The sequence below is a fragment of the Emydura macquarii genome, unplaced genomic scaffold (assembly GCF_026122565.2).
Source record: "Emydura macquarii macquarii isolate MOO-44397 ecotype Brisbane River unplaced genomic scaffold, CSIRO-AGI_Emac_v2 contig_561, whole genome shotgun sequence".
Taxonomy (NCBI): Eukaryota; Metazoa; Chordata; order Testudines; family Chelidae; genus Emydura; species Emydura macquarii.
Genome location: NW_027130698.1, coordinates 4,907,233 through 5,035,561, shown reverse-complemented (window position 1 = coordinate 5,035,561; position 128,329 = coordinate 4,907,233). Strand labels below are relative to the sequence as shown.

At 39.2% G+C, this 128,329-nt stretch overlaps 4 protein-coding genes across 5 annotated transcripts; 2 read left to right on the top strand and 2 right to left on the bottom strand.

The window, feature by feature from the left end:
* Positions 1 to 6,635: 6,635 nt before the first annotated feature.
* Positions 6,636 to 40,358, bottom strand: TERB1 (telomere repeat binding bouquet formation protein 1). The gene is made up of 20 exons (XM_067539947.1): positions 40,325 to 40,358; positions 35,074 to 35,184; positions 34,678 to 34,806; positions 33,448 to 33,579; positions 32,725 to 32,785; positions 32,517 to 32,632; positions 32,233 to 32,355; positions 30,826 to 30,978; positions 29,933 to 30,064; positions 28,328 to 28,453; positions 26,785 to 26,948; positions 25,105 to 25,469; positions 20,832 to 20,887; positions 19,669 to 19,764; positions 18,130 to 18,300; positions 17,440 to 17,529; positions 10,361 to 10,477; positions 9,798 to 9,910; positions 7,877 to 8,092; positions 6,636 to 7,142 (listed from the first exon to the last, which is right to left on the bottom strand). The coding sequence occupies exons 1-20, from the start codon at positions 40,356 to 40,358 to the stop codon at positions 7,116 to 7,118; spliced, it is 2,532 nt and encodes an 843-aa protein (XP_067396048.1). The 3' UTR covers positions 6,636 to 7,115.
* Positions 40,359 to 43,920: 3,562 nt separating this feature from the next.
* On the bottom strand, positions 43,921 to 66,972 carry NAE1 (NEDD8 activating enzyme E1 subunit 1). The gene is made up of 20 exons (XM_067540096.1): positions 66,817 to 66,972; positions 65,033 to 65,136; positions 64,888 to 64,948; positions 63,793 to 63,823; positions 61,969 to 62,040; positions 61,536 to 61,615; positions 60,615 to 60,724; positions 60,065 to 60,174; positions 57,895 to 57,957; positions 57,469 to 57,532; positions 55,678 to 55,769; positions 54,062 to 54,121; positions 53,834 to 53,967; positions 50,474 to 50,549; positions 50,069 to 50,108; positions 48,924 to 49,010; positions 46,726 to 46,818; positions 46,200 to 46,314; positions 46,064 to 46,113; positions 43,921 to 44,847 (listed from the first exon to the last, which is right to left on the bottom strand). The coding sequence occupies exons 1-20, from the start codon at positions 66,870 to 66,872 to the stop codon at positions 44,738 to 44,740; spliced, it is 1,608 nt and encodes a 535-aa protein (XP_067396197.1). The 5' UTR covers positions 66,873 to 66,972; the 3' UTR covers positions 43,921 to 44,737.
* A 1,616-nt stretch (positions 66,973 to 68,588) lies between these two features.
* CA7 (carbonic anhydrase 7) lies at positions 68,589 to 93,246 on the top strand. Its single transcript, XM_067540095.1, has 10 exons — positions 68,589 to 68,875; positions 73,460 to 73,572; positions 73,740 to 73,920; positions 78,404 to 78,681; positions 80,258 to 80,455; positions 83,456 to 83,574; positions 85,679 to 85,774; positions 86,049 to 86,111; positions 88,011 to 88,166; positions 90,642 to 93,246. Exons 5-10 carry the CDS (start codon positions 80,422 to 80,424, stop codon positions 90,762 to 90,764), a joined length of 591 nt encoding a protein of 196 aa, XP_067396196.1. The 5' UTR covers positions 68,589 to 68,875; positions 73,460 to 73,572; positions 73,740 to 73,920; positions 78,404 to 78,681; positions 80,258 to 80,421; the 3' UTR covers positions 90,765 to 93,246.
* Positions 93,247 to 112,606: 19,360 nt separating this feature from the next.
* Positions 112,607 to 124,549, top strand: PDP2 (pyruvate dehydrogenase phosphatase catalytic subunit 2). Of its 2 annotated transcripts, none has more exons than XM_067540094.1 (2): positions 112,607 to 113,072; positions 118,991 to 124,549. In XM_067540094.1, the coding sequence occupies exon 2, from the start codon at positions 119,044 to 119,046 to the stop codon at positions 120,649 to 120,651; it is 1,608 nt and encodes a 535-aa protein (XP_067396195.1). In that variant the 5' UTR covers positions 112,607 to 113,072; positions 118,991 to 119,043; the 3' UTR covers positions 120,652 to 124,549. The 2 variants fall into 2 exon arrangements, with proteins under 2 accessions (XP_067396195.1, XP_067396194.1); XM_067540093.1 differs by lacking the exon at positions 112,607 to 113,072 and adding an exon at positions 116,386 to 116,767.
* The last annotated feature ends 3,780 nt before the right edge of the window (positions 124,550 to 128,329 follow it).

Below are 128,329 nucleotides of genomic sequence, written 5' to 3'. Positions count from 1 at the left end.
ACCCTAATTTCCAGTTGCTGAAAAGGAGTGAGGTTGAGAGAAAGACTTTGCTCTCAGTTGCTTGGTAAGAAACATTGGTGTGGCCAGTAGTAATACTGACTATTACTATGAGAGGTGGGAGGAGAAAGAAGGTTTATATATAAATTCCTGGGCCACAGTTACCAAGGGAGAGGTGTGACCAGGAATACTGTCCACACCTTCACTTATTGGTCATGGCCACAGCCATGGTTCTTCTTCTGAGGAGGAGGAGTGGGAGAGGAGGATACCAGAGCTAAAAGACCAATATGAGACTTCAAATGGTAGCCTAGAGGAAGCCTACAAAACAGCTAAACACTTGACGGTGACATTTTATGTGTTATCCTATCGGCAGCTAGTGAAGCATTGATTTCAGGGTGTAATAGAGGCAAGGAGGCCATAGTGTGTGATGAACCATACGCTGCAGAATTTTTGTGGGAAATGTCTGAGAACCCTTTTCAATTCCCAGTCACTTGAAGTCTTGATGATCGCATCCTCACTGCTCTTAGCTATATAAATGTATCCTTTCTCCTCTCTGAGAGATTAAGCAGTAAACAAGGAAACTAAATCATGCCAAACCAACCTAATTTCCTTCTTTGATGGGGTTACGGGCCTAGTGGATGGAGGGAAGCGGTAGTAGATTTTAGTAAGGCTTTTGACACAATCCTACAAGACATTCTCATAAGTGAACTAGAGAAACGTGGTCTTGTTTAATTACTACAGTAGACCCTCAGAGTTACAAACACTTTGGGAATGGAGGTTGTTAGTAACTTTGAGAACGCTATGGTTGTTCTTTCAGAAGTTTACAACTGAACATTTGACCTAATACAACTTAGATACTTTACTATGCAGAAGAAAAATGCTGCTTTCCTTTTATTTTTTTAGTTGTTTACATTTAACACAGTACTGTACTGTATTTGTGCTTTTCTTTTTCTTTTCTTTTTTTTTGGGGGGCGGGAGGGGGAGGTTCTGCTGCTGCCTGAATACATACTTCCAGTTCCAAATGAGGTTGTGGTTGACTGGTCAGTTCATAACCCTGGTGTTCGTAACTCTGAGGTTCTACTATATAAGGTGGCTGCACAATTTGTTGAATGACTGTACTCAAAGAGCAGTTAACAACGGTTCACTATGAAACTGGGGTCAGTCCTGCTTCCAGTACTATTCAATATTTTCATTAATGGCTTGGATAATAGAGGAGGGAGTATGTTTATACAATTTGCAGATGGTGGGGGGGATGCAAGGACTTTGGAAAAAAGGATTACAATTCAAAATGACCTTGACAAATTGCAGAATTGGTCTGAATTCAACAAGAAGAAACTCAATAAAGACAAGAGCAGAGTACTTCACTTAGGAAGGAAAAATCAAATGCACAACTGCAAATGGGGAGTAACTGGTGAGGCAGTAGTACTGTCGAATAGGATCATGAGGTTATAGTGGATCATAAATTGAATGATCAATGTAATGCAGTTGTGAAAATGATAACATTCTGGTGTGTATCAACAGAAGTATTGTACATAAGACATGGGAGGTAATTGTCCTGGTCTACTCAGCACGGGTGAGGCCTCAGTTGGCATACCATGTCCAATTCTAGGTGCCAAGCACAATTATAACAAGTGAAAGTAGGGGGTTTCCTTTCCATTAATATGGAAAATATTTTCAGTTTATTTGCATGTGAGGTACAAGTTGTGTGATCACACTTGTAAATGCTTTTATACTGTAATTTTGATTACAAAATGTATATAATGTTTTGAAATACTGGGATAGGGAGAGGAACTATTGTCTTGCTGCTTAATGAAAAAAATAAAAACAATTTACTTGATTTAAACTTGATGTGCAGCTCACTTACTCATCTTCCCAAATGGCCCCACTGAAGAGGATGCCATTCTCTTTGGATCAAATTAGTGGCAAAGTTTAAAATTTAATATTATGTTGGTGAAGTAACGTTAGTCACTTCAAGTCTCACTAAAGTAATTCCAATTTCTGTGTGAGAAGAAGAAGAGAGGGATATTTAAATATTTGTCTTCAGCCATTAGTCTGCATTAGAAGCATTATGTTATTATTGTCATCCCAACAGTGTAATTCTTTCCCCTCCTTATATATACTAATTGTAGTCTAATCAATTCTCACATGACAGATTAGATTTCTCTACTTGCAATTTATTTGGGTGGGGCTCAAACTTTAATAGACCAATAAGAAAGAAGCCTGCCAAGAGTCTCTTAAAAGGACTCTGTAAAACACTTAAAAAATCTGCCCTTGTGTGTCTGACACTCCCAGTGACTAACTTTGGCCGTGATCAGCCCTGATCTAAGTGCTTAACTTTACTAGCATGACTAACATCACTGAGGGGAGTATTAATGGTAGTAAAGGTAAGCACGTTCATAAATGTATGCACAACCTGAGTCTTTGAGAGTATGTCCCTTAAATAACACCTTTTATAAGTTTTTGAAAACAGACGCTTATGATGCAAAAGTTCAGCTGATGCATAGCAGTCAGAGCTAAAAACACAACTGCTACAAAATACCCATTGAAGATTTTTGAGAGACTTTTTGCAGCAGAAAACCAAATGTAATTTTCAATTACTTTTTCTCCCCTGTAATGATGTGTTAGTGCAGCATTAAGAAAACTGCACACCAAATAAGGAGAAACCTATGTTAACTAACTATAGAATATTAAAATTATTTGCATGTTAAAATTAATGATTAGAACATCTAATTAGAATTAGAAAATAAAAATGAAATATTAAACTTACAAATGAAAAATTAGGTTACTAATAGTTTCAAAGCATTCTATAAATATGACATAATCAGAGCAAATAGTGGGTCTACTCAGATTTCTGAATGTCATATGTAACCTGTTCAACTGTAATCTGAAGTCAAATTTGACAGTAGTTGCATTCTAATAATTTCATGTAACATTGAATTAATTTTACATGGTACTCTGGACAGCTCCCCAGCCAATACCAACAGACAAGGACTATTATAACTGAACTCGCCAGGGACACACCTAATCTTCTGTACAAAAAGTTTTGATCTTCTCTTAGGCTCTCTGTGTAGAACAGTCCAAACAATATATTAATTTTACTAATTTACTTCAATTTGCTAATTACCAGGATAAGACTTGCTCAGCAGTCCCTGTAAATGCCTATACACTTAGAAATGCTCATTTATATGGTTAGTCTTTTATGGCATAAATTACAACAGCTCTGAAATAGGATTTTTGTATGCAACAAAAGATACATCACAATGCTTGTCTAACCCACAACCTTATCTCTTTCTCAAAACATCCCATCTGTTGTTTCTAGAATCTGTAATGTGTGAACCTCTGCTATGTTTGTTGCTCTGACTTCCCTGCTTTTTTTTTTTTTTTTTTTTTTTTTTTTTTTTTACATGCAATGGTTTTATTCACGTCTGTAACTTTCAAACAAGTTTTTCCTTGAGTATTTAAGCTAGTTTTCCACACTGCTAAAAGCTTCCATTGACTTCATCAATTCCTTCAATACACAAGAAAGTTTATATACATCATTTGGAATTAAAGCATAAATTAGTTGGGGACCTGGTGTCACTATTCATATTACATCAAAAACAAATGTATTAACAAATTTGTCATTGTCAAGAAATACACCATTTTATAGCTGTGAAGGGGTTGACTAACTGCTAGCACCTGTTTGTGGCCAGGCATGACATAGCAGCTCTTTTCCCATTGGGGACTTCCAGCTGATGGTTGTTCCACCTCTGTGGTGGTCTGCCTCTAAGTAAAGTCTCTCCCCTTCTGGGGTAGTTCATGAACAAAAAAGGAAGGGGAATGAATGCAAATAAATGGAGCTCATAGGAAATAAGAGGGGAATTATTCCCCTTGGAGGTGCATCAGAATCTGGGTCTTTGTTGACCAGTGTGGGGTTTGTACACCCCATCTCAATAGCCTACTGTTCTTGGCCCTGTCTGAAGCATTGTAATGTATTATATAAGATCACAACAAGCATGGCTGCTTAAGTCTAACACTAAATTATTTACTCTTATTGATTAGTGACAATCTTACATTTGACTGTCAGTACAGTATTACAGAAAAGGCCAGATTCTGCTGTTACACAAGTAAACTAATTGACATCAATGGAGTTACTGTGCCAGAACCTGTGCTGGTGTAAATTGACATAGCACAATGGATTTACAAAGTTAAAAAATTTGGACTCAACACACACAACTAGGTTAGTGATAACAGTCGTGTAAATGGGCATATAGAAAGTGGATTAAACTCAGACAAGAATACGCGTAGCAAGAGTTCCTTTAGAGTCAATTTAAAATATTGGTCTAAAAGTCCAACAGGAAAAAGGACTACTCACAGTGCACTAAGTGTATGTAATTTTTTGCAGGATTGTGGGCAGGAATTAAATGGAACAGTAGGTGACCGTCACACTGTCTGGGGTTCTCAACACTGAGGATAGAATTTGCAAATAAACTGTCATGTAATGTAGGTACTGTTTTATATCTAACGACTTGATTGTATGTATGTTATGATAAGGACTATCAAATACTACTACAGAGAAAGTAAATTCATTTTCATATGGAAACACAATGTATTGTTAGATGTATTATCTGCTGTTCAGCTGTGGTATACAATGGCTTTATTTATGTGCAGTTCTAGTTCTGTCATCAGATTTTATGAGAGTGAATGAAATACAAGATAGACTTCAACCCATGTCACATCTTGGTATTAAAATCCTCATCCTCTTTTGAACAGTTATTTAGATGAATGTGGATCCTATTAATTCTTCTTTCCTGTTCAGATGATCAAAGGATTAATATTACTGTTATTGAAAGTATGTCAACACTGCAAGTAGACATCCACAGCAAGGTGGTAGGGTCCCAGGGCTCAGGCTGTAGCCTGAGTCTGAATGTCTATACCATAATTAAATAGTTCCATAGCCCAAGCCAGCTGGCACAGGCCAGTTGCAGGTGTCTAATTGCAGTGTAGACATATCCAAAGTGACTCACTAGGTCAGTGGTTCTTAACCTTTCCAAACTACTGTACCCCTGAAGCCTGAGTCCCACCCCCACGGGGCTGAGGCATGTAACTTAGTTTCATGGCACCCCTGTGACTCCAGGCAATTGCCTTTCTTGCCACCCCCAATACCAGCTCTGCACTTGCGACCCCTCTAAAACCCCATGTTAAGAAACACTGCACTAGGTGATGCACCACTTTGTAGTTTGGTGCAGCATTGTAGGGCTTTTACTCTATATAGTCCCCCTGGCTGGCCATTCAGATCTGCTGCTACTTTCATCTTGTGACTCAGCACTTCGGTCAGGTCATGCTTAGTCTCACTTCTTTCAGAGAAAACCAGAGTTCAGCTCAACAGTATTGCCATGACTTTACATCAGGTCATCAGCCCAGACCCAGGGTCAGTAGTCCTTCCAGTTCTTGTGGCTGAGGTCTTCATGCTAGGAGGCTGTTCAGCAACCCAATCCCTCCCTCCACCCTGGATTCCAGCCCAGGGAGCCTGTAGCAAGGGGTTGTTTGTCTCATCAGATCTCTTGCTTTGCTTTCTACGTCAGCCCACCTTCTCCTCAGAGGGGTTGCATTGTTGGCAGCGATCTGTTCTGGGGCTAGACCCCTACTCACAATTTCCAAGGTGACAAAGAAAACTAAATTAACAGAAATAAGGACTAACACCAGCTCTTCTGTCCTGCAAGGGTCCTTCAGTCATTTGTATTACTGCTTCACATTTGGAGGAAACCTAAGATAGCTTGGCTCTCTGCTTTGCTTCTTTGTGGGAGCTGAGAGTAAGAGGTCAGTCCAGCCGCCCAGGCGGGGGCCCTCTGATCTGGGCTTGTCCTGGTACTTGTATGCCCCAACACAATTACTACCATGTCTAAAGGGAATCTGAATACAAGAACACCTACTTCATGTACCCACTGTTTTTTCAGAGTAAAGAAAGAATGGCTTCTCATGTAAAATATGGAAATTAAATGAACATCCAAACCATAATTAATTTGATGGTAAGCTCCTAAAGACAGGGTCCATGACTGAGCTTTATAAAGGGCTACATATAAGCAGGGCCCCCACATGTGGGGGAGGAGGAAGGGTATACTTTACCAGGGCCTGGAAGCCCTGGGAGGCCCGGCCCAGGCTTCAACCCCCAAGGATGGGTGTGTGGAAAGGGGGCCTGTTTTACAAGATTGTACTGGGCTCAAAAAATTATGCTTGGGCCCTGCATATAAGTAATGTTCTAAAAATAAAAGTGGCGACATCCTGCTTTTCTGTTCATTCTGGTATAGGTATACATGATGATTGGATTTCTTCAACTTTAGTAGCTTTTAGTATTAGTTCTATGCGCGCGCGCGCACACACACACACACACACACACACACACAAAACAGGAGAAGCTTGTGATAAAAATCACACTTAAGCATTTTAAAGAAACTAGTGCATTTCAGAGTACTAAACCCAAGTGCAAAATGAAGTTTTTAACTGTGATATAAAATAGAGAAAAAGGTAGAACTGGCTATATCTTAAAGATAATGATATGCTCTTGTTTCCTCTTAAGAGACAGTGGACTGGAAAAGAGCAAGAAAATAAAAACAGAGTCAACAAAAATATTTAAAAGTTTTATGCCACATATTGATACATAACAATTTTAGCAATGTTAAACTTCTGTACAAAAATGAAATAGGATAAAACGATCTACAATATAATTTCAGCTAGTAAGATGTTTAAAGCAAGTACAAATATTCCAGTTAAGCATTGGAAAATCAAGTTAAATATTGCATGTATATAGTTTTGATTTTGGTTTTTTGGGTATGCCTCTATAGTAAAGTTAAACCATTTTCATTTTACTGGTATACACTTTATTTAATGAATGTACCTTAGCATTCTGAAAACACCTATCAAAATAAATTTCACTTAAGTCTACAGAATAAAACTATTTCTGTAGATGAATATTGGCACTGAACAACATAAGAGTCTAACCTTACATAAATCATAATAAAAAAATCTGAAGTGAAGTCTGTAGAGTGCATATTAACAGTACCTAGCTGTCATTTACACTATAATTCTGTCCTTTAAACTGCCAAATTCTTTAGCAGACTATAAAGTACTTTAAAAAGATGTTACACATCTTCGTTATTTTCATTCCTCTGTAAAATAAAAAAAAAGCAAATGTTAAGACAAACTGGTATTTTCATATACTAAATTGTGATACAAGATCTAGTATACATTCCAGAACAGGGTTAAGTGGAAGAATACCTGATACTTGTTCAAAACATTAGCTTCAAATATTAGCTAATCAATTCTAATCCTTCATATCCCTGCGTAAGGGGTAAATAAATATCATCTTTATTTTACAGATGGAGAAAACTGACACACACATAGAGAAACTTGCTCAAGGCCAAACAAGTCATTGTCAGAGCAGAAATTAGAACTCAGAAATTCCTGGCTTCCAGTCCCTATTCAATATGTTGGACCATCCTAGGGACCTTGGGTGAGATTCTCATTCATTCTGGCCCTTGTATTGAGTATGGGGCTGGAATGGCACTAAAGAGCTCTAAAAGTCCCAGATGTGGTTCTCTCTCAGCACAGGACCTGAAGAAGATAGTCACAGCGAACAACAGGCTGCTCTAGCTTAGGCAGCCTTCTTGCGCTGTCTTAATTACAACAGGGAACAGCCAGAATTGGCTGGGCACAAAAGGTGGCTTACAGTCACCTTAGTCCTTTTTACCTCTGGGCTGCAACTTCTGTGATGTGCCTAAAAGGCACAGCACAAAATCTCACACTGTCTTTTCACAACAAAACTGAAAATGCAGAGGTTACAATTCAAATCAGTTTTTAACTTTAGCATAAAGAGACTAGTAGAAAATTAAATTTCGCTTACATGCATTTGTAATTTGTGGTATTTTTTGGCAAGATCAACATTTGTCCGTCCTTTCTGAAATGGGTAGGACCATAAAATTAAATTCCAGCGATGGCCCATTTTCCTTACGCCACTTAAAAGATAGTTTACTTCTTCTGTTGTAAAATCTTTCCGGACTCTTCGTTTACTCTTTTTTAAATCTCTTGCACGTGTGCCCAATGAAAGACTTTCAGTGCTCTGTAAGTATTTATTTTGACTTATTTAAAAATTATGTAAAAGTACATAGCATTTCAATGGAAAATGATAAGTCATTAAGAATACAATGTAACATAATTCTTAAATGTTAGTTATGATATTATAGAGGCCTATAGAATAAGAGAAGGAAAGGTTACTTACCCTGTACAATAATTGAATGTTTGTCTCCATGGGTGCTCCACTTCCGGTGCACATGTGTCTCATGCACATTTGATTAGAGACTTGGTAGCAGCAGCTGGTCTACACATACACCCTAGTTATCCTTGTGTCCTGTACCAAGGTTATATATGGCAGTGTTGGGTGAACCAACACTCCTTCTCTACAGCAAAGTCCCATCAAGACAATACTCCGAAGCAGAGGAAAAGGAGGGTGGGTACTGGAGCACACACAGGGATATTACTCAGAGAATTTCAGTTATTGTACAGGGTAAGTAACCTCTCCTTCTTAGAATTATATCCCTATGGATATCACTGCTGTCTCTCAAGCAATACTCCCTGAAGGAGGTGGGAGCTTCAGAACCTGGTCTAAGACTGTCTGCAGAACTGCAGTACAAAGATAATGCACGCCTCCAAGGTAGATGCTAAAGCATAGTGTTTTGAGAAGGTCTGAACCAAAGCCTCAGTGGCAGCTTTGTGCCCATTGCAAAAATATTCATTCTTCAACAGGGAAATGGAAGTCGATTAAAATCTGATGGAATGGGCTATAATCCTAGGAAGAGGGTGGATATTAGAAGCCTCCTAACGTGACACAATACAACCAGAAAGCTACTTAGAAAGTCTTTGGTGGAAACAGGTATCCCTTTAACTCCGGCTGTGAACAAGACAAACAGTCTGGGACAGGTCCTAAAGGATTTGGTCTTGTTCATTTAAAAGGCCAGCACCCTCCTAATGGCTAAGGTGTGGAGGGTGTCTTCCCCCCAGTCAGATTAGAAGGGCCCTGGGAAAACTGTGAGTTCACAGATGGCACAGAAATTGCTACATTAGCCCAATACCGTGATTTTTCCAAAAGCGGGTAGACAGAAACGGGCATCATCACCTGGTCTCATGCTTGGTGTGGCTATCTAGTCTCCCTGAACTGCTGCCCTGACAGCAGAATAGCCAATTGGTGTGTGGTATCCCTCAGGGAGACCTTACCTTCCTAGGCTCTGTCCCTCACTGCATATTAATGATTAACCCAGAGGCAGGGGTGTGTGTGTGGAAACTGTGTGTGGAAACTGTGGCAGGGAAATGATTTCAGAAGAGTCTGGTATAAAGTGGCCATTGCTGCCCTCTCCCATTCTCTCTGCTCTGACCCACATTGACCTGCCCAGCCTGCCTGTCTCCAGCGGGAGCAACCAGGCCATAGTCACCCCATCCTGACTCAACCACTTGCCAGATCCAGCCACGCCCTCTGTGGCCACAGAGATCAGGTACCAGGCTGAAGGGGAGGCCCAAGGATGATTAAAGGAGAGTGAGAGGCTGAAAAAAACTTAGTGCTAAACACATCTCTAGTATAAGTGGGTGTAACTACACTGACAATCAATGGAGATGCACTTGCTTACACTAGGGCTCAACTTGGTCATTCATCTTGGTGCTGGGTTCTTGTTACAAGTGATTACACTAATAACAAAGAAATTTAAAAAAATACACAGCTATTGACTTTATTTATTTGCAAACATGTGAGTGTATTATCTGGTCTCATAACTTACCTCATCTTCATCAAATGAATATTTATTTTTCTCATTCAAGCCTTGATACTCTATGTTGTCTCTCTCTTTGACTGTTTGTTTCTTCAAATGTGTATCTTGGTCTATTTGGAGAACTGTGGAGTTATGAACAGGGCCATCTCTTTGTTAACTAACTGAAATCTAAGATACAACTGAATGTGGTACTTGTAAAGCAGCAGTTCTAACAGAAGTTAAAATGTGAATGCTACTTATTTTATAAATTCTAATTCTCAAATAATATAAAAGTATATTTTCTCCAGCATTAAGGCTACATTAAAGTCATTTTTGTATTAATTATGAAAGGGTTTATATCTTAGGTACAGTAGAAGCAACTAACCGACAGATGACAGAAGACCATGCTCACAAGTAAAATCAGTAGTTATTAAAGTTGGAATATCATTTTAAATTCTCATACCTTGATCTCCAGTGGTGAGCATGGATCTATTTGTGAAGCACAGCAGATTGCAATCCCCACAACCAGAGACAGAGTAAAAGTGATTTTACAACTTCTTGAATTATGTGAATAATTTTATGGTAATACTCACTTTTTGTGCATGTAGGCATTAAATTATATTTTTCTTGCATATTAATATTTCTGTTGAGGTTGTCATCTATATTTGAAATACTACTTTGGGTTTTCTTCATAGGAGTCAAACGAACACCTTTTAAAACACAACAAAGAAAGTAATGCTTTAGGAATCAAAATTCAAATTAAGACCTTCTTCCCAGCTATATTATTAATTTATCTGGGCTGGAAAAATGTGCCAGGCAGGAAACCTTTGCCTCCCAGATGCCATGTCATATCAATCTAATGGGTTTGCTGACTCAAAAATAGACAGTAATTTGGAAAAGGTTTCACTGACAGGCCAATCCCTGTGAAAAAAAATGGATAATCAATTTTGGAATCTGGAGAAGAAATGAACCAATTAGTTAGTGATCTGCTATCGGCAATTGTTAATTTGGACACTAATATGAGGCCAAGATTTAAAAAATAAGAGCCTAGCATTAGGTTCTTAAGCAAGTGGCCTGATTTTCAAAAGCACTGAGCACTCATTGACTTCAGTGGTACGGTTGGATGCTCAGCAAGTTTGAAAATCAGGCCACTTATTTAGGACTCTAAATATGGATTTTGGAGCATAACTTCAGGCTATTTTTAAACCATGGCCATTAATAATACAAAACAGTGTCAGACACTAGCTGCTAAATTTAGCATGGTATGATAGAGTTGGCTGTGTGTAAGATATCACAATCACTTCATTTTAAACAAGAATCCCTTGTGAATTATCTTAAAAGTAGAAATATGAGAGTTCTCATATTTTATGGAGTAAAGCCATATACTGATCCACAACCATTAGACTGAAATTTGTTACAAGGAGATCATGGGACTGATTTTAGAGGCCGAGATATGGGTCGGGAGTTTCAGTCCAGTTATTAGTGCAGATGCATACATCACAAGACTCCTCTTATCACAAATGGCAACAGTAACTGGGAATAAAGACAAAGAAGCACAAGAATGAATGAGCCTTGAATACTGAACTCCCTTCTTATTCTAAAAGTTATTGCTACATGTCAGATTTATGCAAATTATTGGAAGGCAGTTTCAGGGGTGATTGCTGCTGTCCTGCACTGTGCGTGTTCTGTGAATGGGTAGAAGACTTCAGTCTCCTAAATTATCAAGCTGAAACTTTTCATTTCTTTAATGAGGTCACTAAATTCCCTTGCTTTGGGGTTTTTGTTTTTTTTTTGCATTTAATATTTACAGTATAATGCTTTTGCTCAAGGAACAGTACTCTGAAAATACTCTGAAAAAATCTGACTTTGTACATACCAGCATATTCCTTTCTTAATTCAGAATTGTGAATATGTACAGACAAGGCCTGTAAGAATACGCTGACCTTGTAACCTGTTAATGTGCATTTCAACAAAACTGGCATGATTCTCCTCTCACATCAGTGGAAATCAGGAGTGAATGTCAATGAAGTCAATGGCCTGGTCTACACTACTAAGTTAGGTCGATGTAAGCTGCCTTATGTTGACCTCTTTGTGTCTACACTGAAATATGTCTTCCACTAACGTAAGTGCCCTGTTACAGCGACGCAGTAACACTACCTCCCCGAGTGGCGTTGATCCAGGGTCAATGTACTGAGGTCAATGCAGCACGAGTGTAGATACTGCATTACTTATGTTGACCCTAATAGTCCTCCAGCAACTGTTCCACAATGCCTGATTCTGAGAACTCTGGTCACAATTATGAACTACATTGCCCTGGGGCCACAGAGACCAGAAGGCCCCCTCCACTTTAAAGCCTAGCAAATTTTTGAAATGCCTTTTTCTGATTGTCTAGCTTGGCAAGAACACCCAGCAGCTCTCTATTGTTGTGCACACCTGCCCAGCTGCCCATGATGGCTACACACTCCAGATACACTCTGGCATGGAGTAGACATGAGATATTGGATCTCCTGGACTTGTGGGGAGAAAAGGCTATGCAGACACAGCTATGCACCACCAGCTGTAGAAATGTGGACATCTATGAGGAAATTGCATGGGGGATGCAGGAGAAAGGCACAGCAAGGACCAGCAACAATGATGCGTGAAAGCAAAGGAATTACGTCAGGCCTATCAGATGGCCAGGGAGGCCCACAGTCAGTCAGGTGCTGAGCCACAGATCTACCACTTTTACAAAGAACTGCATGCCATTCTTGGTGGAGACCCCACCACCACCCTGCAGACCACTGTGGTTACCTCCAAGGAGCCTGAGTCACAGACTCCTGGCGTTAACAGTGAGGACAAGGAGAAGGTGAAGGAGGAAAAAGAGGAGGATGGGGGGACAAGACAGAAAATATCATAATGCCACTGTATAAATCCATGAAACAGCCACATCTTAAATACTGCATGCAGATCTGGCCACCCCATCTCAAAAAAGATATACTGGAATTGGAAAAGGAACAGAGAAGGGCAACAAAAATGATTAGGGGTATGGAACAGCTTCCGTATGAGGAGAGATTAAAAAGACTGGGACTTCAGTTTAGAAAAGAGACAACTAAGGGGGGCAAAACTAAGGTCTATAAATCTTGACTGGTGACTGGTGAGAAAACAAAAAAGGAAATGTTATTTAGTCCTTCACATAACACATGAATGAAGGATCACCCAATGAAATTAATAGGCAGCAGATATAAATAAACAAAAGGAAATATTTCTCACAACACAGTCAACCTGTGAAACTCGTTGCCAGAGGATGTTGTGAAGGCCAAAACTATAAAAGGGTTCAAAGAATAACTAGAGTATATGGAGGATAGGTCCATCAATGGCGGGAATGTGACACTATGCTCTGAGCGTCTCTGTTTGCCAAAAGCTGGGAGTTGATGACAAGGGATGGATCACTTGATGATTGCCTGTTCTGTTCATTCCCTCTGAAGCACCTGGCACTGGCCACTTTTGGAAGACAGGATACTGGGCTAGATGAACCATTGGTCTGACGCAATATGACTGTTCTCATGTTTTTACGACATGTGACTGGAGGGTCCAGCTATGCCATAATCAATCCAGGACTTGTTTGAAACTCCACTGCAGTCCAGTCAGTTCCAGAAGCTGAGTATTGGTGAGCCCGATGCAGGGGAAGGAACCTTGGATAAGTGTGTACTTATATTTCCCATGACGATGATATACTAATGGCGCTCCCAACTTAACAGGACACAGTTATCTACTTTTCATTATTTTACTTGTACTAGAAGAAGTAGCACTACAACAAAGAGAGGTAGCGTTGTTATCTGCTTTTCATTCCCCTGCATAGATAGGCTGGGGAAGGAAGGGTCATGCAGAAGAGTTTGTTTATGTATACAGGGATTTCCTTTAAATCCTCTTGAGACATCTCAATGAAATTTTCATGGACATACTCTGTAATCCTCTCCTGAAGGTTTCTAGGGATGGCAGTCTTATTTTTTCCTCTGCAGCAGGACTCTTTCCCACGCCAACAGGCGATAATTTCGGCACGTACCACTGCAGCACATAGGCTAGCAGCATATGGGCCTGCACAGCTTCCAGGTGCCAACAGCCCTATATTCAGTTTCATGCAACTGAGCAATTCCCTTCTTATTTCCTTTACCCCTGGAGGACCATACACATCAGTTGGAGCTATTAGCGATGTGGTGATGTGCACAAGCACTTCAAAGCAGAAGAGACACTAAATATGTTTTGTTTAAAACTATGGGAACATGGGAAGGAAGTTCTGAATCTTAACTTTCACTTTTTATTGTGACTATATTCACAATGAAACTTCTGTGTGTTTTATCTGTAACAGCTGCTGTTGCAACCTTGAGGGATTCTCCCTCCACGCCCACCTGAACGCCTGAACCAGATAAGGAGGAGAAAGAATAGGACCCGGGATGACAAATTCAATGATATCCTGCAAGCCAGTGCTGTCACAGACCATGCACAAAGGGCCTGGAGCAGGGGTAGTCAATAAGCAGACCACAGGCCAAATCCGAACCACCAGACACTTTTTGAACGGACCCTGAAATCTTTTTATTTACTTATTATCATTGGGGGTTTTAAAATTATTTTCTCTGGAGTCTGGACCTTGATAATTGACTACTTCAGGCCTGGAGGGTGAACCTGGAGAAGGTACTTCAGAGCCTGGAGAAGGAAAAAGTAGACAAGAAAATGTCCCAGGAGTCCCAGCAGGAAAAGGAGAGAGATAATAAGATTCTATTATCTGGAAAATAATTAATCTATTAGTTCATAACATATGCTGCACGCTACCCAGCAGTTCTGAAAATACCCACTTACTTGTAACTGTACAGTGTGACACAACTCAGTAGATCAGCGACATAGTGTAATAAGCATAAATATACAGCAAGCACCACAAAATCAATTGGTGCATTGACTGTTATATTCATAGATATACACCAAGCACCACACAATTCTTGACAGGTCCCAACACAGCAGGACTAGGTAGAGCACAGGACACCACAATGCATTACTGTGAAAGTGCTCTTTCAAAGCCTTCCTGAGTTATATAGCTCTGCATTGAGCTCTTTTAATAGTCCTTGTGTCTGGCTGTTCAAACTCAGCAGTCACTCCACTTCTGCCCTCCACCCTGGCTGCAGCTTTTCCCCCTTAGCTTCACAGATATGCAGGACGCAGGAGGCAGCTATACCCACTGGGATTTTTTTTTTTTTTTTACTGAGATCCAATCTTGTGAGTAAACAACTCCAGCGTCTCTTCAATTTACCTAACGCGCATTCAACTGTCATTTTGTACCTGATGAGCCAGTAGCTGAATCTTTCCTTGGTGCTGTCAAGGTGGTCAGTATACGGCTTCATGAGTCGGGAACAAAGGGTAGGCTGGGTCTCCCAGGATCATTATTGGCATTTCAACATCACCAGCGGCAATCCACCGTTCGGGAAAGAAAGTCTCTGCTTGTAGCTTTCTGAACAGTCCTGTGTTCTTAAAGATGCATCATTCACCTTCCCCATTCAGCCAACAATGATGTCAGTGAAGCATCCCCATTGATCCACCAACGCTTGCATAACCATGGAGAATTAGTCCTTGCTGTTGAGGTACTCAATGGCAAGGTGGTCTGGTGCCAAAATAGTGAGATGCGTGTCCTTTATTTCTCCACCTCCACCATAGTTTGGGAATCCCGCTGATGAAAATCCATCCACTATGTCCTGCACATAGCTGAGAGTCCCAGTTCTGTGTAGCAGTAGATGATTAATGGCCTTGCACACTTGCATGACAGTGGTCCCCACAATGGATTTTCCAATTCCAAAATGATTTCCCACTGACTGGTAGTAACCCAGTGTTGCAAGTTTCCACAGTGTGATTGACACTTGTTTCTTTACTTTCAGTGCCGCTCTCATTCTGTTGTCCCTGCATTGAAGGGCTGGGGCAAGCATGGCACACAGATCCAAAAATGCGGCCCTGCGCATCCAAAATTTCTGCAGCTACGACTCACCATCCCAAGTCTGCATTAGGATGCCATTCTGCCAGTTGGTGCTCATTTCTCAGGCCCAGAAGCAGTGCTCCACCATCTGCAGCTGCTCTGTGAAAACCAACAGCCTTCAATTGGTTCTTGCTATGTCCCACAGCAATCTGTCCTCCAAGAAATCATCATGTTCCCTGCTGATGTGGTTCTTCTTAAGACTCTGCAAATACTGGAGGATTGTGCATCCTGTACTTGCAACACTTATGACAACAATGCAGAGCTGTGTAGGCTATATGCTTCGGTCAGAGATTTCAGACAGTGAGCAGGGCTGTATTCATGGGATTGCTAAAAAGGTGCAAAAATTATGGGATACAGATGAGATTATGGGATGGAGACAGTTGCACACCAGGAAATTGACACCTTGCTCCAGTCACCCGTGTGACTTGATTCTGCTCCACCATCATCAAAACTTCCCAGAAAACACTGCATTAGATAGTGGGGTGTTGCACACTGAGATACCTACCAATGGTGCACCACACTGTGCATTGACACAAGTACTCCTGGTGAATACATGCGTGCTGATGCAAGGAGCCAAATATGAATGCACACAAGCAATATACTAACTGAAGTGGCTTTATGCCAATGTAACTTGCATTGACCAAAGTTTAGTGCAGACATGGCCAATGGCATGAGAGGAGAATCAGGCCAATTATATTTAAAGAGAAAAAGGATTATGAAGGAGAAAAAAGATTAATAAAGTTTATAGGATTTGACTTAACTAATATCCCTGGCGCGCAAGATTACATAGAGCAGGTATTCTAGACCAGAGATTCTCAAACTTTTTTTTGCTGGGCCTTCCTTTGAAAATATTTCAGGCTATGACAACCCCCCAATCCCCAAAAAGAGATAGCAAATTACTGTACATACTCATGCCAGTCTTATTTCTGGGTTGCTGCTGCTGATGGTGGCGCTGCCTTCGGAGCTGGCCGGCCAGAGAGTGGTGGCTGCTGTACCCTCCCTCCACCTCCAGCACCTCCTCTCCCTCCCGCCCAGCAATATATTTTATGATCTCACAACCTGCCTACAATAGCCTTATGACCCACTTTTGGGTTGGGACCCTCAGTCTGAGAAACACTGTCCTAGACTGTCTGTGACTAGACAAATTTGCCTTCTAATGTAAAAGCAAAAATGCCTACAATGACTATCTCTCTGTTTTCTGCTACACAGAAATGAGATATTGTCTTATTATTTATTATTGGAGTGGTATAGTTATGCTTGTAGAGTATCCAGAGGAGGACACAATTCCCATACAAAGACTCTCACAATGAAGTCTTGCATGGGTATGTTTACACAGCACTTTGGAGCAAGCCACCAAGTCAGGGTCCACAGACTTCTGTTAGCGGGGCTCAAGCTGGCATGCTAAAAATAGCTGGGTAGATGGTGCTTTTATGTGGTGGCTCAGCTGGAGCTCAGGCTCTTAAGTGGGAGGGCTTGAGAGACAGAAATCCAGCCTGAGCCAGAACATAAAAACAACATCTCAATAGCTGGTTTTAGCATGCTAACACAAGCCCTGTTACAACATGTCTGAATCTGGGGTGGAAGGTTTGTGTAGAAATACTCCATGTGTGTACACCTGCAACAGAACTCCTCATACAGTAAGGAGTTTTTGCATAAGCCTTAGTTGCAAAATGTCCTTACTTTGGAAATTTTCCTGAGAATTTTTTCTGCTCTTGAAGGTTGACAACTCTGTGTTCAGTCTTCCGTTCTTAGCTGGGGTCAATAGTATTTCTGGAAAGCACAGCACAAACATTTTCTGATCAACATAAATGCTAGCAGTTAAAAACCATTTCATTCTAAAAAGCTACAGTTTCTTTTCTTTTTTTTTTTTTGCGGTAGAAAGCTACACGTATTTGGGGATGTACTTTCCCTCACCCACCATTTTGATCACGAATTATAAGCCTCTCATATCTTTGAGGAAGTGATACTGGAATGAGAAAGGGCTTGCCGTGCTGTCATGCTCTCATTCACTCTTGGTCATTTCATCTTTTTACAATCTCCTCTTTCTTAATGGTCAAAGGCAGGTACTGTACTAATTCTGGCTAAAAGGACAGACAGCCTCATCCAAGGCCACAATGAGAACATATAACCAATTGCCATGGAACACATAAGAGATGTACACTGTAGTTTCTACTCCCAGGAATTAGGGGTCTAATTATGATTTCATTGTAAATTATGTATTAATTCACTGTAAATTATGACTAATTCCAATTAAGTTAATGGAGCTACACCAATGTAAGATTATTAGATCAGAATCAGTCAAAATAAATTACTAATTACAAATACCTTTTAAACTATACCCTTATCTAGTATAAAAATCTTCATAATTACTCTTAAAATCTGCAGAACTATTGTTATTACAGATAACCGATTTTCTTAGTTCCCTTTTATATCTCTCTTCAGCTTCCAGAATGACTTTGTGACGATCACACTGATATGGACAAGTATGCAAGATCTTGCTAAAATTTCTGCTATTGAAAGACAGTCCTACTGTTACACATCCTAGAAAAACAAACAAACAAACTTACGTTGTAGAAATAGCATATATAAAATGTAGGTGTAACAAATTTATTTATTAAAAATATTTTCAGACTGGCTTGTAGAGCTTATGCCACAGTCTTTCTAAATTATGAAAATTATTTTAATTTTCTTCTTTCATGTTCTGCAATGTTCAACCTTGACATAGCCAGCAAACACCTGTCCTAAAGTGTGCATTTCTATGAGCCACCACTAAACTCAGCAGGTTTGTTCTTTTGCCCAATAATGGTTCAATTTATCCTTGAATTTCCATGAACACATTTCAAGGAACACTGGCCCTATAATGAGTATTTTTGAAAATGCTTGTTTAACACTTTGCAGTAGCCCTCCAAAAACATACACTTATTTTTATTAAGGCCATGGAAAATAAATTATATCCCCGAAGGGCCAGATTATATATGGATCTCGTATAGGATTGCAAGGAAGGCACAGGACAGAACACAAGGAGCCTCTGTTTCCTTTACTCACTCACACAGGGGCCAACTACAAAAAGTCCTTGTGCCCAGGACCAGAGACACTGCTAATACTAAGCTGTATAAAGTGGCCAGAGATGGATGACAGCATGCTCCTAACACCTGTGCCAGCGATGAAAGGGAGTAAATACTACAACCTCTGTAATAGTGGCATAGCCACTGCACCGTCTGGGGCATTGCAGTTTTGTACTGCTCCCATTATACGGTTGTGATTTAATGCCACAATTTAGCCACAAACATGTGTGTGCAGGATCAGACAACACGTTGGATATTAACATGTTTAAAAAGAATAGTGTGAGTCTGTGACAGGGTGTTGGTCCTGTGACATCTACACACATCCCAGTTTGTTTAAGGCTGAGGGGACTGAGTTCAGAAAGTACATGACAGGTCATGCGACTGCAGGTTGCAAGCAGCAACTGCTATACAGAGAGACAGCCTATGCTTAATAGTGAGACACCCAGGATTAGCAATGGAGCTGGGTGAGGATGTAGTAGTTAGGACACCTATCTAGCAGAGAAAGAATAAATTCTCTCCTTTCAGTTTACAGAAAGCAGGAAAATATCTATGTGTTTTGTATTATTTTGAACCATTATATCTTCTGTTCAGGAAAGGGATGTGGACCTAAACTTGACTGTGGGGGCTTTATTTAGACTGGTGTGGCTGGCGAATCCGCCCAGTGATATATAGGGATAATTACACTTTATTACAGGGGAGAAAAACAGGTTGAAGGCAATAGATTTATTAATATTGTAGATGTGTCAAATCAGATGTAATATCAAGTCGTTTAATATATTTCTGATGGGGCATTAAAAGACTTTTATGGTATTGTAATAAAAAGTCTAAGATAAATATCATTTACCTGAGCACCTTAAATCTGTCATTTTAGGAGATGCAGAAGTAGTTGGAATACTTCTTATTTCCTTGTTTGTTGAGTCTGAACAAAATGTAACTGGTTCTAAATTTGAAAAAAAAGTCTATTTAACTAGGATGGAAAAAGCAAACTGTCCTTCTGGTGGTAACTTCTCCACAGCATACATAAATCCAATTTTATTTTAAATTTATAGAAGACATATAGGTGTTTAATTTACATAAACAGCAAAGAATAAAAAAAACTATAGGTCAAATGGGAATTTCAGTTAATCTAGTGTAAACTCCATTAACTCCATGGAATTCGGTAATTATCTTTGCTTCATTGTATGAAGTTGGCTTAATTTTTCCATTTGATCACACCAGTTTTGCCCTGGTGTATCTATGTAAAACTGATATTGTGAAGTTGGAAATCAGGTCCATTGTATTTTATTTCAAATCTAGAGTCTGGTCCTGCAAAACCTTACTCATGTAGTAGTCCTTACTCTTGATTTACAGTAATGTAACTGAGAGCACAATTTGGCCCTTTCTATGATACCAATCAGGCAAACACTTATTCAGATGAGAAATTCTTACTCCTGTAAATTGCCAACAGATTATTCAAGAATAAATATTAGCTGGATTAGATCTGAAGTATGAAAAATACAAGGAGTATAATGAAGCAGAGATCAATACTACTCCCTTAAGCAAACATTTACACATGGGCTTAATTTAATGTACATGAGTAGTCTCATTGAAATCAATGGAAATACATACATGCTTAAATGCCTGTTCAAAACAAATTTTTGTACTATTAATGGCTTCCATTGAGTAATTAAAAATAATTTTCAGACACAGCAGAAACACTTATCTAAACTCATCTTGTGTTATATTAGAAATTATCTTACAAACCCCGCCCGAAAGTAAAACATTTTAGAAGATAAAATCTAAACAAAAGAAATAAATTCTCATTTTAATAGTTATTTAATATAAAATTCCAAACCTATGCAAATATTTACAATTTTACAATACTGGAATTGGAGTGTACATAAATTATGATACATGTTGTATGATAAAAAATAACTTTAAAGATAAGCCAAATGGACCACATTTTATTTTCAATAAAAATCCATTAAATACATTATCTGGAAAAAAATATACTTCAGTTATTTGTACCTGCTACTTGTGCCTGTTTCAGATTTTTTACTGATGGCTGTTTAAACAACTGCTCACTGAAAAGATCAAAAACACATTAATAAAGTTAAAATCAAATCACACAATATTTAGAATAAATATGTACGGCTGGAACGGACCTTGAGATGTCATCTAGTCCAGCCCCCTGCGCTGAGGCAGGATCACGTAAAGCTAAACAATCCCTGACAGGTGTTTGTCTAACCTGTTCTTAAAACCTCCAATGATGGGGATTCCACAACCTCCCTTGGAATCTAATTCCAGTGCTTTACTATCCTTATAGTTTGAAAGTTTCTCCTAATATCTAACCTAAATCTCCTTTGCTGGAGATTAAGCCCATTTCTTCTTGTTCTATGGTCAGTGGACACAGAGAACAACTGATCACAATCCTCTTCATAACAACCTTTAACAAATCTGAAGACTGTCATCAGGTCCCTCCTTGGTCTTCTTTTCCTCAAGACTAAACATGGACAATTGGTTTTTTTTAACCTTTCCCTATAGGTCAGGTTTTCTAAACATTTGATCATCTTTGTTGCTCTCCTCTGGACTCTCTCCAATTTCTCCACATCGTTCATAAAGTGTGGCATCCAGAATTAGACATAGTACATCAGCTGAGGCCTCACCAGTGCTGAATAGAGTGAGACTATTATATCCTGTGTCCTACAAACAACACTCCTGTTCATAAACCCCAGAATATTAGCCTTTTTTGCAACTGCACCATGTTGTTGACTCATACCCCCAGAGCCTTTTCAGCAGTACTACTGCTTAGCCAGTTATTCCCCATTTTGCAACTGTATTTGAATTTTCCTTCCTAAATGAAGTACTTTGCACTTGTCTTTATTAAATTTCATCTTGTTGAATTCAGACCACTTCTCCAATTTGTCAAAGTAATTTTGAATTCTAATCCTGTTCTACAAAGTGCTTGCAACTTCTCCCATCTTGGTGTCATCCAAAAAATTTATAAAGCATACTCTCCACTCCATTATCCAAGTCACTGATGAAATATTTACTTCTACCAGGCCCATGACAGATCCCTGGGAGGATCCCACTGGATACATCAAATTAACCATTGATAACACTTCGAGTATCGTTTTTCAACCAGTTGTGCACTCACTTTATGGTAATTTAATCCAGACCCCATATCCCTAGGTATTTTATGAGGGATTTTCACGTGAGATTGTGTCAAAAGCCACACTAAAAATCAAGCTACATCACACCTACAGCTTCCCTCACATCCAAAAGATCAGTAACACCATCAAAAACCATTGGTTTAGCATGATTTGTCCTCGACAAATCCATGTTGGCTATTACTTATCACCCTAATATCCTACTGGTGCTTATAAACCTATTGTTTAAACATTTGTTCTGGTGTCTTTCAGGCACTGAAATTAGACTGATTGGTCTCTAAATCCCCAGGTCCTCTTGGTTTCTGTTTTTAAAGACAGGTGCTATGTTTCCTCTTCTCCAGTTCCCTCGGACCTTACCCATCCTCCATGAATTCTCAAAGATAATTGCTAACGGTTCTGAGATTGCTTCCACTAGTTCCTTAAGTACCTACGGCGAATTTCTTCAGGTTTTGCTGACTTGAATACATTTCACTTATCTAAATATTCTTTAATTTGTTCTTTCCCTATTTGGCTTGTTTTCCTTCGCCCTTGTTGTTAATAGTGTATTTAAGTATCTGGTCACAATTTACCTTTTTAGTGAAGACTGAAGCAAAATAGGCATTAAACACCTCCGCCATCTTGATCTGTCCATTATTAGCTCTCCTTCCCTTGCTAAGTAGCAGACCTACAATTCCCTTCATCTTTCCTTTCCTCCTAATATATTTATAAAACCTCTTCTTATTGATTTTTATGTCCTTGGCTAGGTGTAAGTCACTTTGTGCCTTATCCTTTCTGATTTTGTCCTTATATGCTTTTGCTATTCTTTTGTACTCATTCTTAGCAACTTGTTCATGTTTCCACTTTTTGTAGGATTCCTTTTTGATTTTCAGGTCATTAAAGAGCTCCAGTGGAGCAATATTGGCCTCTTGCTATTCTTCCTATCACGTTAGTTTACTGTTGCATCTTAATATTGTCTTTCTGAGAAACTGCCAGCTCTCCTGGATTCCATTTTTACCTTAGATTTTCTTCCCAAGGAAAAAATTGTTAAAGTTTGTTAAAGTCTGCTTTTTTGAAGTCTGTTTTCCTTAATCTGCTGCTCTCACTCCTTCCTTTCCACAGAATCATTCAATCTACCATTTCATGACCACTTTCACCCAAATTGCTTTTAACCTTCAGATCTGCAACCAATTCCTGCCTGTTAGTCAGAATCAAGTCTGAAACGGCTGTCCCTCTCGTTATCTCCTTCATCTTCTGAAACAAAAAATTGTCCCAAATACATTCCAAGAACTTATTGGACATTTTGTGTTTGGCCATATTACTTTTCCAACAGATGTCCAGGTAGTTAAAGTCCTCCATTACCACCAGGTTTTGTGTTTTGGATATTTCGGTTATTTGTTCTACTAGTGCCTCACCCACCTCCTCCTTCTGATTTGGTGGTCTGTAGTAGACCTCCACCAAGATGTCACTCTTGTTTTTTTCCCCCTTTTATCATTACTCAGAAACTTTTAACTAGTCTGCCTCTCACCTCCTTCTGGACCTCAGAACAAGTGTATATATATTTTGGTGTATTATGCAACACTTCCTCACTCCACCTCTCCTCCTCCATCTTTTGTTCCTGGACAAGCTATACCTTTTATACTACTCATGAGATTTAGCCCACCGAGTCTATTTGATGCCAATTTAATAATTTAGCTTATGTACTCACACTTCCAGTTCCTCCTGTTTATTCCCCATTCTCTTTGCATTTATGTTTAACTACAAATTTAAAAGTAATCTCCAAAAGTAAAATACCAAATTCTAGAAATTTTAGCATGTGCTAATTTCCCCCAAATAGCTAGTCTAGGACAGACATTCAGCATATCATTACAGTATTTTAAAAGATTGATTAGAGAGCATATGTGATTACCTTTCCTCGATAAAAATATCATTCTGAATATCAGTATGTATAGAAAGCAATACATAAATTTTTCCAGTAACCTTAGCTTCCAGAATCCATTGTGGCTCCAGAATGCCATGGTCTTCACTAGATTTGACAATTGGTTAAAAGGTACTTTAATTTTCTTTTCTGTGATCCTGCAGTGTTTAACCCTGATACAATCAGCAGGATCCTACTCTAATGTGATGCCCCAGCATCCATTTTGCTAGACCATCACAGCTACCACAGAACACTGCTGGAACAAGGAGCCCGGCCCGAGGTCACGTAATTCCTGATTTCATACACATAGACTCACAGAGAAAGCACATGTTTTTCCCAAAGTTTCTGTTTTTTAATCTGAAGGGTGGTAATAATAAGAAAGAAACTTTGCAAAACTATGCCAAACAGTAGCAAAATCCAAACAGAACTTACCTGATCATGGGCTAGGCTCCAGAAAATTTCTGTGGTAGCTGTGAAGTCACAACATAGTGCATGCTGGAGCAACACATAGGAGCAGGAGCCAGACAGCCCCATCAAAAATGCACTATGTGAGACCTGAAAGAAGAAAATTAAGTATGTTTGTAAGTAATGTACTAAAGGCTCTTAGATTATTTTGGGGGACAATTCAACACATATTACTAAAGTTACTGGAATCTGGTGTTTTACCCTTGCAGGTCACTTTTAATTGGCTTACTATTTTTCTGGGTGGGAAGGATAACTATAAAATAGCTAGATGAAAGGAAAATGAAATCATAGGCAGTGAACGTGTCTGTAGTATAGTTCAACAACTATATGATAGGATGGCATGTTATGAAATAGTGAAGGAGGTATAATGTGAGATAGAGTAAGCAGAGCAGGCTATAACAATATAACTGGGGGGGGGAAATATTATGGATTTTATAGTTTTAAATATTTAATCTTATTTCAGATTTTTAAAATAGTACCTATACATTCATTTGAGATAGATGCAACCATTTCATCTAGAGTACAAAGGCAAATGCTTTCTTTTTTCTTTATTGCATTGAGATTCTTTTTCTTTGATCTAAGATGTCAAAGACATTACATCTACACCTAAGAAAAGATGCGGCAACCAAAAAGTTGTCTGTTTTCTCTCAAAATAAAGATCTAGTTAGTAAAAAAAAAAGAATTAAATAAAATGACATTTGATTTGGAAATGTTCATTAAGTGAACAACAACTTTACATTTTTACTTTGCATTGACACATCAAATACTGTACCTTGCTTGAGGAACAGACTTTTTTTTCTCACAAGCGGTTCGTTCATTTGTAGTATGATCTTTTTGTACACTACCTGTTTGTAGTTTATCAGCTAAATGTAGAGTAACATTTTGTTCACTCTCTCTGGTAGAAGCATTTACTGGATTCACAGTCTTTAATACTCCATTTTTGGTTGACTGATTATTTGCAGATGTAGTACCAACCAAATCATCAGACTTACAATTTAGCTGTGAGTAACGCATTTTTGTATATGTTCTTTCAATGTTTGCTTTTTGGTCACTGGAATTCATTTTATGGTATTTTGGTATCATTTGCATAACTGCTTCCTGAGGTATATCAATAAGTATTTGTCTTCGTTCGGTTTCCTATATTGCAAAAATACCAATTAATGACTATACAAAGCATTAATAAATCCTATTGTAGGGTTAGAGAAGGCAGAGCAGGGCAACTTTGGGGGTAGATCCTGTTAACTACAAAGCTCCAAGAGTGCCTGGCTCTAGTTAGACACTAAAATTAACAAGAAAACCAGCAAATATGTGAAAAAGAACTTAAAAGAACAGTAACCTAGTGAGAACTTGGATCTGAAAGCAATAAACTGGGTCCTATTACAGAACAGTTCTAGATGTAATTAAGTCACTGAGCACTTTGCTACTGACTACCTAAAGGGACCAGATAGTAATGGCAGACATAGGAAATCATCAAAAAAAGACTAAACTGCATGCCAAACAAGAAAAATACTGTACTATACAACACTGAGTAAGTTGTATACATTAATATTCCACCATATTTTTCTGTTACGCTCAGACCAATATGCTTTTAAGCTTTTCTTGCATGGTTCTGGGCACATTTCACACAACTGTCTTCTAGCTTTGTCAGGCTGGCATAATTTGGGTTCTTTATCTCCATTTATATCACAGGGTTGATTTCAGGACTTTTGACATGTTTCTTATCTGATTTGTTTCCTTATGTTACATATGGTATACAACCTTTTTAGCTGGATACTGCTTTTGATGGCTATGTACTGTTTCCATAGTTTGAAAGTTGCTGCAAATGTCCTTTAAACATAAGAAACATTTCAGTTAATTCTAAATATATGTAGAATATTACTTTTCAATAAACCATGAAAGTTACCTGAGTCTATTAATTCAATCAAGATGTAAACAGAGGCCTAGCAGAAGTCTTAAATTTATATTTTAGAGCTAGATATATGAACTCTTAACTTGAGTATACATTTGTGTATGAAGTTATCATGATTGCACAGGCATGATAATTTCACATACAAATGTGGAAATGGTAGGTTCAAATATATGTGGACATTTTACAAAAGTGGTATTATTTTTCTGCTTCACTGTTCAACTGCATACCAAGTCCTACAGAACTGGATTTTCTACAATATAATATATTTTATAGAATTTCTTGCTATGTACTAAAAACAGGATCTCAACCTTTTATTCATTCCCTTCTCTGAGTGTCTCCCCTCATCTCTATATTACTACACAGTAATGCCAAAGTGAGGAGTTACAGGACGTAGTTTCTCAGATATCCAATTCTTCCAACTTTTATAGCTCACATTGAGATTATATAATGTCTTTCCCCTTACTTCTCCCTAAACTCTTGAGGAGAAAGCTTTCTTTTGAGAGATTTGCTTAGATTTACCATATTTTGAATAAATGGGCCTACCTCATCACACTCTTTTTCAAGCAGTTCTATTCTGTGTAAAATTTCTTTTGCTTTCTTCCAGTAGTCCTCTAGATTCCTCTCTTTGATCTGTAGATCCATTTTCAACTGTTCTGCATCATTCAGATTTAATGAATATTCATTTTTTTTCAGAGATAATTTCTCAGCTTTGAAAATAAAATAAAAATGCGGTCTTTCTACATTGAATAGTATATTGAAAAATGTTTCATGTTTATATATTTAACAGCTTAAAATTAATAAATAAAATTCCTAAAATTCAGTTACAACATATATTACAATCTGTTTATAGTAAATTTTGGTATAATGAAGTAGAATGAAAGTTCCATATAGCTTCATTGTATTTCAAAATGCAAACTGTAATTACCATTATTGGCCCCAGTTCAGCAAGATATTTAAGCATGTAAGCAGTTTCAATGAAGCCACTGGAACAGCTCATGTGCTTAAAAATAGGCATGTGCTTCTGTACTTTGCTGAATTGGAGCCAAACTGAGTTGCAGTTATAGTAAACCTTTGCTTCCGAAGTTGTTCCTTGAAAAATAACTTTACTATGGACCTGATCTGAATTTCAATGAGAGCTGTAGCCTCCCAGTACTTTTCAAGATCAGGACATATGTTAAGGTTTGACTGTAATATTTTATCACTGTCCACCAAAAACTGGAAATTCAGCAGGAAATACACTTGTTTGTTTTTCTGTAATCATCCCAAGTTTTACAAGCAAAAATGTGCTCGAAATTGTGCACTTATACTTGAATATGCATTATTGCGATAGTCTGGACAGATAGTTATATAATTTGTGCATACTATTACCCAAATTGCATACACAATCACAATAACTGTTGCACAAATAAAGGCATACAGTTGCACATAGATCCTGGGCTTACAAAAATTGGTTCACATGTTAGAACAAACTGAATGTTACAAATATATTTTTATAAGTAAATGAAAATGAAAGATAAAGTAGAGTTTTTTAAAGAATCTGTTGCATTCAGGTCATGACACTGAAAAAATGCTTGACCACAGTTTGTTTAAAAAAACCCAACAAACTGAAAAGAGTATAACATCTTGCCATAACTGTCAATTCTATTATTTTAACCTAACACAAGTAGTAGAAAGAACCAGCACCTAAACGGTAAGAAGGTTGGTGAGGTTATGTCTACAAATTAATCTACCTATACAGGACTTCACTTATTGCTAAAAATCACTCCAGTCTCTAAAGACAGTGTCACAGGTTGCGAGTCGAGGCTCAGGCTACCCTTGCAGAGCTAATTTAAATGGAATCAACCTTTTATGCACAGATTATGCCTGTGCATTTTTGCATTCACTTGAATCCCTGCAACTTTTCTTTCACTCTCTAAATGCTATAACCATTCTATGGTGGTAAATATACAGCCATTCCCAAGGAAAACAAGGGTCACTGAAATGCACTGCATCACCAAGCTACTACATTTACAATTATTCTGAAGATTTACAAAACTTAAATACCGGGAACAATGCATTTCATTTTTTAAAACAACAATAAGCTTACTGATTTGCTTGCAATTTTGCAGCACAAAAGCAGCAGCTTTGTTTACTTCTTCATCCTGAGACTCTGTTAATAACTGAATCATAATTGGAAGGCCATTGTTCTTAAGCAGATCATACTGATTTTCTTCTAAAGAAGAGAGCATTAAAGGAAAATAGATCAATTTCTAACTTATACCATGGTTAACAGTTTTCTTACATTATCATTAGAAGACAGCATAAACAACTTTAAATAGAATTCAGCAAAATGTTTCTGTTTATCATCGGCCAAATTCATTAAATCGTATCTGGATTATTTCCATATAATGCACGAATTCTTTTATTTATTTTTGTCTAGTTTAGGAAGCCATTAAGGAATGATTCATAACTTCTAACTTTCTGTATGAAACTGTCACTTCTAAAAATACAGTAGTAGCATAAGCAAATCCAATAAGGATTGAGTCAGCTAAAAAGTAAACATTGCTAATTCAAGATAAAAATACATAACTATCCATAATTAAAAGTCTGCATTAAAAAAAATCTAGTTTAAGTTAGTAAAAACCTGTATATTTATTAAATGAGACCCAAGTGAATTTCAGCTGTTGACTAGGGCATTATTTTTCATTAGGATTGTGTTTGTTTGTTTGTTTTTGCACTAAGGTAGCTGCACCAGTGCACATGTGCATGGTATAAACCATGATTTACAATTGTGCGGCTTACTCCAGTTCGAAATGTAGGTATACCAGTACAAAAATATGCATTGTAGACAGAGCCTATCTGATCAGTTTTTCCCTGAAAAGAACAGTCTCCACGTGCATAATTTATGTTATTGTCTAAAACTGTTTTCTAAAACCACGGTAACATTTGCACATATCCTTGTAAAATGATAACTTTACAAAAACATTTTTTATAATGCAGATAGGGTTTTGATAAAAGAACAAATATAATTAGAGAGGAGTTTTTCTTTTAATAAAAACCCCACAACTCTGAAAATAGTACATTTTAAAATAAATATTCTCTTATGGTCAATATGTTGTAACTATCCACTCAGTTTGCTTTCATTGCCACAGGGTACCGACTGACAGTCTGAGTTGGGCAAATTTACTTTGGACAAACACTAAGATGTCAGGCAAAAGCATTTCAGACTAAATCCTGTTCTCACTTCCAAAAGTAACCCTATTAAATTCAATAAGAGTATTTGTAGGTGAAATTTACCCCTGTGCAAAGGGTCAGCACAATGTCTATGCATCATGTACCACTGGAGCAGTTAAACTGGGGCTTAAATGGGACTTAAGTGATGCATAGGTCTTATTCTGACCCTCTGGACAGGATGAATTTCACCCTATGTGAATAAGGAAAAAAGGATTTGGGTCCTTCGAGTGATCCTCATGATACTCTACTTCCTTTTAACACTTGAATATACTGTATGTTGTATTGAGATAACAGCTCTTCAAAACCAAAGATAGAACACTACAGAAAACTGAACATTCTTTTTGAGTTTTAATATTGAATTAAATTATTTGGTAGAATGTTGTTTTGAAGCATCAATATTTTAATGAAACTGCAGAGGAGCACAGCATTGAAGTGTTTAAAGCCACAAACCAAAATTCATAAAAAATCAGACTCTTACCACAACCTTCTGTGCAATGCCCAATTGTAAGAATAATACTAATTTTTTCTCCTGAATCCAGGGTGTCATAAGTCAGCAACCTCAGTAGCTTAGACACAATATGATACTTTAACAGGACATCACCAACGGCAGCTATTCGTATAAAATAATTTAAAGAGACAAAATCAAATTATAACAATAAGTACACAACACAACACAACAAAAATACATTTTCTTTTTCAGGATGTCCTTCATATCCCTGAAGAAGCATGGAAACTGCCTCCATTTTTCCTGCTTTCATGCCCTCATCCCAACATTTGAAGTCAGTATCCTCTCCTTTCAGTGGACCAGTCCTGTCCGTGCTCCTTCCCAGCCCCAACATGGTCTCATCCCCCAAATCCTGCTGTGGAAGAAGCCCTGATAAAGCAGGTGCTTTGCTGCATACCGGGGAGCAGACCCCTGGAAAGGTTCCCCAAATCCTTTACCAGGTGCAGCACAGGGAAAACTCACTGCAATTGGAGAGGACATGAAAAGATCTGACTCTTTCGTTTATCAGTCAAAAATCCTCCCCACAGAACAACTGGAGACATGTCCTATAAAGAAGTCAAGCTCCTCTCAAGACTTGAGGCACCTACATTTGTTTGTATCTATGTGCTGAAAATCAAGCTGTTAGTCACATCCCCATGTCTTTGCAAATCCCAATGGGTGCAGGTGCATTCTCTTCACTCTTTCCAATTTCAATTGGTGAGTGTTTAGGGAATTCTGACATGTAAAACTATATTTTGCACATGTGCAACCTATGTACATTTATTTGCCCTTTCATGTCCATCTACAATTTTTCTTCTAAAAACTAGCCATGCTAATTTCTTTCTAGAAATACCATGTATATAAATGTTTGGGATCTATTCACTCACAGTTATCAGCAATGCAAGCATCTAGAGTTTTTGTCACCACTACTGCAAGTTTTGCGCTTGAGTAACTCCTAGATGAATCAGGTACCAGCTTGATAAGTACTTCAGCTAATATGTCTAATCCACCAACAGAAACAAAGTATTCCTGTACACATGCTTAAGGAAAAAAGAATAAATACTGAATTGCAACATTTATATCTCTATTAACTAAAATGATATTAATAAAACAAGATGGTAACGGTTTTTTGTGTGTTTATGCTAGTTTTCCTGCCATCTAATAAAATTCCAATTCCATCAATACAACACAATCAAAATTGGAAATATAATATATGAGAGATGGCAAATTTAAAATGTATTTTTGATAAGAGTTATAGAAAATACATAAGCAAATATACACATGTAAACCGTAAACAATATACTTGTGTTCTGCTTGTTTTCGTTTAGTTATAGCCATTATTTTCTGTGTTGTACTAATGATGAACTTATATTTGGAAAATGCTTTTAATCAAAATGGCTCCCAAAGAGTTTTACAGATTTTACTAACTTGAAGCTAATGGGACTATTTGTGGAGTAAGGTACTACTTAACATAAGTAAAGATATCAGAATCTGACCCTTAGAGTAAATGTCACCATGTGCAAAGGAAACACATAAGGCCCTCTATGCCACTTAAACTCTATGTTGCTTTTCAATGATAAAAGGGATGCTGGTGGACAAGTTGCACCACTGGTCTTCATGGGACTGTGGAAAGGGGTGCTCACCACTCCTAAACAGGCAAGAACAGAATGGGCTATTAGGGTAGGCACTAGAGAGGGCATTTTGGATTTGCATTTTCATAGATCCACTGACTCAGAATTTCCAGAAAAGGGGAGCAGAGGGGCAGCAACGAATTTTCTAGCTGCATTTTCAGCAAAGCAGTCTGCCTGCAGGCTGACGACACAGATTACTCAGGCCTGGCCTACATCTAAACTTAAGAAGTTTCATAAGAGAAATATATACACACATAGACATTCTCACAAGCTGAATACCTCTTAGCAAAATGATTCATGACTAGCTGGCCCCCAGTAGAATGGCTCCATTGGAGCTGATCTACCAGAGCCCGTGTTATTTTTTCCTGGGAATCTCCATAGGATCAGTATGGGGATGATGTGAATGCCTGTTCCTGCCCCCTGTTCACCCTACTTCTTTGCCCACTGCAAACCCTGGACCCACAAGCATCCTCTGTGGGGTTTGGAGGAGATGGGACAATGACACAAAGGCAGCTGATCCCTGCCTTCTTCAAAGAAAGTGGAAGATCAATGAATGAATCTGGGGAGGTAGGGAAAGAGGAGGAAATTTAACATTTAATTATCGTTTCCAATGAAACTAAGTTCCATGAAATCTAAATTGTTGACAGGATGACATGTACTTACTATTATTAGCAACTGTGAGTCCAACAAATGAACAAATTGGTCGAATTATCTCAGGCTTTATGCAATTTTGGAGCCAATCTTTTGCATGTGGAAAAACTGAACAGCAAGTGTTTTGATTGTCTTCTGCAAAGATGTAACACAAACAATAACAAAAACATCTAAATGTAATATATGGTTACGTTTATAGACACATTAGAAAATGGAAGTCAGTTGTCTCTTTTTAAAAAATATTCTTTTTATGTTTACTCTCATCTGATGTTATACAATTATTTAACAATAGTTACCATTTTGAGGATTGTTAACACATGCACATAGAGTACTGCAGACTGAAGACCACAGCTGATAATACTGATTAATATTTTCATCTGACAGATTCATCTCAGATATTGAAAGAGTTGATCTGTTAAGAAAAAGGTAAACATAATGGCAAAGATGATCTAGGATCTAAGTAGTCTGTTACTTTATATCTTAACAGAAACTCTGTTTCTTTACCTGAACAATTGTAGCAGAACACCAATGCAGCCTGTTTCTCTGATGAGAGTTTGCCCACTCTCTATAAATGACCATAAACCGATATTGGGAGAGACAATACATAATTTTAAACAAAATCTTAATACCTTAAATGCCATTTAGATAGTTCAGTTTTACTTCAACTCCCCTAATATGCCATATATAAATAAACAATGTGTTCTGTACTTTCATCCTTAACTGTATAGCAACAACAATTGCTAACAAAGTTCTTCTATGTTTATAAACTACAAGAACTTCTAAATTAATTGTTACCTTGTGTTTTTAACTATATGTTTGTGTAGACCGTAGTAGTATGGGGCCTTCTAGGTACTACTGTACTACAAATAATAATGAATAATGATCAATTGTTATTTCTCAATTTCTCTACAAAATGTAAGAAACCCTCATTCTGCATTACATTTTGTTAAAAATTACATGTTAGTTTCTTACAAAAATAAGATAAAGTACATTCAGTTATTTTTAAGGAAACTCTTCTAGTGTTTGATCTACTTAGATTACTTTTAGGTGATCTCAAGTTCAATTACATGTCACAATTAATCTTTATATACTAATCTTACAAAATATTAAAGAAACCTTGAAGTTTTGATAAATGGTATGGGCTGACAAACAACAGTGTGTTTTAAAATGAGTTACACAGTATTAATAATTTATTGGTATTTTTACAAGTGGAAGCAAAATACTTACTGTTATTTGAAACCAGTACTAATATAACATACACAGACATTCTTTTCAAATTCACACTAGAATCTTTATTAGTTAAGAAGAAAATGAGGTCTTCAAACAATTCAGATGTACACAAAGTTTGTTGACAGTAAACTGAAACCAGAAAATGAGTTATATTAATTCCTATTAAGCCATTTAAAACCTTCATTTATTTAGGTAATAAAGTCTACAAATTACAGGCTTATAAAAAGTTATGTCTAAAATATACAGCCTGAACTATACTGGAAGGCGGCAAAGAGAAAAACAATTATCAGGACTGAATCAAAGATTAAAATAAAATATTTCATACCATTACTTATTTGTAAGGCAGATTTTCTCTCCTCCCTTCCCCCAACTAACATATCTGACAGCCAGGCTGAAAAGTCTTTTGACCCTTCCATAGATGTGGCTATCAGCAACCTTTCCACCAACCAAAAAGATGATGCATACACTAACAATAATTTGGTCATTTTATGGAACAATGTATCAGATCTACTTGAAAGCTCCCATTCCAATTTTTCCTTCTTATGGAATGGCATTAATTCAGAAGTTCTGGTACATCTGTTCCAAAACATACAACATTAGAAACTCATCTTACCTAGCAACAGTTTAACAGTTACTAGGTAGAGTATAGCTTCAGCCTCACTCTGAAGGGTCAATTCTCAAATCCACTTGTCAGTAACTTCCTATGTAACTTGATAATGTAACCTGCAGGTCTTTGGCTAGATTCTCAGTTGTGTCCATATGTGCTAGGCACAGCTGAGGGAAGAATTGCTATTTGCTGCTCCCTGATCCTGAAGCCAGTTCTAAGTGATCTTGGCATGATACAGAACAACCTCAGACTATTATGCTAGTGGGGGACTGAAGAAGTGTACCGCCGTTTTTGCCCACCCATGCCCTCTACAACAGGGCCTATAAGGGGCCTATAGCCAGCCACTCCACTCAAGGGATTCCCCCAAACCAGAGGAATTGTCAGATGGCTATTTAAGCTGCTTCCAGAATGGAGCAAAAAGGGAACAGTTGAGCCAAGAATCTGGTCCCATTAGTCACATTGGTATCTGTTGTAACCTGATAAACAAATATATCTAAAACTACATTAAACCACTGGCTGATATGATAAATATAGGCAGAAGAGGGAATATTAAATTTTCAGGAACAATAAAGTGCAGTGATATAGGACCTGGAAAAATAAACAACAGAATTATATATTACCATTACTCTCCATTACAACTGCTAATGTAAATAAGGCTGCTTCCTTTACTATGCAGTGCACGCTTGACTTTGCAAGGTCATTTACAAACATCAAACCACCAATTTCTCGGAAATAATCACTCGCATCACCTGTAGCAAAAGCACACACAACGAACAAAAAAGGAAATTAATATTAGGTACTAATTTGGGAATCCAAAAACAATCAGTGCAGTATGGAAAACATAATGTTTCCAAGATTTTATACCTTCTACAGAGTCTTACGACTCCTAGACATTATTTTAACAAGTGATGTTTAATAGGTACTATGAAAAAAATTATATTATTGCCATATTCAAATATTCCAGATAGGAAATAACAAATGCCCCAGGTGAAATGTCATGGTAGAATGCTTCTTACTGTTTTGTTGACAAATTGTATAAATAGTGACCAAGGCCTCTTTTTGAGAAGCAGGGCTGTCCATTTGGTATTTAAGACATTCAAGCAGTAAGTTCAGATCTGTCTTCAGCTCTATGAAGAAAAAACAATTTTAGAAGAATTTCACAAGAAATATGTATGTTTTCTTTAGAATTCAACTTTTTATATTGATGATTAATTTTTATATTAAGTCTATCATAAAAATATGGCATCACCTTCTATTCTGAAGAGAAAAAAAGAACAAATTGAAGCTGAGTCTTTTTGTTCACCATCTAGCAATAAACGTTATGCACAGCCCAGAAATGTGTGTCTAAGTAGTTTCTGTTTCTAGATGATGATTTTATTTGCCAATTGAACAATCCCCTTTTCATATTGACCTTATTACTTTCAATAATAATGTTATGTTCTATGGCTGCAAAATTAATTTAAACAGAAAATATGGAATAATGAAAGAGATATGGGCTGAAATCTCCATTGAAACCCATTGAAGTCCACTGGTGATTTGCCATTAAGTGCAACAGGGCCAAGATTTCATCAACAGAATGTGATCTCTATTAGCAGAATTTGATACTGGATCAGGACCAGAACAAATTTTGTTTTATTATGGAATACTGGATTGGCCCAATATTTTTTTATCTTTCATTGTTTGTATTACTATTTTAAAATATTTAAAATACAGAGGATTTTCCAACCAATTTTGCCTTTGTTTTTAGTGTTTTAAATTAGAGATGAAATTAATGTAGCTATTTTTATCTTACACTAATAAAAAAATCACTGTATACAGTAGCTGATGTTATCATTTTGTTATCACTGCATATTTCTAGGAGTATTACAATTAAATGTCACTGCAGAGCCAGCCATTAGACAAAAGAACTATGTATTTGTTGGGCATCCCCAAATTAATGGAATCTGTATTAACTATTATTATTTTTCTATGATTGATGATGATGGAGTCTCCCATCAAATTTGACAGATGAGCTACAGTCACTTATTGTGGGTCCTGAGACCAAAGACCAATTTCAGATCTGCAGCGCTATCTGCAAGTGCCACAGGTAAAAACAATTGCAGATAAATGTGCATTGCTTTTAGCTTTACAGCTGGCATGTGTCTCCTTGATTGCAACAATCTGTGAGCTGCTGAAGTCTTTCACTCTGAAGTTGCAGATCCGCTGCCATTGGGTCCTGTCATGGACTAAGAGCTCCCAAATCTTGAGGTCAACATTGCAAGAGTGTCTTCAGAGTGCCTTGGTAACATTTTCTTGGTCTTCCCCTAAAACAAGTTCCAGTCTGCAATTCTCTGTAGAAGATGGCCGTCGGTATTCTGCTGTCAGACATGTGAATCACTTGATCACGTCATCTCAACTGCACTCTCAGTATAGAAGCTTCAATGCTTGTGATGTTGCAGCACTCAAGGACCTCAATGCCTGGAACCAAGTCTTATTATTTAAATTCCCACTATCCACCATAGACACTCTAGGTTGAATAGGTTCATGTGTTTTATGTGACATTAATATAGTCCACATAATGCAGCTGTAAAGAAGTGGGGCATTGACGGTGGTGCGATACACATCAATTTTTTTTGTAGTCTGACACTTTGCTCATTCCAGAGATGATACTGAAGTTTTCTAAAGGTGTCACTGATCTCCAATGCACTTCATAATGTCATCATCAATCATTGCATATTATGAAACAACATAGCGTAGGTTAGGAAAAATTTATCAACGACCTTGAGTGGTATATTATTGATACATGCCAGTCGAGGTTGGACCATGATTTCTGTCTTCTTTAAGCTGATTGTTAAGCCAAAATGTTTTGCTGCATGTGCAATGCAATCAGCAAACAACTGAATGTCCCTGAGGTTGTGGGCTAATAAAACACAATCAGTGAACTGTAATTCATAAATAATTGTCTTAATAACTTTTGTCTTTGAATGCAGGTGATGCAAACTCAAGACACCTCCATCAATATGGTACCGTATATAAATGCCACAACCAATGTTTCTGAATGCATCTATTAAAAAAGCTTTAAACGTGATGCTAAATAATATCAGAACAAAAACACTGCCTTGTTTTACTCCATTGTTGACAACATAGGGAGCTGAGAAGCAACCTTGGTCAAGGACACAATCTTGCATGAAAAGATTTAATTACATTGACAAACTTATCAGGTCAATCGAACTGTGCCAGAACTGTGCCCTGGCCATCTTAATTTATAGAGTCAAAGGCCTTAAGTAAGATCAAAAAAATCCATATAGAGGTCTTGATTCTGCTCCCAACATTTCTCCTGAATTTGCCAGAGTGTCTGAAATACAAAGCCTAGGAGAGATGCCACATTGGTTTACAGGAAATATCTTCTCTGAAAGTTGATCAATCAGCCAGTTTAGCATGACTCAAGTGAGTATCCTTCTTGCAGTGGCAAGGAACCAGATGCCACAATTGTTATCACAAGAAGCTCGAATGCCTTGCTTTGGTAAAGGTGAATAATATTGGCATATTTAAGTTACTGTGGCACAGCTTCCTGTTCCCAAAACCTTTAGCAGAGGCCAGTAAGCTCTCTGATAACTCATGTCCCTCATATTTGAAAACCTCTGCAGGAATACTATCTTGACCCGCTGCTTTGTCATTTGACATTTGCTTGACTGCTTTCCATGCGTCAGATACTTTCAGTGGAATTGCAAGTTGGTCTTGAATTGGAAGTTGTTCAAGATTATCAAGAGCTGATGCTGATGTGGTGAACAGGCAGTTCAGAACCTCATTAAAGTGTTCTGTTCATCTTTTCAGAATTTGTCCATAATCAGCCAGCAGCAGTGACTCATCTGCATTCCAGATAGGATAGTACCATTAGATTGTGGGCAATACACAGCCTTCAGCTCATCAAAAAATGTTTGAAGTCTTTTGGTCTGCCACTTATTGAGGCTGCTCAGCTTTCATTTCCACCAGCTATCTTTCATGTGGTGAAGCTTAGCTTGCACATTACTTTGTACATGAATAAGACAACTTTTTAATAGATGAGTTTTTATTGTTTATCCATAACATGTGAAGAGCAAACATGGCTGTTACAAGTTTCTTTATCTCACGATCATTTTCATCAAACCAGTCCTGATGCTTCGTCTTTATAAAGCCAAAGACTTCTTTAGGATGCATCAAACAAAGTTTCCTTAAAAGATGACCAGGAAGACTCAGTGTTTATTGTGTTCAAGAGAGAAAGCATGTAAAGAACTTCATCAAATTTTTTAACAAGCCTTGTACATGTGAGATCAGATTTCAATGCGTGCACTTTAAGCATGGGTATTAGAAACTGACAACACTGGTGCTGTTTTAATTGCAGAATCAATGTAATTTTGCATTTCACAAATCGATGATCAGACCACATGCATACTTTCCAGATTGCATGAGTGATTTTGACATCCCAATGATCATGTTGGCATACAATGACATAGTCAATTAAATGCCAATGACCAGAGTGGGAATGCATTCATGTTTTGTGCTTTGTTGAAATATCATGTCTGTGATGACTAGCTAGTTCTGTGTGCACTTTGTGAAGAGCAGTATGCCAATTGAGTGCTCTTTCCTCAATTACTTGTGGCCAAGCTTCATGATTGTGACCAACTCTGGCATTAAAGTCACCTAGAATGATTCATTTGTCATGCTGACAAGCTGACTTTATGGCCTTGTCGAAATCTTTGTAGAATTTTTCTTTGACATCGTCAGAACATGTCATCATGGGTACATATGCACTAATGACTATTACATGACATACAGATGTCAAGTTGAGGCAAAGGATCATCTGGAGATCATTTATTCATTTTGGTACACTACCAAGCACACATGCAATAGATGTCCAAATAGCAAAATCTATCCCTGATAGTCGCTTCTCTTCTGCAGATATGTTTATCCAGCAGAATATGTATTCAACATCGAACTCTTCAAGATGGGACTTACCTGGGAGATGTTTTTCACTCAGGTATATCAATGTTATATTTGACAAGTTCTTTTCTGATGAGTGCCTTTCAAGGCCTCACCAGCACCAACAAAAAGAGTGCAGACATTCTAGGAGGCAGAGTTCAGTGTTTTTTGTGCGATGTTGCTTTTTACCACACAACTGGATGACCAGATAGTTGCAACATATTAGCAAGTTGATAATGGAGGGAGTGATGATTAGGGATCCTTTTCTCCCCCTTCCCCGGATTGGTGAGAGAAGCACTATCCTTAAAGAGGACTGCTCTGTAGTCAACGACAAATGACCACCACACTTGCACCACCTGTGTGCAAGTTTTTCATTTGAGATTCCAACCAGCATCCTCTGCCTGTTGTGGTCACCACATGCCCATCGCCGTAGGATTTTCAAAGAACAGAATTTAGAGGACTTTCCCCATTAGATTATGATTATAAATTACATCAAATGCTGAGTCTAAAATCTTGATCATGACAATGTACTGTATAAATAAAAACTCCAAGCACAAATCAGAAGAAGCTCGGTGTTTGGTATAGCAAGTTCTCCTTCAGGGCTCAGTTCTGCAAGGTGCTGAGTGCCCTTGCTCTTGCTGAAGACAATAGAAGTTTAGGACACTCATCACCAACCAGAACATAACCTCAATAACTAAGAGACTAATCCAGCTCCTGGCGTGTGTTGGATCCCGTCCTAAGAACAGATGAACTGTTGAGAAGATATGGTCAGATTTAGGCACCTAAAGATGCAGATAGGTGCCTGGTGGAATTTTCAAAAGTGTCTATGCATCTAACTCCCGTAAGAGTTAAATGCCTAGGTGCTTTTGAAAATTCCACTTGGCATCTATCTGCACATTTAGATGCCTAAATACTTTTGAAAATATGGCCCTTAGGGTCTTAAGTGTGCTACCAAGGAGACTTTATTAATCATTATTTTACCACTTCAGTTAATAGCAGCTACTGTATTTCTCTTAAAACTCTCAAAATACTTTGGTGATTTCAAAGGAATATAAATTGTTAAAGAAAAATAGACAGAAATATGGAAATAATAATTAGCAAAAACATGTGATTTCATATTGTCATCATTTATTGTCATCTGAAATTATACCATTAGTTTTGTCTTTTATCTTCATCACAATATATAATCCAAAAACATTAATGTAGTAAAAAAGCATGAACAAATTCATCCAACAATCCCCCATCCCCATGGTAGCCCAGCTACCATCAGAGTCTGGTAAAACAGTGAAAAACAGCATCAGATCTGACAAGTGATTTTAGAGTTCTTACCACATTGTGTGTTCTGTACCTCTATATTTTCCATTTTCAATTGTATTCCTATTCTTACACTGCATCTGTAAGAAAATGCACTTTCTCAGCAGTTCTGATCTGCATTGTTCACAAAAAGTGTACACAAGTATAAGTCCATCATGCCAATTATCTTAAAATACCCTTCCTCCTCTTCTGGTTATCTCATTTTTAAATTACTTGCCACATGACATACAACCAAATCATCATGTTCATGAATGCCAAAGATTTCTTTTGGAAAGGCATCATTATAAGATAATATACTACTGAAATTACAAGGATTCTTACCCAATGTAATTTTGCAGATCCAAAGTAATTTGGGTTTACCATTTTGATGCATGTAAAGATAAAAACTCCCGATCTCACACATATTTTTAATCTTTGGTTACTTATCTCCAAAAATCTGCCCACTTTCTGCCCCTATGTCTGGCCGCCAATTTACTTCAACTGCTTGCTGACGATATTGAACCACTGACCAATTTAAAAACTAGCAGTTCAAATTTTCAAAGGAAATCTACAACTTCTAGCTCCTGCTGCTACCACTGATGAGGAGCAATCAAATGTTGTATTGTATACAATTATGATTGTTTAAAAATCAGTATGGATCAAAAACAAAGACACTTGATAGACTGGAGAGGGAATTTATAAGTCTTGTCAACTCCTTCAATTAACATTTTAATATTTAACCAATTAGCAAAATTAGCATATTTTACATAAAATCAGAAAATCCACAATTTCAACTCTAAAAATAACCATAAGAGCCCAGATCCTTCAATTCAACTGAGCAGCATTCAGATTAAGACTTAGGAATGGGGAGCACAATGATGGCTTAAAGCCACATTTGCAGACACCAAAATGGTTGGGCCAATCTGCATCAGTCCAGACCCTTACAAGCAAATTAGAGCAGATAGAGGGGTGCTCTAAATTATACTGACTGCCCACAGCTCCAAGAGATTGATCCAATAACTGAGGATTCCTGGAGCATAGACATGACCCAACTGCATTTTCTTTTCCCTGGACATGCCAAATGTGCCAGAGGTTGGCCTCAAGCCACGATGGCATCTTTAAGCCTCTTGAAGATTCTCCAGCTTAGTGTGAAAATGTCAAGGGGGTGGTTAAGCTATTTTTATGGCTAGTTAGTGGCACCAGAGTGCCTTTGAGAAATATCATAATGCTATCATACAGGAGGCCAGTTTTCCCTGTAATTACCAATCCTTCATCTTCCCCATTTTATGCTTCAGCTGACACAATGGCTCGTGCACAGGTTCCTTCCCAGTCCCTTCAAATCAGTCAACCACACAAATGACCTGAGAGGGAGAGACTGAGATTTTTGAACAAGAAGAACTCTTCTTCCATTCTCATCCTACTTTTACTGTTAAACACAAACACCCCTGATTCTCCACCACTGACGGAAAACTCTGTAGCTTCCCAGTCTCCCTCTGCTTTCCACAGGGGCCAAATTGCAAAGCTGACAGAATCCTAGATCAGCTTCCTATATTTTGTTTTGCAAAGGACTGACCTGTCTCAGCTTGGAGCTTCAAGTTTCATTTTCATTGCAGTTAAAGCAATTTTAAAAAAATATTATGATTACAAACATAATCTTTTTGTAATTTGCATTGCCAACATTCAAGTTTTGAATATTTTAAAGACCTGTTTCTACTTGAATACTTTTTAAGTGGACTTTTATTTGAGAGAGACTGTACATAAAATACCATTTATAAACCAACCCATTGATAAGTATCAATAGATCTGCTTCATTGTAGTATCACAGATCAGAGTCAACATGAATAAGTCACCAGGCTCTGCTGCAGCAGAGAACTTTTGTTCTCTATAAATTTGATATAGGGAAGAAAAGGAAAAAGTTCATTCTTCTCTGTCAGCTAAGGATATGCAACCCAACTAATTTACTTCCCAAATACAGTCCTATTTGTATTTTTGCACAGCAATATGGAAACACTTGGCTTATAATATTCAGAAATGTACCTACAAAAATGAGGTCGGGGAATGCTTGTCAAAGTCAAATGAGAATATTCCAGACACTCAATGACCCAATTCAGGCTCTCATATGACCTGTGTGACTCAGATCATTCTGCAGTAATACCACATAGAAAGGAAAAATCCAAAATTTTCTCTGCATAATTTAGCCTTTTTCTAAACTGTAAGGTTTTAAAATCCTAGGAATAAATTCTCAGCTTGTGCAGACTATCACAGCTCCATTGAAATAATGATAATGTATAGCACCTGAGGATCTGGCCTTTATATTTCCAAATATAGCAGAGTGTTTGTCATTCATAGGTAACAGTTTGGTGAAGACAACAGGATTGTCAGCATTTCTGATCCCTTGGTCTGCCACCTATGTGTTCATTCCCTTTCCCACCACTCACATCCATTAATGATTTTGGAGGGGGGCAATAATTCATTGCAGGTATTAGGCACCGAAACTACTGGTCCACTCCATCCCCTTAAACACACGTTAGGGCTTTTAGAGCCTCAGGTTAGACAGAGGTCAGGCTGCGACTCAAGTGCTTTCCCCCACCCAGCCTACTGGGATAGCATGATCACTCAGCTGAGCTTTCAGGACACCCCTGTACAATCAAAAGGCCTACCTGCTCAGCAAGGGGGACTCTAGGACAACATGTCACCTTCCCAGGGTGAGTGTGTGGGGGAAGAAAATGGGAGCATTACTGTGGGCAGCAGGCTCTAGAGCCAGGCGCACTGGGCCCACCTCTCAGGTAACAGGCCCAAGCGCAGAACGAACCCTATGCCCCTTCCCCAGTGACTGCTATGGGAGAGGGGGCTTATCCGAGCTGGGTACGAGGCTCCAGGGGTATGGCTACACTGCAGCTTGATACCCATGCCTGGCCGGGGCCAGCTAGCTCCAGCTCCCGGGGCTGTTTAATTACGGTGTAAACGTTGCAGCTCGAGCTCTGGGACGCTCCCACCTGGCAGGGCCCTAGAGTGCAGGCTGCAGCCCGAGCCTGAATGTCTACACCCCAGTGAAACAGCGCCTGAGCCAGGGCCAGGCCCGGCTTGTCTAACTGCAGTGTAGACATAGCCCTATTCCCCCATTAGCAACACTGACTCCCCTTGCCACCCCCCTCACCTGGGCAGCAGCTCTGCCCTCAGACAGCATGACCTCAGCGCTCACGCGCTGCAGGCTGCCGCCGGTGTTTCCCGCCCAGCGGACTGAAGCGGCCCGTGCGAAGGGGCCGGATGGTGGCGCTCAGCGCCGCGTACGTGCGGCCGGCTACGAGCCGGGCTCGCTCTCGCTAAACGCTCGAGTCTAGGCTCGTGCAGTGCAGCTGCGCTTCGACGACCTGGCAAAAGGCAGGGCAGGGAGGGAGATGGGAGAGGTTGTCACCTAATGGAGGACGGCAGAAAGCAACCGCTTTTCAGTCAGACACGCACCAGCCCCGCCCTTTCGCTCCCGGGGAGCGAGGAACGCTCCCTCCTGCCCCGCAGGGCGCCGCCTCAGCCCCGCCTGGTGTGAGAGACCCGCTCTTCTCCCGCCTCCCGCCAGAACAGCTCTGCTCCGCCGCAGCGCTCTGCCGCGGCAGCGGCTCCCGCTGAAAACACAGGCAGGGCAACACTGCAAGAACTAGCGGCATGTGCGCAACACGCCAGCCCCACTCGTAATCCCAGCAGCAACATTTAATGTGGTCCCCGACCACTGCCCTGTCCTCCCCTCCGAGAGCTGCCCCTAGAGAAGCGTTAGGTGCCTCCGCTCATGGCTGTGTAGAACGTGTCTTCCTCAGCCACATAGAAAGACTTCCTGCTGGTAAAGGTGATAAGGATGCACGTGTCTCCCCCTCCCCTTACCCTCCAGCATGCGTTTAGTGCTATCAGAGTCTTCAGCATTTTATTACCACACCAAACTGTACCGTTGTGAGCAGTGATGCAAAGTGCCCCTCTTCTGCCAGGGAGCCCAGCTTTGACAGTATTAGTTTCCCCTCTCTGCTTATATCACCCTTTCACCTACAGTTGTAGTATTTCCTTGCATTAAATAAGTTGCAGGTACAAGGGGCTTTTTATTATTTTCTTTAGAAGCTTTTATCAAGAAGCTAACCATAGAATAAGCACAGTAGTTCAACAAGTCCCTCCTATGACAAATCAGCAAGGTGTAAGTGACAACATTTAACTTCTAATACCACAGAATAGTCTTCAGACAATGATCAGCAAATTCTACACCTTACATTAAAATAAGTATCTTCCAGTTTATTGCGTGATTTACTTGCCCTCAGCATAAAATAAAAGTTCTCTTGATTTGCAATAAGATTTTAATATTGAGGAAAACAAAAGTTTAGTTAGTGGTAAAACACCACACTAGTAATATTTTACAGAATGGAGCAAAACCTGACGGCAATTACAATTTCAAACATATATACTGTAGTTATTCTACAACTGGAAAGTTGCTGAAGTCTGCGACATTCCACTGTAAATATAGGTGTTATTAAAAATTACAAATTGTCCTGTAATTACTTTGACAACCTCTTGAGCAGCAGCACCTATTAAAAGGAGGAAGAAATAAGAATGAAGTTAGCAGGTAATTTTTTTTTTTTTAATTAAGAAAACAACAGTATCTGGGCCAGATTGACAAACTGAGTTTAAATGCTTTCCTGAATCAGGGCCAAAAGTGATTTGGTATTTGTTTTTCAATTCAATTTTATCATGTGAAGCAGTGAAATGTACAAACTTGACTTTTCTGAATTAATGTAAGAGAAGTGTCTACATCCACAAACTGATTTTTCCCCCTAATAAATCATTTTTCTAAAACACAAAAAAACCCCAACCACTGCCTCCCCTCTCATTGAAAAATCCCTTTTCCTTTTAAGAGAGATTACACAGTCCAGAGTCTGACAACTGGAAAATTCAGATAGAAAAATTAGCCACTAATTAGCTTCTCTGCAATATTTTATTTCTTTTTAATTGTTGAATGAACTCTTAAATTTTATTTTATTGCTACAACCCCTTTTTTATACCTCTATAAAAATACTGTGCTCACATTTTCTTTGCAATTATAAACTCTTAAGAACCTGAACCTTGTCTTCATACGTTTTTCTAAAGTACCAGGCAACATAATTTTCTTTAACCTTTTAAAAAATTCAAAGTTGTTTATATAATATTAACACTTGAGTAACTGGTACTGTAGGAAGACAAACAGCAAAAACACTTAAGATTTCAATAATACTTCTCTTATGCACATTTTAAAATGATTTACACATCTTGGTTATAAATATTTATTGCAGGCTGAAATAAGGCAAAGTCAAAAGCCACATTGATAAGTGTTGGCTAGGTAGGGATTTACAAAGTTTGTAGAGTTAGAAATGTCTTAACTGAAATTAGAACTAAATTAAAATTAGTCATATTTTACCATTGTTTCTGTTTGGACTTTTAATTTCAGTAGTCATACATCCAAGTTATAGGTTTTATTTTAAACTAGAGTAACAAAAGCACAAGTAGTATAATTGGCCTAATAAGGCCATTTTGTCGTTTTCCATTATTTCTTTTATTCCAATCTGATCACTTTCTGGTCAACTTTTCCATATAGCATACAACTTTAAAATGTTGCATCACTAATGCCATCTTTGTCTGCTGCCCATAATTATTCCCTTTGCTCCAAATATACTGAAAAGGAATTCCATTAAAATAATAAAAAATTGTTTAAAAAATAGCTCAGTTGATGGTTCTAAATGGACCTGTGAAAATAAAGTGGCATCTTACCTCCTAAGTACGCAGCAATAGTATGTGGCTCAGCAGCTCCATAGCGACAACTAGATACAAAAAGTAAAATAATTTGCATTTTTAGGGCAGTTTAAATAAAATAGGGAAAGTGACATTCTTATCATACAATACTTACAATTCATGAACATAATCATCCTTCACTGTTACAGACAGCCCATATTCCTGAAGAAAACCACTGAGGCAAGATTTCAATTTTCCAATATCATCTTCTACTTGGTAGTTACACACACCTAGGACATAAAGTATGAGCCATTTCTTCTCATTGGACTTTAATATGCCAAAGTAAATGGGTTCAATACTTTTTTTTAAATTGTGCTATTACCTTGCTTGTTATTGCAGTCATTAAATTTTTATTCAAGTAACATGCATTTGTATTTAATTAGAGCTCTAATACTGAACAATGCTAAATCATCATGTAATTTAACTATAATTTTTACAAGCAATTAGAACAATTATTGATACCAATCTGTATTGCGTTCATCTTAAGTCACTTTGTAATATTTGCACAATAAATATACTCAAATTCAATTGAAATATTTGCTAAATCATGTTTTATAGTTCATATGTACTACGGCATCATAAATTAGATTGTTTTATTTCCTAGAGTAACAGATATATTTAAAACTATAGTATTAACCTACCTGGGTATCTACCATGCTGTTTATAAAATCTATCCACAGCTCGTAGCATTAAATATAGCACTATCTCACTGTCTGGATTATCCATGCTGGAAACTGAAAATGAAAAAAAACCCGCCACCCCAAAATACAGATTTTAAATTGGTTTAAAAATAAACTTGAAGACAAATGGAATGATAAAAATATTTCACATTTGCTTGAATGTAAAATACATTTTTTACTCTCTTTCTCCACAACACACCCATGAAAGACAACTGAGAAGTCTCCCCTTCAAGCTTTAGTGATGGACTGCTTAGATATGTAATTTCAAATCCCAATTATGAGTGACAAAACATACCAAATGTTACATACATATATTTTTATATAATCTCAGTTGTTTGGAGCTGTCCACATGTTCCTACTTAAACTCCACTAATACCAACAATTGCTTGGCTGTGATATTTACCTCAAGTCATAATTTGAGTTTCATAATTAGGCGTGGCAGAACTTGATAATTTTTTTTTTTTTTTTGTAATAGTGATGGATAATCAGTCTATTCTTAAGCATTTTTAAATATTTGTTGCTTCACAGGAAATTATGGGGAAGGGCCTGTCAGACAATTATTTAATGACAGTAGACACAGATTCAAAAAGCTAAAGCTTTATAACCATTAAAACATAAATTATCAACATCACATTCAAATACTCAACGTAAATATCCTTAAATCAAATTCTGACTTCTCCAGATTTTTCTTACCTGCTTATCTGCAAATTTTGATTTGTAAAATCAATGAAACTATTTTTTTTTGTTGATTTTCATTGATGAAATCAATGTTTACCAATAAAAATCTAATCTTTTCAAGCTTATTTATAATGCATATTAACAGAAGAAATCCTAGACACTTTTTGTGTAGGAAACACTAAGGGCAATGATTATATAATTATGGCCCTACCAAATTCAGACGTGAAAAATGTGTGATAGACCGTGAAATCTGGTCTCCCCTGTGAATTTTGGCTATTATGGTAGGGGTCCTGGTATTGTCATCCTTACTTCTGTGCTGCCTTCAGGAGCTGGGTAGCTGAATGATAGGCCTGGAGCCAGGGAAGGCCAGAGCTGAGGGCACCCCAACAGGGGGCTCTTTCTATGTGCCAAGCTCCAGCTGCTAGTCCCAGCCAGACTGGGGAGAGATGGGACTTCCTCTTCCCCTGCACCTGGTCAGACCCACCTCTGGAAACCTCCCCCAGCTGCAGGAAGCTCTGCGGCTGTTGGCTGGGAGCCCAGTTCTGAAGGCAGCACTACTGCCAGCAGCAGCACAGAAGGATGGCAATACCACAATCCCCTACAATAGCCTCGTGATTCCCCCACGACCACTTTTTGGGTCGGGATCCCCATGGTTACAATTGAAATTTCAGTTTTTAATATCTGAAACCATGAAATTTAAGATTTTAAAAATCTTATGACTGTGAAATTTACCAAAATGGACTGTGAATTTGGTACAGTCCTATATATAATAAATGGTAGCCTCCTTAAGCCAGTTCAATATGGATTGTCCCTACATCATTTTTTGTGCCTTTTTAAATGTAAAATTAAACAAGTTCCTGAATTATTATACACTATGTAATATGAACGAATTCAAGGAGCTTTTACTTATTTATTTACTTTGTGAATGCTAAACGAACAACAAAAAAATTATTTTGGCCAAAACATTATGACAAGACTGAAAAGACATTAAGTTTTTATAAATTATACTGTTTCCCTTTTAGTATTTACCTTGGAATTTGGAGTTATGTATGTTTGAAAAGTTTGTAGCAGTTATGTTCCTAATTTTTATTAAATGATACTTTTCCATATAATTTATTTACAAAATATGATAACTGTCAGTGGCTCAAAAAGATAACTATCTTTCTAGCTCCTGTCACAAATAATTTAAGTCAGACAGCAGAGAATATAATGTAAAGAAGACACCATCACCTTGATGCGGATGAATGTTTTAGTTATATGGCTACTGAAGAGAAAATATCTGCTAGGGAAAACCACCACACACATTAAATTCAGTAGCTCATCTTTGAGCTTTTAAAACAAAATTGTCTTACTTTACTTTTAAAATAATGCTTTGAATATCTACAATGTGTATTTTCTTTACATTTTCAATTTAAGGATACTTTCATGATAAAAGAATGAGGTTAAAAGACAACTATGAATAAGTAAAAAAAAGTCCTTACTAATTTCATCTTTATTAAAGGTATTTAAACCATACTCTTCAGACAGGGATCTACACCGCACTACACGAAGAAATGCCGAGTTGCTGCCTGAACAAAGAACAGAGAAAAGAATTATTAGAGCACTGGTTGCAGGAATGCAATATTTTCTTTACGCATTTCAGGATTTACTTACTGTTAAACACTATAGAGTAAGCCTATCACCAATTGATTTCATTTTAAGTTTTTATTCTATTTCTTCAGTGGTGCAATGTAATAAAAATTTTTAGATAAGTAATTTTACTTTATAGGTCTATGAAGGCAAGCGATTTTATTAAGATGTTTTATATTTGTATACTTCAAAATTGCAGTCATGTTGCCTATTGCACTAAGACAATGATTCTCAATACATGTGGCATCAGATTCGAGAGAATGACGCCCCATCCTCCTCCTCTTTTATGATCTTCTGTTGGACCACAGGCATCAGCCCCACATTTTCTTCCTACAGCATCTCAAAAGCTGTTTGTTCTCTTTTCTTCTTTTCCCTAAGTTGCATTAAATAGTACTGCCTACCCTCTCTGTGGCAATAGACAAGTCTACAGGGAGCAGCATTCTAAAAATCACTTACTGGGGATAGGCAAGAGTGAATCTGTAGTGGTAATGGCAGAAAGGAGAAGAAAAACTAGACAAATATGGAAGAACGTATGGAAGAAACAAAAAAACCAAAAACCCTATATACATGCCACAACTACAGCACTTCAAGTACAACAAATACTTGTTTCAAATGGCTGCTTTTTTTCTTGGGATATTCTGTAGTATTTATTAATACATAAGGGTAAAACAAACTTTGCCCAAACAAACAGTAGCTCCCATCCAAAATCATTGGTAATTAATTTTAATTGTATTTTATTTTTGTGGGCATAAAACACTCAGGGTTCTGCCTATAACTTTCCATGCACCTTATTTTGACAGGTGCTAAGCACTGAACTCAGCAGATGCATATGTCCATTACTTCTCAGGAAGAGGCACAATACAATACAATACAAAAGATATTCAAATACTGAGCTAGATATTAAGATAGCTACATTATGACTAATTTCAAGACTTTCTGAAAACGTGTGTGTGCTGTAAGACAAGAATAATGTAATGCAAAATCCAAAGATACTTACAAAGCAATTTTAACTCTTTCTGAGAAATTGACTCTGGAGTCTGCAAAGGAACAAGAATATGTTTGTTCCTGCACAAGATAATGGTTAGAAGATTCACATTTTCAAAATTATTCTGAAATAGGTAACACTTGATCTAACATCCAAAGAAAAAAATTTATTATATGTTAAAGTGTCCCTTTCACTTAACATTCTAAATAGTCACAGGAAAATACAAACAATGTAGAAATAAATACACTGTATGTGCACTGAAATCATATTAGAACTTTTAAGACTCTCCAGGAGAAAGAGAAAATAAAGAGCTGACTTAACTACCTCAGTTTTCCTCCTTTCCTTCATTCTTTATGGACTATATGGAAAATTATGGTCCTTTTGAAAAAAAATTAAATTATGTTATAACCTAAGTACCTTGCCTATTGACTGTAACAATTTAGCAGCATGGTTACCCACAGCAGCAGCATCTTTCTTTGCTTTTTCACGGTATCTGTGAAGGGTAAGAAATAGTTAATAGTTTAAATTGTAGTTAAAAAGCTACAGTTTTATTTTAAGAGCCTGAAATTGAACACCACTTTTATAATCCTTCTTATCCTATCTGTTATAAACAGCACATTTTTTAGACACCAGCAACATGAATAAAGTTGGAAGATCAGCTACCTCAACAGTAGAAGAGCCAGTGATAACAATCATGACTGTTTTGCTATAGCTCTAAGATACTTGCAGCTTAATAGCTCAGTGCACTGGAATGTCTTTGCCATTAGCAAGCATAAAAGGAATATTATTGTGGAAGGCTAAGGGCGAAAAATATTAACTTCCTTGAGAGGACCAGCACTAAAGAAAACTGAGCCAAATAGTCCATTTTATTTGTATAGTGTAATTTTTAATGTTGTATTTTATGGTATTTTAACTGTACTGTATTAATTCTTTGGGCAGCACCCCAAGCACCTCAGCAGCATGACATTCTATGAAGTTCCAAGTGCAGTATCTTAAACAATAAGAGAACCCAGGAAGACCCATTACATCTGGCCACAGCACTCTTACTGAAGGGATATCAGGACTCATAAAAAACATCCTCAAATCACGCGGCACACAAAGGGCTAGTTTCCTCCAAGACACAACTGACTTCCTCAAGGAACTCCATCACCTCTCCCAGAACACCATTCTTGCCACCACAGATGTCACCACACTATACACAACCCTCACCACAATGGCATCAGTGCCCACCTCAAATACTTACAAGATAATGAACAATGCTAAAAAATCCACCCCAAATATATCAATCTGATCCATTTCATCTTCCCTCACAAATTTACATTTAACAACAAACACTTTGTCCACATAATGGAAACAGCCTTAAGTACCAGGACAGCTCCCTAATGTACCAACCTTTTCATGGGCCACCTCAAGGAAGGATTTCTGGACAAATGCACCATGAAACCAATGATATACCTGAGACTCATTGATATTTTCATCCTCTGGATAGATGAGCTAAACTCCTTCACAGATTTCTACCACAACTTCAACAATCACTACCTACCCATCAAACTATCTGGAAAACCATGGCCACATCAACATCGACTTCCTGGACACCAAGACCAGCTTCAACAATGGAACCCTACAACTGAATATACACAAAAAAAGCCCCCAAACTGCGGATCACCACACTTCCACATAGCCAGCAACCACCCGACACACAAAGAAGTCTTTCATCTACAGCCAGGCACTCAGATACCCAAGAGAAAGTCTAGTACACATACCTAAAAACTTAAAACTGCCTTCACTGAGCAACAACATCCCACTCAAAAACCCAGAAGTACCTGCTTCAATACCCACTGACCACACAATCCTACTTATTACTTGCTATTCCACTCTAGAACCTATACAGGGTATCAAACAATTGATACTTTTATCAAACATGTACTAGATGGGGACCACATCCTGAAAAAATCTTTCCCAAATGTCTTCTTCTAGCATTTAAACAACCCCCAACCTCACCAAGCTCATCATCAATTATGTGGGTGAAACCAGACAATCACTTCTCTCTCAGATGAACTCTCACAGAAAAATGATAAAAGACCCTACAGCCCATGGGCAAAACACTTATTAAAAATGATCACTTTGTACCTGACTTCTCAATCCTTGTCCTCAAAGAAAACCTGCACAACACTTTCAAAAAACAAGCCTAGGAATTGAAATTCATAGCTCTGCTGAACATTACATGGCTCATTGTAACAATTTGTAACACACCCTACTGCCTGCTAATCCTTAATTGCCCACTTCATTTTAAAATGGTATCCTACCTACAGGATGTATGGAAACCCTTATGTTTAATAATCTGTCCCACCTTGTATTTAGCTCACTCTCTGGTTACTTTCTCCAAACCTGAGGAAGAGCTCTGTGAAGCCTGGAAGCTTGTCCTTTCTAGCTACAGAAGTTGTTCTAATAAAAGTTCTCCCCCACCTTGTATCTTCTCATATCTTAAATAGTTATTTTTAATATTTTTTCTGGAATGAATGGAACATTATGATAATGCTCCTTTTAAATATAAACTGAAGCATATCAAGGAATTATTTTTAATTTTATAAACAAGGTTTGTAAAACAACTTAGGCCATCAAGAACAGAGAAATAAAAATGTCTTTCATACCCATGCAATTCCATTAATTCACTTAATACTTTCCCGTGCTTTCATTTTTGCAGGATGATGCAACAGGTTCATTTTCTCTCTCCTTACAGGGAAGGACTCCCGTGGGGAAACACCCCCCACCCCACCCTGAGGAAACAGTTTTTACAGAACTCCACCCTACATTATATTTTAATACCATTTGTGACAGTTTGGGGGACATCTGCATTGAATTATGAATCCTATTTTGCTTTATGAATGCCATTTATGATTGCAACTGTCCTTGTGGATTAGTGCATCCATTTTGTAGCTGCAGCTATGTCCAGGAAGCTGTGACAAAGCAATCAAGGCCATCAACACTGAACAATGTTTTTCCCCCACTGTATTTTGAGCCTAAAAATTTCCCAGTGGAAGTGCAGCAGCAAGAAAGCTGACAGACTTTTAAAAGGAGACTGCTTAAAGCATGTGGTAGGTGGGTGATAAAGTGGAGAGGAATTCTACTGCCAGAAGTCTAGAAGCCAGGCCCAAAATTCACAATACACGGAGGACTCACAGGGGTCATGAAGTCACACTGAGGGGGAATGAAGTCAGAACTGTTTGCTGTATTCCTAAGAGCTGTAACTCTAGTGTTTTTTAAAGAGTAAGTGTCTGTAGTTAAGAACTTCCTTTGCTAAACCTGTATTTCCTTTGTTTACTACCATATTGTCCCTGAAAAGGTTACCTAGAAAACCAGAGCTTCCACAGTCAAGTGATCTTTGAGAGACTGCGTCTAAACAACTATGGGGTTCAGGAGTGCTAAGGCAATGGTTCTGGGGTCTAGAAAGCCAGACCGAAGGGTCCTATTGTCCAAAAAGAGGGTAAACATCTCATGTCTGACATTTCTGAGCTTTCTTAAGAGACCCAGAGCTAGGAACAATGGTCACTTCCCAGAACCCGAGGGCTAAGAGGCATGTGCGCTTCAGCAGCTGGATCCAATCAAAACAGACTGGGGTTCATCCAGAGAGTAGGGTGGGACCAGGTTGTACCATCAACTACGGTCTAATTTTTTAAAAGTGGCCTCTGAGAATCTGGCCCATCTTGTGAAGTCTAAATCAATACTCTCCATTACTATAATGTTTATTGTCTCTAAAGAAGAAGGTCAAATACTTACACATTTTGCAATTTGATAAATTTACCCGAATCTGCTATCATATCAGGAATAGTGCCCCGAACAGGTAAGTTTCCTTGCCCCTCTTTGGCTACAAATTCCTTTACAGCACGAGCTAAAATCCAGAAGGATGGCGTCTGTAAGTATAAACAATTTATTTTTCTTGCACACAGACACATTATGTGGAATAATATTCCTACACAAACAACTTACCCTCAGTCACTTTTTTACCTGCTGTGAGAGATTGATGCAACGATCATCTTTAAAAATGTCTTCAATACAGCTTGGAATCTGTAAATAAAAAATATACGTGTATTTATCCTAGTTTCTTGCTCAAGAATAGTCCCAAACAGTGATTATGCGGGCAATTCAATATCTAAATGATGTCAGACTTTCTATGCAAAAGTCATCTTTTCTAAACCTCCAAGAATTAATTTGTCCCATGGGCTACAAGTACACTGGGAGAAATTACCTCAACATCACATTTAGAAAAGTGTGAACTTCTAATTAACCCAAATAAATAATTACACACCAAATCTATCCTTAGTAACATGCTTGCAATTTCAGTGGGCCCTGGAGAGGATTTAAGACATAGAAATATTTGCCCCTAATGTTAGGAATTACATACACTTAGCAAGGACATCATTTCAGAAAAATTCCAGAGGAGGGAGATGTGTCAGCATACAGAATATTCCCAGTCCCAAATAGCAAAACAAATAAAAATTAGGCAATTATTGCTTTCCTAATGACTGTGTCCAAAGTCCGGGCGGGGGTGGGGGGGGGGGGAGGGGAGGAGGAGAAGGGACACAACTGCTCCCCTTATCCCATAGCAAATGATGCTCCTGGCATTGAATTATGTCCATGCTAAAATTGTTGGTCAAATAGGAGTTTTGTTCCATCAATGTTCCTTTAGTCCTTCACAAATCAGTATGTTAACTGGGGCCTAGACCAGATCTGCACTAACCTGAGGTTTGCTAATAAAAGCAAGCTGTACATGTCTTTAAGAAAAGCTTAACACATCAAGTACCCAAGACCACACAATAATGCTTCCCAAAACATATACAGTTTGCTATAAGAAATCCATAACCCTTTAAAAACTTTCTGTGAATCTGTTCATTTAGGTTAAGAAATAACTGGAAAGTTCTATGAAAATGAATATTTAAAATGTAATAAGATAATTATTAAAATTGAATGAAATAAATTTTACTCTTTTAGATACTCATGGAAGTACTGCATATTCATCATAAGTGACACTGTGGAAATGGTTTCCACACAGATTTTAAAGATAGCAGAACAATCTGACTTCACTAAGTATTTTTAATTAATTTAACTCCTCAGCAAGGAGAACTAGGCCTTTAACATTTGTTAAAGAGCTTAGCAGAATGAGCACATCTTTCTCAGACATAAACATCCAGTTTCCATTAAAAATAGTCTTGTGTTGTAGTAAGAAAAGTAAGGCTTACTTTTGGACATCATCAGGATCATTTTAAAAAAATTAGTGAATGTAGTGTTTATGAAAGTGAAGAACAGTTTAACAAGTGGCTCACATGAGGCAGTGTGTGGACAGGTGCTTTTTAAGTTTCCCAGTTCAACTTTGCCACTGTATCACAGCCCAACTGACCCTACTCTCTTGAGCACATACTGCTAGTCCTGCCAAGTTGTTCCAAAAGGTTTGTTGGGTTTATATTATAGAGAAAAAGAATAAGAGAAGGCTATCAAACTAAACTTTGACTGTAAATCCACTGGGGAATTTTTGTCCTACTAGTACATAAAGCATTCTAAAAAACCATGATACTCTTCAAATGCATTATGTTCATCATTTAAAAAACTTAATACACTCCTTTTACCTTAGTAACATTTAGTGCGGTGTTTACATTTTTTATAGCTTCTTCAAAGTTCTCTTCATCTTCTGGGATCCCATTTTCATTCTTTAAGATTCCTGTTTGAAAAGAAACAAATAATGGAAGCAATAATACCAACTCTTCCTCCCACATTACGCCTATGTCCCAGCAACACATCAGATTTTCTCTGGGAGCATCTGTGACATATCGCTGTTCTAGTTCTGTCATCATAAAACATATATACAATCACCATAGTAAGAGATGAAAATGGCTCTTTTCCCTCATCCATGTGTACAAATAATTTGATATGGTATTAAAAATACTTTGCGCTCATGATAAACTTTGAGATCTTAAGATGGAAGGTATGTTATGAACATTAACGAATTAAATGTCAGAACATGACTATGATGTAGGGGAAATGCTATCGCCACAATTTTACAGATAGGGAAGCTAAGGCATAGATGGAGCATGTGATTTGCTCATGGTTATATAGAAGTCAAAATCAAAGTTTAATAGAATCCAGAGATCATGAGTTTCTGTCTTCTGCTTTAATCAGTAGATTAATACATAAATAAGACCATCCTTCTCACGTACAACTGTTTCTTTACCATATACATATCAAAATACTTCTGATATTATCCGTAATATGACTTGCAGGTTATGAAACACTGAAGCACAATCATTTTACTTGGCAACACAAAATATAATTGAACGTATGTAACAGGAGATAAGTAAATGTTACAGGTTGAAAATAATGTTTAAGCAGTAATTTTACTACTGTTCACTACTGTTGAACAGAGTACTACTCTAGGATGCAGCAAAATCCAATTAGCATAGAACATTGCTCTATTCTATTAGGGTGCGAATCTTTATTTCAATGCACATAAATATTTCATGAATAACTTCCAGTGATGTAAATAGGTTTTAGATATAAAGAGAAAAAACAAATCAATTTGTTTGTACCAGGAACTAATTCTGTTCATACCAATTGGAAAGAACATGTCCTTATTTCTATAGTGATTTTAAAATGCTTTATTTACATTTCTTTTAAAAATACTCTGTGAATTTCACTGTTTATGAAGGGTGCTAGATTGACAGCCCTGAACAGTGAAGTCCTTGATCCAAAGACTAATTACAATATGGTCACTGGATATGTACACTTTCCCATGCTACTCCACCAATGTCTCTCTCCATAGAATCACCACATGTAGGGCTGAGAAAGTAATTCAATCTCAATGCTCATCTAATCATTGATCTTTCTGCTGATACTGTTAAAAAAGTGCTAACTTTGGGATTGATCTGCTTGTGTGTGCATAAGCACACACATGCATGAGAGATGTGAACACAACCATTTGAAAATGAAATAGGTACAAACTTATTTCACATCCGTCAATCTGCCAACAGATATTTTCAGGTGGGTTTCATACCAGTGACATAGCCTCTACTCCACTACTAAGACAAACCCAGTCCCCTACTTTAGCAAAATGTTAATGTTAAGCAAAGTTAGATATATTTTCCAAAGTCAGTGTGTGTCTTTTCTTTAAAGAACTGCAACAGAATAAAGGTGCTTGCCATTGCTTAGAAAAAGAAACAAGCATTAGCAGCTGACTTCATAAGAAACAGGATGCTAAGACCCACCTATGCAAGAAAGCTGTATAATGGAAGGGGATTTCCTACATATGCCACTATAGTAGCACGAATCTGCAGGAACATAACTTCAATTTCAAGCCACAGTGACAAGTTGTGTCTCATATAATGTCTTTTCATACCGGCAGAAATTCTCATAATGTATATTACCTTGTCTAATCAGTTCTCTGAAGGCTTCCCTTTCTTTGTAATTCCTAGGTATCTGCTCACTTTTCTAAATTGAAAATACAAATAAAAAATATATATAAATATTCAATCAAAATAACAATTCTCCTGTCACATGACTACCTTCTAGACACTCTTGTGTCAAAGTTAACACACATCTATTTGTGTTTCAGTAAATAATAAAGGAAACCGGGTAAAAATCAAACCAGACACTTTTCAGTAGTTACAAACTTTCACTCAGTGCCCAAAAATAAATCTTTGGACACTATTCAGTGTGGTACTTTTATCACCTGTCCAATTCTTTTTTGCTCTCAAGTGATCTAGTTTGGAGGCGGATATACTTTAATTAGAAGTCTGAATTAAAAAGACTGGAGGCTATGTTTGATTAATGCTAAGAAATCACCAACATACCTCCCTGTACCATTGTGCTAGAAACTTTGCTACAATCACAATCCATGGAGTGTGGCTGTGGTCCTGCAATGAACAAACAGAAAAAAATATGCACTGGAAAAAATTCTGAAAATAGTTAGAAATAGGTTATTCCTTTAAAAGTGGACAGCACTGTATGTTAGATCACCACGGTTTGAAAATCCTGTAATATTAAGGCACCACAGGAGAGTTAACAATATTTCTGATTTAACAACATTTCCTGGTTTTTGCCAGCAATGCCTGTAACATTATTTGAACAGGTTCTAGAATTCAATTAAATTTCAAATAAGTTTCTCATTTCAAATAACGCTTAAGAAGGGAGAACAAATAAATACTAATCGTCTATAAAAGTTATTATGTGCTAAATTTTGAACTCTTGCAAATAATCCAGAAAATAATTTGATGGTCAAAAATACATTATATAGTTTAAAATCTGTAAATCTGAGAATTGCACATCTAACTGTACTTCATGTGGATTTAATAATTTTAATTAAGTTTAGGCCCTCTTAGATCCAAAAGTCTGGTATTATTATTAGGGTAGAGACCAGATGTCCTACTTTTGATAGAGCTGCCCTATATTTCTAATCTCCTTTTACCTACCCTAAGCTACTACAGGAAAGCCAAAATGTCTCTCTTTTTGATATTGGAACTCCACTTGTTCTCTTAGGAAAGAAAGACTTCTGCTAAATCAGTGACAGAAGCTTGAAACTTGCACTTCCACAAATCACTATTTAGAATTTTCCTCCCCAATTTGCATCTTAAAATGCAGACCATTTCATGCACTTATGTTCTGTCAGTACTCATATATATACTATAAATATCAAATACTAAAGCAATTTTTATTCTTGCTGTATTTCTTGACTTTGTTCATGCACTGATGTAATAAACTCTGAAATCATGACAGAAGAAAACAGGAACCCTTTTTCTTTTTTAAACTAATTGGCATACCAGAACAATCTTCATACTGATCTCAAATCAGACTCTCCATATATGCTTGGATATATCAAGTGATTCAACATATAAATACTTAATGAAGAGAAAACATCCACAGATCTGGCTTCTGCATCAAACTGAGTTATCCAACTAATACTTGACCAAATTTGCAGAAAGCAATTTTTCAGAGTTCTGGCATGCCTAAAGCACCATGAGGGTAGAAACTTCAAGTAAATGAGTACCTGACCCCCTGCACTAAGGACAAAACCTTGTCTTAAGTTACCAAGTACTGCTGAAGAATGTGCAAGTCAGAGCTCTGTGTAAACTCAAAAGCTTGTCTCTTTCACCAACAGTTGGTTTAATAAGAGATATTACCTCACCCATCCTGTCTCTGCACATTATCAGTCAGTTGCCTTTATCTGACTGGAAAAAACATTTTCCATATGGATTATCTATTTGCTCTCCTAATTGCTATGGGGCTACTCATACAGTGATCCTATCCAAAGGATTTATTTTTTAATTTGTAGCTTTGGGATTTGCTGTTTGAACTGAGGGTTCCAGACAATCATCCTCAGAAACCCTTTTTACTTTCCTCCTTAATTGGGGATGGCCATGCTGCACGGAGATCAAAAAGTGGTGTAAAGCAGTGCTTTAAATTTCACTTCAAAACTCTCCTAATCTTGGTGCTGCCCTGTGAAGGCCATCCCATCAGCCCATAGGCTGCCCTAATTTATACTGGGTTTCAAAGACTACAGGGGACAAAGACACAGTCAAAGATTGGCATAGGTCAGGACATAACAGCCACACCTCTTTTTCCTCCTGCAGCCACAGAGGGGACAAATGATGCAAGAGACTTCATGCTGGTGCTGTGCCACCAGTTACCCTACTTTTATGGCCAGATTACACTAATCCCACCTAACATAAGAAAGGACGCATCCCAAAAACATGGCTTCATAATACTCACTATGTGAAGTGATGTCTACCGCAGCACAGACAAAGTTTGGTATTTTAACTCATGATTAGCCTTTGTGATAGCTAAACTCATTAAAGACATTACAGTCAAACTCTCTCTCTGTCTTTCAAAAAAAAGACCCTTTGGCTCCAATCCTGCAACTGTCTCTGCACAGGTAGGAGAGAACTATCTGCATGAAATTACTTTCAAGAATGGGGCTTATGCTTGTATGCATTTTAGAGCACAGAATGCAAGTCTCATGCCAACCTTTTTTTCCATATGATCCAAATCATAACACTGAATATGTTCCCTCAGCTCTGGAAATGGGTTGTCCAATCTCAGATCTTCTAATGCATTGTCTGGATGAGATTCTATCACTGCCAAAGAGTTACACAAGATAATTTAATTTGAAACATAAGCAAGATAGATTGTCTGTAGGTTACAACACAGTAAATATTCAGCTATATGAGACCCACTAACATAATTACTCATTAATGGGAGTAGTGCCTCATTGTAAATATATTCCAGTATAGCATTGGACAAAAGTTTCCCATTTTGCTGCATTATCAAGTTAATTACTTGTTGCATGCAATTTTCAGTAAGTCATGTCCACTGCTAGAATGATTTTCAGGGTGGAAATTCCAACTGCAAATGCCAAGGATTAACTAACACTAAATACTTTACAAGATAAAAATGAAATAGTTCTTTAAGCATACAACTGTCCTCTACATGGACACCACAACTAAAACTTCTATAAAAGAGCTTTCAAATCCACCTTAAAATCCATCTAAGTCTAATTTCTAAAGAAATCTCTTACCTGAATGTTCCTTAATAATGATTCTCATATAGCCAACTAGTCCATAAGTCCTACAGACTAACAGAGGGATGTTAGAATTCCAGAGAATTTCAGCTAAACGCACCAATGTACTGAAAATGAAAATAAAGTGATTCTTATAATGTTCAAGAGTTGATCAGGTGTACAATAATTTTAAAGAGACAAACACTGTTTTCAACATAAGAGGTATTCAAAGCTAAAAATATAACGAACAAAATAATGCCATAAATGTGTATGAAATAACAGAAGAGATTTTAAACACTATACCAAAAAGATATTACCAGATAATTTATAGCCATTGGCTCATTAGCATTAAACTGATTTCTATGGTTCTAAACTTTTAAAAGGTCAGTTAAAAAAAAAGATCTTAGGCAAATAAAACAACAACTGGAAAGAGATTAGTTGGATCTTTAAATTATAAAGTGAAACTCCTAATAGACAGTCCTGATGGAGCCACATGGAATTCTTCTTACTAAAGTAATGTGTGGCAATACAATTATGTATACAGTTAGAAAAGAGGGAGGTGGATGGGTGATAGAGAGACCTCCACGAAGACTTGAAAATTGCAGATCCCATTTCCTACAAGGCCTCAAATTAGATGACAAAACTGCCATGGTTGTGATGGATTAGGAAGAATTCCCTCACTAGAGGAAAGTACTCAACATTTAAGTGGTTTTGGTGACAGTGCCTAACAATGAATCAAGACAAGAATTTAAAAAATTGGTGCATTAACATACAAAAGGTATAATGACAATTATCACCATAAAGCTCTCCAGTCTATAAATGTTGCATATGACAGCAAAAAAGAAATGTTGCTTCACATAAATTGTATTTTCCCCACAATAAGGCTGCAAACAAAATTGTAGTCGTAAGAAGACTGAAAAAACACGAACAGGACTCTACCTTTCTGGTAATTGGGTTGCAACCACTAAGTTAAACCGACAGAAAAATGAAGGATCATTGTCTAGAAGTTTTTCTGGACTCTAAAATGTACAAAAAAATTCATATATTGGAACATTAATTTTACTTTATTTTAGAAAGACATAAGTATACCAAAGTTAAAGTGAACATGTGTGTTCAACACTGGATTTGGATTCAAAATGCTAGATGTGGCTTCTGAATCTTTATCATCATTAATTACAAATGTTATTTAAGCATATACATAAATAGACTTGACCCACATAATTTGAGATCTTATTTCCAGATCTGTATTACCATAATTACCATTTACACTGCAATTATAGATACAGATACATTTGTAACTCATGATTTAATTTTGTCATACTTTGCCATGCAATTAAACATCAGAATGTAGCAACAATTCAAGGATACAAACCTCTTCCACAAAATTTCCTGAAACATCATTATTTAATTCTTGTAAGAGCTCTGTGGCACTTTGGGCTCGGTTCTGTTTTAAAACAATTAAAAATACATGTCTGTTTAAACAAACAAGTTGATTTTATGTTTTACAAACCTTACCAATAGTACACAAGCTGTATTACAAATAAGTACATTATGGAATATCTTTATAGTTCATCTATTTCAAATATTACATAAAGAGCGATTTCAAGATGAATGTAATAGCAAGGATTTTGTTTGAGCCAGGCTGTGCTTTACTTTCAAAAATACCAGTCTAAAAATGGAAAAAATGTAATAACTGGCTTATTTCTAATTTTAAAAATCACTGCAATGGAAGCTCTGTAAACTCCCGTGGCAACTTCCTTAAGGACTATCAAATTAAAAGCTAAGCAAGCTCTAATGAAAATCAGAGCAGTGACAGTGATGGCAAGAAGGTACTGACGTAAGAGAGCTACTCAATGTGAGAACGAACCAGTAAATGATGAGGGCAAACGATTGGGTAGGGAGACTACACAGGGGAAGATAAGCAACAGCAGCTACTACCAGATTGGTGAAGATAATCCCCTCATAAGACCCATTTTTGGTCTTAACCAATATCCAAGAATGTTACTTATTTCACTTACTGCACATGTAAAATAACTTTAAAGAGTAGGCACAAATCAACCTAAAGCTAGAAAATTTAAGTCAATGTTCTTTTAGATAATGTAGGATTTTTTCCCTTTTTTAATCTTTTGTAAAGAAGGGCTTTACAAAATCTGTTCCAACTAGAAGCAATAGGATGAACAGGGACAGAATACTTCAGAAAACCCTGAAAATTTTTAAATAAAACTGCCCCTTCTCCCTCTCCACTCAGACTCTTATTGATTTCTCAAAGTTAAAAAAAAGAAGTACGACCCAGTATGTGTCTCCATCCCTCATGACATTTTAGCACAAATTTTTCTACACTCTCACTGACATTGAGACATCTTCCGTTCTCCAGCTGCAACTCCTTTCTCTGCTCCAGTGACCTCATTCCATCTCTTAACCTTCCTAGTCCCCTCAATCTCTCATTTTCAATTGGTTTATTCCCCTCCCAACGTAGCCCTGGTCTTCCTCATCTTAAAAATTCACCTCGGGCCCGGAATCCTGTTCAGAATATCATCACATTCTCTTCTCCCATCTCAAACAATTGTCTACAACCATCATCTTCAGTTTCTCTCATTAAGTTCCATTCCACATCCTATTCAGTCTGGTTTCCACCCTCTATATTCTACTGAAAACAGCTCTAACCAAGGTTTTTAATGATATCTTGCTAAACATAACTCAGGTCTAGTGCTCCTTTCCCACAGACTTCTTGAGTCCCTTTGACACACTCAACCATACCCTCCTCTTGGAATCTTATCCTCTCCTGGTTGTTTTACTACCTCTTATTGTATTTTCAGTGGGCCGTCCTTATTCCCCTCTCCCCTACTTCAGTTTTTGGTGTGCATCTCCCATGGCTCTATCCTTACCCTCCTTTTATCTTTTTGTACTTGATATTTCTTATTGAGGACAAATCTACCCATCCCCTCTGGACTTGTCTTCCTCCATCAAGTTTAAGTCACAGCCTGTCTTTTCAACATATCCTTGTAGGCATCCAGCCACCAATTTAAACTCAATATGGCCAAAACTGGGCTTTTGTTCCCACTCATCTCCTGGAGCTCTGTTCTCCTCACTCTCTACTATAGAAGAAAGGAAGTTTTTATCTATGTATATCAAACTTTCATTTTATATATAATCATTCTCTCAATATACTTACAAATCATGTTTACTATTGATTTACCTGGCCAATATTGCTTCTTTGTAGAAAGAAACTGAGAAAAGAAAAAGTAGAAATCGACATTAATAGAATCTTTCACAAAACTAAAGCTTTTCAACTTCCTTACAGTGCATAACACATTATATAGCTTCATACAGGACAAAATAAGTCCTTTAATAGCTCTTTCCCTCACATATAAATTGTATTACATCTTTCACATGACTTCTTTGAAACCAGTCTTTTTTAATCTTGTAAAGTCAGATTTTTAAAGAAGCCTCCTCTCAGTCCCTAGGGCCTCACAATCTGCAAACTCTGTAGCACATGCAGAATTTCAATCTCCCAGTGAGGAACTCATTGCAGGTGAATTTTCATCCTGCTAAATAATTAAGGCCCCAGTTCTGCTAAGTTCTCCATACAGAGGGATTACTATGTTCACAGAACCCCTTTTAAAGTCAACTGAGCTTCCTATGGGCACAAGAGTCTGCCTGCATCTTGCAGGACCAGGGCTAAGTTATTACCATTTAATATATACACAGAGTCCATGGAAGTTGCATTTTGATTTAAATTTACATATATATTGTTTTATTTATGCAAGGGTTTCTATTCTTTCCTAACTACATGCATTTTTCAGGAGTTACGGAAGCATACTGAAGGAACAGCACTCTGCTTCCTTCCTCAGACCTGAAGAACTCCATGTAGCTTTAAAGCTTGTACCTTCTATCAACAGAGGCCGGTCCAATAAAAGATATCTCACCTACCTTGTCTCTCTAAATAAAAATAATAAATTTTGACAACAAAATAGTTTAAAAGCTATGAAATTATATTTAAATATATATAAAAAAGTTAGGGGAACCTTAAGTCACAGTAGGAGAGCAAGACTTTCACTACGCTTCCTTAGTTGTTTGGGGTTTTTTGTTTGTTTTGTTTTGTTTAAAAATATGGTCTTTTTAACTATTAACAAAAAGTACATTTCACAACTATCCCAAAACCCACCCCCTAAAAACAAAACAACCAGTTTGTTTTTAGTACAACTTCAACAGTTATTTTTAAACAGCACATAGTAAAGCTATTTAAACTTATCACTGCTGAATTTGTGTAGAAAACTAATGGTAAACCTACTTATTTCCAACATCTTCTCCAGTGACTTGATTCCCATCAACAATCGTAAACGAGCCAATACCTAGAAAATAATACAGTATGAATAATTAAGAGAGTATTTCTAAACTGAAATTCTTATTAAAATTTAGGATTGAAATGTATTTACCTGGTAGGACTAAATTTTTGAGTATTTCAGTTCCTGTGGCTGTTGCATTTATCACACAAACATGAGCAGCTTCTAAAGCTTCTTGTCCATGATCACCCCACAGCCTACAAAACAAGAAATACAGAAGCATTCAAAGGAAAAAGTAACTTGTGATAGCAAGTACAATCTGAATGGCAGCGGGTATCTGACATAACAGTCCATGTGCTTTAGCATGCCATTTCTCTGTACACTGTTAAACAGTAAGCCTCAAAACTTCATTTACACTGAAACAGATCATCATGGCTGAAATCCTGGCCCAACTGAAGCTGGGAGTTTTGTCACTGACTTCATCAAGGCCAGAATTTTACCCTTGGTCCCTTCAGACATGGGAAGACAAACGTCTATGGAGAAAACAGAGCAAAAGATTCCAAATGGTCAAGCAACAGTGAAAACCATTCATATTGTCTGTCCTGTGATACTTAAAAATAAGCTCATGAACAAGTGTTTTCACACAGTGGTTCACAGACCTGCACCTGTCTCACTGTTGAAAATTTTTGACTTCAAGATACAACACATTCTGTATGATAACCCAGTAGATTTTTTTTAACTGTTTCCAGAGGATTATTTGACCAGTTTAATACCAAATTACCTTATACACCTCCACTAGATATTTGTTTTAAAGACAAATTCTACCCTATATGGTTGCAGAAAATATTTCCAAACATGAACCAAAAATGAACCAATGCAGTTTTCTGTAGACCTACAACTCCAACATTGATGCTGTTATTCAGAGTAAAAAAAAAAGTATGGATTTTCATTGCTGCTATTAGAAACTGTGCAGTGACTCTCTCAAGAACCAAGTCATTTTCACTCCACTACAAGTTTATTAAGCTCTGAGGATAAGGAGACACTGGAGCTACTGACTGGAGAGTCAGACGCAAAAATGGAACTTGGGGGGAGTAGTAAAGTAGCTTCATTTTGTAAGTGATGTGACAAGTAAATAAATAAATACATTCTCCCCCATTTGCAGCCTTAACAGTGTTTTTTTAAAAAAAACCAAAATATTAACCACGGTTGTATTCCCACACACTTTATAATACCGACTTAACTGCTGACATACAATGGATTTTTAAAAGAACCCAGTTATGGAAGTATGAATTATGATCATCTCCAAGGAGTTCGCAACTGAGCATTTTGGATTATAGAAGTAAACGAAACACTCTGATCAGAGCTGGTTGAAAACTGCCTCCCCTCTGCCCCCCAGTGGAAATCTTTGATTTTCTAACAAAACAGCTGAGTGCCAAAACAGGTCAGTCTTCCAGGGCTTGTTTTCCCCCCTAAAATCCCTTTTCTGCACGAAGCGGGCGTTTCTCACAGACATTTACACCCTCAACGCCCCCGTTGTTCCGGATAACGTGTGACCGGCTCCCTCCCGAGTGTTACCACCCCCTGCCACAGAAAGCAGCCGGGCTCCGAGCTGCCCGCACACCGCAGCGCACCGGGAAGCGCTCAGGGACGCTCCGGACACAGGGAAGCAGCCGAGGGCCAGATGCCACAGAAAGCGGAGACCCCGGCCAGCGAGGGCAAGCCCCGCGGGGACGGTGACCAGTCACGCAAAGCCGTGAGGCGCACACGGGCCCGGCGCTGCGGGGGGAAGGCAGCGGGCGGCAGCGGGCCCCACAGCCTGGTACCGCGAGGCCGGCCCCCCGGGAGAAGGGGGAGGGGCGCTAGGCCCTCCCGGCAGCCCCACCCCGCCCTAGGCCAACCCAGCTTCTTGAGAGGCGGCCGGAAGCCTCCGCCGCTACCTGAGCTGCCGGTCGTATTTCTGCTCCTTCAGGCTGAGTCCGGCCTGCTGCGCCATAGTGCCGAGCTCCGCCGGGCCGGAGCCGGGACGCGGCCGGACTACAGCAGACAGACACCCAGACGAGTCCGCGCGTTGCCCACGCTGTCACTGAGCATGCGCCAGCAGCGGGGGGAGGGGGGCGTGCTCAGCGATTCCTGGGGCAGGCGCCGCAGCCCTCCCTGAGCCACCGGCATGTAGTGGCAGATGGGCGGAGTCTGTGCACTGGCAGCGCGTGCGCGTGCCCCAGACTCCACCAGTCCAGAGCCTGGGGAATAAAGCCGCGCGGGTGAGGCGAGGACAGAGCTGGAGTGATAGATGAGGAGTTGGGGTGTGGGGGAGATCCCAGGATAGGAAGGGGTGGAGGGGAGCAATCCGCCGTGTTTGGGGTGTGCACAGTTAGGGTGTGTGTGGGTGTCCTTGATTTTGCATGTTTGTTTCAGGTTTTACAGAGTGTCAGAAGCTGTGGGCGGGTTTTGAAGAATCACAAAAACGTGTGTTATGTCATTTATGGACAGCCCCGGCCCTTTGCAGAACTAAGATGTGGGTGATAGGATCATGTTCCTCACTAGGTCACCCATCCCTGAAGGGTATGGGTGTTAAAAGAGACAATGTAGCCCAGTGCCTAGATAAGGCAGCTCTACTCTCTCTGAAATAATGTACTGAGCTGCCTTCCCTCCTCCCCCTGAAATATTTCATAATGATCATACACGTTTTTGGTGCTTAAAAAAGGTCCTTGTCAATTTACACAGGTATAATGTCTGCATATAGCCTCATAGCAATTCACAAATTTGTCTAGTGGTCATATGACTTCTCTTTTGGCGAGAGAGGCAACATAACAGAATTATAACCATTATTTTGACCTGGCTGTACATTCATGCTTTATAGATAATATTAATGGATTCAAAGGTAAAGTTAATAATTGACTCTTTGAGTGCTAACGAAACACATATCAGAAGCTTCCTGAGTAATAGGAGATGATTTCTTTGATATTCATTTTTATACTTTGCATGAAGTTTTAGTGTGAAAGTTTTGATAAATTTGATTTAACAAAACTAAGAGAATATGTTCCTGATGTTAAAAACCCCCAAACAAATAAAAACAGCATATATTTGTGCAAAAGCATATATTCAATGGCAGTTTCATAAGGACTATTCAATTTTTAAGAATTGACTGCATGATTAAACGTTTTACTGAGCCTAGGCCTAAAGACAGTAGCATGTAGTATGACTACAAACGTGTGACACTAACAACAGCGTAGGCAGAACTGTGGACTCATCCTAAAAATATTCAATGTAAAATTGTGATTATTTTAAAAAATATATAACTATGATAAATTTTTAAATAAAGTTAAGCTATTAGTTTCCAGAAATGCATTTGGAAGGTACAAATACATACAATGGGGACACCATACAAATACCCTGAATTTGTATAATGGAGTAATTCACTTAATAAGTCAAGTAAGAACCTTTTGTTAGATATTTTTTAATGAAGCCAGCGTAGATGGGAAGGTAAACAGGGTGACTGGCATTATGTCATGTATAGGTACAGTGGTATATGTCACAGGTTTGATACTATGCACTATGTTTAGATTATTGCATGAATATTAGGCTTAATTTGTGTAAATTGAAAAAAATGTTTTACATTGAAAGAGCACCAAAAAATAATGAGAAACAGGTATAATTATGAAAAGTTCTTTGCATCTGACGAAGTGGGTCGCAGCCCACGAAAGCTTATGCTTGCAGAAATTAAATTTGTTAGTCTTTAAAGTGCTACAGGACTCTCGTTGTTTTTGAGGTATAATTATCAGCATATCAGAAACAGATTCAGACAATCAAAAATGAAAAGAATTGTTAATTTTGTTTTTGAAATAAATGATCTCCATGGATAAGTTCAATTTGTTTTCATAGCTTTCCTCAGAAAAGTCATTTAATTAAATCATACTGATTTTGTATTCTGTTTGGAGAACACTGAATATATGCAACTATATTGACTTCCAAAACAAAAATGAAGATGGGATGATGGTAAGAAACAAAAATTTGGAATATGTGTATGTTGTTTGTAGCATAAAATCAGATGTTGTGGTCCAGTTTCCAAGCAGTAAGGTATAGACATAGACACTATCGAATAACCTAGATAAGGATCAGGTTTGTGGTAATAATTCGATATTAATAAATATTTCATACACAGCTGAGAGTCATAACTTGTTAAATTCGTATTGGGGGAGCTGGTAGCAACACCTTTATTTAGATTGCTTCTGATTTTCCATTATTATCATCTTTTCCTAAAGAAGCTCTGACACCTCCATTGTTTGCAGCAGACCTTTGATACTTGATAGGGGAAATCTCCTCAGTATAGAGAAGTGCCCTTCCTTTGTCCCGTGAAATTCCATTCACGTTTATTGGAGAGATACAATATTAAAAGTCACCATTTTCCCCAGCGGGAAATGATTGCCACCTGGTGTTGCCAACTCCAAGCGTTAAAAAAATCATGAGTTAGGCCTAAAAAATAATGAGATGGGGTTAGAAAGCCTGAGGTATGGTTTTTTTTTAAAAAACAACAATACATTTTGTGTTCCCTGTGTCTTGCAACAAATATTGGGAGAGTTGTGATTAAATAGCAAGAGTTGGCTACATGATGAGGAGGAGTCAAAAGGTAGCTGTATTTGCTGGGTTGGGAGGCCTCGCTCCCTGCACACACCATACCTCTACCAAAGCTCTTCCCCCTCAAGTAGATGCTTTTCAGAGAATTCCATAAGATTAACTAGTCTTGACGAGTTATCTGTTCCTCTGCCCCCTCTTCCACAGCATTTTCAAATTCCCCATTCTTCTGTTCTATACTGAGTGAGAGATATGTAGTTGATACATGACTGGACCCTAAACTCAAATAACAATAACTCATTTTGATTAGGACATGGTAATACTGTGCAAAGTTTTGTCTCACATTCCTTTTAGAACACTCCCATTCTGCCATTCATTCTCTATATAAAACATCTATATATGGTAAACCCCAAATGAACCTGCTGAAGTTGAACAGTGGGAATGATGGGAATATACTGCATTTTGGGTTTACACATGCACTGTCTTTTATGGTGTCATATTTTTACAGATAATTACCATGAGAAAAGTGCAGTTTACACTTGCTGAGTTATTTGTCATGTTATAAATTACTTGCTGACATGAGGAGCTCTTTTTGTTGAATGCTATATTCACATCCAAATGCCTCAATTCTGCTAGGAGTTTCATGTGCGTGGACCCCAGCATGCACACAGACCTTACTGAAAGCAATTACTGGAGCAGAAGGATAATTTTATTTTTTAAATTTCCTGCTTTATTGCTGGTGGGTTATATTAAATTGCACTGAACCACTTGGAGTATTTGTGTGATGTATTTTTAAGCTATGTCAAGGGTACCTAAACATATGGATAGATTCCCGATTTTAGTATTTGCATAAATCTGAATAAATAAATGCACATTACTTAAAATATGTAATTATTTTAATAATATGGAAAATACCAATTTAAGCTAAAATAACCCCAGAAATTATAACCTAGTTACTCCATAAAACAAAACAAAAATAAACATGGCTGCTGAGTTTGAATGACATGAGCCTTGGACCTGCAGAAGCCTACATATGTGCTTAACTCTGATCTGTCAATAGTCCCATTGACTTTAATGGAACTACTTATAGTCCATGAAGTTAAGCACATGCATACATCTCTAGAATCAGGGTCTTAGACTAGTAGCCATGATTATGGACATCCATTTAAGAACACAGTAGATTCTAGGGACCTACATACGGATGCAAGCCTTTTCTATTGAGTCACCCAGATGTTAGATGTTTGAACGCAGTGTAAAGATGCAGATTGCTGATTCATGCTAAATGGTGGATTTTATTAATTCCAGACAGGATTTAAGAGGGGTTAGAGTAACATTTTAATCCAGACTAAGATATGACAGTTTGCATGGAAAATGGTAGGAATAGCTAAACTTGGGGAAAAAGCTTTGGCTGATTTATGTTAAATTAATAATAAAGCCAAACCCCAGGAAGGGGACTCCAGGGTGTGTCTCCTGAAATCAGAGTTCTACTTGCTACCCACAACACCTTTTAAAGCAAATATAGTAATATGAATGGTATTGCTTTACCCTAATTGCTTAGTCTCTTTGGTAGTATGATTATTTATTATTATTTTTGCTATCCAGTTATCTTATTTGTGTCATGGCCTTGTGTAAAGAAAATGAATGATGGTGTGGAATTCTCTTTCAACTAAGCTAAATTTTCATCTCACTTGGGGCCGACCCTCTAAGTGCTTTGAGTAGGGAGCTCCCACTGAAGTTGATGGGAGTTCTGTGCACAGAGGCTTGTGAGACTGAGCTCTTGAAAGGTGTAATCCTAACTTTGCAAGCTCATTTCTGGACTTTTACATTTGTTATTCATGCTTCATCACAACTCTCACGTCAGTTTTCCATATCAAATTTCTGAAACATTTAATAGCAATGTGAATGAGAAACAAGTCCTTTTTCTGATATCCACACTTAGGAAACAGCAGAGGTATTGTACAACACATGTATTATCAAGGGGATACTAAAAATGCCCTAATTATTATGACACTGAATGCAAAATCACTCTTAACACCATCATTAGCCTTTGATGTAACCATGTATCTCACATCATAAAAATCTCTCTATTATTGGACTGATACAAATCAGAGTAGACAGACCAAATTATCCCATTTTACACTGATATGAACCATGCTTTTTGCAAAAAGTACCAAACAAAGATGGGCCCTAAAACCTGCTCGTTCTAGCCTATTTGTTGTCCTATAAAAGGTATTACAGGGTATATTTAGTCTACTTCAAGGATACTATGTATGAAGGAGCATCCACTGAATTAAATATACAACACTCCAATTATGATTTAGATAGATGATTTATTGCAAGAAAATATTCCCCTTCCCCTTTTTTTACTCAATATCCTTTGCTAGTTTCATTTTTCTCAGGCTTTATGTTTGCCATGTCATTGTAAACTTTCCCTATACAATTTTCCCTTCTGTTGAAACTTGTAAATCTGGCTATTAAAATATTTGGCATGTATATGCTGTTTACAGAAATCAAATATTAACTTATTTCATTCTTGTTATCTGCTCTCTTTGTACAGTTCCTTTATTATTCTCAGTGATCAAACTGATTACAAATTATAATCTAAAAGTCACCTTTTCATAATTCATTTAAACACATGCACATACAATTTAATTATAGCTGTCAGTCAGAAGCGTACTACTGTAATGGCCAAATGTTCCTTGCTTTATGTAAACAGTCCCATGAATCCAACAGAACCTTCATATCTTGGCTTCCATTTCTTCTTCTTCTACTTTTTCCTTCCTTTCTCACCTTCACCTACTCTTAAATCTTTCCCTTCTTGCCTTAGAAGGGCTGCCTACTTAATATATGTCAAACTCCTTCCCTCCTTGAAATCTCTTCTGAAACCTCAGAAATTTTCAATGAGGCCTACTAGCAGTAGTATGTGCCCATGACTTATTTTTAGTTGGACTGGACCAATATATGCCTTAAAATTTATCAGCTTTTAGTGGCAGGGATCTGGTTTTGTTTTGTTTTGTCAATGTTGCCCACTTGTAATATTTGGTGTTGGACAGTGGGATGAAAAGCTGTACGACCCAGCTCCTAGAATCATATGATTGCATAAGAATCTCAATTTAAAATGTTTTTAAAAGAAGTGTCTAACCTTCATGGTTGTGGAGAAAAACTTGACAATATGAACCCTAAGCCTCAGATATCAAAAGACAAATGAAAAGACCCTAAATTTATTAATTTTTTAAATTTCATGAATTTTAAACTGATCTCATGCTTTTTGGGTGACTTGACTCTTAATATTTGAATGCTTGAGGTTGGCTATACTACTTTCTATTTCAAATTTGTTATATATTTTAAAGTTCTGGGTGCAGTTCTTGTATCGTAATAATAAGTTTGCCAACTAGTTAGAATTTCTTTTAACTTACACATAAAATCCAAATATAACCTTAACATAACTATTGTCTAGAAACTGACAGCATCAATAATTCCAGTGTAAGGGGAGAGATGCACTGTCAGGATAAACTAGATATTGTTTCAGGAACTTGAGGTGCTTGCTGGTTCTCAAATGGTGAGCATTTCAACATTTAATCTGCTCCGATCTCATGTCCTCTAAAGGTTCCAGGGTGAACAGCCTGTATCCACACTTGATAATACGTCTGCAATATTTTGTGCAATTATATGTCAACATCTATAGATGCATTAAACAAAAAAGGCAATTCATATCCAATTCAGATAAATGCTACCATTGTTAAAGTTAGACTGCAAAGAAAATCATAAAAGATCTATCTTAGCAATATGTACTCAAAGCACATCTTAGCCATAGGTGCTGGAACAATGGGTGCTGGGGGTGCTACCGCACCGCCTGGCTTGAAATGGTTTCCAGTCATATACAGGGTTTACAGTTTGGTTCAATGGCTCTCAGCACCTCCACTATACAAATTGTTCCAGCATCCCTGCTCTTAGCCATTCACCACATTGCCACCTAATAACTATTTTTTTCTTTTATGTCCCCATCAGTTGTGCTCATTGGCTCCTCTCTACAGTTACACATTAGCATGCACCAGCTGTGTTGTGTTGTCCCAGCTGACACAAAGTCTGTCTGGAGTATGGAGTGGTTCATTGAAATTCAGGTATGTCCAATTTTTTTTAAATCTGAAAAACATGACTTATTCAGCCCCTACGGAGCTGGTTCCAGTCTCCTTTGGAGTTATGTAGCAATAATACTTAGTATTTATACAGCAATTTTCATTTGTGGATCTCAAATTAATTTACAAAGGAGATTATTCCCCTTTTACAGATGGGGAAACCGAGGCATGTATGACTTGTCCAACATCACACAGCAGCGGCAGGGCAAGGAATAGAACTCAAGTCTCATGATGTCCAGGATGTCATTGGACCACATTGCTGTGATCTCTTACCATCAAGGATGAATAAGAGTCAATAGAATGGAGCTCTGGAGGGCATGACATTTTTAAGAGGTTATTTTTTAGATGCTATTATGTTGAATGCCATTATAACCTGTCATGTTTCGCTGAAGTAAATGGAATTCTCATATTTTATTGCAGTTTACAATTCAACAAGAAAATTATATTAGGATATAGCCATTGTGCCTATGGAAAATGTGAAAAGCACCACAATCTCAGGTAGATTGAGAAAGTACAGCTGCTCCTTCAGCTCAAAATCGGAGATGTACATCTCAGAATTTGAATATCTAGGACTTGATTTTCCTCACTTAACTCACAGTGTAACTTCATTGACATCAGTGGAATTATTCCTGATTTATATATTTATAAAACAAGTGAGATCAGAATCTGATTCCTACCCTCATCTTAACATTTTTAAAAAGTGTTTCGGGAACAGAATAAATGAAAATGCAGGGCAAATGGAGCCATCAGAATTATGGCTATAATAAGATTATACAATAATCTACCTGACACATTCAAATATGAAAATCAGATACACACCCTTCCCCCTCATTTAGAAGGGAATTACATGGCATCAGAATAGAGGCTTAGTTTCTGCCTCTAAAAGAGACAAATCCGAATCGCTTTTGGGGATGTTTTACATCACATACTGTCTGCATTAGATACCATATCTTCCACTGCGCTGGAACATTTATTCAAGATGTCTTTATCACTTTCTCTCAACTACTGTCATCCTGCATTTTCACTTTTGCTAAGTCCCAACTATCCAAACCTAAATTCTGTTTAAAATGCAAGAGTCTACCTCCTCTCTCATATCTGAAAGGAACGTGTTTCCTCTCTTCTCTTCCTGTGCTTTCCCTTTTAGGGCCGAATTCTTATCCACATGTACACACATACATAGGAGGGGACGAATGCTTGATAGTTTTGAATGGAGGAAGTATACACTAATCCAGTGGTCCCCAAACTTTTTCTGTTGCACCCTTCCTCCCTTACCTGGTCCTCACCTCCCCTGGGAGCGGAGCCATGATCAGAGGCCAGGCCCCACGGGCTGTGGCTGAGAGTGGAACTGAGACTGGGAGCAGGGTGGTGGCTGGAGCTGGGGCTAGAAGCAGGACCACAGTCGGGGCTGGGAGCCAGGGGCTGCAGTCGAGGCCAGGAGCTGGGGGCCGTGGTTGGTCGGAACTGGAGCTGTGGCTGGGGACGGCGGCAGGGAGCAGGACCACAATTTGGGCTGGAGCTGGGGTCAGGAGTGGGCCTGCAGTTGGTGCCGGGGCCACAGCTGCAGCAGTGGCTGGGCTGCAGCAGAGCTAGGGGCAGAGTGGGCTGGGTGGCGCTCTCTCCCTGCCCCCTGTGTGGGCTGACCCGATCCTGCCGTGCCCCCAGAGCATTCGTCCATGTCCCTATGGGGGGGGGGCACCCCACAATTTGGGGACCACTGCACTAATCATTACATAATGTCAAATGGGCTTCAGTGGCATTGTGCTGTATGTAAGAGGAGAATTTGACCTTCAGTTTTCAAGATTTTCTTGAAAATCTAATATAACTGTCCCTCTTTCAACTCTCTGCCCTCAGTTTTTACAATTTTCCAGCCTCTTCCCTATGGCCCTTGAATGCCAGACTCCTCTTTCCCTCCCAGCTACTCCCAAATGAGTAGCTGATCCTTCTCCTGTTTTTGCCCCGATCATGTAGAACATAGTTTCTCACTGGATACGCGAGACACAAGAAGGGGGTACGTGGCAAAAAACCCAATGAAGGGAGGCGGGTGGCATCTGCCCACTTCCCGCCCGGTTCTAGCTCCCAGCTGGGAGGCAGGCAGCAGCCGTCGGCTTCTGGGGGAGGTGGGCATTAGCCGCTGGCTTCCCGCCTGGTCCCACCTCCTGGCTGGGAGGTAGACGGCAGCCGCCCCAGTCCTGGGAAGCTGGGTGGGAGTTGCCAGCTTCTTGAGACACCAGGCGGCGGCCGACGGTTTGGGCGGCAGCCATTGGCCTTTTGGGAAGCTGGGCGGCAACTGCCCATGTCCTGCCCGGTCCCAGCTCCCTGGTGGGAGCCCAGCAGCAGCAGCAGCCTCCTGTGCCTTGCATGCTGGGCTCACAGCTAGGTGGCTGCCACCCGTGCCCTGGCTCTGAGCCAAGAGACAGCCTCCCGTGCCCTGGCTTGAAGATGGGCAGCAGCTGCCTGCTGCCTACCCACATCCCCAGGTCCCAGCCTGCGCGGAAGCCTCCTCCGCCCCAGCTCAGATTCGGTGGCAGTCGCCCACCTCCCAGGCTGCCATCCACTCTGGTGGGCCGCTAGTGTCTGCTCATACATCACAAGTTCCCTCCTATGTGAGGAGAACACCACGTGACCCCGCCATCAGGCCATAGTGGCGTTGACCTTTGCTCCTATATGGAGGAAGAGGAGGTGGAAGGAGGGGAGAAACAGCAGGGGGTTTTGTGATCTGCCACAGCCACACAGCACAGCAGAACTCAGAACTCTCCTGCTTTATGAGAAATACAGTCATCCAGCGGTAAAGGGGAAAAAGATTGTATTTCTCAGAGTGGAAAATTGAGTGTTGGGATACTTATTATAATTTTCAGAAGTTAGGGGGTACTTGCTACTTAAAAGGTTGAGAAACACTGATGTAGAACAGCTCTCCTGCCCCTTTTTGCTTCTAAATGATTCCATGATTCTCTTCAAATTCCATCTCCCAAATCTCATCTGGTCTCCCAGGCCTATTGAGTGATCTAAATACAGGTAATGCACAAGTTTAGCTAAAATCAATGTAAAAACTAATGCAAAAGTCCTGATCCGACACACTTACATCAGTCTACAGCTGGTTTACAGTGGATGATATTGCATCAATAAATCACAAAGATTTCATATCAGGCTCATTATTTAAATTGAGAGGTTCAGAAAAAGGAAACTAAATCATATTAAATAACTCCAAGAATGCAAGTACTGCATACCAATAATTTCATTGATTTTTCTTTTTTCTTCCGGTCTCTTTCCTTTTCTTGTTTCCATAGTAAGAACGTTCATAACATTGTGTGCTATTGCTGTAATTAAAGCCACTGATGCATTTGTATAATGCAGTCTTCACAAAATGGGATCCTCAAATCTAGCAAAAATTATGGATTTGCAAGCATGATCAATCTGAATGCCTACCTGCATCCCCAAAATATGCTTTTTACCAAAAATTGCTCTGAGATAGTGGGAGCCACCAGGACAAATTCAGAGCAGATGTAATCAGGTGCAGATCTATTGATCTTAATTGGTAACTACAGTATATGTTGCTACCGATAAAAAAAATATCCAGCTAAGGATAAGTGAATGCTTTATTTAAGTGTCTATTTTGGAATAGTCTCTTTGGCATAGTAGAGAGATTTGAGTTGATACCTTTAAGTCACAACAGAACTGGATTGCTGCAACCAGACCCCCCGTTTCTGTGTCATGACATGATGAAGAGTGGTCCCTCTTGTCACAAAGATTCTTCGGAGTTAGTGAACTTTTGCAGCAGCAGATTGAATATCCCATTTGTCTGCCTCTGACCTCTTTATAGTGTAGCAGGACACAGGCAGGCACTGAATTGGACCAGATTATGGAGACATAGCAGACTGATACTTTTCTTTCAAGTCTGCCATCTTGTGTTCTAAAATATAAGTTATCATGGATTTTTGTTTTTAAAAAAATTAAGTCTCCTAACAAAGAATACCTGATTACAAAGAAAAGGTACAAATTGTGAATTGAGACTAAACCGATATAGTAGTGTCTGTCTGAATCTGCAGACAGCATGACTCAATAGCTCTGAGAAGGGAAAATTCCTTTAATTCATTTCATGTGTTCTGACTCTGAAGCTTAATGATAACTTAAATGTAAACATTATTAACTATTTCACTCTTGAACAAAATATTCAAAAAAGAAGAAAGATGACAATCAAATGATGTCAGTTCATGCAGAGCACCCAAGAAAGAAGAGAGAAGATGGTATTAAGATGATTTGCATAGTCGATTGTGAATGGTGTCTAACATTGGCAGGTCAAGTGGGTAGGGCTTGGTTTGCAGGTGGAGCTTGAGAATACTACTACTTTGTCCAAATTTGACCCCTGGATATAAGACATAAGCCATTAACCACCTGACAAAGCAATGTATTGCCTTCTGGCCAACTGAATGCATCTGTAATACAGGGAATGGGGCACTGTGAATTCTAGGATTTCCCTTTGTACCAGTGCAGAGTAGGCACTGAAAATGGGGTGAACAGCAGCAGCAGAAGTTAGAGGGGAATCTGTGTGGCTGGGACCATGAGGAACCAAGATCCTTCCCTTTTCCTGCATGAATTGCTTTAGCTGCTCTGTGTCTTTAAGAGGCTGACACTATCCTGCAAATGAGCCATTATAAAGGCAGGTAAGCAGCAGCAATTGGATCAAAGAGCTGAGAGCAAAGCAGAGCACAGCAGCCGGTATAATGACCAGTCACCATTGCTGGGGATACGGACAGGATGACGGTATGTTATATCCATCATTTCCTAACCTAATCTCTCTCTCTCTCTCTTCTCTCGTCAGATTGTTAATATCCTTGCCTAATCCCTGCAGAGATGCCTGCATTTCATCGTCTGCAGGCATCAAACGTGCAGCAGGCAGTTAACAAGTTTATTAATATTAAACAACACCCAAAAAAGGGCATCTAGAGATGACAAACTTCACCGGCTGGCACCCTGTCATAATCAGCATCACTGTCATAATCCGTATCTAAGAAACCTGGATCTTTCTTAAATGGGGTGGAGGATATCGAGTCTCTTCCCTGCAGATATTTTAGCCACGTCCTCCCCAAAAAGATTATAGTAAATAGGATTAAATGGGGTTTTATTTCTTCCTCTAAAAACAATCATTTGAGTAAAGGTGTAATGGACATTCTGATCCCACTAGAATGATTAAAATGTGATAGCCATGCTATATATGTTCCTTGAATTCCAAGAAATTGTATAGATCAATATTTAAACATTGGAGGCTTTTTTATTAAACAAGTTATGGTTTTTGACCGCACCTTTAATTTCGAGTTATTCTCTTTCTGCACCTCCCACTCCTTGAAAAAGTATATGTGTAAAGACAACCTACGTGGAGCCTATGCAGACTCTTGCAAAGTTTTACAATATCTATATGATTTGCAGAGAATGGTTGGATGAATGACTGATGTTATCCCAGCAAGACAAGTTTATACATGATGATTGAGTGAAAGCTAAAACACTGAGAGAAAGATGGATCGCTCCCGCAGATATTTGTATGTGTGTGTATATTTGTAGCTTTGATACAAAGCTTACGAGGAGACACAGTTATATTGTATAGACTTCAATAGAATTTGAAAACTAAATCTCTTTTAAAAACAACCCCCAGACTGAGAAAAGGAAAATATATAGTTTATAAACCAGTGCTTCAGTGCCTGCTCAAGACCAACATGGTATGTTACATTACTTTTTTTTTATCAACGTAGGTTGGGGCAAGTGGGGTCATTGACACCTGTGACTGATTAACATTTTTCCACTCTTGAGCAAAAATGAGAATGCTACAATTAAAAAAAAAATGTAAGCTATTTTTTATTTTTTAAAAAGTGAATGTGATAACTTTCACAAAACGGAGCAGAAGAATTACATTACTGTGTGCGTTGTAATAAAATGCAAAAATGGAACAGAAGGAAAAGGTAGCAATAAGTAATTCTTTGATGTACAGATGATCTTATCTTAAACAGCATGAGAGCATTCCAGCTCCTCAAACAGAAATCTGTGTGATTAAACTGGTATTTAGTCCCACTCTGTTGGGGTCAGGAAGTCCAAAGGTGTTGATAATCATCCTGTACTGCTCACGATAGAGAAATAGCAGCGTGGGCATTATGGAATAACGAGGCTGTCTCTCAAAGATTTACTGCAGTCATAAAATAGGTTTAAAAATAAACATATAGTAGCTGAGAGATTCTGAGTCATCTGCATCTAATTTGAATCTCGAGAATTCACCATTCCTAGTCAGGAAAGCTTAAATACACAGTGTATATATTTAAAATACCAACAGAGAGAGAGAGAGTCCTCAACCACATCTGTTCTGGAATAATCTACTTGTAATTGCATTTGATTTCTGTAGGAAGTTGAGGACTAAGCAGAAAGGTCTGGGTGTGCCTGTGGCTGTATTAAGTTCTCTTCATTATGCATTTCATAAAAGAGCTAAATTGCCCACCAGGATGCAGGCTGCACTGCTAGTATCTGTAAGCACACACAATACAATGCACACCACATAACTCCTCTGATGACAAACTTAAGTGATTTCCACTGAACATGGCATTCACTCCGAAGCTCATAAGAACTTGTAATCATTCTTTTATATCTATGGCAAAAGTGAAGTAACAATGCTTTCCTTTCCTTTGTTTCAAAGGACCTTCTGAGTGGTACAAATCGTATCCCATTGCCCAGGGACATTGTCAGTCACCTGTTGATATAGTCTCTACGCAAGCAGTTTATGACCCCAGTCTGAAGCCTCTTATTATCTCATATGAATCATGTACATCTCTTGATATCTCCAACAATGGCCACTCAGTCATGGTAGACTTTGAAGATGCTGATGACAAGACAGGTGAGCCTGACGCTTAGAATTAAGATCTCGTGTGTCATATTTCTGCACCTTCTTAACTACAAAGAGAAGTAAAGGTAGTGTACAATTTTGCAACTATTTGAATCTTCTGATATGAGATCAGTGGCATTACTTAGATTTTGTTTTACCATTTTCTTGGATCTGCCTTTTTTTATTTTAATACCACAGTCTGGCAGAGGCTTGAAAAGTGGAGAGGCTGGGTGCTCAGTTTCTGTGCAAAGTGTCACTTAGCAGATCCACATCTCTACACAGTAAGTAAGAACTCAATCTGGGGACAGAAGACTCTGCATTTCCTTTGTGGTAGTTCCTCTGAATTGTCCTGAGATGGAAAAGTTGTTACTTCTGCCAAATAGAGAGCATGTGGATCTCCAATGCTCTTGATGACCTAGACTTATCAGTATAGAAACATGATCCTCTGCATTAATTCTTCTTTCCCGTGGCAGAATGGCTTCTTCAGAAAGGATGTGGACTTTCTGGTTAGTTCTGATTAGGAGGCAGACTGTGCATGTTGCACACGCTGCAGCTGTCTTTTATCCTTCAGCTCTAGGTAGCATGAGTTTTGCTGCTGGTAAGCACTTGATTATTCTCCTTTTACCTCTATAGAAAATTTTGCTCTGATTCACTTACACACTGATTCTGAAGCACAGAATATCAGAAGTCTATTAGTAACTGATAAGAAGAGAGGAGATTTTATATAACTGGTCTCTGATCGGCTAGTTTATTTGTTTTATTTTAACTTATGTCAGCAACTAATAGTCATTCATCTAGTTTGGTGCTTTTGCAGATGCCAGTTTAATTTGATATGTTTGATAGTCAAACCAAATGTTATGGTTGCTGGGAAATGAGTGTCCTGCAATGGCCTGAGGTACTCTCTATTGCCTTTGAAGTAATCCCATAAGGTTGTCAGAGCATTATTAGGTGTGGATTTAAGTTACAGCTACTGGATCTTTTAAGTTCTCCTCTATAAAAAGAAAAAAACGCAAGGACAAGCAAACAGCTCAATGAGTGATCAATTTCCAACTGTATTTTCTGAGTTTTAAATAAAGACGATGGATCTGAGCTTGCCTAAAATTAGCTTCTTTAAAGATCCTGCATGTCGCCTTTGAAAGTGGCTTTGTAAAATGTATCTGGAAAAATGATCTTCACAGACCATTTTAATTTAGTTATAAATAATAGAAATCAGCCCATTTAATAGTGTAATTCACCTAGGGTCATAAGGTTTGAAGTAGAGGGCCCTGCATTGCTCTTCAGGATGAGGGCACAACTGCAGCATCCATGCAAGAGGCTCTCTGCCTCTGGTGCATTATGGAGGGACTCTCCACTGACTATACTGGCATAAAGGAGGCTGTTGGAGAGCAAACCTGAGGAAAGGTTACTAGAGCTGCACTTGCATAAATCCAGTGACTCAAAACCTTTGTATTGAGGGTATGGAGGAGCTTCGGTCATTGATCCAGCCTGGTGGTGGGATGGGGTGGAATGTTGGATGAGGGGGATGCATTTCATCTATCCTACAAGCCCCCATTTAGGCCCCCAGTTTAGCAAAACCTACAAGAATATGCTTAATTTTAAGGATGTACTTAAGTTAACTTCAATGGGACTTAAGCATGTACTTTGGTGTATAAAGGCTAGTTTCCTGCACAAAGTCCAACATGAGCTGGATGCTAGGGTAGTGGACTGCACTCTTAAAAGTTAATATTCCATGTGAAGAGCAGTGAAATAATTCCATAACATGAATAATTTGGAAACAAATAAAATGTTAAGGACTAGGTTGTTAAAAAAATGCTTTACGGACACTGTGTACCTTTTACTGTGTAGTTTAGATTACCCTTTTTCAGTTCTGTTGTACAGAAGAGACAGGACACCAAGCAGTGTATATTTAAAGCACAAGGAAATTACTAGAACTCTGCTGAAATATTATTTTCTTTCTATAAACGTAGACCACACCCCCTGGGTATTAATGGGCTGCATTTATTAAAAGTATTATTTTAAAATTATTTAAAATTTTAAAAGTTTGTATTTACCTTGACCAAGTGTCATAATATCTCCATACCTATTTTCCCCACCTTTGTAATGTGATTTGAGATCCTCTTATGAAAGATATTGTGTTAAGTAAAAGGTATTTCATTAACTTCCCATACCAGAATCAGGTATTAACAGAAAACAGATTATAGAGAACTTCTGTTGGAGGGAAAAAGACAATTGTAAAGAGGAAATACTGTAGCAAAATTATCTGCACCTTCTAACTCAACAGATCCACTCCCTATGTTCCACAAAATTCCAAGTACCTTTACAATTCCAAAGAATTATTTAAAAACACATCAAAAACTGTTTCTAATTCCAATTGTTTCTTAAACACTAAAACCAGTTCAGCTTTCTGAATTTCAATAGGAAGCCTCTCCATAGCTTGGTTGTTTGGTGCATAGCTACTAAGTCCTCTTACCTCGAATTGACATTTCCAAAGGCGAAATAGGAATATGGTAATTTTTTATATAAGTAACTGTCTGTACAATTTTGTTTCTCTGTCTAATATAAATCTTTCTGCTATCTCTGATATCAGCCAGAAGGAAAAACTCTTTACCCTCACCTTGTCTTAAACTTTTGGATAGGGGGAGCTAATATGAGACATTTACTTACACAGATGATGCTGTGAGTTTCCAACAGATCTGGTGGTACTGGATCATGGGTCATATACATTGTTGAGATAACTTCATTGACTTCAATCAGGGATAAATTTGCTCCTGTGTTATTAATTCTAAGAATCTGGGAGCCAAGATAGAGCACTTTCTTTGTATTTTGTTAATTTTGGCTTTGGCTTCTGTTCTGTATATATCAAAGATAAGATTTTTTTCCTTCCTGACTCTTGAGAGATGCTTTTTCTCCATTATTGATTCAACGCGTTTCTATAGTCAGGAAGTTAAAAAAAAAAAAAATCCAAAAGTAATATTTAATCTTTTACATTCTCTTATGTACTTCCATTTTCAGTGATCAGTGGGGGGCCCCTTGAAGGTCCCTATAGGCTGAAGCAGTTTCATTTTCACTGGGGAATGAAGCACAGTCAGGGATCAGAGCATACAGTTGACAGCAAATCTTTTCCTTCTGAGGTAAGAACTTTTTCAAAACCACTTAACTACACCCACGATGCAAACCTGGAACAAAATTTGGAACAGTTTGCATCCAGATCTGAATTTTGCAGCTTGGCCATCCATTCATTTAACCAACAATACGTTGCTATATTTATTAAGAGAAATGCTGTCTACATGTGGTTTCTAGTTGACCATTTCTCTCCATCCACAATGGAATCTGGAAGCTGTCCCTTCCCTATTAAGCATTCCTGGTAGGTAGGGCCTTTTTGTTCCTAGGTAGGATATGATTTTACTACAAATATGGTACAGGGAATGTTTGGGGCTAGGAAAGGGTTAGCTGGTCCTGGAGAATAGCTACCAGAAGATAGATTTGGGAGCTGGGTTGTCAGGATGGGTTGTCAGAAAGAAATTAATTAATTCAGGCAATGTGCCACAACACTGCCCTGATGTTTACCTGAAACTTCTTTGTCTATTACAGCCGTGGAAGGATAGATTGGGTATGTGGCTTTTGCTATAATGTGGGCCTGGAATCTATTTTCTGGACCTTGGCCAAACTCACCATGCTAATATGGAGCCTGAGCTTTCTCTAGGCCTATACATGGAAGTTGGTTGGCATTCATGATATAATATAACTGATGAACTAGGCATGGCGCATTGTGATGTCTCAGTACATAAAGATAGTTTACTGATGCCCAGCAACAATTGCTGTGCACCGCACACTTTAAATAAGAACCAGTATACCTTGCTTATATCTGCCTGAGCTCTATCTAGCATTTCCAGGTACAAGGGGTAACATTTGCAAAAGCACCTAAGAATGACACTGGCTTTCAGTGAAACTTAGACTCCTAAGTGCCCAAGTCTCTTTTAAATAAGGAATTTAGGCACCTAAGACACTTAGATGCGTACGATAATTTTCCCCTAGATCTCTGTTCTGGACTACTAGAGCGAGAGATGGAAATGTTGTCAATGTGCAAATATTTTTAAAGGCACAGTTGTTAAGACTTTTGAGCTGGGAATTTCAAAGGAGCCTGAGGGAATTAGACACCCAAGTCCCACTGACTACCAATGGGTTTTGGGAGACTAACTGCCTGTTGTTAAGATAGTTATGGTGTTTTAAGAGGCGCCTGTAAAGTGATGAGTGATCCCTGAACTAGAATCTGATTGAACCACAGGAGTCATTCCTGTACTAAACTCCAGCCTATCCACAAGCCAGCAACTGGTCTGGTGACACTCTCTGGGCAGGTACCAAAGCCTCACAAGAGGAACAGCTGTTCAGTCTGCTCTATATCACTCCAGGGCTTGGCATTCTACCCTGCCTGATAGTGGTGACAGACTCCAGCCTTGCTCCTGCTCTCACTCCAACCCGACTTTGTACTCCTGATTCGGGCTTTGACCCTGACTCTAACCACTAGACCTGACCATCCCCATCACCCTTTCTGACAGTGCCAAGCCTTTCTTTCCTCCTCAGTTACAGTCTCTTCACCTCATCACACTTGTCCCTCCTACCCACTTCATACCCCCTGCACTGTCCCCATCACCCAACTTTCATTTAACTTATACCCTCCTAAATATATCCACCCCCAAAAAATGTATTGTGGAACTAACGTAATATTTGCTACCCTCACAGTATTCACTCTGCTTGTGTATTCCCCGCACCTTGTCTGTCTTCTCTATTTAGATTGTAAGCTCTTCATGGCAGGAACTGTCTACTACAGTGTTTATACACTATGTAGCACCAGGGGCCCCATTCTTGGTTGGCCCTTACGCACTACCCAAATAAACATGATTTGGGGGGGCGGGGCCATAGCTCTGGTAACCAATAGTAGTTTGCAGATAAGGAAGAAGGGACATAGTTCTAGCTGACCCTGGGATTGCTTATTTGGTTGGTTGGTTTTTTTTGGTACTCATTGACTAATCCCCTCAAAGGACTGCTGTTTTGGAACTTGGTACATTCCTGGTTGATTTGGTTTGTGCCAGAATTTCTGGCAAATCTGCCCTTTAAGCAAAGGCATTTTTATGTGATGCTGACTGATGTTATTGTATACTAAGCATAATACAACCTGTGTGAGGGCCTTTATCATTTAGCTTGTTCATACTTCTAATTTATGATTCCCCTTCACAGCTCCACTTGGTTCATTGGAATGCCAGGACGTATGCAACATTTGGGGAAGCAGCAGCAGCTCCAGATGGCTTGGCGGTAGTTGGTATTTTCTTGGAGGTGAGAGTCATGAAAATAATGGTGTGTGTTTTTATGTGTTGAGAAGCATCAAACTGTCAAATGTTTAAGAACTAAGACACATACTTGAGAAGAACCATTTGGGGAAAATAAATGACTTTACTGGAAGCAGTGACTCAAGGCAGACTGCAATTAAACCTACTTTAGTAGGGACATGCTTAGGGCTGAAAATGGCCTGATATATATTCAAAGCATAACTATATTAACTATATTAAATATCCATTTTCTCACGCAACTCTATCCATTTCACTTTCAGACTGGAGAAGAACATGCCAATATGAACAGACTAACTGATGCCTTGTATATGGTAAAATTTAAAGTAGGTGGTTGGGGTTTTGTTTTTTTTTTGCTCTTGTATCTTTTTTTCTTTCCCTCGCTTGGATCACTTTTAAATGGTATAAACAGGTGCATGAGCTTGAATAAAATAAAAACCAATAAAAGCAGAAATTTCCATCCCTCCGTGAGATTCACCCACCATTAGTACATAACGTAATACAAGGGCATGTAAAAGTAATAGTTTAAACAAACTTCATTTTAATGTATTGTCTCTCACCGCTCATGGTTGCCTTATATCATAAAATTCTAAGCCGTAATGTGCAAAACTTCAGTATAATCCCTTTATACTAACCAGAGGTTCAGAATGAGTGACCCTGTTATTCCTGCCTCTGTGTGTTTGTGAAGAAACTATTTAATTCTGAGGTTGTGGATACGTGCTTGGTCATAACTCGGTGTGGGCATGACAATGACTTGCTCCCCCATTTGAAAAAGAAGCATTGCCCCTTCAGGCTTTCTTGTAATTCCTTTTTAAAAACGGCAAGACTGCTCGTGAGGATGAGTTGCACTTGTCCTCACTCCTGCTGGGTTCTGGGGTCAGCAGAATTTTACAGACACTTTGGTGTTTTCTGGTTGCTCGGTTGTGGAGTGTGAGTGAGCAGGCGCCCCCTCCTCCTGATTTGCTTCTGAGCAACAATATCTGGATCCAGGAGTCCTGCACTGGACCACAGTAACTCTGAAGATAGTCATGTAACCTCTCCTGGCACTGTACTTAGTGCCTAGCTCAGCATCCCTTTGCCACATGCCTGCCTGAGCTGAAAATTACACCGGCAGCTTCATACCCTTTGTTCTAGCTTTCAGTGTTTGATTGAATCTTTGCCTGGATTGCTTTGCTTCTCCAGACTCCAAGCAGGCAATAATGTCTGCTTCATGTCGGCTTGCAGCACCTCAGCTGCAGCTCATCACTGAAGCAGACAATTGTAAGGCACAAAAAGTGGCAGGTAATTGGCACAGGAATTCCACAATTCCATAGAAGCAAATGCTGGTAATGAGGCATGTACAGTTATCAGCAGTTCGTGCTGGATACTATACAGAGAAGGGATTTTTCCCCTGATTTCCCCGTAGGGGAAAGGGGCGCAAATTGTGTGGAGACCTTTAATTTACTAGTGAGTGCTAACACAGGTAGTGAGGGGATAGACTCCCTAAGCATCATGAAGCCAGCCATTGGGTCTGGGATCACCATACAGTAAGAAGCCCACATGATATAACCATGATTAGTGTTGTTCTGATGAAGTTACTGTGACTAGACACAGCCTGATTAGGCCTCAACTGGAGTATTGTGTCCAGTTCTGGGCACCACATTTCAGGAAAGATGTGGACAAATTGGAGAAAGTCCAGAGTAGAGCAATAAAAATGATTAAAGGTCTAGATAGAAAGCTGAAAAGATTGGTTTTGTTTAGTCTGGAGAAGAGAAAACTGACCGGGGACATGATAACAGTTTTCATGTACATAAAAGGTTGTTATACAAGAGGAGGTAGAAAAATTGTCTCCTTAACCTCTGAGGATAGGACAAGAAGCAATGGGCTTAAATTGCAGCAAGAGCGCTTTAGATTGGGTATTAGGAGAAACTTTCCAATTGTCAGGATAGTTAAGCATTGGAATAAATTACCTAGGGAGGTTGTGCAATCTCCATCATTGGAGGTTTTTAAGAACAGATTAGACAAACACCTGTCAAGGATGATCTAGATAATACTTAGTTCAGGGGACTTGACTAGATGACCTCTCAAGGTCCCTTCCAGTTCTACGATTCTATGAAACTATTATCCCATTATTTTTGCAATTTTTAAGCTATCAGCTGATGTTTCTGTTTCTCAGTAAAGATCTATCTTCTTTAACACATATTAAAAAAAAAAAAAAAGAAATATAATGTATCTGTTCTTTCCAGGGCACAAAAGCTCAGTTCAGAAGCTTCAACCCAAAATGCCTTCTGCCCTTGACTCTAAATTACTGGACATATCCCGGTTCTCTAACAACACCTCCTCTATATGAGAGTGTAACATGGATAGTGCTGAAAGAGCCTGTCAGGATTTCTGAGAAACAGGTAAACTTGCAGTCAGCTTATCCCCAAGTTTTGATAGTCTTGACTTAATTTTTTTAGGGTTCAAAATGGGCTCTGAGGGCAGTGATCATTTTCTTTGTATAAAGGGACTAATTTAAGAAATGGCATATGGTCTGGGATGTCTACCTCTGAAGTACTGAATGACAGATTTTGTCAATACGTTATCAGTGTGAATAAAGTAGAAAGCCACCATTTTATTTGTTATGCCTCCACAAAGATATAATGGATCAAATTTTTGCCCTCATTTACACTCAGACAACCCTGTCTTAGTTGAATCCAAGGACTTGGTTGGAATTTCTTTGCTATTTGTCAAATTAACATTCTCTGATCTATTTCACTCTTCCTGTTTTTGCCAGGAATTAAAAAATGACTTAAAAAGATAAGTTCAGATTTTCAAAGGTATTTAGGTAAAAGGTAAATATGCAGATGGGTCTCTAGTGGGACTTTTAGAAGTATCAGGGTGCCAACTCCTCTTGATTTCAGTGGGGGTTGGGCACTAAGGTCCTTTTAAAAATCCTACTACATGTCAATCTGCATCTTTACATATCTTTACAAATCTGGACCTTAGGTCAAATTCTGTCATAACCAACACTGGTGTAACTCAGCATGATTTAGCCTTTGATTTTTGACTGAACAAATTTAAAAGACAAGTTCATATAATCCGTTTCCTCCCACTTCCTCCCACTCCCAAATAGTAATCAAGTAGATGGCACCTGAGACTGCAGGGGAGAATTTGAGACTGAACCTATCTGTAGACATTTTAAAGCACGGACTCATAAAATGGGATTTATTTTTTTCTAAATTTTCAGTGACGATATTTGCACACTTGATGCGATAGAGTGAATAATAAATCATTATGCATAACGTAATATCTCACTCCAATCCCAGATTTGCCATCTTCAGTGCCCACTCATTCCAAACAATCTTGTTTAAATTTGTTGCTTAAATGATCTTTAGGCATAGGAAGAAAAATATTTGGTACTTGCTTTGTTATAAACTTTCAGAACTATTGTACAAGCATCACTCATTTCATAGATAGGGAATCTGAAACAGAGAGATCAAGTGACTTGCCCAAGATTACAGAGGATATCTGTGGCAGAGCCAAGAATAAAATCCAGATCCCTTTACTTTCCAATCCTTTTTGTTAGCCACAAGACCGGACTTCCTCCCAAACAAACCATCCTCCAAGAGAGCAGTCACATTTGCACATTCATTGAGTTTCCAAACATTGTTTATATTTTACATCTCTAACTCTTTTCTTCCTAATTTTAACACCTCTATCAGACTTTCTCTTCATGTAAATCTCCCGTTGACTTTAGTGACTTTTTTTAGATTTTTTTTTTGTTCTTTTGTGTGAATTTCTAGTGCGTGTGAAAGGTGCCTGATTGTCAGCCCTGGAGACTGAAGTTCTTTATCTATAAAACAGATATAGCACAGGTAGTGGCAGTGCAGTTTCCCTCACTGCCCCGCCAATGTGCTTCACCTCGGAGGGTGAGAGGATTGTTCTAGTCTCCTAATCCACTCAAACTTGGGCCTCTCTCCTGAGTGTCCCAGGATTGCTAATTGCTGTTTACTGTGGTGCTGGTGGTTTTGTCAATACAACAAACCTACCTCTTGTCAAATATCATAACTCTTTATTAATTTGATATCCCCTGCCCCTCGCTTATTTAGCAATAATGTTTTCCAGATTTCTTCTTCCCATTGGATATGTGTGCTTCAGATAAGTTTTGCATAGATGTATTAGCTTGCAGATTTCCAAGCTGAATCTCCTTTTGATGTTTTCTAATATTTCTAGATCCCTGTTTATTATTTTTCCATCTGCACTGCACTACAACCTAAGAATGTTATCCAGAATCCACTGGATTCCTGAACCATCCAGGCACAGGAATAGAGGGTATGATCTGGCCCAAAGGAAGAGAAACCTTAGGTTGAGTAGCAGGAAAATTTCCTGGCAGTGAGACATATTACATTGGAAATATTCTCCCCGATAGAAGTGATGGAAATACAGTAATTTGGTGCATTTAAAACTAGATTGAGCAAAATATCTTAGGAAATAGTATAATAATGGTGGGGGTATTGTCTAGATGACCGAACAGGTCTTTTTCATCTCTAACTTTCATGATAGTCATCCCTGTTGGACTCTGTTTCATTGATGTTCTCCATGTAAAAAAAAGAACTGAGGCTTCAGAAGTGGGAACTTGCACCTATTAAAGATTCCAAATATAGAAAACAGTAGAACATATAGAGCCATTCATGCATTTCAAACAAATTACTTTTGAAGGTATCTAATATTCAGTAACCACTGGGGGCCTTCATCTGCGTTTAATATTCTTTCTAGGCTCTTAGCTTGAAAATGTACTATGATCAGATTGAAAGTATTGAATGCTTTCCTCTTGCCTTTTTCCACCAATTGCCTTTGCAAGTACTGTAGTAAAGTTGTTCCACATTAATTTACAGCTGGAGAAATTCCGAACTCTTCTCTTCACCAGCGAGGGAGACGAAAGGATCCAGATGGTGAATAATTTTCGCCCCCCTCAGCCTCTTAAGGGAAGAATAATTCGTGCTTCCTTCAAGGCCTAAAGCAGAAAATAATGAGCTTCAAACATCCAAGTGCTTCCATTTTTGAAAGACCTAACAAGATCTCTGATCTTCAGATGATTATCTCGTTGAGAAAGCAAGAAGGCCATTTCCATGAACACTTTGTGTTGTGGTGCAGCAAAAAAGTCAATACCTCTTGGTTTTATGCTTTGCATGGGCCAGATCCATTCTTTTAAAATAATTATTATGGGATCTTGTTTACTAAAAGAGAACTTTTTTAAAAAATCAGGAATAATTTAGTAATCCGGGGTGCACTCCAGTAGAATAGCGTGATGGTCATCCATATTACTAACCATAATTTTAAGATTTTATCTTAATATTTTAAAATGGGAAATTGCTTGTGCAATGATCTAATCATAGTGATGGGCATAACTTCTAATGCTTAGAGCTATTATTTATAATCTAATAAAGAGTGGAATAATATTGAGCTCTGATAGTGGAAGATCAAAGGCTTAGATCTTCCTGCAGATTTCCTGTGGAGTCCATTGTTTGTCCAGGTCCTCTGGTTTAGAAGATACTTTGACTATATTCTGATTAATTGCTGTTGCCTTCTTACGTTCAACCAGAGCCTGAAACAGTAGCATATACTAAGAAATACGTGATTTCTTCTGTTCACCTCAAATGAAGGTTGACTTTGAAGTCTAAGTCAGACAAGTTTAGTGTTAACATTTTAAAAAATTATTTAAAATAACTTGGATAGTGTTAAAAATGCACTCAGTGCTTCACAAACAACCCGTCTCCCTGCACATCATTGTACAAACATTCACCCACAGCCAGTAGGCCATGCGTAACTATCATGCCCTAATGTTTAATTCAGTTGAAAGGCTGTTCCTTAGGAATAAGGCTACATTCAGATGACTGAGACAGCTGCTACTGTCCTTAAAATAACTAGAGTAAAAGTAGTGTTTACATTTCCATAATCCTATTCCACTCCCTGAGAGCAGCAGGTGGGATTGTGAGTTTGCTAGCAAATTTAACCCAGAAGCAGTGAGGGCAGTTGACTTTTTAATTAGCTAGGGCCAGATTGTGAATATCAGAGTGCTATCTGAGTCCACAAGTAGACAGACTGAAGTCATTGTATCACAATATGTACAATATAAATATTTTAAATCTTCCTTGAAGTCACAGTGACTAAAACAGAAATAAGAACAAATCACAGAGAAAATAAACACCCCTGCCACTGCAGAATTAGTTCACAGTTTTGGAATATGCAAGACACCCACTTGAAAGTTTCACAGCTGCCTTGTGTTGTGAGTTTGTTTTCTCTTAGGAGCTAAGCAGGGTTATGCCTGTCAGTATTGGGAGAGGAGGATTTCTGAAGAACATCTACCTATGTGCTGCCTGAAGGGTGCTGGGGATCCAGCAGGTGGGGCTGTTCTGTGTGAGTGCCAGATGCATGAAATAATGGCTGGGCTGCCTTGCTGCTGGATGTGCTGTCTTCAAGTAAGTTAGGTGTAAAACTGAAGTCGGGTGCAATTGTTGTAATGGTGCAGCTGTTAATCCTGTTGCCTCTTCACATTCTACCTCAAGTCAGTGCATTCCCCTGCATCATGGTTTCCTTCATGTCTTGCCCTACACTTTGTAATGTTGCTGTGCATTATTAAGAAGATGCTGTGTTCCTCTTTACAGGCCTGAAGTAGTTACGACTTAATTGACTTCAGTGGCATTAGTCCTGACTTACACTGGTTTAGGTGATGTGTGAATCAGCCCCTAGGTTTAAGGGGTAAGTTGAGCATTCCTTGCAGTTGAGAGGCTTCAACTCTGGGTGTTTTCACCTCCTCTGAGGAAAGGTGCTCCAGCAGGGCAAAATATTAATTAATATTATCAGAATTTCTGCTGCTCTGGTGGCAAAATTACCCAACTTCTTTTGTCCCAGTTAATCAACCTGATGTTGATGTTAGTTGTAACTGACATCACTACATTCCAATTAGTTATCAGAAATGTTGGACCCTATGCAGAATGGTGTATGTATGTTGTATAACTCAGATGGAAAAATGATGATTCAACCCTTCTGTCAAATCTGTATTTTTCAGCTAAGGCTGCCCCCTACTTCACTCCTGCGGTATAAGAAAAACTACGGCATAGGAGAGCAGAGAAACTAAAAAAATAGAAGAGCTGGCTCAGATGAGCAGGTCTCTTCAGAAAGAGAGAGAAGGCATGGTATTGTGATTGACACAATACTGGGAGTGAGGAGTGCAGGGTTCTAGACATGGTGCTTCCTATGCAGCCGGTGCATTAAATTAAAACTCTCCATCCCTCACTTTCCTTATCTGTAAAATGGGGATAATAATACTTACCTACCTCACAGGGATGTTGTGAGGGTTAATTCAGTTTTGAGATCTTGGGCTGGAAGGTGCTACTAAAGTGGAAAATCATGAGGACATGCAATGGCTTGACCATTATGAATGTGATTTGTACAGCTAGCAGTGCAGGCTGCTATTGCAGAAGGCAGGAATTCTTTATACAAGGTATTCTCAATTTCTTTAACAAATCAAATATATATATTTTTTAAAAATACATGTGTGAAGTCTTGCTGATCTCTTTTGAACAGGTCTAATTCTTGTGCTGCATTAGAACACTGCCCACTCCCCCTCTGTATTTCCCTTTTTCTACGGCTGTCCTCCATCACCTTAATTGAGTGTTCTTCTTGTCCAGAACTGGTTTGTACAAGATCTGCCTGGGATCAAGGGAGGTTCCAAACTAGTGACTCAGGTTTTCTCTAGTCTCAAAGGACCCTGTAATGTTGCATAGTGAAACAGCACAAATACAGATATGGTTTATTTCCTCTCAAACATTTGATTAAAAAAATCAGTTTACTTGGGCAGGCAGATTCTCCAAAACCTTTAATCTAAGAAGCATTTCTAACCTATACCGTATTTATTTCACAAAAGCACCTACCAATCTTCTGTGGCTCAGTTGGTCCACTCTTGTTCAGTGGAGTAATCTAAATTAAAGCACCTCTTGGACATCATCTTTCTGTATCTGATGTATTCTTCTCTAGTCTTGGCTAGATCTCTTCTTGCCTTGTGACAGAGATGATGCAGAGATGTCATGTGTGCTATATGTGTCTGTTTAAAAAGAATTAGGTAAGTTCATGAAGGTTAAGTCCATTAATGACTGGCTCCAGGCAACCCTAAACTTTGGACTGCCAAAATCAGGGAGGGGAAGATGGGTGGATCTCTCCAAAATTGTCCTGTTCTGTATACGTCCCCTGAAGTTCTGGTAGTAGCCACTTTCGGAGATAGGATACTGTTGACCATTGGTCTGAACCAGTATGGCTGTTCTTATTTAGCTAATATCTACCAAAAACCCCCTTCGTTTTAAAATGTAAGGTGTGCATTTAAAAATAAAACAGATTTGATAATCCCGAGGTTAATAAAAATATTATCCTGCTCATGTCTTAGGCAATAATGAAAACATTGTGTTGACCACAAATAGCTTATTGATAAAATAAAAATACCATCATGAAACATCACTTCTTTCCAAAAAAAGCCATTTATATGTCAGGTTACCATTTAAGATGCTCAATGTATTCTCTAATTCTGCACATTTATATTGTACAATGATTGACAAATTTAAGGGATCCTCTACTCCCCTTGTGAACAGAGACCCACTAGGAAGGGAGAATTGTCTAATTAAACCAAGGTTGCCTGTGTTCTGTTCCTGATTCTGCCACAGCACTCTGTGACTTTGAGCATGTCACTTAATTTGTCTCTGCCTTGGTTTACTCATCTGTGAGACAGGAATATTATTTACTTCTCAAAGTTATTGTGAGGGTTAGGAACACAAACTTGTCTACACAAACACATATTTCACAGAAAGCTGGAGTGTATATCTACCCCACACTAGCCTGACGTGCACTAAGAATCCATGTGGACCCTGCTGCCGTACACTAAATGTTCCGTAGTGTGCTTTAATCTTTTCCCATTTCAAAGGGGGGAGATCAAAGTGCACTAGGGAAGAGGGTCCACATGGACACTTAGTGTAGGGCAGGCTAATGCATGATAGATTTACACCCCAACTTGCCAAGAACTAAGTGTTCATATAGAGAAGCCCTTAAATATGGTTTTAAAGAGATTTACGGATGCAATCCCACAATGTGCTCAGTGTTTCTGAGAGGTGCTTAGTACTCAACTTCCTTTCTTTCTGTAGAGGATCTGCACTATTCCATAATAAGAGTGGGGTGAATTCAGAACAGTTAATCACACAACTTCCTGTGTAAACAAGCCCTTATTTTAAGAGCTATCTTGCTTTGAGTTAGAGATCATGAACCATTCTTCTTGTGATGAAATGTAGCCTGTTAATGATAGGAAAGTTACCCTATGAATTCCTTGTTTTCTCTTGCTGGAGGCTAAATGCATAAGCATTGGAATTTCCAGGAGAAAAGCCTAAGTGTACAATTCTTTCCATAATACAGGTTTTAGAATCATATGCTGCACACTCCAGAATTTACTTCCCTTTGTAATTATTTTGCATTTATCAAGGGGTGAGTGTGACATTGCTGAGGGTATAACCTGCACTGTTGAAAAACTGTATCCCCTTAATTCTCTAGCCTGGGATGCCTTTTACACTGCTTTACTGTCAGAACATCCACTCCTGGCCTGATCACACAGCCTTCAGCCTCTATATTCACTCCCAGCTAAATACATGAGCACTCTGACCCGTCACTCATGAATTACAGACAGGGCGGCACCTGCAAATTTAGTCTCAGCCTTGTCCCCCCCATAAATGTACATCTTGTACTGCTCAGTCCCCACACCTCCACTGGAAATTTTTTTGGGAGCTGCAAATGAAAAAAAGTTGAAAGCCACTGTAATACTGCATCAAAGCAATATTTTTCTGTTCAAGTATTTGATTCCTTTTTGATTTAATGTTTTCAGAAAAAAAATATGAATATTAATTGTGTAATGCTACATTCCAGTAAAGTACATCTTCCAAATGATTAAGAACTTGCAGAAATAAACATGAGTATGTTTTGTAAAAGGCTAACACAGCGTCCTGCAAGCAGTGATACTGCTAAATATGAAGACAACATTTGTTCCCATAGGAAACTGTAGCAAAAATATGCCCACCTTAATCCCAGCCAATCAACAATATCGTCACCCCAGTTACGCCCCAGAAACAATTCTGTCTTTGCTTTTCTTTTTTCTTTCCATTGATAGTTGCTTTCATCTCAGTGCCCAGCTACTCAGTCACATCACGAGTCAAATACTGATCCCACTGAATTCAATGGGACTTTTACCAGTGACTTCGGTGGGAATCAGGATTTGGCTCTAGAAGGGCACTGTAACACAGAGAACCACTCATCTCCTGTTTGGGATTACTCCTGAAATCTGGATGATAAGAAATAGGAGCCTGGTGTGATTCTTGAAAGATATAGCTCAGAAATCTAATCTCTCTCTATATTTTGATCCATACAATGTTGTTGATTCATAACCGTCCCTGATAAATTCCATTACTCTCCTTGCGTAACACTTAAATCAATGGCAGATGCTGTGCGAAGTGTTGAGAAAAAACAACAAAACAAAAATTATATTAATATTTTGCATACTGCCAGCCTTGTATTTCTATCATCTGTTATAATGCTGCTATTATATAACTTACCCAAACTTCTCCTTCAATGTGGCATAACTAATCGCTACTGCTAAGGGATGGGTTGTCAAAACACATCCCTGGCTGCAAACACGTGCATGTTTTATGCTGGTGGCCTGTGGTTCCTGAAAAGAAATGCCATACCTAAATATAAGGTATTATGGATCAGATCTTCAACTAGTGTAAATCAGCATGGGTTTGGTCATCCTGCCATTCAACTCAATGGAAAAACTCCCGTTGTCTTGACTGGAGCAAGATCAAGCTGCACTTGCAAATCTGACCCAGTGTATTTACACCATAATTATAGCAATAACCATATTTGTCCATCAGTGGGAAATACTGTCCATTTTGGGGGGGAGGATTTGGGGATTTGAAATATCCAGCTTTGCGCACATTCAGAATTTTCTATTCCTTTGTATTTTAATTTTATGGTGAAGCAAAACAGAAAAGTGTTGTACCTATTAGATTTTGGAATAGCCTGCCCAGGAAAGTGATGGAGTTTGCACTGCTTGGACCACTTAAGGTTTGGTTAGAAAAAGCACCAGAGAATACATTGCAGGGACCAATCACACACTGACCTTGAGGAATGGACTGGGTAACCTAATCCAGCTTTCTGACTATAATACATGATTCTACAATATTGCCAACCCCAAGTATTCCAAAATCAAGACTCAGGCCCACACGATCATGAGATTGGCTTAAAATTAATGAACTCTTTTAAAATAAGAAGTTCCTTTTTGTTCTTTATATTTGCCTTTTGATGTTGTAGCCTTTAGTGTTCACATTTTCAAATTTTCTCTGCAGTTACAAAGGCCAGAAATTTATTTTTCTTAAAAAAAAAAACAAACTAGCTGAGATTCTCATGCAATCACATAGCTCCTGGAGTTGGTTTAAAAAAAACAAACCAAAAATTGTGAGACTCACACTAAAATGGCAACAGTTAGCAACACTGTCATTTTTCCTAAACTTAAAGATCTCACAATACAGGTAACTGAAAATGAATCATTTCAGGCAGCAAAGATCTGTGTTTAAACAGATTCCTATACTCCCCTTATTAGAGGCTGCCATCTTTTGGCTAGTTAAGTAAAGGTCACATGTACAAACAGCTCTTGTACAGTTTAATATACACAGACAAAGGAAATGATTATGTATATATCAGGATATATATATTCGTAATACAGAGTTAAGTTTATTTACTACAGTTGTTTAGCTTTCCTTATTCCAGATACACTTTTCCTTTCATTTTGCAGCCCACATTGGGAAAGAGATGAGCCTTTTAACCTAATAGGTCTTCTCTTTATCAAGCAAGTAGTAATGATTTTCTGTTGTTATTTTAAGCATTATTCAGTCTAACACATTCTAGAGTTGAAAGGCTGGAAATTCATGCTGAGCTTCCACAGAAACTTTAAGACAGATTTTAAAATCTATTCCATGTTATTTCAGACTAGAGCTATTCAGGAGAGAACAAACTGGGAAAGAGTGCTTGTTATTTCCAAGAAGAGCTGCGATCGAAGGCCACCTAGTCTTATAGTGGCCAATACAGATCACTTGAGATACTGGATTCTACTTTAAGTGAAACTTTATCAAGTGCATTTGTGCTTCAGATCTGATATTGCTCTAATCGCAGAGGGCTCAGTTTTGTATCCTTTATCCATGTTCAGTAATAAACAAAATAGGGCTACTTGTGTGAGTAAGTACCACTGAATGCAAGTGTAGGTTTCAGAGTAGGGATCTTGGAAATGTCAGCTAATGAAGCAGAATTGATTACGAGACAGCAAGGACCCCCATCCCATTTACTCTTCCTCAGATCTCTTTAGCTTCTTCCTGAAATTTCTAACCAGAAACAAGAGTGCAGAGTTCTTCTAGGACCCAGGACCTAAGAAGTCCTCTGTAGCTTTAAAATTGCAGATTCATAACAGGCTGCAGTTATCTGCCTGAAACTTCCTTGCCACACAAATGAGGATCATATGTTCCTGGCACATCAAACCACTGCGGTTCTTGTCTTCATATTCTTCTAGACCTCTCTCTAGCTCCAGAAGCAACATCAGAATCCAGCCAAATGGAAGATCCAGGCTCCCTTCTGAGCTCCACTTCCCAATCTACTTGGCAAATGGGAAGGAAGCACCAAGCTAATAGTATAGAGCACATAATAGTGTCATAGAATTAGACAGGGGAAAGGTTATCCCCCTTCAGGGGCAGGATATGGAGAACAATCTGATATTTCTAAATGGCAGTTTTTCTATAAAGGGAAGCATGTGGAGTTAGTTCCCAGGATCATTAGAAATAATCTATACATATATACGATGAAAAACTATTTCAGAGATATTTGTTAACATACAAAGCTGTTTGTTATCCTTGTGGCTAAGCCTAATGTGTCTGTCATATTATTAAAAAGACATTCACTTGTCTAGATCACTGAAAACTAGCAGAGTCTTTTGGGCCCCAGAATGAAGGATCCTGCACTATTTCTGATGCACATTAATAGGACAGGAAGATCTTGCTACTTTTTAAGCTGCCACAGAACTTTATATGTAAAATACAATGTCTACACTGAAGTAGATTGAACTGAAAATGGAGAATATTTCAAAATTAAGTGCAAGAGTGCAGTCACAGCAGGTATCTTTGCTCTTGATCCAACTCTAGCACTCTCAGTGATCCATAATTCTGTTTCAGATCAGACCCTTAACCTTTATCTATAAAGTGTTTAAACTCATATTTGACTTTAAAAAGAACCCTCTATTTTGCATGAATCCTAGGCCATGTCCACACTATAAAATTATGTCGACCTAATGTACGTCAGCATACAGTCACCGCAGTTATTAAATCACTTGTGTGTGTGCACACACTTGGCTACTTGTGTCAGCAGTGCACGTCCTCACCAGGAGCACTGATATCAACTGTATTGTCAGTGTAGAGCATTGAGGAACTGCTCCTGTCCTGAAGGCCACTAACGGTGAACCTAAGCAATGCAGTGTCTACACTGACACTGCGTTGAACTAATTACATCAACCGTGAGGCCTGGTCTACACTACAGATTTAGGTTAATGCAAGGCAGCTTACGTTGATTTAACTATGTAAGTGTCTACACTAAAATTTCGTTCCCACCAACATAACTATCCCACTATGCCAACTTAATAACTCCACCTCCAGAGAGGTGTAGAGTCAATGCAGTTAGGTCTACGCAGTGTCAATGTAGACTCTGCATTCCTTACACTGACTGTTACTGGCTTTCAGAAGCCATCCCACAATGCCCACACTGACAGTACAATCATACAAACGCTACTAGTAAAGACACACACCGCTGACACAAGGAGCATAGTGTGGACACACAAAAGCAATTTAATTACTGCAGCAGCTGTCTGCTGACATAACTTAGGTTGACATAATTTTGTATTGTAGACATGCCCTGACTCTATGTCGCTCAGGACGGTGATGTTACTAAATCGGCATAGGGAGTCCCTTACATCAGCAGGAGCTAAATTTAAGTGATGACCTTGTTGCAGCTAGGTCGACACAAGACAGCTTACATTGACCTAATCATGTAGTGTAGACCAGGCCTTAGTTGCAATGCTGTAATACAATTCTGTTCCCAGCATTTGTAGTAGAGTATGATAAATATTACATTACATGATGGCATGACTGTTGTATCACTTCACCTCCTGCTGGGATAACAGGCATTCCTCCGCTGAATCTGGTGTATTGACATCCTTAATTATAGTCTGTCAGTGCTTTTATCTTTACATCTATCCTAGTCTGTGCTATTTGGGCCATGATCTGAAAGCAGCACTTACAATCCTGAGAGTGTTGCTCTCTGTAATGGACAAAATACTAACTAGGGTGTAGTTATAGCTGAAAGTGCACAACTTACTGGAGTGCAACCAAACCAAATAAATGTTTGTAAGAAAACCCGACTGAGACAGGTTGGTCTGCACAGTAGTGCCTAGGGGTCAGCCCACCCTGCCACATGGTATGGCCCTTTAAGGGTTGAAGATTCAGTATAAGGACTTCAGGAAGATACGGAGAGAGTAAGCAGTGCGGGAAATGAATGCTGCTTGGGATGAAATCCTGTCACTGTATCTTTAAGGGCCCAGGGCCAGGAGCCTTGCAGAGAGGACAGGGCCAGGTTCCCTTCTTACCCCAACCAACTGGAAACGAGCTGAGAGAAGGGGATCAGCATAAATGCTGCTTCCTACCTCCTAGCAGGTCAGGTGCTATATAAAATAAGAAGGTTTCTGCAGAGTCCTGAGTTGTTAGGGAGATAATGCTAGTAGCAGAAGCCTCTCTGTGAGCCTGAGGAGTAAGTAGGGCCAGCTGCGGGAGAAGTGACTAAGGCCCCACAGTGGGTTGAAGTACCCTCAGCTCCACGAGGAGAGGAGAACAGGGCTCCTGTCTTGAGAAGAGACAGTGACTGAGGTACACCCAGCTCCAGGAGGAGGGTGGGGGACTCCCTGTTTGAGAGAGTGACCAGATGAAGTACAACCCCAGCTCCAGGAAGGGGGTTGGAGGATCTCCTGAAGAACTGAGAGCTGACTAGACCCTTATGAGCGTAGAGTGGAGTGACCTGGGCCATTAACAAAGTAATGTAATCTTTCTAGAAAGACTTAATGAATCAGACCCTAAGAAGGTGGTAAGTTTGGATGTCTAACTTTCAGTAACTGATTGGAAAGGCCCTGAGTGGGAGCTGAGTGTAATGTATGTGCCCCCCGAAGGGGGATGTCCTGGAAGGCAGTACCCCTTAATACCAATATACCGGTAATACATTGAAAATGTTATGCAGTGGCCAAAGAACAACCTTCCAACTTAAGCTTGCTCTGTCGCAGTAATAAAACAGGAGTTTTCTTAGATCCGCTATATAAAGTGGTAAAAATTTTAAAAAGTCTTACAAAATTCCAGCAAGACCAAAGTAACGTGAACCAAAGTAACACTGCTATTCATCAGCCGGTTCATCTGGAACTCTTTCATCATGAAAGATGAATTATTTCATCATGATAACAGGTAGAACAAGTATCTTCCCACTACCTGGTGCTTTTGTGACAGCTCTGGGCAATGGCAGGGTATTTCAAGGCTGCAAACAGAGGTTAAATCTCACTAGGCTCAAACATAGCTGTGCCTTAAACTGTGTGAATGACTGGACATGGTCATGCTCCTTTACACTTCTCCAAACCATTTGCCTTGGTCTTACATACACTGTGCACTCATTTTCCATAGGTGCTTATGACTATGCAAGATAATAGGCAGTGGAGAACAAAGCCCAAGCTTGCTCTTTGCCCACAGGAGAGTTACTGGTCCTATTTGGGTTCCAGGACGTGGGCAGGTGTAAAAGCCCCTCCCCAGGAGAGTTACTGGTACTGCACAGGCTAAGCTTTCTTATGTTCCCTGCTGGCATTAGTTTCTTTTCCTATTGAATCTCTACTGAAACTGCCAATGAGGGCATGGGTGGTTATTCTGTGGACTCTTCTAGGATGAGCTGGCCCTCTAAGGGGATTTAGCCCATTTCCCCAGGTGGAGAGAATGAGATCAAGGGTCACGTGATAGTGAATACGTGACTAAGACTTAGGCCTGCTGGGAGACACAAGAACAGCCTGGGGCTATTTGGGAGAAACTTCAGGGACCGGGATGCTTAATTCAGTGACCAGGTCTGTAGTTACCACCTTGCTGAGCCCTGGCTGCACTACTCTCATCTCTGTGCACAGGTGGTGGAGCCCACTCAGAGCTTATCACTGAGCCTTTTCTCACCTCCCCTACTCCTAGCTGCCTTCAGTGCATGATCCGAGTGGATTGCATGCTATCAGCTAGGCTGTCTGAACTGCACCTTGTGAACAACTATGCACTCATGTTCCATGCCATCCACTTCTTGCCCTCCTGTCCTGCCCTGACATTAAATGGCATGATGCTTTACCACCTACTGAGGGCAAGAAGCAGTGGTGAGCCAGCCTATATTCCAATCAGGTCCCATAGCCTGCTGGGGATGTTAGTTGGTAGCTCCTCCATAGAGCCATGAGCACATGGCTACTGTGGTAACTTCAGAGTCTCCTGATACTCATTCCTTCTGTGGCAAGAAGGAAACCCTAATGCATGTCTATCTAGAGTGTGTCAGGTTACAGCCACTTTTCTGGATCCTCTAGAACCTCCTGCTAAGGTGCTGGCCCCATGAAAGTTGAGACCTCCTACTCAGTCTCTTTCTGGCACAGGCCAAGATAACAATTCAGCAGACCAGGAGGAAGCTCGATGGGGGAGGTGCTCTGTGACAGAACCTACTTCTGTTCCTTCCTTTTCTCATGCATCCAGGCAGAGTTTGCTGGGCAGTGGCCATTGACTCCTTTGTGGAGCAGTGGGTGATGATCCGGGTTCATTGTCCCTGTTTGGATCCTGTCTTCTGAATGAATGGCCTCACTCCAGTTCCTGTTCTCATTTGTTCTCCCCTGTAATCCGTTGATCCCTGACTGAGGATCAATCAAGGGATAGATCACTTGATGACGACCTGTTCTATTCATTCCCTCTGAAGCACCTGGCATTGGCCACTGTCAAAAAGACAGGATGCTGGGCTAGATGGACCATTGATTTGGCCCAGTATGGCTGTTCTTATGAGGAAGGCTCTTAGTTTCAGGTGGACTTTGCCCATCCTTCCAGGACACCAAAGAGGTAGAAACTCCCGAGTGAGTAGATCTGGCAGTGAGTGCTTCTTTAAAGAGTGGGATAACAGCCAGAAAAGGGCCAGCAAGGAAGCCTAGGCTGAGCAATGTTCTAGGTCTGCGAGGCAGAAGGCCTGGCAGGGAGACCTGCTGAGAGGAGAAACCTCAGCAGGAGCAAGACTGAGAACAATGTCCATAGGTATGCCCAGCTAGGAAGGCTGGATAGAAGAATGATGTTTTGAGCTTTATATTAATAAATCAGATTCCCAAAAGAGGATAAAATACGTGTAGGGTGATGTCTCATTCCCTGGAGAACTGAGGCAGCAGCAGGTCCCAAATCCAGACTTGATAAGTCCTGCTATATGGAGTTTTTTTGATGAAGAACACCGATTTACTTAAGTTGCTGAACAACCTTCATTCACTATTGATGGTCAATCACTGATGACCTAAATCAAATCTGCAACCAAGGACTAAAGGTGAAAGGCTTTATATCCCATTCCCAATCCCTGAGCCATGTGTTGTCCCTATATTTTTTTTTCATATGGACTATCTGAAGTACATTAAAGTTTCATGAGCCTCTTAGTAAAAGGAACACTTATCTTGCCCTGTTGGCAAAGAATACCAGACTCCTTTCCATGATTTAGAAAGTCACTATGGGCCCAATCCAACATGAATTGACCAGTGGGGAGTTGGACTGGGCCATGAATGTGCATTCTGTGTTGTTTTGCAATGCACTGAATTTCAAACACAGTCTTTTGTTTGGCTGTTTACCAAATGACTGCAGGGTGTCCCTGTGTGCCCTTCTCTATTTATTGTCTTGCCTAGGATTGTCCATTGTTGTTTCTCTGAAGGCCTTCAACAAATGTAAATATTGTAAAAAGATTCTTGTTTGTGAATGAACTCAAACAGATGCAGACTTGTTAAAGGACAACAGATTTTTCTTAAAGTAGTTTACCCAGGTGAACAATGAGATGGAATATTCCCCAGCACTAACTGATATGCCCATTACATCGGACATGCATTTGTGATAGCGCAACAAAAATACAAATTTGATCCCTAAAAACTAAACCCAAATTATGTGCACTGTGCTCCCTTGTGCATAGGAGGAAATTAAGGTAAAATGAGGCCCTAAAGCTTCTAGAGGAAAAGAACTAATATAGCATGATCCTCTCCTGTTGGATCTCCTATGCTGTCGAAGAATATGCAGGTCTGCTAACACCAGGTAGTTCCAGCTTGACCAGAATGGCACTTCTAATGAAAAAAATAAATGCTATGGTATTGTAAAACGGATGTAGCTACCTAATTATAGTTAGCCTGGGAGGCTGGTAGTCAGAACTTCTGCATTTCATTTTGAACACTGTGACTGATTTGCCATGAGACCTTGAGGAAATCATTAAACCATTCTTTGTGCCTGTTTCCTTTTCTGTGAAGTGAGGCTAATAATGCCCCACAGGGATGTTATGAGACTTAATTATTTTTTATCAAGTGTTTCGAGATCATCAGGGGAGAGCTGCAATAGAAGTGCCAAGTGTGGTATTATGCTTAAATGTCAGCACTCCTACGACAAGAAGGGGCTCAATAATTAGTAGTCTGAGAATGCCATCTAGTGGCCTGTTTTCACATCATTAAGATACAAGAAATACTTCAAGAAACTTTTTTTCTTTGAGGAAAACTTAGCCTTAGTCAAACTTAGTCAAAATGCTAGTGACCAATAGAGAAATACTAGTGGCCAGGGGATTTTGATTTAGATGATAGCTAAAAAAAAATAAATGGTCTGAGTAGCTGGGCTGGAACACCCTGTATTGGCTGTAAGGACTTAGTCAGAAAGCCAATGTTCTATGTATATAGTAATCACCTCACATTACTGCTCTCCTTTATCTGACAGACTGGCAGCAGAGCTGGCTCCATGCATAAGCCGACTAAGCAATTGCTAGGGCCCCAAGCAGCTCAAGGGCCCGCCATGCCCTTTTTATTATGTGTTGGGATGGGAAAGGGGAGTAAAAATATCCATGCTTTAGGGCCCCCCATGGACTAGCACCAGCACTGACTGGGGGCATCCTCAGCCCAACCAAACATATGCTCTGTTAACTCTACCGCTTCATCAGTAATAGTTCCAGTTAAATTTGACTTTGAATTTTTCCATCTTCTGCAGACAAAAGCTTTCTGGGTATTTTCAAGGAGATGTTGGATTCAGTTAATTGGTAACAAACAGTGGTAAGCTTCACTGTAGGTGTACATTGATCAGAAAATGGCTGTATTGCAGGCTAAGCCCTCCCCCTCAACCCCCAGCAGGGACGTTAAAGGAGGTAATGAGGGGAATGGGGCATCCCCTCAGGTGCAGTCTACCAGACTGGGTTTTTCAACCCTGAGTCCTGCAGGTCAGAGCCCTATCAGCTGTCTCTAGCAACTGGGCAGCATGGCCTGGCAGCCAGAGTCAATAGTTGTCCATAGTTCAGGGCAGCATGAGCTGGCAGCCCATTGGACACCCCTTTGGGGGCATGGTGCCCAGGGAGGGGGGCTCAGGCCCTTGCTGCTCCTCTGAGCCCCAGCCCAGAGCCCTATCAGTGTTGGGTAGTCCAACAGAGTAAGCAGGAATCCTCCCAAAACATACTGACTGGTGTCTCTCTCCATCCATAGTTACACCATGCAAGCCCCCGAGCTACTTCCTATCTGGTCATCTATGGGGTCATCCGGGTTCCCATCTGTGCAGCTGCTATCTGCATCTTCCATGGATCAGGGGGCCCACTGGCAAAGGCAGCTCCTTGGGCATCTGGCTCTGGGCAGCCAATTTCCATTAAGGTCTCCTGGCTCCCACCATCCAGGGCTGAAACAGCTCAGAGCATCCCACATACTTTTTTAGTGGTCGGCCCTGAATAAGGCTGGGCTGCTCCTTTTTATGCTAGGGCAGCAGTTGGAGCATGCCCAGCAGAGTCTGTGGGGCGGGATTTCCGCTGCCCATAGAGTAGGCTTAACTCTTTCAGTGCAGGGTAAACCCACCCCGTCACACGGTGTAAGTGGCAAAGTACTCCGGGGTGATTTGTATTGACTCGGCATTCAATGGTGTGCAAAGGCTGAGGAGGCAGAAGGAGAGCATATCAAGGAAAGCAACAAAGATAAAGCTTATAAAATAAGATGTTTTATTTTGCATCTCCTGTTAGTTGTTTTCCTGCTACACTGCTCCTCCCTCTAAGGCATATGAAGTCCTTTTACATAGCCACCTAGCCAGATCAGCAAATGGTACTATTTTGCCACTAACACCTGGCTTCTGACAAGCTAACCCCAACAATTTAATTCTATTGGTGCACTGCTAGGGTGCAGTCACCTAGCTTAGTCTGTGTGCTCTGCTGAGGGCAGAAGCTCAGCTTATTCATAGATCTACCTCCCTTTGCAAGGGCTACTAAATATATTTAGACTTATTAACAATTCCCAACAATTCCCAGGTGGGCCCTGACTTTCCTCATTTACATCTGTTTTATTTTTGAAACTGTGGCTTCAACAGAGTTACTCCTGACTTTCACCAGTGTAAAGCAGAGGGGAAATCAAACTCCTATCGTGTTACTTAACACAATGTATAGCCACTGAATTTCAGTAAAAAAACCAAACTGCTTGCACTTAGGCTGGGTCTAAACTTGGTCTGGCATGTATTGAGAGTTTCCCCTTAGTCTCAGCACTGTTAACATAGTAGAATAGCCAATGTGTCTTCAGGGATAGGCTAGAACAGGATATGTGTGCTGCAGTGATGCAGTTTACTTTGGTATATTACTGGATTAAGTTGATTGGCATATGCCCCACACTGAACCAGTACAATGTATTTGCATTAGGCACTTGCTCTGCTGAAGCTACATCAATGTCAACAGCACAATTTTTCTTAATGTAGATAGAGCCAGATTGGTTTTTGCTGCACCAGCCAGAATGGGATGAGATCAGGGAGACTGGAATGACACTTAGATAGTGGCTGATTGTATTTTTCCCATGTGCATTTCCTGTTTTCAGTGTGTTTTCATTTCTGGGATTTGAGTATTTGTTAGGTTATTTATGTAACAGGTTCAAAATTTGGAGTTTGCCCTAATGAAACTAAAGGAATGTTCTTGCTCTGATTGAAGTATTGAGCGTATTTGTTTTGTCCCAGCTATTTATCTTATTTACTGATGTCTTTATTAAACACACAGATCTAACCTTTCAATAAAGGTAAAGGGTTAGATACCTATGCCCGCCTGTGAAACTTCAGAAGATGATGTAGCCTGGTGAAGTTAGGGCTCTATTACAGGAGTGGGTGGGTGAAGTTCTCTGGCCTGCGTTGTGCAGGTCAGACTAGATGATCATAATGGTCCCTTCTGACCTTATAAGTCTATGAAGTGTATGCCATTGCCCAAGAAGCACAATATCTGCCATAAGTTTCTGGCTCAGTGCATGCCCTCCAAGGGAGGTACAAAAGTCTGTGGTCTGAGGCAGTCTCATTTTGTGTGTATTTTGTTTTTTTAAAAAAAACCCAACAATTTAATTCCATCGATACACTTCTAGTGTGCAGGCAAAACCTAGCTCAGTCTGCGTGCTCTACTGAGGGCAAAAGCTCATCCTATTTATAGACCTGCTCCCTTTGTAAAGGCTACTAAATATGTTTAGACATTAACAATTCTCCAATATTTAGATCTGTTATGGGTCAGGTCAAACCTAACTGAAGTGATAGGTGTAACAGCTGCCTTTCATCAATGATAAATATAAAATAGCCAATAAGCTCCTTGGGCCTCACCCATAGTTCTGCTTAAGAAAGTGGATGGCAGCATCGGATTCTGTGTGGACTATAAAAAAATAAACTAAATCCCTTTAAAGGATTCTTATCCACTGTCATGAATAGACGATATCTTGGATGCTGTGGCAGATTAAATCCAGTTTTCCACACTGGATCTTAAAAGTGGATATTGGCAGGTTGAAGTGAATCCAAAGGACAGGGAGAACTTTTTTTTTGGCAGCAGAACCAGGCCTGTGGCAATTTAAAATGATGGGCTTTCAGCTTGTGAAATGTACCAGCCACAGTTGAAAGGCTAAGGGAGAGGATATTACATGGCATGCTTCTCTCAGCTTGTTTGTTATACCTAGATGATGAGCTGGTGCATATGAAAACATTTTTGAACAAGAACTGAAATATTTACACATTGTCCACGATAAGCTGAAGGCTGCCAATCTGAAACTGAACACAATGAAATGTGAAGGGTTTTTTTCAAAAATGTATTTTAGATTTGGGGGAGGGGGGTGAGAACTTCTACTGGCACAGACAACTGCAGCTGTACCAAGTAGATTCTGCTCTTGTTACAGAAGGTTTCTCTGGAAAGTTTGTCAATACTGCAAAACAACTTAGACAAGTTTCACACTTATTGATGTCAACAGACTTACTCGTAATTTACACCAATGTAAAGCAGAAGGGAATCCGACTCCTAATGTGCTATTTATAACACTGTTTGAATTTCAATGAAAACTGCACCCATTTATGCCAGGTCTAAATTTGGCCTGGCATACACTGAAGGTTCCCCCTTGGTGATCTCAACATAGTAGAGCAGCCCACATGTATGTCGGGATATGCTGGAGTAAAGAAGATATAGATTCTGTAACAACTCTGAATTGTTCCATCTACATTTCACACCAGTGTAATAACATTGATGTAGTCACACTGGTACAAACACCTAGTATTGATGTGCTGCACTGATGTGAAGTAGGGCTTTCACTGGTGCACTTTGTGTTGGATTAAGTTGCACTGCTGTAAACTCTGCTTTGCACCAATATAGTGCATATGTATTAGTTAATACTGGTGAACCTACATTAATGTCTTTACACCAGCCTGACTTTCCTTAATGTAGATTGAGCCAGAGACCTTGTGTAAACTGAGAGGTTGTACCAGTTTAATTTAAATCAGGTATTAAATTGGTACAAATCCCTGTGTGTGGGCATCCTTATTTCATCTCATAAATGTATTTTTTTTTCAGTTCATCTTAAACAGATTCCTAATCAACTTGCCAAATAAGATAAACCAAAATATGCTATGTTCAAACCATAATAAGTGTCCACACAGCCTTTAGCACCAATTTAACTAAATCGGTTTTTAAAAATCTTGTTTTCTGTTAAACTAGGTCTGTAGACAATGGTTGTTGCTGTAACAGCAGGGGTAGGGTGGGGTCAGGACTGGAATGAAGTTTTGCTAGTGGCTGTTTGTGCTTATCCTGTGTGCTTCAGTGTTTTCAGTTTGTTTGCATTTCTGGAATTTGGGTATTTGTTTTAGATTATTTATCTAACAGGTGTTCAAAGTTTGGAGTTTGCCCTAATGAAACTAAAGTAATGTTATTGCTCTGAAGTTCTTCAGCAAACGTTTTGCCTCAGCTTTGTTTTTATTTGTCTGATCTCTAAAATTAGATCTGTGTCTATTAAAATGCTAGTTACCTAAGCCCACCTTTGGAACTTCAGAAGACAATGTAGCCTGGTGAAGCATGTGCTCCTGCAGAATACCAACCATAAACACATGGCTCAGTGCCTGCCCTCTGCCTGGAGGTTCAAAAGTGCATGTGAGGTGAGGCAGGGCCATTTTGCCTGAACCTGAATGTTTACTTGGCAATTGTATAACCTGACCACCTGAGCCCCAGGAATCCAAGTCATCTGACCTGGGCCTGCTACAACTGTGCTGCCGATCTTTTATTGCAGTGTAGATGTATTCTAAGTAGATTATATCAATACTATTATCTTTTATTAACCAAACTTGTATATTACCTTCCTTTAATTGAGTCCTGTAACAGCTGCTCCATTATCAATGCCCAGGATTGATGACAGGCCTAGAATTGCCTGGGGTCATCCTGTTGGCCCTCTTTAAAAATTGGCCCAACATTAGATTTCTTCCAGTCTTCTGGAATTTCCCCAGTGCTCCAAGGCTTATTGAAAAATCAACATTAGTGGTTGAGCAATCTCCTTAGCCAGCTCTCTTAAAACTCTTGGATGCAAGTGTTCTGGAGCTGCTAGTATTAAAGATGTCCAACTTCAAAGGCTGCTGTTTAACATTTCACACGCACCCTGCCCCCCAAGATACTAGTGGAACTGAAAAAGAATATCATCTGGTGATGACAATCTATTTTTCCCCAAATACAGACAGAAATACTTATTTGAAAAAGTTGTTCCAGATCCAAATATTTTCCAACCCTTCAGGGTGAGCATTCTAAAGTTATTTAGTAACCAAATATGTAAATATAGATTCCATGCTTGAAGCTCCATCTCAAATTCACTCCTTGCTTCTTGCCTTTAGAATCACTTACATTTGGTAAAGTCCTGGTGAACTGTGTGCATCTATTAACTCTGCAAAAATGAGACCCTATTCAGAGATGTCACTGTTGCCTCAAAATCACTTTCATTTGCTAACACTCACTACTTCTTCCCTAAAGGTATATGACCTCTTTGTCTCTTCCTAAGTTTCTGGCACCTCTGTTGCTAGGTAGTTATTGAATTTTAAAAGTGAGCGTAACAGAACTGTTATGAATCCAATTACAGTGGAAACTTGATTATCTAAACTCCAGTTAACTGAAATTATTTTATCAACAAGTTGAATAGTCTCCAAGACTTGACTTCAGCAACTGTATCTTTGTATGCAGAGTGCCTTAGACACTGAAGTCCTTAAGCAAAGTTTATAAGATCAGCAGGATCTCTGCAGCCTTTTTGTCTGCAGGGCTCAAATGGTAAACGCAAACTTTGCAGACTTCTAGACCCAGCATCCTCTATCAAAATACATGTAATGTCCTAGTTACTGCTGAGTAATCAAGGTTGTTCTATAGTTCTTTCCTAGGGTTACTTCTAGTATGAATGATTGCTCACCTTCCAGTATATTTGACGCCTTTTGCAAAAAGGATGTCCAGTTCAGACCAAGCCTCTGAAATATGACTTGCAGAGACTGCATAGTTACTGCTTTTTGCCTGTGCAAAGAGTGCAGCATCAGGATTTATGAATTGCTGAAGTGGAACAAATATCATTGTCTTTGTCAGAATTTCTCTCTCCTGCTTGGTGTAACGGTAACTAACGTTGAGCTGGCTATCCCTCTCAGACTGTTATAGACAACAAGTCATTCAAAAATAATGGCACCTTAATCTTTTGGTACGAAACTTGAACTGGCCAAGATTATGACTAATGAAGGTCACTTTTAGTATTATATTGAGATTGCATTAATGGAAGTTTTTTAATTCAATGTTAAGGTTACACAATTAAAATTAGAGTCAGAACACTGAAGAACCTAAAGTAACTATCTCAGCCCTAATGAAAGGGTATGCACTTAACAACATAAACAGCAATATAGTAAGGCAGTCATTTTATTCAGTCCCTTTACAAATAAAGAAGACAGGTCCCTGCCTTCTGAGTTTACAATCTTAGACCCTGATTCTCCAGTGAACTCTGCACCAGTGGGGTCACTGCACCTACAGGATTCAGTTTAAGGGCAAGGCTGTGGTTGGCTTTGGCATGGATGTGCTGTGGGTAGGAGCGGCATATATGGCACCATACCCATAGTCCTCTTGCCCCCCAGCAAAGATTGATCACAATCATTATCCTCAAGCCTACAGAGTCATGACCTCACATTTCTCCACCCATGCGAACACACCAGTCAGCAGGGCTAGCTGGCTATGGAGATGAGCATGTGCTGCACTTATTTTAAGGGGTATAGCAGCTAGCAAAGTTTTCCTCTAGTGTCACAGCTCTTGCAGAGGTGATAAAGCTGCACACCAACAACAACCCATGCCTGTGCTTTCAGGGCCTGCTCAAAACCTATTAAAATCAATGACAGATTCTCATGGATTTTAATATCAGATCAGGCCTTAAATGCATGACATTTTCAATAGCCTGTCTTTTGGTTGGGGCAGTTCTGGGTATTCAAAAATTTGAGACCCTTTGGGTTTGGTTGTGGGGTGGGGGTGGAGGTTGGGTTTTTTTTTTTTTTTTTTTTTTTTTGTCAAAACAAGTGCTGAGTGCCCCCATGTCCCATTGATGTAATTATGAGTCAGTATTAGGAGAATTTAACTATTAAATAAAGACACTAAAAGAAAAACCATCAAGTATCATCAGTGAGGTGGGAAAAGTGGATTTTTTGTTGTTTGTTTGTTTTAAAGGGATTGGCAGAGCTCTTATCCTATGGGAGCTCATTAGATACCTTTTGTTGCTGGGTACTTGTAATATAATAAGACAGCCAATTACTTAAAATTAAACAGATGAACAAACTACCATCTCAGAAAAGCACATACATCTAGGTACTTGAAATTATGTAAACTATTGGGGAAGATTATTTATGAAACTAAAATCACTACCACTTGAAATGTTTAATATGAGGTTGAATAAAACTAAAGAAAATGTACTGGAGGAAAGCCTCCTTGACAAGTTTGCTGGGAATGGCCTGTTTTTTAGTATTTTTATTATGGGGGTAGTGCCCCGGAGCCTGAGTTACAGAGCATGACTCAGCTGCACTATACAAACACAGACTAGTAGGATGGCCCCTGCCACAAAGAGTTTACAATCAAAATAGATTGTTTTTCATTTCTAATGTCTCTGATTCTGCAAAGCTATCCATAAATCAGATTCCAAATAGGCATAGCTAACCAGTTGATAATTAGTTAAAAATGAAGGGTGAAGATTTGCCCCACGCCGGCCGTAGAGGAGACGATGGCGGGAGCTGGCTGGGCTCAGAACTCTGGGCTCTAGGCACCACTCGAAGCCGCCAGCCTCTAGCTTCAGGACGGAGGCCCCTTCAGTCCTCCTCTACGGCCCGGCCCGGCCCAGGTCGCCGAGCCCAGCTCGCTCCCCTCAGAGAAAGCGGCCCCCGCGAAGCTGCCTGGTGCCTGCCCGAGGCGGGCAGGCGGGGCGTGGGAGGCTCCCCAAAGGGAGCAGCTGGTTGGCCGCCGTGTGTGCGCGTCAGGCCCCTCTGTGCTGGAGACGCCGAACGCCCCGGAACCGGCACCGCTACAGCGGGGAGTCGCTCGCGGCGCGGACTCTCTGGGCTGGCGCGGTCACCGCTTTCGGCAGCGACGCGGCGGGCTGAGCGCGGCCGCCCCGCAGCCAGGTAAGGGCGCCAGCCCCGAAGCGCATCACTGGGCGGGGGCTCGAGCTCAGGGACCGGCCGGGTCGGACGTGAGTTGTGCGCCGCCTCCTGGGCCGGCCCGGGACTGGACGGAAGCTCCCGCGTGGGGTGGTGGTGGGAGCAGGCTCTCGCCGGGTCGGAGGGCGCTGGCTCCCCGGTGATCTGAAGGGCCGTAGCAGGCAGCGGAGCTGCCTATGCCTGTGCTCCTCTCAGCGTGGGGCGCCGCTGAGCTCTGCCCCAGGCGCTAATGCAGCGAGCCAGTCGCGCTCCGCGGAGGGGGAGGCCACGTTCCCCTCTTAGACTCGCAGGCAGTCGCAAGAACGGGGGGACGCGGCCGTGCCTGCGCTGGGCCGGTAGCGCCCGGCTGAGGTGAGGTGAGGTGAGGTGACTGAGGAGGATGGGCTGCCAGCCGGGCTCGAGCAAAGAGCAAGGCGCGCCCCGAACAATGATGGCGTGTTCGAACACGTGCCCGGCGGCTTGGGCTGGTCCCGAGCTGACCGCGCGCGCGCGCAGAGCCCGCCCAACGGCCGTTATCCTTTTCCGTTGGGGCCGGGCCTGGGCCGTGCCCCCAGGCCGTGGTCACTGGCTGGCTCGGGTGCGGGAGGAGACGGGAAAGCGGGTGCTGTGTGAGCTTGGCCTCTGGCCACGAATGTCGGTGCCGAGTCGCCACTGCGAGCTTGGGTGTGGCTGGTGAAGCAGCTCAGGAGAGTGCTGGGCTGGTGCCGGTACCGGTACCGTGAGCTCCCCACGGGCACGGCGCTGTGAGTCTGGGGATCGTCCCCCCAGTCCCCTCTGCCTCCTGAAATGAGAGAGACTCAGCCCGAACTGGGAATAGCTGTGGGCAATACATGCAGAAGCTACAGCTGAGAGAATCTCCCCATCCATTTTTTATTTAAAAATGGGGTCTCTTGGCACTTGCTCACCTTCTTTGACTTCTTGGAAGGTGCCTGCCATAAGAGTTCTTATGAGACAAGAAAACCATATTAATTGGTTGTTTTTCAAAGGTTTTTTCAGATTTGCTTTGCCCAGATACCTGGGCATGGGTGTGATATGAAAATCTAAGTATAGGGGGAAACGTAATTATTAAATCCAAAAAGAGGACCCTGGTGTGTTGTTTGAAATATTTTAGTTTTGGGGTTAATTGGCTCTTCACCCTGTGAGTTCAAGATAAAAAATCATCCTCTGCTTGGATGTTGTTAAAGGCTTTTTGAATAAACTGGAAGTGCACATTTTTGAAAATATGAAAGGGGTGGTTAGGTGGTAGCTCAAACAATCCTTCTTTCCTATAAATCTTTTGTATACTGAAATGTCTGTGAAAATATCCAAATGGAGCTGTAGCGCTTGTTGCAGCTCCATTGCAATGTTGGGAATGCTAGTGTAAGCTGCTTCTACAAAAAAAAAAAAAATGCCAGCAGCTGAACTGTACTAGCCTTCCCACTCATGGAGGTGCACCAGTGCTAAAGCAAGAGTGGGAAAACTTCTTAAACTTCAGGGTAGACATAGCCCAACAAGGTCTTGTTCTGCGGTCTGAACCATGCAGGCAGATTGATGCTGCACTGTGGAGTCCTGGCTCAAGTCATTTTGAAGAATTAGGTCTTAAATGTGCCTTTCTGGGAATTGATGATGGTTTTTAAAACTTTAAAAAAAAAAAAAAAAAAAAAAGTGTTTCTTTTGTGGTGAAGTGTGCAGTGCTGTTTGTTTGAGCCCATGTTCTCTCCTACACCTTCCTGTTCAGTTATGGGCACTTTTAGCTTTTGGAGTGGGTAGAGAAATGCAGATTTTGCAGGGGGAGTTAAAGAACGTATTTAAGTTCAAAATAGGAATGGGAAAAACTCCTAAAGGAAACTCAGGGGTTAGAATCACTCCTAAAAATAGCTTAGTCAGTTTCTAGAGTTTCCCTTTCTAGCTCAGGTGCTAGTAAATGTGCAAACTCAGCAGGGGAATACTTAAATCCAGTCAAAACATTCAAAAGGCATTTAAAAAAAATAAAAAAGGAAACATTTTAATTGAATTTGGGCCTAAATTAAACTGGGTCTCCCTTTGAACAACTAAAACTACATACTAAATTAAAAGCAAGTAAAAAGTGTGAAAAAGATGCAGTGTAGCCAAACAGCATAGATCCAGACTGCAGATTTACTTTTCAGAGTGAGTGTTTAGAATCACTAAGGTGCACAAGACAAGTTCTGTGTAGCAAGCTGCAGGGTGAGGTCTGATAGCACCACATGCCGTTAAGAGGAGTCGTGCAGATGTGTATTTCACAAATGTTCTAGCAACCATCCTTGAAGAATGCAGAAATATAAGAGTATTCACAGGCTCATATCACTTCATGGCAATAGGCAATTCCTCTTACTGTAAGGAGTAGTGGTATTAGATCTGTTTGGTACACTTTAGACAATTTTTTTTGTCAAAATATGCTGCATTGTCATGTTTTGTGCAGACACACACCTTTCAATTAAGTTCTTGCCAGGAAGATTTCTGCAGTCCACAGGGAGTTCTGGACAACCCCAGAGAAGGAGAGATGAGTAAAAAAACCTGACTTTTTTATTAGAAAACAGACACTTTGACGCATCCTTTTCACAAAAAAATATTTGAAAAGTTTTGTTTTTACTTCAGTGTGGAATGAAAACAAATGTGAAACCTCAAAGTTGTTGCAGAACAGAATGGTCTTCTTCCCTCCATTTGTAAGCTGTAAGTTTAGGCAAATGTCTTGCTAGATCTTTAAATAAATGCACAAAGAGGTGTTCATACTAACAGTCATAGCTAAACATTTAGGCTCCTATCTGAGGTCTTTGCTAGAGTCCTGAAAAATGGAGCTTTCCGATGCATCTGGCTTTCCCTCCCTCTGCAACTATACAGTGCCCCAAGCAGAGCCAAAGTGCACACTTTGTCCCTTGAAGAAGGGAGAGTGATGGCAACAGCGATGTGGCAGATGACACAGGACATAGATTACCACTGAGAAACACAAGCTGTTGGGGAAGCAGGAATCAGCATATGCATGAATGTTAGTTCCTGTTCACATTAAAAAAAGTGCACCAGTGTATCTACATCAACATAATTACACTAGTACAAATCTCTAGTATTGATACATGCATTGATGTAAAGCAGGGTTTACACTGCAATTTAGGCTTTGTCTTCACTACAGACTTGGGTTCAACCATGAGTTTTTCAGACATCCAAGTGCTCAGGCAACCATCATGTCCTGAGGTATAAGGCACACCCAGAATTCGGTTATCCTGCATATTGCTAACCCAAGGTAGCTGCATTGAAAATGCGCAGTCACGGCCAGTCACAAAAATTAAGATCTGATGGTCTTCCATTTCCTTCCCACAAGCCCTCTGGGAACCAATTCCTGCATACTTATCTTGCCATCTACCTGTGCTCTGACCCCTGACTGGATGCTTCATGTGCCTCTGCTCAACATCCTCTGTCCCACATGGCTTGTCTACATACAGTTTCTCCAGCTTCACCCAGCTCCGATGTTGGATATAGCAGAAGAGTGCCCAGTAATAAGCCCAGATACCAGTGTGCAGCTTTAGGCCTAAGCAAGGAAAAAGCACTACTTTAACTCTTCAAAGAGGGATGTTGAATTGTAAGATTTTATATCTCAGCAGCTGCTGTCTGAACACAGGATTATATGGACTGGATGGCAGTGCCAGAAGAAGATAAAGGGGCTGAAGGTGAGGTACTGAAGAACATTGTTAAGAACCTCAAATCCGGGGAGCGTTGCTCCAACAATATCTCTGTATTATGAAGAACAGAACCATGTTCTGAACAGCATCTGAGCAAAGCCTTCCATTTCAGGATGGTTTCACCTGTGGAAGACAAGACATAGCTATGCAAACTTCAGGACTTTGCTGTTCTCTTTTGAACCAGGGTGTTTTCAGGTTAACAGTGCCACTATAACTGTTCAGGCACTCCCATCTCCTGTCATGAACACATGTGAACCCTAGGCAAAATTTGGCCATAAAATACAATATGGATTGGTTGAGTAGTACAGTAGGCTCTGATATAACAAAATAGACATTCAGTAGAAGGGATTCTTCATAAACATTCCATCTCACCTATACCATAATGCCCTTCTTACTGTAAAAAAAAACATTTTTATAGAATATATACTTGATATGGAACTATCAGTGGAAAAACTGAACTCGCAAACGGTTGCAGGGATCTACTCAATGTTTAATTCGACAGAGTTTGCATAATTAAGCATCAAATAGGTGAGACCTGCCCTAATGGCTCCTATAGCTTTGCAAAAGGAAAGTTATTGAATTCAAATAGTGTTCTCTTTCGTAGAACCACCCCAGACAAAGTGAGTAAATTAATTAGGCCAATGTAGCTAACAGGATAGACACACAAGGAATTGAAAAAGTGTGTTGGTGTGGCGAGGAAGGGCACTACGGCATACAGGGTCACAGTGCTGGAAATGTATCTCAGCCCTTTAGCAGCTTTGGCCTTGTCTACACTAACCCTTATACTGGCAAACTTTGTCGTTCAGGGGTGTGAAAAAACACACTTTCCTGAGCAACAAGTTTTGCCAGCAGAAGCACTTGCGCGAACAGCACTATGTCATCGGGAGATGCTCTCCTGCCAACATAGCTACCACCACTCATTTAGGTGGTTTTATTGTGTCGACGAGAGAGCTCTCTGCCATCAAAGTGCTCTTACAGTGACCCAGCTGTACCAATACACCTGTGCCGCTGTAAGGTGAAGTATAGACTAGCCCAAAGTCTAAATCTTTTGGTTGAAGTGCAGGAGGTGGAACTGCATGTGTGAAATGTTTCCTCTGCGGGGGGCCCCCCCCCTCAAAAAAAATTCTCAGCTCTTGGTGCAGCTGAACTGGTATTTAGCACAAGTGGGAACCTTAGCCTGGACCTGTTTTTTGTTGCTTTTTTTTTTTAAACTACTATTTTTAGTTAAACCTGCTTACAGAAAGACCCAGTGGAGCCACTGTTTTGAAGTGTGTTGGGTCATGGAAGCCTTGAATGAACTAATGCTCCCCCTGGTACTAGCTCTAGTTCAGCTGAACCATTGTTGACTTGTGGGAATCTAAGTAAATATCACCAGTGTAGAAAATGGTTTTGCTGTTTTCCCATCTTTTGTTCTTGATGATTAGAATTTTCTGCCATTCAACAAAAGATATACTAGGAGGATTATCCTGAGTCTCTCTGGCTTGGTCTGTGCTGCTGGCAAATTTCGGCAGCATTCCACAGGAGATACACAAGCTACAAACAGTAGTTGCTGGCACCTTCGAATGCAATTTATCAGGTCTTGCTTCCTCTGGGCATTTACTATGTGATAATTGGGTGTCTAGGACTAACTAAACACCTAATGAATAATTAGCATGGCCATCATTCTAATGATTGGTTTTTCTTATAGGGTTGGCACTGGTGAACAGGGAGAGAGAATTATTTTTAGGCCTTGGATGGGATAGTTAACATATTGCAATCAAACAATTATCTAAATATTGTTCCTTTCACTCAGATATCACTGTCTTGATTTATGGATCCCAGTACCTGAAAGGACTTAAGCATGGGCTTAAAATTAGATCTGCTTATTTTCATCTGTGAGCTATTGAAGCTTGCATTTCTCACCACTCTTACGGTTTCTTTTTTTATCCTTGCTGTGATGAATGAGAATAATAGTTTTGACTGTTTTGCGGTGTGGTAAATTTACCATAGCTGTTCCAGTGAGATAATTATAAATAGACACTCACACTTAGGTTCTTATATTCAGTGAATTTACAAGTAAACGATGGATGATCCAGTCCTTGTATAACACTCTTGTCCTTCAATAGCACATTAAAAATTAAACTTTTTTTTTTTAAAGCTCTAGGGTCTACATGTGAAACATTTTGTATGTGGCATCTAATTTTTTACATCTACCTTATTTTTAACTTTTAGGTCTTGAAAAATTTTCCATTGCTGAAGGAATCACTCTACGAAGAGTTCATCTTATGATGTCCAATATTGTATCCTCCTGGATTTTAAGTTCTGCAAGAAACAGTATAATTGTTTTGCAAGGAAAAGGACGTTTGTACTCAAGATGTATCACAAACAGAAACAAGATGAAATGGAAGTGTGGGTTTGACAAAGGGCTTCTTTCCCGTATTGTGCTGAACTGCAGCATAGACAATATCTTCACCTTAAAAAAAGCATTCAGACATAATTCAACTGAAGAAGAGGACTTCAATCTTCAGTTGACACCATCGCAAATAAATTATATACTAAGAGCAGGTGAATTGTCTCATAAAATTCATGAATGTGATGGTAAAAGCACAAATTCTGTGCTGAAATTTGAGAGTAACCAGCTAGCTGCGAACACACCTAATGAAGATCGTAGAAGTGCAGCCACATGCTTGCAGACCAAAGGGATGATGTTTGGGGTTTTTGATGGTCATGCTGGTTATGCATGTGCTCAGTCAGTAAATCAGAGGTTGTTTTATTATATAGCTGTCTCCCTGATGTCTCAACAAACACTGGAAGAGATTGAGTTTGCCATGGAATGCATGAAACCAGTTTTGCCAATTCTGCAGTGGTACAAGCATCCAAACGACATGTACCAAGAAGTAACCTCACTGTACTTGGATCACCTCAGAGTTTATTGGCAGGAACTATTGAACCTAGACATGGAACTGGGATTCAGTGTAGAAGAAGCCTTGATATATGCATTCAAAAGGTTAGATTCGGATATATCACTGGAAGCTCAGGCTCCCTTAGAAAATGAAGTGATGAGAAACAATGCCCTTCAAGTGGCTTTTTCTGGTGCAACAGCCTGCGTGGCTCACATTGACAGTGTTCACTTATACATTGCAAATGCTGGAGACTGCAGGGCAATTCTAGGGGTTCAAGAGGAAGATGGAACATGGTCTACGCTCCCTCTTACTCGAGACCACAGTTGTTTCAATGAAGCAGAAATCAGAAGGTTAAAGGGAGAACATCCTAAATCTGAGGAGGAAACTGTAATCATGAGCAACAGGCTGTTGGGGATTCTCATGCCCTCTAGAGCTTTTGGAGATGTCAGATTCAAATGGAGTAAAGAACTGCAACGCAATGTTCTGGAGAACGGTTGTGATGTTGAGTCTTTAAATATTTATCAGTATGCTCCTCCCAATTATTATACACCTCCTTATTTAACTGCAGAGCCTGAAGTCTCCTACCATAAACTAAGGCGTCAGGATAAATTTCTAGTCATTGCTTCAGATGGACTGTGGGATATGCTGAACAATGAAGAGGTTGTAAAACTTGTTGCAGAACACCTAGCACAAGCTAATGTGCAGAAACCAAGAGTGACTTTTGAGAAACCAGCCAGCTTGGGTTACATGCAAAGTCTGCTGCTTCAGAGAAAAGCCAGGGGTATTGTCTCATATGACCAGAATATAGCCACTCACCTCATAAGGCATGCAGTTGGAGATAATGAATATGGAAAGATAGCCCATGAGAAACTTGCTGCAATGTTGACTTTACCTGAAGATCTAGCAAGGATGTATAGAGATGACATTACTGTTACTGTGGTATTTTTTAATTCTGATACAATTGACAGCTATTACAAAGAAAATGAATAGGGACTTGCATTAATATTGTACCATATGATTGCCAGCTATGATGCTGGGGGCCGTTAATGTTTATTTCTACTAATAGTCAAGCCATTACAAATGCTATTGTCTGCAAGTCTCCTGTTCTTTAATAGTGAGGAGCCATGAGCTCTTTTGGAAATTTTCTAAAACAACTGGTTTGTAACATTTTTCTGGGCTCCCAGTTTTGTGCTGACTGAAGTAAAGTGTACTGCAGCAGCTCAGCAGAATGTAAGTGAAATCAGGAACGAAAGACAGTGAGCTTGATCCTGGGCCTATTGAAGCCCATGGAAAAATTCCTAAAGTGAACAAAAAGCAGACAAATTGATCTAGACTAGTATAACTTGTCAGTGATGGGTAGCACTTGTAACAGAACCCAGAGCAAAAAGGAGCCACTGTTCAATGACCTCATGTAAGATAGGCAAAGCACAGTAGTCAAAACCTATTACTATAATGGACACTAGGTTGTATTAAATACTTGAAACCCACTCCCTTAAACTAAAGAGTTTCCTTGTAAGTTTGGAAATTAATTTAAACCAAACAGAAAACAAGGCTATTTGGACTTTTAAGACTGTCAGATTACTTTTTGCAACTCATATTTTATGTCTTCTATAAGGAAACAAACTATACTTTTTCCAGACTGGCTGACTTTGAAGTGTGAAAATGAGTAGAAACAGCATGTGTATGAACATATACATGTGACAGTCCATAGCTCTAGTGCACTTTAAACTAGTTTACAATCCTGTCTTCAGGAATATTATATATTTCTAATTTAATGAGTACTTTTACCCCACCAACAGTACTTGATTGGAGTATTTTTTTATTCATATTGTCTGGTTTACTAAAAATCCATTTTATGTTAGAAACTGCTGCTTTATTGCACAATATTTCATAGATCAATCTGTGAAAACTGTAACTTAGGTATTGTTCCATCTATGCATCTGGAATCATGTAAGTGCATCTGAAACTTAAATGTAGCAGTTCAAAAAGATATTGCGTTTACTTTTCCTTTTAAAAATTAGAATTGATGACAATACAGGCCTTTCACCAAAGAGAACTTAACTGTTGTTTCTTCCACTTGCCCTCCTTAGGGCCATGGGTACAATGCTGTTTAAATGCTTTTGATTACTATTCAGCTCCTTATTTTCCTAGTGAATATTTCTTTTTTTTACATTTAAAACACTTGTGTTTCAGTTGCACTGAAAGAATCAGCATTGTATAGCTTTTTCTGTATTCCACCTTCTAGAATGCCATATTTAAAGCTTGGAAATTAACTTTACTTTCTTAAAATCTGGCATACACTGTATTATGACTTTTCCTGTTATGCATTGGTAAATGTTGTTTGTGAGAATGAGGCCTCAGTTTTACTGCTGTTTCTACTGGGAAAGTAGCTGTGTGTGTACTGCACAGCTAATAATATATGGAGCTCTTTTTTTTGTATTTTTCCCCCTCTGCTCCATTTTTTTTTTTTTTAAAGGGTGACTTTTTTCTTAATTTTCTTGCAATGTTAGGTGTTAAAGATATCTACAGTTCAGAGGATATTTCCCCTCCTAGTAACTTTAAAGTAGATAAAGTCTTGGACCTAAATTAGTAGCATTTGTGTCATGTGGCTTTTTCAAAAAATAATTAATTTATTAATCAGTATATACCATTTATTAATGATTTGCAGAGCATTTAAATAAGATTCTACTTTAAAGCTACCTAGGAAGCTGTACAAACTGTTTAAAAATGCTGATGTGGATGATTAATCATAGGCAGACTTGAGACAATCAAATGTATGTATTTTGATTTTACACTAACAATTATTGCACCCCGGTTGCAACCATCACAGCTTTCTCTCCATATTATCTAAAATGTTCCTTTTCCTCAGATATCACTGTCTTATCGGTCCCAATACCTGAAAGCACTTAAGTATGTGTCTATCTTTAAACCCAAGCTCAACTGCTTTGCATAATAAGGGATGCTTCCCTGAATCAGGGTCCTTGCACCATAAAAGCAACATACCTTAAAGTACTTTGTTTAGCACATATTGAAGCACAAAAGGCAATTTAACTTTGAAGCAGTTGGCATTTTTTCACACTGCTGATCAAATATGGCATTTCAGTGCTTGATGTATACAGCAGACAAGGTGGCTGAAGGAAGAAGATTAGAGTCTTGGATTGGTGATGGAGGCTGAAGGAATAGTTTGTGTGAGGGGGGGATGGGGGAAATGTTGCAGGGGGTGTTGAAGTTTTGGTGTCTCATAGTCCTATTTAGTCTTAATCCACCCCTGCTGGCTGAGGTGGCACTAGGCTCATTGATGTGTCTCATTTGGAAGAAGAGGAGAGAGGATGTGGAGGAGAAAGAGTAGGCTGTGAGCAAAGCTAAGGAGGGGACTAGCCTCAGAACAAGTTTTCTGAGAGCCCTCCCCAAACCTCTAGCTCGCATTTAACCTTAATATCTCTGAATGGTTTAAGTGGGATGTTTTTTTCTTATGTGCCTACACTTGCTTTTTTGTAAGTGTCTATGCATGAGCAGCTGTATGTTTTCATTGTGTACATCAGTCAGACTCTAACCATAAAAATAGTGCTGTAAAGGAATGTATATCTAGATTGCCTCTTGTTAGATAAGAGTATATTTCATTACTGATGTGGCTAAGAGAACAAAGGTGCTAGACTGTGGTAGAGTAGATAAAATCAAAACTTTATATATGATTGTTTCAATCAATATGATCAATAAAACGCTTAGAGGTAGATGCAAGCCTTTTTCTGTTAGATCTGCAATACTGTACTTTAAGTGCCTAAGGTATAGTTAAAATGACTTCGTTTTTAATTTTGTGAATATTGTATATGATTCAAGTAGTCCAGGGTTTTGTTGTGCAAAAATTGAGCTGTGTGTGCAATGAGTGTCCTAAATGGTCTAAAGTGTTACTGCTACATATGCAAATATAACTGTCTTTTGCAAATTGGTGATTATTATTTTGGGGATTGCAGTCACATCTGACAATAGAAATGGTACTAGCTCTAATTTCATGCCAGTTTGTGCCTGATTTAACTTGAAACACTGTAATTATTGTTCCTTGGAAAATGGTAACATTAAAGCAAGTGCTGAGTGTTCAGTTCACTGGCAAATAATGGTGTTTAGCTGCACAGTCTCTTGCATTTTATTGCAAACCAACTGTAGTGGCCTATTCCTGTTGGTGATTAAGTTGATCGGAAAACTTCATCAACTTCAGTGAGAGCGTGGTCATACCTTTATCTTTGTAACTGCAAAAACATGTCTATTAGGCATTAATATGCAAGGTATGCGTGCTTTGGAGTTGTAACATGTTTCAGTGCTAAACTAATGAAGTTAATATGTTGATCATATCTCACTTACAGGATGACTTGATAGCTGAGTTTAATATGTAAACCTTGCTGTATTCTAAGCATCTACTGTAACTTTACTGACACTTCAGTTGGCTCAGTTTGGGTCAACTTTGTCTAGAGATTAAACATTTTCACTTTAACAATATCTTTTTATAGTGGGAAGCTATATCTAGTTAAAATGTAATACTAAATCTACACTGCCTGTGGAACTTGTTTTTTCACATACCCCTCTAATGTGCCTCTTCAATCTAAATAAAACAGTCTTAGTTGAAACACTGGTGTACGTACTCATGCCTTCTGAGAAAATGTTTTTACGTAAACCTGATTTTATCTTGGATATGAACTATAATTTTCTGGCATTTTTTTTTAAACTTCTTTACATTATGTAAATATATATGTATTTGTGCATTGTTTGCTTTAAGAATGCTTTTCCCTCTATACTTAGAGTGACTAATTTGTATTTAAGTTTTCAAACCTTCATAGGGTTTGTTGATTTTTCTAACTTAATTCTAAATATTAAAGTGAATTAATATTTTGTAAATAAAAACATGCATTGTGCACTTGTGTAAAAATTAATTTCAAAATGCCACCCTAACAGCCAAATCTTATTTGTATTGGGGGGTCAGAGTGGATGTGGAGAGCTAGGTTAGGACTCGTGTACACTGAAAACTTACATTGGTATAGCTTTGTCTCTCAGAGTGTGAAAAAGCCACAACCATTAGAGACGTAGCTATGTCAAACTAACCCCTGGTGTAGACTGTATAGAAAGTGCTGGTTCGACGGGCGAACTTTTCCGTCAACCTGGTGGATTACCTACACTGAAGAAAGAACCGCTCCCATCAGCATAGGTAGTGTCTACACTGAAGTGCTGCTGCTATAGTGTTTTAAGTGTACACATACCCTTCGTGTACTAGACTCTAGAGTGCGGCCAAGATCAGAATACTACTTCTGCTGATGTCATCAGCCAGTCTTCAGGGTTGATGAATATGAAGGTTAGAATCAATCAGCCTTCCTGTGTATATTTCATTGTACTTCACTTATCTACTTGAAAGTCCTAAATTTCTACTGATGTTGCATTTACTTTAATAGGAATGGGAGGGGAGTAGGGGAAGCAGGAAGACTTTAGTTCCAAGAACTGTTTTTTTTTTTTTGTTTTAGTTTTTTTTTAAACACCTAATTAGTCTGATGATGGTCCTTGTCAGTTGTTGGCTGTGTGTGTTCTCACTGTGTGTATGCTGTCCCAGCTTTGCGCAGATAACCGAGACACCAAACCACCATTGGATTATCCAATAAGACCAGAGATCCATGTTAGTCCCAAAGGTGCCAGGCCAGGTTTACTGTAGACAAAGCACCATCTTAATATCCCAGAGACTCTACAGGACCACTAACACATATAGGCTTGTTACAATGGACTAGCTCAATAAACGGTGGGACTTTGTTTCCGCCTCAGCTGGACCGAAACACTCTCTTCAAGACCCTCCCTTATACACTAATACAAAGAAGTTGCGTGTTGCCCTTCTTATGTGGTGAGATGCCACCATATGACGTAGTAAGATACCACCTTTTACCTTGTACCACATGGTTTGCCCAAAACATCTTTGTTCATCATATTGTCATTCTGAGAGGTCAGTAAGCCCTCATTGTCTTTGGGTATTGGGATGTTCTGGTACTTTTCTGGAATGTGCTTGCGTTAGTTTTCTTTACCTAGTGCTTCTTTAGGAATGTGTATCAGCTCTGTTGCCAGTTACTGTGAGCCTGCCAGCATTCACAGCATGGCTTCTACTAACTTTGCCTTATAACAGCAGGCTTGACTATTTCTTTAGCTCAGGCCTCATACCTGGCCTGTTATACTAGGCCTCATGTCTAAGGCTCTCACTTTCTACTACAATCCCCTGAGTTTAAATAGTGTGAATGGATGTTTATACTACAGAGTAGATTTTAAAAATCAGCAATTTAAATCACCAAATGGAAAGCCTTGATTTAAATCGTGACTTTTAATTAGCTTTTCCATTTGTACTTCAGTTACTTTCTAAACAAGGGTGCATTCTCATTTGTTGATATAGCCATTAAAACATGTTGATTTATAATTAAATAGAGCCTTTACACTAGACTTGGTACAGTTTTTTTTACCTGGGAGGGTACAGTAAAGCTACACAATTGCTTTAATGTGTATAGTCAGTTATTTTTCAGATTCTTAATTGTACGTTTTTAGTATGTTAGAAAATGGTGAATGATAAGCTACTTATTTACTAGATAACTATCTTGCTTATGATTTGTGTTAAGCTGCATTAGAATAGTAACTGGAATTTAATTAACTATATATCATTTTTATTAAACAAAACAACCTTAAATGTTTTGTGTATATATAAACTTCTCTTATCAAAACATGTTTCACATTACAACTAAATAATGTATTTAAACAGAGAGATTAGCCATAGTCAGTGAATTAAATTGATTACTTCAGGTCAACCTGGGAAAATTTTCAAATACGTCTAAGTGGAAGTGACTGGAGCATAAATTCCTACTTGCTTAGTCTCCGAGACAACAGTCTTCTAAATTATGTAGGCTGTCCTTCAGACTTTTAAAACTAGTAGATCTCATTCCTTCCCTCCTCATTTTTATTCATAGACTGGAAAAGAAAGACCAGTTTTCCTGCTTTTCCAACTCCCAAGCAGTTTCTCAACTTTGAATGAATTTGTCCAAATGAAGCAAATATGCTTCATGTCTGCAGAAGAGGATACTGCTGTTTTAGCACTTAAATAAACTCTGTTTCCAGGTGCTTAGCTAGTGACTTCCATCAGTTTGGTGGTGTGACTTTCTTTAAAACACTATAAGCGAACATTTGAATGGGTCATCTAAACCCTGACATTTATTGTGATTGGCATGATTGAAGGGTGTTTGTTAGATGTCCATGTCATAGCAGCAGCATCTTCAGCGGTTAGACATCTACCCAGGTAGTTTGGGTTGAGAATATTGGCAAGAAAATGAGGTAAGTGCTTGATCCATCCACTTCTTTACTGCCTGCATTTTAACTTTATTGTTGGATATTTTTCTTCAATATCGCTCTTTAAGTTGTTTCCAAATTTCAGTAGCATCCGCAATGCAGTAGCAATCTCTGTAGTTTCTCTAAGAATATGGAAGTATGCTGAACATACCGAAACCATCTTTTACATTTCTTTCTTTTGTCGATGTAGACTACTTAGGCTGTTATAAGTTCCGTCTATTTTTGTCACAATTGTTCTCACAGACTGCTATCAGAATAGTCCAGTTCTTAATAAATAGCACAAAACAGCCAACCAGTAAATTCCATCATACATATTAAGGGAGAATTAGTTTTGGGTCTTCCTGCTATCTTCAGTCAAGCTGAAGCAAAGTGCCTGTTGCTGAAATTGCAAAATATTTAACACTTTTCCTAAGTACAACTGCAGGAATAAAGTCTTTGGTTAAAAGATGTCAAATGAGACTGCCCTAATGTAAGTTTCAGGTTCCCTTCATTATTGTCTAGTTTTTGTCTCATCTTTGCTACATTTGCAGCATTGTCTGTGACAAAGCTATACACTTAAAATTATTGTTCAGTTTGTTATAGCTTATTGCTATTTTTAAGTATTCTGCTACATAGGCATTTCCTGATGCAGAAGTTGTTCCTATAAGATAGACAAAGGTATCTTGTGTTATCACACGGCACATATTACTGGATCATTATATACATTGCTGGATGCTGTGTATGAGGTGGAAATTGAATACTTGGTTCCACTCATCAAGACTCATTAACAAATTTTCTGCAATGTCTGCTCTGCCAAATGGAGTGTAGCCTGGTCATTGTTGATACTGGACGCTTAGTAGTTAGGGTGGATACCAGTGAGACATGGTACGTTCGATTTGCAGATTAATAAGGTTTAATGTGTAAGGTTTTTTAATAAATATACTAGTTAAATACAAGGCCTAAAATTAACTACAATATATTATACTCACTAAGCCTGGAGAGCTAAGCTGTCACTCAGAAGGCTGTATACAGGAACTGCTTTCCTCAGGGGCCCTGCTCAGGGAGTCAGTGGATCCTCTGGTCTGACCGGCAGCACCTCCCGTGGAGCCGGGCGTTGATGGAGCATGCCCCTTTATTTAAGTAATAACTTTTTACATTTTTATATACAGTTTTTATTTAATATATATATTATTAACATTGGGCTTTTACTTTTACTTTTTATTTTTACTATAATAATTGACGTCATTAAAACAACATTTAGTAATAAAAGGGGCAGTAAAAAATACGCCCCTTAGCAATAAAAAAAATGTACCCCCAAATGTTAAAAAATAACTTATTC

Coding starts and splice junctions, on each gene's coding strand:
- CA7 (XM_067540095.1), top strand. CDS start 80,422: ATGGTAGACTTTGAAGATGCTGATGACAAGACAG. Junction 83,575..85,678: donor GCAAATCTTTTCCTTCTGAG/GTAAGAACTTTT, acceptor TCCCCTTCACAG/CTCCACTTGGTTCATTGGAA. Junction 88,167..90,641: donor TCAGGATTTCTGAGAAACAG/GTAAACTTGCAG, acceptor ATTAATTTACAG/CTGGAGAAATTCCGAACTCT.
- TERB1 (XM_067539947.1), bottom strand. CDS start 40,358: ATGGAAAATATAGAGGTACAGAACACACAATGTG. Junction 26,949..28,327: donor GCAAAATTGCAAGCAAATCA/GTAAGCTTATTG, acceptor TTATTTTCAAAG/CTGAGAAATTATCTCTGAAA. Junction 8,093..9,797: donor ATTCATTTGATGAAGATGAG/GTAAGTTATGAG, acceptor AAATACTTACAG/AGCACTGAAAGTCTTTCATT.
- PDP2 (XM_067540093.1), top strand. CDS start 116,725: ATGGACTGGATGGCAGTGCCAGAAGAAGATAAAGGGGCTGAAG. Junction 116,768..118,990: donor AGAAGATAAAGGGGCTGAAG/GTGAGGTACTGA, acceptor TTTAACTTTTAG/GTCTTGAAAAATTTTCCATT.
- NAE1 (XM_067540096.1), bottom strand. CDS start 66,872: ATGGCGCAGCAGGCCGGACTCAGCCTGAAGGAGCAGAAATACGACCGG. Junction 65,137..66,816: donor AAATACGACCGGCAGCTCAG/GTAGCGGCGGAG, acceptor CTTGTTTTGTAG/GCTGTGGGGTGATCATGGAC. Junction 57,958..60,064: donor TGGATCATATGGAAAAAAAG/GTTGGCATGAGA, acceptor TGTTCATTGCAG/GACCACAGCCACACTCCATG.